The sequence below is a fragment of the Dermochelys coriacea genome, chromosome 17 (genome assembly GCF_009764565.3).
Source record: "Dermochelys coriacea isolate rDerCor1 chromosome 17, rDerCor1.pri.v4, whole genome shotgun sequence".
NCBI classification, from domain to species: Eukaryota; Metazoa; Chordata; order Testudines; family Dermochelyidae; genus Dermochelys; species Dermochelys coriacea.
The window spans coordinates 2,238,503-2,362,308 of NC_050084.1; the positions used below are offsets into that span (position 1 = coordinate 2,238,503).

The 123,806-nt window shown below is 43.9% G+C and overlaps 2 protein-coding genes across 3 annotated transcripts; one reads left to right on the plus strand and one right to left on the minus strand.

The window, feature by feature from the left end:
* Nucleotides 1-5,442: 5,442 nt before the first annotated feature.
* TAOK1 (TAO kinase 1) lies at nt 5,443-109,227 on the plus strand. 2 transcript variants are annotated; one of them, XM_043499229.1, is made up of 20 exons: nt 5,443-5,708; nt 47,829-48,055; nt 56,304-56,375; nt 62,035-62,136; nt 64,494-64,539; nt 65,366-65,462; nt 66,330-66,443; nt 68,271-68,362; nt 71,334-71,427; nt 75,045-75,126; nt 77,752-77,919; nt 78,805-79,008; nt 80,277-80,411; nt 82,196-82,432; nt 83,670-83,798; nt 85,659-85,862; nt 86,819-87,058; nt 92,320-92,532; nt 94,052-94,234; nt 99,635-109,227. In XM_043499229.1, exons 2-20 carry the CDS (start codon nt 47,924-47,926, stop codon nt 100,094-100,096), a joined length of 3,006 nt encoding a protein of 1,001 aa, XP_043355164.1. In that variant the 5' UTR covers nt 5,443-5,708; nt 47,829-47,923; the 3' UTR covers nt 100,097-109,227. The 2 variants fall into 2 exon arrangements, with proteins under 2 accessions (XP_043355164.1, XP_043355165.1); XM_043499230.1 differs by lacking the exons at nt 5,443-5,708; nt 99,635-109,227 and adding an exon at nt 95,413-95,615.
* ABHD15 (abhydrolase domain containing 15) lies at nt 107,826-113,603 on the minus strand. Its single transcript, XM_038376076.2, is given in 3 exon segments — nt 107,826-110,216; nt 112,647-113,530; nt 113,532-113,603. Coding segments are annotated over 3 exon segments (1,452 nt in total). The 3' UTR covers nt 107,826-109,720.
* Nucleotides 113,604-123,806: the final 10,203 nt, after the last annotated feature.

The following is a 123,806-nucleotide window of genomic DNA, read 5'->3' on the forward strand; positions in this document are numbered from 1 at the left end:
CTCTTTGTATAGATATGATGGTTAATTGAGTCAGCATTGAACGGATCTAAAAATGGTGAATGTTTTACTGGACTTTACTCAGCTATTATCATAGGTTCCATGTACAAGAATAAATACAATGAAATAGACTGATCATTATGGAGGGTGAGGTGGAGAAAGTGATGCTATGTAGAGGTTTACCAGGGGCTTGCATGGAGACCAAGTTGGATAAAGTGAGAGAGAAAATCAGGAATACATTGTTTGCTATTTTTTATGTTGTGTTTTTCCTGATTACAGTCCTTGAACCACAGAGTGCTCAAAAAAGGCCCTGATCGTGCATTCTGATCCACAGCAGACCCATGCAAGTCTCCACACAGGGGCAGGAGTCCACCTGCATGGGTCAGCTTGCAAGATCAGGACCTAAGAATCACCTCAGGGAGAAATCCAATCAGCACATATATCGTAATCTATATGGGCAGAGACATCTCTGAGACACTACAAGCCAATGTGTTTCTCCCATAGAGAGAGTTGGAGACGATGCTCAAATATCACCAAGGCCTGGTCTACACTACAAAGTTAGGTCGACAGAAGCTGCCTTGCATTCACCTCATTGTGCATGTGTCTACACTTAAATTTGTCTCCCACGGATGTAAGCACCTCGTTACAGTGACAGAGTAACACTACCTCCCTGAGCAGTGTTGAGCCACGGTCGATGGACTGTGATAGATAGAGTGCGAGTGTAGATACTGCATTACTTGTGTTGACCCTAACTGTCCTCTATCAGCTGTCCCACAATGCCTGGCACTGACTGCTCTGGTCACAATTTTGAACTTCACTGCTTAAGGTAACAGAGACTGGAGACGGGAACAAAGACAGTGTGCTGGATAGTGGCAGGTTGCACACTGGGATACCTACCCATGGTGCGCCACCCTGTGCATTGATACGCACTCCTAGCGAGCACGCAGAATGCTGACACAAGGAGCAACCCCTAAAACAGTGTGTGTGTCATACGGGAAAAATACAAAATTGGCAAGAACCAACATTTAGTTTGGCAAATTTTGAAAATATTTCCGAAAACAAACCTGTGAAGAGCTCTCGCAAAGCAACACACTTCTCTGCTGAGATCCTGATTGATCCTGGCTGCCATAGGCTACAATGGCACATTAGCTGATTTGCAATTATACAAGAACAGAGCAGTCACTCTGGAAGGGAAAGGTGTTGAGTCATACTGTCCACCTCTTTCCCAGTTTTGTTTAGTAATGTTCAGTAAACCTAGTGGTTACAAGAGGGAACAGGAAGACAGAAGCCTGGGTTCAACTCATCCCTCAGACACTGACTTACTGTGTGACCCTGTGTAAGCCATTTTCCCTCTCTGTGCCTCAGTTTCCCTCTTTGTGACATGGATAATACTACCTTCCTGTCTCACAGAGCAGTCATGAGGCTTAACTAATTTTTGTAATTATTGTATGTGAGACAAACTCATTGGACGAAAGGCACAAGGGAAAGGTAAAGTGTTATTATTGGTGTGGCTAATGCAGGAAGTATATGTATAATGGGTAAAATGTCACTTCATTTCTTGGAATCACCACATACCTTATTGACACAGGGATACGGTCTGACACGATGCCTTTATTCCAGCTGATAAACATGTGGCATGGCAGTTATACTCACATATTTTGCTCTTGTTTATACAAAAGAGATGACAAGGCAGTTTATTTTGACCAGAACACGTATTTCCTGTATAACCTTGTAACCTGTAATTAGATTCTCAACTGAACTGTAGAGAATGATGGCAGGTTTCATGGGCTAGTAAAAGCCAAACAATTTCTGATTCTCTTGCCTTTCACAGTTGGTCATGGCTAAGCAAACAAAAGTACCCACCTCCAGCATCGCTTTTATTAACGGATAATGAACAAGGGGTGAAAGTTAGTTTCTAATCAATATACAGTAAATGAGAGAATAAAGTTTAAAATGTCAGTCCCCTGACAGGATTGGAAGCAGCACTTTATTGGCTAATTGTTTATGCCCTTCTGTGTGCTGTTTTTTATGCTGATCATTTCCCTAAAAAAATCAGTGAAAGTGGCAGGTCATAACAGCAATTTATAATAGCCAAGTTTCTTTGATTCATGCTTTTGGATTTATTTTAGGGTTGGTATTTCTTTAATTTGTTACAAAGGGCCAGACTGAGATAGTACCTGGATGGCAGGCCTCCCAGGAAGAGCTAGATTGAGCAGTCTGAGGTGCTGTGCCTCTAGCAGCCAGCACTCCATCTAATCTTAATTTTACCTCTACGGAAAGCATTTATAGAACACCCATTACTATGGAATGTAGGCCCCTTTTCTCCTGAGTCCTGAATCAGTGCCCCACTGTGGTACACTAGGGGGTGATGTACTGCTGGAGGTGCTGTCTTTGTTCTGAGACATAAAACCAACCTCACTGTGGTTTGAAGTCACTAAATAACCTATGGCATTGCTACAGAAGTAGGGGGTGTTAATACCAATATCCTGGCCAAATTCCCACTTCAGGTCATTATAATGTGTCTTGAATAAATTCCCGCTACCTTTCCCTGGAACACGGTATTCTTCTCTACTTCCTGTCCTAAACAATTGTGCAGTGCTGGTGTGTGTTCTTAATGGCCTTGACTATACTAGAAAAGTTACACTAGTGTAACTAAATTGATTTTAAATTGATCTAGATAAACTAGCACAAGTCCTTAATGTAGGCAAACAAACTGGTTTAACTCTTTCTTTCAGATTAGCTTGCATCAGTAAATTACCAAATTAAACTAAACCAGTGTAACCTCTTGGGTGCCTGACAGGACCATCTGAAAGGGGAGCACAAGTAAATACAGGCAGGAAGAGGAAGCCTAACAGGGCTTGAACAAAAGGGGACTAAGTGTACATTTATTTCTAGAAAGTCACAGTTTGTAATGACTTTTGTGTCCACGGGTTATGCTGTGGTTTATTACATGCCATGACCTGTTAAAGCAGCCACAGAAGATCCTTATCAGCTGCACCAAATGAGAATTTGGCTCTCCTTGTTATGAATTTTAAAGGCAATGCAGTCTGCAGGAATGAGCACCAGGCTGGAAGTCAGGAGATCCTGATTTCTAATCCTGACTCAGTGTGGCTGGCCATGGGCAAATCACTTCCCCGTACTGTCTCAGTTTCCTCACTGGTGAAATGTGCATAATAATACCTATCTCCTAGGGATGTTATGAGAATTAGTTAGTTAAAACCCGTACAGTGCCTTCAACAGATAATGCTCTGCACAAATGTTAAATATTACAATTGTAACACTTGCAATAAGAGCATTTATCATTTCTAAGTTGTTTTTAACATTCCAAAAACATACCCTCCTATGCTCATAATGTTTTAGGAGACTGGACAATATAAGAAACAAAATCCGTGCTTTAGATCTGGCTGCTTGGAATGTGGATGGCTTTGCTTTTGTGTCATTAGAACGGATTAATGCATCAGGTGATGTGCTACAAACATCTTTGACAGATGTGTGACATCCAAACTTTCTGGAACGGCTGCCAGCTTCAAGGCTGGGTTGATCAAATTAATCTTCAGTTTGCCTATCCCAATGTTTCTAACAACATATGCTGGTGATGCAGTGATGACAGTAACCAAGTTTTGATAGTCATCTATATATGCCCTGATTTTCCTGATGGGAATCAAAGACTATGGGGTTAGATTCTCACATAGTGTAGGCCAGTGTAACTCTGGAGCTGTGCTGATTTGCACCAGCTGAAGATCTGGCCCATTAATTCCAGATAACCACTATTCCTATCCCCCCCCCATGTTTTTACTCAGGATTAAATACTACCTGATAAAAATATAGATGTTGCTTCCTTGAGCACTCTAAATATTTAATTTGGAAAACAGTATGTACTCAACATATTCCTGATTATTGCTGTTATCTGATGGCTATCAAGAAAGGCCTAGGAAATGCAGGTAATTAGGTGTAATCCTCAGTGCCTGTTGGACAGTGTCCCCTGTTGGGGTTTCAAGTACAAGTTAGTTTACAGGGAGTCTCACAGGAAGTTGTGGTTTGGTTTTGTTTTTCTTTTTTTAGCATTATCAACAATGTTTGGTTTGCAACAAATTCCTATTTCACAGCCAAGGTGCCTCAAACTTATATTATTAGTTAATATGTATTGAGCACTTTACAAACTATAGGGGACACAGTCATCTCACAGGATTCAATATTTAGATTTGGTAAAAAACAAACTTTTCCAAACCCAAAGTCCAATAGAACTGTTTCCATTAATTTGCCATTGAAGTGTCAGTATAAATAACTGTTTTCAAACCTTCCCCTAAAACTTGCCCCCATGACTCTGAAAGGGAAATAGACTATAAACACAAATGAAACTGACTTCAGTGATTTTCATTGCTCAATCTGAGAGAGAGAGAAACAAAGAGAGCAATTAAAAAGCATGCATGGGGAAAAGTGAGATGTTTAAATTCCTCTGGTATTAGTTTCAGAGTAGCAGCCGTGTTAGTCTGTATTCGCAAAAAGAAAAGGAGTACTTGTGGCACCTTAGAGACTAACAAATTTATTAGAGCATAAGCTTTCGTGAGCTACAGCTCACTTCATCGGTCCAAATGCATCCGATGAAGTGAGCTGTAGCTCACGAAAGCTTATGCTCTAATAAATTTGTTAGTCTCTAAGGTGCCACAAGTCCTCCTTTTCTTTCCGGTATTAGTGTATAGGAAAAGAAATGCATGTCTCTACAATATGATTTTTAATTAATCCTCACAGAGCACCAATGTGAGATAAGTATTCCCCTCCTATTTTACAGATGGGGAAACTGAGGCAGTGACGTACCCAAGTTCACAAAGGCATAATGACAGGTTTCAGAGTAGCAGCCGTGTTAGTCTGTATTCGCAAAAAGAAAAGGAGGACTTGTGGCACCTTAGAGACTGACACATTTATTAGAGCATAAGCTTTCCTGAGCTACAGCTCGCTTATTAGAGGCAGGATTAGAACTCAGGAGTTCATGCCTCTGCCTCTCCTCTAAGCTAGACCCAGGGCAGTGGCTATTCTGCAATCGCCCAGACTTGGCCAGGGGAGCTGGGGCTTGCGATTTTTAGCTCTCACCTGGGCAGCACCCAGAGAAAGGCAGGTCAGTGTCACATCAGCGCCTATCTCCATAGGACCCCGCCTCTTCTCCGCGCCCACACCCTGCGCCCCCCACGGGCCTCTGCCCACTCTACCCTCCTGCCCCCCGCAGGGCCCCCTCGCGCCTCCCCCCCCCCGTGGGACCCCGCCCGTGTCGCCCCGCGCCCCCAAGGGACCCCGAGTCCCCCCTCCCCACAGCCCCTCTCTCCTCACTCTGCCCCCCCGGCCCCCGCCCGGAGCCGCCTCCCCTCCCGCGGCCGGGAGGCGGCGAAGTCTCGCGAGAGGCGGGCGGGGGCCGCTGGCTGCGGGCGGCGCGGAGCGGAGCGGCGGACGCGGAGCAGCCGGAGCCCGGGAGAGGCGCTGAGGGAGGCGGCACCGAGCCCAGCCCGGCCCGGCCCGGCCCGGCCCGGCGACCCGCTCCGCACCGGGGGCACGGCCGGCCCCGCCCCGCCCCGCGCTCGCTGCGGCCCGGCCCGGGGCTCCCGAGCAGGCGGGGCCCAGGCGGCCTCGGCTCCCCGACCCCTGCCATCTTAGCGGCCGAGCCCGAGCCCGGCCCCGGGCCGCCTGCCGAGCCGAGCCGAGCCGAGCCGAGCCGACGGAGGGTAAGGGCCGGGGGCGCCTGGCGCCGTCACTGCCGGGGGGGGCGGTGTCATTGCCTCGCCGTCGGCGGCCTGGGGGCAGGAGCCCCGGTCCGCGGGAGCGACGGCCCCCGGCTCCCCCTGCGCGCCGCTGCGGTGCTGCGGCAGGCCCGGCCCGGCCCGGGCGCGGTTCCGCCTTTTCCTCCGCGGGTTCCGCACGCCAGGGCCGGCCTGAGCCCGCTCCCACGCAGCCCTCGCCTGCCCGCCGCCGGAGACGGGGCTGGGCCCTGAGCGCGGCCGCGGGCGGGCGGGACGTGGCCGCTGGTTTTCTTTGCACTAGATGGTTTTGTGGCTGCGGCGGCTCGTCTGGCCCAGGCGACTCCGTTCTCGCCGGTCTGTTCCTCCTGGCGTGAGGGGTAACGTGCCCGCCCTCGGGGACAGGCAGGTGCTTTGTTTGTTGGTTTAAATAGCTCGTTTATTCCAGGGATCCTGTTCCATACTGGAGACTTGCTCCTCCCACAGTGGTGAGTTTTTAGGGTAAATACCTTGCTCAGGGCAGATACGGGATTTAGGCGAAAGGGACCTATATAAAGACCTCTTATTGCTTCCCTTCAGCTGTGTCTGTGCTCAGTGACTGTACCCCTCTGTAAAATAACATTTTCCAAACGTTTTAATATGTCAAACCAAAATAGCTAATTGGATCTACATTTCTGAAACCTCTGTGTCAGTAAAAAGAAAAGGAGGACTTGTGGCACCTTAGAGACTAACAAATTTATTAGAGCATAAGCTTTCGTGAGCTACAGCTCACCGTGTTGCTTTTGGTTCTTGCGGGAGTGATTTAGAGATGACTTCTAACCTGATTTGCTGCAAACGTTGTTGGAAATGTTAGGATTCAACCTTATAACAGTAAAAAAAAAAATACAGTAGGTATATTACATATTACAGGCACTCAGACAGCATAGTGGTGGGTGCGGTACAAGAAATGGAAAAGAATAGAATAAGAACTATGTTGTCAAGTGTCAAGATTTAAATATCTTACTGAATATGAAAAAATACCATTAGGTTTGAGACCCTTATTCTGTTTGTTTTCCTAGCAGAGAGCTAGTATTTATTGTGCTTGTATCTCCTGTTTATCATGGCCTGGAGTATTTGATTAGGTGGCATTTTCGTGAATGAGTTGGTTAAATAGCAGTTGCTTTAACTAGCTGAACCAATTGTGACCTTCATCTTTGATGACCACATTTCCAGCGTCTTTATAGCAATTTCTCCATAAAGGCCAGGTTAATGAGATGTTACCTTCAGGTTTGAATTTCATTGATTGGTCAGTATTAATGCTATTTATAGTGAATATATCACATTCTCCTTGTTTTATGTATTTGCATAAAGGTTGTTGTCGTGGAATTTTAAAAAGAAATGTTTCAAAATGCCATTTCTAATGTGCAGTAGTACATCTTGTTGAATACTGTAGTTCAGAAGCTAAAATGTCTGAAGAATAGCTCTAGTGTGTAGTACATCGTAATAGTGAAGACATTATCAAAGCAATGGAAAATCAGGATATATTTTAGTACTGGAGATGTGGATTTGTTTTTACATAGTTTACGATTACAGACTAACCCATCCTATTCCTATGTATGTGATTTCACATATTTCTCTCAAAACAAATTTGAGGTTGCATCTTGATTCCAGTTGTTCCTGTTCCTGTTAACTGTTTTGTAACTTTTTTTGTTTTGTAGCTTTTGTTACTTATGTCCACGGACAAAATAACTATCAACTGATTTGAGCCATCATGTTAGATTGTTCACAACATTGTCCTAGTTTATGCTAGTGTGTTTGCCCCTGGTTTTAGAACCCCCCCCTTCTTGGTATGTATTGCCACAAAAATGGAGATACATTTGAATCCTAAGTTGACATCTGAACTTGAGAGAGTGAATTTTTATTTTGTGTTGTGGCTGTCTCAGTAAGGAGAGATTAATTCTGAAAGTTTTGTTTAAATATATGTAGCTTGTTGGTTCGAATAAGAGTCTAAAGTGAAGTGCCTATAGACAGGTCATTATCAGAGAAGCTAAAATTAAATGACACATGTCGAGGGCCAGATGTTGGGGTCAGAATTATTTATGCCTACAATTATTTAAATCCTAAACTGAACTATTGAAGTAGTGTACTTCACGTCACACCCTCCCTTTAAATTCCATCATAAGCTAACTTTTAAAGAATTTCCTTTAAAAGTTATTTACTCTCTTGTACCCATTTATATAACTTTCATCTTTGTTTTTGCTATAATTCCCCAACGTTTGTTACTTGAATAAAATGTTTTAAACAGAAGTTGTAAGACACCGCTAACTTTTTAGAATTAATGAGATTTTTCAAAGAGAGACAATCAAATATCACGCTGCTGATTACAGTTTTGTAATGTAAGGTCATTTGTCAAATGTCTCCTAATACTGCATTTCCTGCAATGTATATTTTTGGTTAACAGTAGATAAGGTAAGGAATTTGTTTTAAAGATTGTACAGATAGATCATTGCTGTATAGTAAGATTAGTTTCACGATTGACAAAATGTGTGTAGTCTGCATGCATGCATGCCCATGTTTGTTTGATTACTTGCTAATTGCAGTCTATTTTTTTTTTCTACCTCTAAAGCTTCATGTTGTAGTGACTCTTTTTTCCTCAGAAAGGTGTAGTGTCACTCTATCCGCTGCAAGCAGACCATTGCTTCTAAGCCAACCGAATGGACAGTACAGTTCACTTGGAGAATATTTCTGTTGTGTATTTAGCAAACAGTGGAAACCAGCTATTTTATTAAAGAAAAATGGACATTTGGATAGATTTGTCAAACTTAACAAAGACCTGTGGAGAGAGAGTGGCAAATGTCATAGTTTTTTTTTCTTGAAATGTATGTTGATGGCCAGTCAAGTGTACTTAAACATGTAGAAAAAAATTGTCTATTTTAGAATCACATAGGCGTGTATATTGTTACATTCAGGCCCATATTAGAAGCTAAGGATCTTTGTTCAGCTATTTAAGATAGAATATTGTGGTTCATGATCCCATCCCCCAAAATATAAGGGCTAGGGCTAGCCTCATATTTCATAGAGCAGTTTGGTATTAAGCATCATGATATTATCTCCATGGCTCCATAAGACTACCCTAGCAAAGTGGAGAACCCATGTTTAACTCTAGACTTGTTCTTTCATTTCACAAGCCTGCAAGCTCCTGTTTGTACTAGAAAAATCCTCTATTGATGACATCAGAATTCAGTTACAAATAACTCATGGCTTCAAGCAACTATGGTTGAGAATGACTTACCTGCAAGTATTTTCAGAGCCATTTTAATACCCATTATGGGGATTGAAAATGGATTGGCACCGTCTACACTAGTGACCAAATTATTCTCGCTCCTGAATTGACTTGGTGTAGGGAGAACTCCTGGTGGATACAATTTGTCACCCACTGGTTATTTGCTACCAGGTTTAAGTGACTAAAAAGATAACTGAGTAGCAAGGGGTGCTTTAAAGCGCTACTTTCAAAGTTTGTAGAAGGAGTTTTTTTAAAGAGTGTACATTCTCCATTGTGATTTTAAGAGGAGGAGAGACTGGGAAACAAAATGGAAAAATCCCAAGGATAAAAGGGCATAGAACCACTAACCTCCTCCTGCTCAGGCAAAGTGATGGGGAAATTATGTTTTGAAGGGCTAGTAAGCAAAAACAGTTCACCCTGTGAAAATCTATTTGGAGTATAAGGATATAGAATTAGAGTTCAAGTGCATTTTTTAGGAAAAAAGTTTAAAACGCTGAGGGAAAGAGTGTAGATCTGTTTAATCACCATTTTAAACAGCTATATGATATTCTTCTTATTTATGTACTGACATGCAGTGCAGAACACATTAACAGACAGAGGAAGATGCTGTCCCTGTCTCAAGATGCTTATAGTCTGTCAAAGCAGCTCAACGTGTTGGGTGACCCTAAGGAGGTTTCCGAGATCATCTTTTGGGGTGGGGTGGGGAATTGATAATCAGTATCTGAAAGGATGATTTTATTGCCATGGGTTAGCAGTTGAGGGCTTCTTGTAGTAATTTATCAGAATTTGAAACAGTTATTTGTTGTGGGAGTTCCTGAGAAATCTGAGTTTCATAATTCCTGGTTTCTTTGCCAGAAGAAGTGACATCATAACCACTGAAAAAGTAGTTTGAAAATGGCCTAGTCTGTGGTTGTTTTTGTCTACACACAAACCAATGCAGCATCTAACTAAAATTGCTTGAAAAAATGATTTAAACTGGTGTAAATGCTTGTGTGGGCACACTTAAATAGATTTACACTTGTATTGCTTTAGGTTTTTGCCACTGATTTAACTTAACTTTAACTTATATTGATTTAAAAAACAAATCTATGTAAAACAGTACAATTTATTGTCTAGATCGGGACTTAGATTTCTAATGTTCAAACATGTTGGCGTTTAGAGGAAGAATGGTTAGGTTTGGTTTCTAAAACAGAAAAAAAGTACTCTTAGTCCAGAATAGAGCATCCACACACAGTTATTCTGAAATTCTTGTTCCACTTTCAATTTGCATCTACCTTAGGCCTGGTCTACAATAGAAACTTACATCAGTGTAGCTATATCTCTCAGGGGTGTGAAAAAATCCATAACTTTTGAGATGTAGGTATACTGACTTAAACCCCTGTGTAGACAGTGCTAGATTGACTGACAGAAGAATTCTATCCACCTAGCTACTGCTTCTCGGGGGGTGGATTACCTCGACTGATGGGAGAAACGCTCCTATCGGAATAGGCAGTGTCTACGCTGAAGTACTACAGCAGTGGAGTTATAATGTTTTAAGAGCGGTGCATACCTTTAATCTGGAATAATTTTCATGTACAGAAAACCCCTAAAATAGACAGATGGGCTCAACTCGTCACTGAAAGTGACGCTTCATTAATGTGAATGGGCAATAGTTTCTGACTTTTCCTCTGGTATTGTTTGGCTGTAGGCAGTTTTATTTGGGGTTGGGTTAATGGGGCATCAGCACATAATTTTAGATGGTGAACGCTGTCTTCTACAAGAGAAAAAACTAGAAACTGAATTGTATTTTACTTTTTAAAATAAAAGGGAAGTTTAGATTCTGAGGAAAGAAGCAAAAATCAAAAAGATCTAAAGTTATGACACTTGCAGTTTTTCTATGGCTGTGACTTTCCACTGACACTGGCTATAACTATCTACAGCCATGAAGATATTTTTATTATAGTAAGGCATAATGTGCAGGGTGACATGTTCCCCCCCATCCCCTTCACAGGTCTATAAAACTTCTACGTTTGAAGAACATATGAGATAAGTTAAATCTTATTTTAGGGTAGTTTTCTAGTGGTATGCCTGTGAATAGGTTTTGTGAATTTAATTACGCTTTAGCTGTACATCTGTGATGTTAAACCACTTTTAAAAATTCTTCTGGCCATCTTATATGGATTCAGGAGTTTACCTACAGTTCAGTTTGAGACTGAACATCAATGTGTGTTATACTCAAAGCCCTTCATGTTGGGTTTTTATTTTGTTTAAAAATGACTGGGAATTTCAGTGTTGATTCTAAAATTTTAAAAATGGGTGAAAATCGGTATCAAAAATGAAAGGCGGGATGGGGGATGCCCAATACTCATGTAGGCTGGGGGAGGGGTGCCTGGTACACATGGGAGTCAGTGAATGGGGTGGGGAGGGGTGCAGCAGGTGGTGGGGGCCAAGGGGTACCTGGTAATTATGATGGTGCAGTTGAGGAAACCTTCCACTCCCTGTGGGCCTGTTGTTGCAGTGGTCGGGTGGTCTCAACTGCCGGGCTCCCTGCCTATCTTGCTCCCCCATTGCAGAGCAGCAGTTACCAACTGGAAGTTACCCTCCTCTGGGCAAGCGGGCTGTATCGTCTGGCAGAGACTCTATGAGGGGGCAGCTGAGCCACCATCTCTCCTTCTGGGCTGGGGAACCAGGCCTGGGGAGTTCCGTACTTCAAAAATTCAGCTGAAAATTGGGAAAACCTGAAAAATGGCTTTTTTTTTTAAACTTAGGAATTCTGGGGGAAAATTGGGAAAAACCAAAGTGCTTTAGTTATATCATAATTCTTAGAGCACCACCTCAGTGAGTAAAGTAGTCTTCAGCCTCTCCCTTACCTCAACTACTTTAAAAAACTCCTGCCTTTAGTAGCCTGCCTCCACTGGCTGAGCATCAGAAGGCACAACTCTCTCATGGGGCAGATGGGCCGCTGGGACCAGCCCACCTCTTTCTGCTGCTGAATCAACCTTTCCACTCTTCCTTGTTGGTTCCTATAACATTTCTTTCCCACTCCCCAGCCTGGTCTCCTGAGATTACCCACTCTAACTCCTGTTGGTTGCAGACTTGAAGGGATTGGGAACCAGCAGCATGGGAAAGTGGAGCACATGATGAGGGTGGAAAGAAGAAGGGCTGGGGTCTTGCATCAGGGAAATAGTTTAGCTAGGTTCTTCTCAGCATCCGTAAACCCTTCTTCCCTGGCATAGTGCCACTCCATGGCAACAGCAAACCGTGGGCTGTTAGCCTACTCGGCAAGAGTTAAATTGCATTAGAGCTTCTTGTAGGGATCTCCATTTACACAGTATTAGGCATGTTGGCTTATCACTGTTTTCCCTCCCCTTTCTCAGAATATAATGCTGCTCTCTCTCTTCAGTCCTCTCTTAATTGTTGACTATTCCACCCTCAAGCCCAAGAGAGCAGGAGGAAGGTTATTTGTGGAGTTTGTTCTAATGCTGCTTCACAGACAGGCCATTGGAGTACAGCGAAAGGCTTGGAGTACAGTGAGAGCTGCGGTATCTCTTCCCCTGGGAAGCCATACTTTACTGGGGCTTCTGAAGTTGGGTCTCGGGGCAGTACAACATGCTTTCTCTTCAGTATTAGACTGGGTTGTAGTTGTCACTGACATTAACTCCTACTTCACACTTCCTCCCCCAGAGAAACATAAACCAGTCTGAGAAAGGAGGTTGTTGGTACTGTAGGGGATATTACTCTATTGAGACTTGAATGTCACTGGCTTTTCCTCCTCTTCTACAAATACATATTGCTTTTGTACTTCCTGGTTGTGTAAAGTATATGCTTTGGTCTCTCAGGGCTAGTCTACACTGACGATGCTAAAGCACTGGTGTGGCAGCGCTTTAACATGCCTTGTGTAGTCGCGGCGCAGCGCTGGGAGAGAGACCGCTCTAAAAAAACCCACCTCAACAAGGGGCAGAGCTCCCAGCACTCAGAGCACCATTCACTGTTCCCAGTGCTGGGGCACTGTTTACACTGGCACTTTACAATGCTGCAACCTTGCTGCACTCATGGGCGGTGTTTTTTCACACCCCTGACTGAGAAAGTTGCAGCGCTGTTAATTGCCAGTGTAGACAAGCCCTCAACCTCTGTCTATTCTGGAAAGCAACTGAGTTTAATAACAGTTAAAATCATTGGTGGATCATCCATGCTTTTGATGGGACTGAATGATGTTAAATGTGTACCAGAATTGTGCTTTGACTTTGGTAGTAGTGACCTGATGCAAGCATTGAAATCCATTTATAACATGATTGGCCAAGTCCACGTAGACAGGATGACTGTATAAATTTTAATATGTTAAGTAAAACACAAGATGAATGCATAACAATAAGCTCATCACATGATTTCCAACTACTGTAACCCTTATTTTCCCATACCTCTTACCCCAACCTTTGTCAGTCACCATTGCTGTATTAGATTTAATTTAAGGCTTGTGTATGTTAGGGAATTTTGCACTGGTGTTGCTTCACTAGTGTAATCCTCTTGCAATGTAAATATGTTGCATTGGAATGCATATGTTATCGGGGATAAATTGCACTGGTGCAGTGTGTCTATGGCAGAGGTTGCAGCACTGTAGCTGCACTTATGCAAAAATTCCTAGTGTAGACAAGCCTGTAGATTAAGCTGCTTGTGGGAATTTGACATTAAAACAGATTCATGTAAAGCAAACCTTGGTGGTTCAGAGACAATGCCTTGTCAAGAACAGTAACCTCCATTTATACTCATAATTGTTAAAAAGGGGGGGAAGAGAGAGGGTTTTTACCCAGGGAAATGTCTTAGGAGGCTAGAATCCCCAATCCTCTGGCTGCTGGAAGAGGAAGGAGCTATCTCTCAGAAATGGACCTGATTTTTATCAGCGTCACTGCTTCCTGAAGGCTTCTAATTAGCTTTGTTGAGACTGCCCAGAGTCTTGTTCATGACTTTTTTTGCTGCTTGGGGAAAAAACTATGCACAGGGCTGTAGGTACTGGGACTGACAGTGTGCAGATTCAGGAAGATGTCACTGCATACATTGACATTTCACTATTGTAAAGGATAGAAACCTCCCCCCCTTTTTTGGGGGTAAAAGGAGAATTAATTTTGGCAGAAATTGAAGTCTTAGAGCCCACTTTAGGAATTGCCCTATGGGATCAGATCTGTGGTTCATCTAGTCCAGTATTTTATCTCTAACGGTGGCCAGCACCAGATGCTTCAGAGCAAGATGTAAGGAACCCTGCATTGGACAGATGTGGGATAATCTGCTCCTTATGAAGGTTTCATTCTAACCCCTAATACTCAAAGATTGGTTTAAGCCCTGAAGCATGAAGCCAGAGAAAGTTTTATACTTGCCTCTGGAAAGTAGGCAGTGGATTTTTCAGGTGCTTAGTGGAGCACCATGAACATCTATGAGACTCTAAAGAGCATAAGATGCTAAAACAAAAATGTGAATGTAGTGAATCTAGTGTATATTCTTAAGAGTATTTTACTATTTACTAATAGTTAACCTTTCGTGGTGTTCTAATTAGCATGAGGCTATGTCCACTAGAATTCTTTTCTTAAAATTTCCCACTATGGCTTACTGCCAGTGCAGCTCTGCCAATGGTAGTGCTAGTGTAGACTGGCTCCTGACATTTCAACTGCTTTATTTTTTATGGTAGTTAAATGACGGCAACTGGTCTGTGCTAGTGCTTGTACCCCCGGCACAGCTGCATTGGTGGTAGTCACGAGTGAGAAATTCTAGTGTATGTAAGGCTGAAGAGTGTGTGTACACAACTATTACCCCCTAGTGTCGGTGCAGTTACAGCATTGTAAAGGTGCTTATGTTGGAATATTTTATTCCTGTAAGGAAAGAGGAATGATCTGTACTGGTATAAGCCTTTGTTGATTTGGGCAAGTTTTATTGGTCATACAAGTAGTTATACCAGTATAAATTCCTATGTGGACACTCTGAGGACTGGTCTACACTAGAAATTTTAGCCAGTATAGTAATGTCAGTTAGAGTTGTGATTTTTTTTTTGAAGAGTATTTCTATACTGGCAAAACTCTAGTGTAGACTAGTTATACCAGGAAAAATTTGCTTCTGCTGGTATACTAACCTGTGAAGAGTAGTTGCCACAGCAGGCAGTGGTGAATATACATGGCCATACATGATGACTGTTTACTTTCTTTTTCATTTGGGATTGTAAACTGTGATTCACCCTCTTAACAGTACTAGTACAAAATTAACCTCGTGTTTTTGTTTGCACTTCAATTTTAACTGCTGTTTTGTATACAATAAAATTCTGACTTTCCAAAAATAGAACATCTCTATTAATTCACACTAACCATTGCAGAATACGTAGTGGAAGGCTAAGACCCACCCAATATATAATCTAATGTACACTATTTTATGAAAGCAACAGAGAGCTCCATTGTGGCTGACTGTTAAAATGCTCTTTTAAAGCCTCCCTCAGCTGCACATCTCCGCAGTTGGCTCATCTAATAGACCTTGTGTCTGGCTGGTCACATTCAGCAGAGTGCTGCTCAACCTCGCCTCTCCATCCTGGTGGGAGCTTTTCCCCCTTCAATTCACAGATGTATGGAGTACACAACATGCAGCTATAACCAGTAGGTATTTTTCTCGCTGAGATCTGGTCTAGTGAGTAAGCAATGCCAACAATCTACCAAAAGCTCGTTCAGCTGATGTTCTGCACTCACTGAGCCAGTAGCTGAATCTTTCTTTGGTGGTGTTGAGGTGGCCAGTGTATGGCTTCATGAGCCAGCAAAGCAAGGGGTAGGCTGGGTCCCCCAGAATCATTACTGGCAGTTCAACATCACTAGTGGTAATCCATTGGTCAGGAAAGAAAGTCCTGGCTTGCAGCTTTTTGAAAAGTCCCGTGTTCTTAGAGATGCAAGCATCAGGCACCTTCCCTGACCAGCCTACATTGTTATCAATGAGGCATCCCTGGTGGCCCACTAGCACTTACATAACTGTAGAAAAGTAGCCCTTTCTGTTGTTGTACTCTGTGGTGTAAGGTGGTCTGGTGTCAAAATAGGGGTATGCAATGCCCCACCACAGTTTGGGAACCCCATTGCTGCAGTTCCATCCACTGTTCCTTGTATGTTGCTGAGAATGACATACCTGGTAGCAGCAGACATTTAATGGCCTTAAACTAGTGGTGGGCAACCTGCAGCCCACGCACATGCCTGTCAGGGTAATCCGCTGGTGAGCCGCAAGACAGTTTGTTTACGTCGACTGTCTGAAGGCACGGCCGCCCGCAGCTGCCAGTGCCCGCAGTTCGCAAAGGACAGTCAGCTCTATAATTCAGGAAGCTATCTATATGGATTGCTGAGAGCATATGGAGGTGAACCTTTCCCCAGTCATTTCACATCATCCTTGTGACTATTTCCTTGCTCATTCTTCTGCTGTAGGTTCCACCCTAATTATTATCAGTGAACGTTAAGGTTTTGGTTTTGACTTAAGGCTGGTCTACACATAGTTATTTCTGTGTAGACTGTGCTAATATACGCACCTTTATACTGATATAACTATGTCCACTCTAAGGGCTCTACTACTTAACTATAACACTTTCTAAACTGATGTAATGAAAACAGTACAAAACCTGTGTGTAGATCAGCCCTTAAAAGCCCTGAATGGCTTAGGACCTACTTCTTTGTGAGAATTCTTTTGCCATGTACTATACTGCCACATTGGCATTCAGTGGAGATGCTTATGACCTGTGGGTATAAAGGTCAGCAAGCTGTTTCTGTGAGGGTCTCTCAACTTTGGAACTGACACTACCCTCTATGGTTTGAAATAGCCTACATTTGTTGACTTTCACTCCGTTTCAAGGCCCATCTGTTTATCCAGGCTTTTGGGAAGGGAGGGTTGTGATAAGGGCTGGTGTTTGTGGCAATGAGGTGGTGTTTGAGTTTTGAGTCTATCTATCAGTTTATTTTTTGGTTTTGAGGTAAGGGGCATCTGCTGGTTCAGTTTTTTCTTCCTTGCATATGATTTTGTTTTGTTTTGTTTTTTAACAAAACTCCTGGCATCCAAGGTGAGCTATACACCACCTCTGAACCCTGCTACCAGCTGTGGGTATATAAATCTGTAATTGCATTGTTGTCTGAGACTCACCAGTTGTCATGCCAGCATTTCTGGTGGGAGAGCACAATGGAAGGAGTAGCCCTAGGACTAGGAAGTTGCGGGCTGATGAGGGAGAGAGTCTACCCTGCAACCTCTGTTTATAATCCTTTTCCTGGGTTAGTTTCAAACAATAGATGCTTGTTTGGTTGATCCTGTCACTGTAATATGGCGTCTAACTTAATAACAAGACTGAATTTGTTTTGCCCTGTTGAGAAATAAAATGTATTATGACCTCACAGAAATATTAGCCTGACTGAAGCAGGCAGCCAGCTAAATCAGCCAGCAGATGATTGGTTAGCTTGTATGTCTGATGGAGATGACAAATTATATTTAAATTTAAAAAAAAAAAATCTGGACTCATCATGCTTTTCAAGCAGCTACTTCGGTAAGTTTTTGGTTTGTTTTTTTTATCCTTCTCTTCCCTCCTTCCACCTTTCCTGCTTTTGTTTTTAGCTCTCACTTGTTGCATTTTGTTTCAAATTCGATTGTAAGATATTCGGGGCAAGGAGCATGTTGATCCCTTTGTTTGCATAGTGGCCAGCACAGTGAGGCCCAGTCCTGATTGGGGCCTTCTAACACTAACACAATAAACATAATTCTAAGTAATTTAGCATTTAGAACCTTTTCCATTCAGCTTTCCACTCACATTAGTCTGTCAGTTTGAAGTATTACATTAACTACAAGTCTGCTTGTAATATGGTGTAATCAGTTTGCATACTTCAACAGACAGAGAGAACCCCCTCCTGCTGAATACAGGCAAAGTATGAAATCGTCTTCTCTACAGAAAACATACTTGCCTCTCTGGTGTATAATTTGTTTTTATGCCTACCATTCAGGAACCTCTCTGTTGTTCATGTTGTATAGTCTATAGGCTCTCCTAGAAAGGTGTTCTTCAAAATAACTGCATCTTATGAAAAACTTATTTCCATGGAGCCTTTAAGTAAAAGGGATTTCAGATCTCTACTAATTTCAGCTTGCTTAGTTTTGCTGCATCTTATTACATTTTGGTTGCAGTAAAAGCCTCTCACTTATTAAAAAAAAAAAAACAAACCAACCCCAAAATCAAGAATATATTACTGTAAATAAACTGCGGTTATTATGCGATATTAAAGGTGGCTGCATGGGTAAATAATGGTTATGTGCCTTTTTATTTTTTCCTGCTTTATGAAGAAAATCTGAAATATTTTTTAAAAAATTTGTTTTCTCTTAGGAATATCATGTCTTGTCTTCCCTGTTTTTGCTGAGAGATTTCTTGGAGGGCCAGAGGGCTGGAGTGGGAATTTTTCTCCCAAGTGTGTCTCAGATGTTTTAGTTATACAGGTGTTAACAAAAGCAAGCAAACCAAGAGTTTTAAATTATTGGACGATGAGCCCCTTCCCCTCTCAGTTGCTCAAGTTTTTCTTTCTTTGTGCTTGTGGTGTTGTGGTTATACTCATTCTCCAGTTCAGTGTCTTCCAGGAAAACAGAGGAGACAAGATCTGAATTTCTAATGTGAAAAATGAGCGCCCTGACTGCTCTTCCTCCCCCTCTCTGATTTTTTGTGCGAAGAAAGCTGTCTGGTTTACTTTACACGGTATGGCTTTAGTAGAAAGCAGACAAGCACATATCTATTTTACTTGCCATTTATGCTATTCTTAAAAATAAAAGTATATGTAAGGTTTTTCTCCTGCAGTGTATGCTGCATATCTTATATATTGTGATGTACATCAGAGCTTAGATGTGACTGGCGACTGGTGCAGGCACTTTACAAATACCTAGCCATTCTTTTTTGTACATAGGGGTTATTTTTTTTTCTTTATAAGTATGTGTCCCCCTCTTTATGCTACTATTTATTTGGAGGTATTTTAATAAGCACCATGTAATGGTGCATTGTTACTCTTACGTCAGTTTCTACCAGAGGACACCGTAGATGTTTATATAAAAATCGTGGTAGTACTAACAGTGCCATTCCACCAAGATTACTCTTGGGTCCTGGCCAGATTCAGGGGAGCAGCCAAAACTAACAACCTGCCTGAAGGTGAGAAAAAATCAGCCTGCGTATGTCCTAAGAAATGTAACATAAGACTGTACCTAATTTGGCTCCAACACTTCTTCCCATCTCTGGGAGGAGCACTATATTAGCTTAGCAGTAGCTGGCTTTGTGGAGGTAGTTCTTTGATTATATTTGCATGTGATGTCTCTTCTGCTATAGATAATTCTGTTCTTCTAGAACCAGAGTTCTTAGAACTATTGTACTAGTTTCTGTAGTCTCTTTGGATCATAGCATCCTCTAACATCTTTGCCAAATCATCTTCAAAGAAGCTGTTTCTTGGAGCTGTGTAAGTGGCTAGTGATTAACAATGCCAGCTTCCTGATGCAAACTGCTGTCATTGGTAATATTAAAAAATAGATTTTTGGTCTCTGAGAAATCATCTAGCTGTAATAAGGGCAACTGGGCAGCAAGCAACATTAGAGATGATGTTCCTTCCCTGTAACTTTCAGGAACCTTACTTTGTTCTTGGATGTTCTTTACAGTTTGCCTTCAGAAAATAAATGTTTCTTGGCACTGAAAGTTGAATTCTCAGTTCCTCTGTATCCATCTGGGCACATGGGTTGGCTGCATGTTTTATTAGGGGGCAATTTCCGACATTTTTCTGGTCAGTTGTCAGGGCAGCATCTCATTTTCTACCTAACGTGTCAGGAAGTTCTACTTTTTCTCTCATCGTACATCCAAAAATTTTATAAAGTGGGCACCTGACATTCCCTATTAACAGCTGGCCAATAGATCCTTTCTTAATAAAGGAAATGTTCCTTGAAACCTACATATTTTTTTCTGTGTCTGTTCCTGCTGGAAAGCATAAGCATAATCTGTTCTTCTGAACTTCCATAAGAACAGAGGCATCAAATTGCCAGGTATGAAATTATTCTTCTTGTTCAGTTGTGGGTGGTGGGCAGGAGGTGGGGGCGTGGATAGGACGATCAGAGGGTGGGGAACAGGGTTGGATGGGGCAGGGGTCCCGGGGGGCAGTCAGGAAGGAGAGGGGGGTTGGATGGGGCAGGGGTCCCGGGGGGAAGTCAGGAAGAGAGGGGGGTTGGATGGGGCAGGGGTCCCGGGGGACAGTCGGGGGGGTGTCCGTGCGTGGTCAGGGGACAGGGAGCAGGGGGCGGTGGATGGGGTAGGAGTCCTGGGGGGGACCATCAGGGGACGGGGGGGTTGGATGGGGCAGGAGTCCCGAGGGGAGCCACCAGGGGGCGAGGGGGGGCGTCGGCTAGGAAGCGGGGGCCAGGCCACGCCTGGCTGTTTGGGGGGAGACAGCCTCCCCTAACCGGCCCTCCATACAATTTGGAAACCCGATTTGGCCCTGAGGCCAAAAAGTTTGCCCTTCCCTGGTCTAAGCTCTTATTAAAAATCTGTCTTATTCTCAGAATGTCATCTGCTTTCATAAATAAAATATATTGTCATAGTAAAGGTGTTTTGTAGTTAAAATGTTGCATTCTACTTAGTCAACATTTAATTTGCCTGTATTTCAAACTCTTGTCTTCTGCTAAATTAGGTCCCAGTCCTGCATACGTTTGCTCAAATGTGCAATTTTACTGTCATGAGAAGTTCTATATCAGAATTAAATTGGACTAGTCATGTGAGTAGAGTTATCTACATGCTTAAGCGTCTGCAGGATTTGTGTCCTTAGTAATCAAACAGAATATTAGTCAGGGACCTGTATATTACTCTGTGATCCCAAGGCCATAAAATTTGGTGCGGAATCTACGTTTTTCTGCAGAAATATGCATCACAATCTCACCTTTAATTAAAAAAATAAAATAAAAAGAACTCTGTTCCTTATATTTGTGAAAAATCAGCTGGTTCATGTTTTATTATTTAGCCAATGCAGAACTGTCTTCCTGAATCTGTGGACAACTTGAAACAATAGCTCTGAGAAGTCTCATCTTCTCCGTCCATATCAGTGGGATATGGACTCTGAAACTGAAAGCTGGCGATTTGCATATCTGTATTAGTTATGTCACTGCTGATTATTTAGCATACATACAATTACTTTTTACATCCCATAATCCCAAATTGCCTCCTACTCCATCTCGGTTGCCAAAAGCCCCAGCTACAAGAACTTTCTTGGGCCTCCCATGATGATAACTTCTTTGATGCAGTCGTGCAGAGCCAATATAAAAATTTATGGCTGGTTGAAATGTAAAAATTTGGGAGCAGCAGAAAAACTGAATTTAGTATCAATGACTAACCCCAGGATACCATCCTGATTGTTTTATTTTTATATTTAATTCAAGAAAACCCTCAAATTTTAGAATTTAAATGAAGTTGCTGCAGAATTTCCTGCCTTCCACACCAGAGTGCCACAAAATTTAGGTTCAGCTTGCAGTAGGAACCGGAAGGTCTTGATGGTAATTATGGTAGATGTTCAAATACCCTGGTGAGGACGCTATATAAATAACCGGACAGACAGACTGGATGGATGGTAAGGAAGCTATTAATAGTAAAGCATCCAACTTCGCATGCATTCTTTCCCCTTTACACACAGGGAAGCTGTGCTAGGCAGTGCAGGGAAACTGAAGGATATAAGGCAGGGGTGGCCAACCTGAGTCTGAGAAGGAGCCAGAATTTACCAATGTACATTGCCAAAGAGCAACAGTAATACGTCAGCAGCCCTGCCGATCAGCGCCTCCCACGCCCTCCCTGCACCTCCTGATCAGCTGTTTCGTGGCATGCAGGAGACTCTGGGAGAGAAGGGGGGAGCAAGGGCATGGCAGGCTATGGGGAGGGAGCGGGAAGAGGTGGAGTGGGGGCAGGGCCGGTGGCAGAAGAGGGGTTGAGCATTTGAACACTGCCTGGTCCATTGGAAAGATGGCACCAGTATCTCCATCCCCAGAGTCGGTGCCTATACAAGGAGCCACATATTAACTTCTAAAGAGCTGCATGTGGCTCTGGAGCCACCGGTTGGCCACGCCTGACGCAAGGGAAGGGTGATATATTGCCCTTTCTGGCCTGAACGATTAGCCAATGTTTGGTGCCTTGCCAGGTTATGACTGTTAGAAAAAAAAAATTGATGATACAAGTCAAGTATTTCTTTGATGCAGTCCTGTTTGTTAGCAAAGAATGTCTACAAAGTCCTGTTTCCCTGAACACAATAGAAACAAACGGCAGCGGACAGTTTCCTTGCTTACAGTTTCCAAGTCTGCCCCTCCATCAAGTCCTCTGCTCCAAGAAATTCTGTCCTTCTGCTCTCTCTCATGACCACTTTCCGTTGTTTCTCTCACTGTGTGCTGGCTTTTTTTGTTGCGTTTTCTCTCTCTCTCCAGAAACAATCCCCTAGCTTCTGTGTTGGCAATCAATCTAGGGAAACTCCTCAGACTACATAACATCGTTCTGTTCAGACTTTGCCATATGGTCAATTGCCTTGGGCGGCAGCTTCTATTGTTTCCAGCTACTTTATTCCATAAATGGGCTTACTTGCTCCATTCATTTAGTCTGAAAGAAGGGTGGTTAGCACATCCATCAGCTTTAACCACATCTGTGATAGCTAAAATATGGTTGTGCTGGAAGGTAGTAATGGCTATTTTCTATGCAACATGTTCTGTTAATATATCACTCCAAGGCCATGGCTACACAAGAGAAATGACCCACTTCTGACAGTGCTTATCAACACTGCTTCCTCCACCTGTACCCAAAAGCTGGAGTTGAAAACGGTCTAAATGCTAGTATAGACATGACAGCACTGTTTTCAGCATATATAGAAAGGCTGATTGAGAGCACATTCCACAAGGACTCAATCAAGCTTTCTTTAAAGGTGATGAAAACTGTTTGTCCCATCTATCCTAGCAGTGAAATACTTTTCATACCAACTGATGGTGGGAGAAGAGGTAGTTGCTGATGTTCATTTACTTCATTTTCTTGTGTATGGGGCCAGAGATCTGCTGGATTGAGAGATTCTGTTCACCAGGTCTTGTGTACAAAAAGTGCATATGAAATACACGGGCTCCTGGTGTGTGCTATTAGAAGACGGTGATGTCTTACAATTGCAGTGTGGCAAATGTAATAGAATTCAAGACGGTTGTGTTTCTATCTTAGCTGGAATTACCTTTTTCTAATTTAAAATCCTGTAAAAATTGGTTGTGTGTGTTAGGATAACTTAAGTTCTTCGTTTATAAATTTATGCCAGACAAAAGATCTCTGTACACTTGTGTGGGACATAATTCCTTCCAACCAGTTTCTTACAATTTGAAGAATCAGTGTAAAAGAAAATAATTTTTGAAAATGTTTCCAAGGCATCTTTGGCCTATCCACACTGGAACTTTAAAGTGTGCTAGTACCTGTTTTATTGGACATTGTGTTTAAACTTTTTTTTTTTTCCCCCAAACAAATCCCTCTAGTGTAGATTGAGACCTTCATCTTTTGTTCCATATTTGCTGGATAAGGATTTAATATACCAAAATAAGAAAAAGACTAGATAATCTTCTCACTGAAAACCTGCAACACACTTTAAAAAACCACAGTTGATGCATTCATTTGTGTTAATTTATCACAGCACATTCAAAAATATCTTAAACTATCTTCTTAGCTGAGAGGAAGTTAAGCACTGACATACAAAAGTCTCTGATTTGATTAGTATTTTAGCAAACCTTCTGCAAGAAGAGATGATAAATTTACCGAGTATATTGCATTGAAAGTAATTTTACTCTTCAGTTTTATAAGTATTTGCAGGTGTTGCTATAAAAAGAACCTGCAAGTTTTGATCATAATTTTGACTTTCATTGATGTTTCTTACCCCCATGTAATTTGCCCATCATTGTGATATTCAGACTTCCTATTTTTAAATGTAATAGGGCTGTCAAGTGATTAAAAAAAATCGTGATTAATAGCACAATTAATCACAGTGTGAAACAATAATAGAATACCATTTATTTAAATATTTTGGATGTTTTTTACATTTTCCAATATATTGATTTCAATTACAACACAGAATACAAAGTGTACAGTGCTCACTTTCTATTTATTTTTAATACAAATGCACTGTAAAAAACAAAAGAAATAATATATTTCAATTCACCTAATACAGGTACTGTTGTGCAATCTCTTTATCATGAAAGTTGAATTTACATATGTTGAACTATATACAAAAAATAACTGCGTTCAAATATAAAACAATGTAAAACTTTAGAACCTACGAGTCCACTCGGTCCTAGTTCAGCCAATCACTTAGACAAATGAGATTGGTTACATTTGCAGGAGATAATGCTGCTGGTTCGCATGGCACTGTTGTAATTGGCATAGCAAGATATTTACATGCCAGATGTGCTAAAGATTCATATGTCCCTTCATTCTTCAATCACCATTCCAGAGGATATGCATCCATGCTGATGATGGGTTCTGCTCGATAACAGTCCAAAGCAGAGCAGAACGATGCATGTTCATTTTCATCATCTGACTCAGATGCCACCAGCAGAAGGCTGATTTTATTTATTTGGTGGTTCAAGTTCTGTAATTTCCGCATCGGAATGTTGCTCTTTTAAGACTTCTGAAAGCGTGCTCCCACACCTTGTCCCTTCCAGATTTTGGACGGCACTTCAGATTCTTAAACCTTGGGTTGAGTGCTGTATCTATTTTTAGAAATATCACATTGATACCTTCTTGGTGTTTTGTCAGATCTGCAGTGACAGTGTTCGTAAATCAAACAACATATGCTGGGTCATCATCCGAGACTGCTATACCATGAAATATATGGCAGAATGCGGGTAAAACAGAGCAGGGGGCATACAGTTCTCCCCCAAGGAGTTTAGTCACACATTCAATTAATGCACTATTATTTTAACGATCATCATCAGCATGGAAGCATGTCCTCCGGAATGGTGGCTAAAGCATGAAGGGACATACGAATGTTTAGCATATCGGGCACGTAAATATCTTGCAGTGCTGGCTACAAAAGTGCCATGGGAACGCCTGTTCTCACTTTCAGGTGACATTGTAAATAAGAAGCAGGCAGCATTATCTCCTGTAAATGTAAACAAACTTGTTTGTCTTAGCGATTGGCTGAACAAGAAGTAGGACTGTGTGGACTTGTAGGCTCTAAAGCTTTACATTGTTTTGTGTTTGAGTGCAGTTATGTGGCAAAAAAAATCTACATTTGTAAGTTACACTTTCACAATAGAGAATGCACTACAGTACTTGTATGAGGTGAATTGAAAGATATTGTTTTTTATCATTTTTACAGTGCAAATATTTGTAATAAAAATAATATAAAGTGATCACTGTATACTTTGTTATTCTGTGTTGTAATAGAAATCAATATATATGAAAATGTAGAAAAACATTGAGATACTACATTAATGGGGGGTATATATATGTGGGGGGTATACAAGTACCAGAGAGAGAGAGAGCGAGCAAAGATTCAGGAAGAAATGATAACTGCTGTAGCTTAATAAAACACAAACCTGTAAGTGAGGGGAATTTGAGGAAGCAAGTCATCATGGATATTTCACACTTGATCTAGTGTTCTATCATACCAGCGTGTCCATTCTTCATACTAAAGGGTCTCCAAAACTACAACAACAGACCTTTTGTTCCTATGAGTTTATAACATTAGTATAAAAAATTTTCTCAAGGCTGAAACTTATTACAAAACTTCATCCTTAGAGTAGGAGTATGTGCACCAAATTTCCAAAAGTGTAAAAGCAGCCAAAATTTCTTTTGTCTGGTGCAGTATTGCAGCACATCTCATTAGCATGGATTTTATACTTACATTAAGTGGGTATTGGCGTAAAAGCCTCCATCTATACTAGGATTTTAAAGTATGACATTAGCATGTGTTAGCTAATACATGCATTAATAACATGTTTTAAGTCTAGTGTACATAAGGCACATTACGGTTAGCATGTAATAAATTGGTTGAGTTACATTGTAACCCCCCTTATTAACATGTTAGCTAATATGGTTTAATTTACACATTTTTTAAAACCAGGAACTTGCAGGAAGCGTGGATAGGGAAAGTGATGATCAGAAACATGTTAACTGATCACAGTCAACCTTAAGATGAGCCCCAGGCTTGACTGTTGCTAACACAATTGTGTACCTGGTTTGCCCTGTCTACACGAGGTGCAAACTCTTTTTTATAGTCACCTCAGTTAAAATATGTTAATACATTTTAAAGCACAACCTCTTTTCTCCATACAGGCATGCCCTAAAAGTGCGTGTGCTACCACCACCTCCATATAGTCTTCGTTTCTTTGTGTTTGTTCTTGATTATTAGCGAGCACATGTATAAGATAAGGATATCTGCTACCTTCCAGTAATTCTTGATGGTTTTGAAATAAGTATTAATAAGTCTCTCCCTCTCTATTGCTGGTCACTTGCTGCTTGTACTTCAGGTACCTAATAGGGATAAGTTCTGATCTTGAACCACTGGCCGCCTCAATTGCTGGGTGTTTTGGTTGACATAAGTTTTTTTTCATCCAACCAAATAAAATTAGTGTAGTTGAAACTGTACAATAAAATGGAATATTTGTTACCATCTTGAGGTTTCCTGAAAACTACTTTATAAAACAAAAACAGAGAGAGAGAATCCAGCCCTTGTAAACCTCACTAGGGATGTGTGTCTTCCGCTAGACAAAAAGAAGAACAAAGACAGGGTTTGTTTTTTGACTCATCCTCTTCCCACATGTGAGATAACAACTTGATCTGTTCAGTCATGTGGGGATAGGAGGGATAAATACTCAATTTGAGCTGGACTAATGTGGACTAACTGCTTTTTCTTTGTGGGGTTCATAGTTGAAGAGGACTTGCTGTGTTGTAGAAATGTGTGAAACTATAATGTTCAAAATACTCCACTTATGGACACTGATGATCTGATACAACAGACAAAATCTTCTTTTTAAACTCGTTGTATGTAAACAGTACATATATCATTGTTTGTGACATAGAAATATGTCCTGCCATTCACTGATCCACCTTCTTTAAGACAGAAGCATATACAGCAGATACCTCCCCGGCACAAGTCTTCCTACTACCCACTTTCCAATGGGAAAGCACTTTCAGATTCTTAGGTGGGTCATTCTTTGTAATGGAGAAATTGGCCTTTCCCGGAACAGTCTGTTCTTCCATATTTGTACAGTAGTGAAACAGACTTCAAATAGATACATATGTTATAATTTCTGTGCCATCTTTCAGTAGGCTTTTTCTTAGAAACTGGCATTTACTGTATCTTATAAAGTGCTATGTTTACTATTTTTTCATAGCCAAGGAAATTGGAAAGGATGTTTGTTTGAGATCACTAAGAAATTAGTGATCATAGAAATTGCTGTCCCAAATTAGACCCATGGTTCATCTAGTCCTACATACTATCTCTGAGTACCAGATGCTTCAGAGAAGGTCCCAGAACCACCATGAAAAAATCTTGTTTAATCTGTCCGTGGATGTTCTCATCCATATAAATATCTAATACTTTTTTGTTAATCTTACTAATCTTGGCCTTGATATCCTGTGTCAGTGAGCTCTGCAGTTTAGTTCAGTACTGTTTTTTAAAATATTTGTATTATTTTAAATTTGCTGCTTTCAATTTTACTGCATATTCCCTTGTTCTTGAAGTCTGAGAGGGTAAGTAGGACCCCGATTTACTTTTTTTGTTAATACTACTTTTTTTTACCTGTAAAATATCTTCTCTCTAAATATAGCAGTCCCAATAGTTTGTCTCCCCAGATTTCAAATGTTTATTGCCATCCATTTCTGAACCCCCTTCTATTGTGCTACCTTTTTTTTGAGATAGGGTGACCTGAACTGAACACAGAATCCAGGTGTGAATGTACCATAGATTTATATAATTGCATTATAATATTTTCAGTATTATTTTTCTAACCCATTCCTTGTACATTGTAACATCTTGTTTGCTTTTCGCTGTGTTTGCAGTCTTTTTTGTGAGAGTTACAGTTAATTTAGAATTCAGCTATATGTACTAGCACATATTATTCCGTCCAGTGTTGATTACTTTGCGTTTTTCAACATTGAATTTTGTCTGTCATTTTGCTGTCCACTTGTCTAGCTTTTGTAGGTTCCTCTTAAGTTCTTCAACAGTTGCCTGTAGACATAACTAACTTGAATAATTTTGTCATGTGCAAACTGTCAGCTCATTCTTCATTCCCTTTTCCAGATAACTAATATATATATATATATATATATATTGTACAGTACCATCATAGGGGCTTGGATCATCACTGTAAATCTTTCCTTCTGTTGAAAATTAATCATGTAGTCTTACTCTTTGATTTGTCTTTTAGGAGGTGTCTAATCCATGACAGTACTTGACTTTTCAGTCCAATGATTATTTTAACTTTCGTAATAGTGTCTTGTAAAGAGTTTGTCAAAGCCGCCTTGAATATCTTAATAAACTTTTAGTTTTCTTCTTTACCTGCTATTTTGTTGACACGCTCAAAAAATCCTAGTAGACTCGAGAGATCCTATTTTCCTCTATAGAAGCCATGTTGGTTTGTCCCTAGCTCATCATAACTATCTAGTTACTTTATAGTTCTATTTTTATAATGATTGCTTCAGTCAACTGTAGTAAAACTGACTGGTCTGTATTACTGGATCACCCTTAGCATTTTTGTGAAGATTACCAGTGACCATTTACTTCTATCTAATCCTCTGGTGCTGTAGCTAATTTTAATGAAAGACTGCATATTTTTGTTAGCAGTGTAGCCACTTCATTGTTAAGTTCCTTTGGAATTTTTGGACATGTACTTGCCTGGTAATGGCAACTTGCTTCTTTTTAATGTATGAACATATTCCAGCACCATCTCTTTTGACATACCAGTCCGTGACAGAACCTCATCTTCGTTACCAAAAAAAGTAGGTCTGAGTTAAATATCTTTCTCGGTGGTGAAGATTGAGGCACAGAAATTTAGATTCTCTTTAATACCCTTATCTTCCCTAATTACTGTTTTTTCTATCTGGTAGTCCAGGGGATTATCTGACTTCTTCTGCAGGCTTTCTACTTAAATAATTTCATATTTGTTTTTAAGTCTCTATTTGATCTTCAAATTCCCTTTTAGCTTTCCTAATTTCTATTTTCTCTTTTTCCTACTGTAATTTATGTTCCTTTTTATTAGCTTTGCTTGGGTTGGATTTCCATTTTCTGTATACCTCTTTGGCTTGAATGATCTCTTGAGCTTTGCCATTTAACCAGACTCTGTTTTGTGTGTGTTCTCTCCTGTCTAGGCTTTTGGCTGGAGTTTGCATACCTTCTTTGACTGTTATGGTGTAGGCTTAACTAGCTTTCATGCTCAGTTTAAGGTTATTAATTTTCTCACTTCTGAATGCAGGATCTTTTTGATTAACTTTTTCTATTTATATTCCCCTTTCTAAATGTTAGTGTCTCAGGGCTAGTTTTGGTATTATTCCTTCCCCAAGAGCACATAACTTCATTATATTGTGGATCCTATTGTATTGTAGCTCAAATAATAGTTACTTTTTGAGCCTATATTACTTAATACTAGGTCAAAAACAGCCAGTTCTATTGTGTACTCAGACATTAGCTGTTCCAGGAAGCAATTGTTTAAGGTGTCAAGAAAATGTTTCTCTCGGTTTATAATCCCACTGACATTTGACCAGTTTATATGCCAGGAGTTAGGTTGTCCATTATTACTGTTTTATTAGACTGAGCTGTCTCTTTGATCCACCTCAGCATTGTGCAGTTGGTATCCTTTTCTTGACAAGGAAGCTGGCAGTAAAACCTACTAATATATTGGAATTCTTACAACTTATGATCAAAGGAGATGTGAATATAAAACTGTTAGAAGAAAGAAGCAGCCACAGGGGATTGGCTGTAGTTGATTGGGAGTGGCTATAAAAAGATCAGATTAGTAAACTTTTTATGTAGTAAGGGTAGTTAAGTAGTTGGCAACTGTAGGCCAGAGTGGCTTGGAAATCAATGTCTGTCTAAATATAGGACTAGTTGGAGTGCCATTAAAAACTAAGGCACCAATCTAACCTTTTTTAGCCCCTATTTGGGATATACCGGAGACTTTTGTATTCCATTTTGACCATGGATCTTGGTTCTTATCTATAAGCCATTGTTGGCTCAAATTATCTATCATATTTTTCCTCTAGTCAGAGTTGAATGGGGATGTCTTAAGATATCACTATATGCTGCTTATATCTCCTTAAACCCAACTAACCATGGCACATGAGTTCATCTCTTCTCCAAGTGTTGAATGGTGTCTCTCTGATTGTAAAATTAATTTCACTAAACCTTAAGCCTTTTCATTGGGCAAGACAACTGCTCTTCAGGACTTCTTATTACCTTGCTGCCCTACAAAAGAAGCTGTAAATATCTTTCTCTCTCACTAATTAGCACAGACACAATTGTCCCCTGGTCATTTCTAAAATTAGAACAGACCTTGTAAGAAGTCCTCACAAGCTCATCATTTTGTTGTGTCAATTTGATTCAGAAGACACTAGTTCTAAGAAAATGTGACGTTTACTGCCCTTTAAAGTCATCTGAAAGATTCTGTAGGTTTGACTGGTATGACCTGAAGTATTGTAGAAGACTGGGTCTTACAGCTCCCCTGAGAACTGTATTCCCTAATTATAAGTTGTACTACTGGGCTTCAAGACTCTAACCATTGGAGAGTTTGGATGCAAAAGATTCTTCCTCTTAGAATTATTGGTACACTATAGAATATTGTTCAGAGCATCCCATTTGAAAGTAAAACTTGTCCATATTCCCCTCCCCTCCTTGCCCTTCCACGCTGACACTTTTTGTTCAGTCTGACTGTGGTGGGACAAATGCTCACCCCAGTCAGGAAGGTGTTAAAAAGCTCCTCTGGGCACATTCAGCCTGCAGAGGCGTGGCTCCTTAAAAGAGAGGATCCAAGCCTGGTACAGGGTGGTGCTTGAAGGGAAGCAGAGCTTGAACACAGAGCTCTCTAGCCCCACAGAGCAGTGGCTGCTTACCAGGAAAGCTGCTGAAGAGCCTCTGCCGCCTGGACCCTTTGAAGAGGTAGAGGGACCCTCAGTACTGTGTTAATCTTTTCACAGCCTGGGACCCACAGACAGAGAGGGGTTGAGAACTCTGAGCCCCTTGATGCCAATTATTTAACTTTCGTCTTGTCTTGTCTCCTGACCAATGGGAGCTGCAAAGCCAGCGCTCTGGGCAGAGGCAGGGTGCAGAGCTGCCTGTCCACACCTCCACCTAGCAGCTGAGCAAGAGGGATGTTACCGCTTCTGATGAGCCTCTTAGGTGAACGCCGCCCAGAGCCCGCCTCACCCCATCCCGTTCCCCTGCCCCCTCCCACAACCAAACTCTGCTGCTGGGGTGGAGGCATGGAGCCAGGTAGGGAGCCTGCCAAAGCCCCCCACTTCCAGCACTAGTGGGGGTCCCAGGCTGTGCACCTGCGGGCCCCAGCACCCGCGCGCCCCCAGGCAGCCCTTCCCTTCCCCCACCACTAAAAGTTTTAGTCCCTGGTATTTTCATGGACAGGTCACAGGCCATGAATTTTTGTATACTGCCCATGACCTGTCCCTAACTTTTACTAAAAATACCCAGGACTAAAACATAGCCTTAGCTATAGTCCATCTTCTTTAGACTTTGACAATAGAGGTGGTCCTGACTCAGAGAGAGGCTAGTATGTATACTCCATTGTTTTCCTACTCCCCAGGAGTTTGGGAGGGAACAGAGCAGTTCTGGATCTGAAGTATTTGAAGTTTCTGTGAAAATCAAAATACAAGAGGGATCCGTTATCTTATGGGGACTTCCTTTGGCTATAAACCCCATTCCACATCCTTATCTGCTCATAGATTCATGGATTTTAAGATCAGCAGGGATTATCGTCATCATCTAGTCTGACCTGCTGCAATTGCAGGCCACAGAACTTTGCCCATCCACTTCTATAATAGACCCCTAACTTCTGGCTGAGTTACTGAAGTCCTCAAATCATGGTTTAAAGACTTCAAGTTATAGAAAATCCACCATTTAACTGGTCTCCCGTGTTTAAGAAAGATGCATTCAAACTGGAACAGGTGCAGAGATCACAGGTTTGATCAACCAATACACCCAAGTCTCTTCTCTGTCACTTTCAACTGATAAGTCCCCAGCTAAAAGCAAAAATTCTTGTTAGTCTCTAAATGCGTGACTTTGCACTATTAAATTTCATCCCATTTCTATTACTCCAGTTTACAAGATCATCCAGATCTCCTTCATATTGACAATACTTCCTAACTTTGTGTCATCCACAAAGTTTATTAGCACTCACTCACTTTTGTGCCAAAGTCAGTAATAAAAATGTTAAATAAGATTGGTCCTAAGACTGATCTGTGAGGAACTCCACTAGTAACTTCCCTGCAGCCTGACAGTTCACGTTTCATTATGACCCGCTGTAGTCTCCCCTTTAACCAGTTCCTTATCCACCTTTCATTTCTCACATTAATCGTCGTCATCTCCAATTTAACTAATACTTTCCCATATGGAACTGTAACAAATGCCTTATTGAAATCCAGGTAGATTAAACCTGCTGAATTTCCTTTGTCTAAAAAAGCAGTTATCTTTCAAAGAAGGAGGTTGGTCTGGCATGATCTACCTTTTGTAAAATCATGTTATATTTTATCCGAATTACCATTCACCTCTATGTCCTTAACTACTTTATCTTTCAAAATTTGTTCCAAGACCTTGCATACAATTGAGGTCAAACTAATCTCATGGCAATTTGCTTTGCTGATAATTGGCACCATTTCCAGTACAGATCCTTACCTAGGGTGTTTATTTAGGTCTTGGAGGTTCTACTAGCAGCTGTCAGATAGGAAACAGTTGTTATCTGTGTCTTCTTTGATGACCTTCTCTCTGGCCCCCATCCAGATGCAAGGCCCCAGTGGACACCCTACCAGTTTTACAAGTATCAGGGAAGCATAGCTTTGAGATAAACTGAGAGAACCATTAGTTCATAGCTATTTAAAGTTATTCATGTGGGGTGCAGTTTGACACTAAGTATTCATTTCTAAGGAGCGAAAGCAGAAGTTAATAAAATCCATGTAGTGAATTCAGTTTCCTTCTGAATGTCCAATCCAGTTCTTCCCATGTCTTCTGTACATATGCACCACAGAGGCTAAATTCCACATAGTGCCTTTCTAGATTTTTTTTTTCTCCTGTTGCATCCCCTGGACTTACCATCACTTCCAATCAAGATCCTTTCAGAAGTATCCATATCGCATCAGTGGTAGATGATGAATAACAGATGCTGGAAGGATCTCCAAATCTCAGAACTAGACAAAACAAGTTTCCCAGTTTAGGGGGTGGCAGAGCACACTTCAGCATAGGAATAGACCAAGGCACATGGTCTAATAAAGAGAAGACGCTATGTTAACTGCCTAAAACTGAAAGCCATCCTGCAAGATCTGAAGATGTTCTTGCATTCAATGACGGACATCCACATATGTGCCATGGTGTAATTGAGCATGGAGATGGAAGCCCGGTCACTTGCTATGCAAGTATGGACCTTGTGAGCAGGAGCCTACATTGAGGAGTGCTTTGGCACATATCCAGAGCTTTTATGTGTTCCTACTGTACCTGATTCTGCCTTGGACTACACAGAAAGTCAGAAAGGAGAGGACTTTCATTCTGTTGGCATCACGCTGATTGCAGAGACCCTGAATTTTGGACCTAGTAAACACGACAACAGAACCACTATTGTGTGTGCCACATAAAAAGGATCTCCTGATTGCCCCAAAGACACCTTTGTGCAACCTGAGTGCAGCAGACTAGCCAGCTGCCTGCCATTTGGCAGGGAGCAACTAAAGGAGGAGGGCAATTTGGCCAGGTAACCTCTACTCTTTCCATTTCCAGATAAGTTTTATCAATTGAGTAAATATATTATCTTGGTAAAATTTTAAATGCTGCTTTAGAGAGCAGAGTTACACCAAGATCAGCAAAAACATGATGTACAGTGCTAGAGTTCCTTCAGGACAATTTCACTATGGGTTTAAATGCACTGAAATTGAAGATATGCACATTAACGCTACTCAGTGTGCTGGGAGTGTGCAGAGGGAAGAATGTGTATATGCAGGCACTGAATTTCTGCAGGAATCCTTACTGGTACATCTTCAATAACTACACAGGAGGACTCCACCTTGGGACATCAAATTGGTGCTCAATATCATTGTGGTACGTCCTTTAGAACTTCTGAGGGAGGTTTCTCTTTATTACCTTTCTGTCAAGTGGGGTTTTTTATAGCAGTTATGTCAACAGTCTATAACAGACAAATATCAGAATTTGGAACTCTGCCCATAGAACACAACTTCAGCATTTTTCTTATGGACAAAATAATTCTTGGGATCATCCTGGAATTTCTCCCTAAAGTCAACTCCATGTCCCATAAATCACAGGATGTAGCATGGCAGTTCTTGTGTTACAAGCCATCATAGAAAAGCTATGGCATACCTTGGATGCTTGTATAACAGTAAAAACAAAACATTTCAAGATGAAACTAGGTAGTTCAAGAAATATATCTCAGTATTTGTGCTCCATCATCTAACTGTAAGGAACAAAAGTCAGTCTTTGGTCTCTAAATAGCCAGGTGATGTGTATTGGTCACATATATATGCTGTAGAGCAGCAGTCCATCAGGAAACCTTGGAAACTGGGAAATATATGAACCTTACTATTTGAAGAAAGTAAATTTTGGAATAAGCATTTATGATTTTTCCTCTTCTATCTGTATGCAGATATGTTATTTGACTCTTCTTTCCGTATGTTGTGATTTTGCTTTGCAAGATGGAGTTGAGGTTTTTAAATATCAGTAATGTAAGTAGATGTTACCATATCTACCTTGATGCATCAACCTTGATAAAAAGGAAACATGCTTGAGCTACATGGTTAGACACCATGTTGGGAAAAATCTTTTATAGACATTTGACATAAGTTATAAAGCTTGTGCTGTTAAAATAGTTGGTGTCTTTGTGATAACATGGAGGAATATGAATTCTCAAGTACCTTTCTAGAAGTAAATGAAACATCGACTGCTCCACATATGTACTAAAAGCAACTTGCATTCTAATTTAAATGTTTAGCTAATTTTCTTGTCTGTTTTATATATGTAACTACTGCATTATATGTTCATTTTCAGAATCTATCATAGATTCATAGATACTAAGGTCAGAAGGGACCATTCTGATCATCTAGTCCGACCCTCCTGCACAGCGCAGGCACAGAACGTCACCCACCCACTCTATGAAAAACCTCACCCATGTCTGAGCTATTGAAGTCCTTAAATCATGGTTCTAAACTTCAAGGAGCAGAGAAGCCTCCCTCCAGTCAACCATGCCCCATGCTACAGAGGAAGGCAAAAAAAACCTCCAGGGCCTCTCCAATCTCCCCTGGAGGAAAATTCCTTCCCGACCCAAATATGGCAATCAGCTAAACCTGAGCACATGGGCAAGATTCACCAGCCAGATACCCAGGAAAGAATTTTCTATAGTAAATCAGATCCCATCCATCTAATATCCCATCTCAGGGGATTTGGCCTATTTACCCTGAATATTTAAAGATCAGTTACTTACCAAAATCCCATTATCCCATCATACCATCTCCTCCATAAACTTATTGAGTAGAATCTTAAAGCCAGATAGATCTTTTGCCCCCACTGCTTCCCTTGGAAGGTTATTCCAAAACTTCACTCCTCTGATGGTTAAAAACCTTTGTCTGATTTCAAGTCTAAACTTCCTGGTGGCCAGTTTATACCCATTTGTTCTTGTGTCCACATTGGTGCTGAGCTTAAATAATTCCTCTCCCTCTCCTATATTTATCCCTCTGATATATTTATAGAGAGCAATCATATCTCCCCTCAACCTTCTTTTAGTTAGGCTAAACAAGCCAAGCTCCTTAAGTCTCCTTTCATAAGACAAGTTTCCATTCCTCGGATCATCCTAGTAGCCCTTCTCTGTACCTGCTCCAGTTTGAATTCATCCTTTTTTAAAACATGGGAGACCAGAACTGCACACAGTATCTAGGTGAGGTCTCACCAGTGCCTTGTATAACGGTACTAAAACCTCCTTATCCCTACTGGAAATGCCTCTCCTGATGCATCCCCAAAACCGCATTAGCTTTTTTCACAGCCATATCACATTGGCAGCTCATAGTCATCCTATGATCAACCAATACTCCAAGGTCCTTCTCCTCTTCCGTTACTTCTAATTGATGACGTCCCCAACTTATAACTAAATTCTATTAATCCCTAAATGCATAATCTTACACTTCTCACTATTAAATTTCAATCTTATTACTATTACTCCAGTTTACAAGGTCATCCAGATCCTCCTGTATAATATCCCGATCCTTCTCCAAATTGGCAATACCTCCCAGCTTTGTATCATCTGCAAACTTTATTAGCACACTCCCACTTTTTGTGCCAAGGTCAGTAATAAAAGATTAAATAAGATTGGTCCCAAAACTGATCCCTGAGGAACTCCACTGGTAACCTCCCTCCAACCTGACAGTTCGCCTTTCAGTAGGACCCGTTGCAGTCTCCCCTTTAACCAATTCCTTATCCACCTTTTGATGTTCATATTGATCCCCATCTTCTCCAATTTAACTAATAATTCCCCATGTGGCACGGTATCAAACGCTTACTGAAATCTAGGTAAATTAGATCCACTGCATTTCCTTTATCTAAAAATCTGTTACTTTTTCAAAAAAGGAGATTATGTTGGTTTGGCACGATCTACCTTTTGTAAAACCATGTTGTATTTTGTCCCATTTACCATTGACTTCAATGTCCTTAACTAATTTCTCCTTCAAAATTTTTTCCAGGACCTTGCATACTACAGATGTCAAACTAACTGGCCTGTAGTTACCCGGATCACTTTTTTCCTTTCTTAAAAATAGGAACTATATTAGCAATTCTCCAATCATTCGGTACTATTCCTGAGTTTACAGATGCATTAAAAATTCTTGCTAATGGGCTTGCAATTTCAGGTGCCAATTCCTTTAATATTCTTGGATGAAGATTATCTGGGCCCCCCGATTTAGTCCCATTAAGCTGTTTCAGTTTCGCTTCTACCTCTGATATGGTAATATCTACCTCTATATCCTCCTTCTCATTTGTCATGCTACCATTATCCCCAAGATCCTCTTTAGCCTTATTAAAGACTGAGGCAAAGTATTTGTTTAGATATTGGGCCATGCCTAGATTATCTTTAACCTCCGCTCCATCCTCAGTGTTAAGCGGCCCCACTTCTTCTTCTTAGTTTTCTTCTTATTTATATGGCTATAGAACCTTTTACTATTGGTTTTAATTCCCTTTGCAAGGTCCAACTCTACTCGACTTTTAGCGTCTCTCATTTTATCCCTACATCTTCTGACCTCAATTAGGTAGCTTTCCTTGCTGATCCCTCCCATCTTCCACTCCCTGTATGCTTTCTGCTTCTTCTTAATCACCTCTCTAAGATGCTTGGTCTACAACTCCTTCCTATGAATTTTTTCCCCTTTCTTGGATATAGGCTTCCGATAGCTTCTGCAGTTTTGATTTAAAGTAATCCCAGGCCTCCTCTACCTTTAGATCCATAAGTTCTTCAGTCCAATCCACTTCCCTAACTAATTTCCTTAATTTTTGAAAGTCAGCCCTTTTGAAATCAAAAACCCTAGTTGCAGATTTATTTTTGTTATCCTTCCATTTAGTTGAACTGAATTAGCTCATGATCACTTGAGCCAAGATTGTCCCCTACAACCATTTCTTCTATGAGGTCCTCGCTACTCACCAAAATTAAATCTAAAATGGCATCCCCCTCTAGTCGGTTCAGCAACTACTTGTGAAGGAATCTATCAGCTATCTCATCTAGGAAATCTGAGCCCTATTATTATTACTAGCTCTGGTCCTCCAGTCTATATCTGGGAAGTTAAAGTCTCCCATGATCACGCAGTTTCCATTAGTATTTACTTTATTAAAGACATTAAAAAGGGCTCTATCCATATCCAAATTAGATCCCGGAGGTCTATAGCACACCCCAAGCACTATCGTAGGAGAGGCTTTACTAGTTTTCTTCCCCCAATGTTAATTTTTGCCCAGACGGACTCTGTCTTATCCATTGCATCGCTTCTTATTTCTTTACATTCTACCTCACTCATTGATATACAATGCTACTCCACCCCCTTTACCTTTGTTTCTGTCTTATCTAACAGCACATACCCTTCAAATACCTGTAGTCCAGTCATGGACTACTATTCCACCATGTGTCTGTTATCCCTATAATATCTGGTTTCACTTCCTGCACCAGTAGCTCTAGTTCCTCCATTTTGTTACCTAGACTCCTCGCATTGGTGTACAAACATCTTAATTTTGCTGTTTGGACTCGCTCACATTTTGTACCCCATTAGGCACAGTCATTCTACAGCCAGTATAACCTATTAGACTAGTATCCACACCGCCCTCGCTCCTTATATACATTCTCCTACCCATGGCTGTATCCTTTCTTACTTCAATATCAATCAATATCAATAAATAGCCAAAGATATAAAGCACTGAAAAGGGAATTATTAGTTGTTCATTTTTATTTTTTTTTTTAAATTATACTTGTGGGTCAGGCCTTAAATCTCCAATTTAAAATGGATAGATATTTTGACATATCAGTTTGTATTTTAAGCATTCTTTTCTCACTCTAGCTTCAGGTGTACATGAAAATAAAAGAAACATTTGTAAAAAGTCAGTGGTTTCAGTAGTTCCAGTTTATTGTATTTATGCTAGTGGTGGTAATTTTCACTGTCAATTGGAAACCATTCAGGAAAATGCTAGTAGTGCATTGAGAGGATAATTTAATATCTGCTTCATATGCTCCTTGGAACTGACCCATATGCAAGAAACAAAGCCCTTTTCCCTTTTTTGACAGTTGTATGATGAAACTCATTCTTCATCTATTTTATGCTTTTACATTCAATTCTGCCAAAGGAAATTATTCTTAAAATTTAGTAATTGTTGACGCTATATGTGGATTAGATGCTGTAAAAACCCTAAATACCAATTTCCAAATGGAGCTGTGGGTGAGCAGCAGTTTCAAAGGCCAATGTGGTGTATTTTGTTTTTTTTGTTTTGTTTGTTGGATATTTACTTATAATCTTTAATGTTAGCAGAAATAGCTCAATTTTTTTTAGCGACTATGACTAGCAACTTGAATTCATTTTTAAGTGTGGTAGATAAGCTGTATATTTAGCCGTGGTAAGGCATCCAATACCTGACACTCAAGATCAGTTTTCATAGATTTGTTTCTGGCTATGACTACACTACGAGCTAAGGGTGTGATTCCATCTCCTGTAGTATACTCATGCTATCTCTCATTTCAGCTAGCACATTAAAAATAGTGGGGTAGCCACAGTAGGACAAGGCATGGCAGTGCCGCCACTGCTGCTGCCTGTAGTACTGTGGCTTCACTGCCATTTTTAATGTGACAGGTTTCAGAGTAGCAGCCGTTTTAGTCTATATTCGCAAAAAGAAAAGGAGTACTTGTGGCACCTTAGAGACTAACAAAGTTATTAGATCATAAGCTTTCGTGAGCTACGATGCATCCGATGAAGTGAGCTGTAGCTCACGAAAGCTTATGCTCTAATAAATTTGTTAGTCTCTAAGATGCCACAAGTACTCCTTTTCTATTTTTAATGTGCTAGCTCAGATGAAAGTTAGCACAAGTATGTCTGTGCAAGCTGGAAATCATACCCCTAGCTCATAGTGTAGACGTAGCCCATGTTAAGGGTATTTTATAGTGTATAGGATGGCAATAACTTATCTAAAAACAAATCCCACTCCAAAGTCACAAATGACTTGTTTGAACTTAGTGATGGAGGATCTTCAGCTGATCATCCCGGTGGTCATCATTAGGCATCGTGTCCGTCCAGCTTCCTCGTGTTGTGTTTGATACCTAATGAAATGGGAAGTGACAGAGCATGGTAAATTATTTTACAACACACAGGTCTGTTGTGTGCCTCCACCTCTGCTTGTATGAGTTATGGTCACCAGAATTTAACAAATGCCTATTTTTAAAATTGAATTTGTTAATCCTTTGAAGTTGAATCTATGGGAGAATGTGTGCTGCAATGTACCTCTGCTAATCTGATTTACACACAAGCCTGCACGCTAATCTGAAAGTTTTACTCTTTATAGCCTTTTGAATAGCCTTCTGGAGCTAATGTTGTTCCTTTGATGCAGTAATACTTGGCACAATCTAATAAATTCTAATTGTCTTTGCTTCTCACTGGCTTTAGTTTGGGTGAGATTCTGAAAGTTGATCACTGTACATATGTGGAAATCTTAGCTAATGTAATTAACAGGCTTCTACAGTGAATTCTAAATGTAATCTGTTCCCAATACGTGTGTTTATTATGTTTAATATTTTGAAGATATTGCAAATCATTACCCAGGATATGTTGTTGGCACAGATGCATTTTACTGTAGTGTTAGATAAGAACGGCCATATTGGGTCAGACCAATGGTCCATCTAGCCCAGTTTCCTTGTCTTCTGACAGTGGCCTGTGTCAGATGGAATGAACAGAACAGGGCAATTTCAAGTGATCCATCCCCTATCGTCCAGTCCCAGCTTTTGGCAATTGGAGGTGTAGGGACACCTGGATCATGGGATTGCAACCCTTACCATCTTGGTGAATAGACATGGATGGACCTATCCTCCATGGACTTACCTAATTCTTATTTTAACTCAGTTGTACTTTGGCCCTTCTCAACATCCCATGGCAATGAGTTCCACAGGTTGACAGTGCATTGTTTAAAGAAGTACTTCCTTATGTTTGTTTTAAATCTGGTGCCTATTAATTTGATTGGGTGAACCCTAGTTCTTGTGTTATGTAAAGGGAGAAATAACACTTTCTCCATACCAAAGGATTACTTGTGGCACCTTAGAGACTAATAAATTTATTTGAGCATAAGCTTTCGTGAGTTACAGCTCACTTCATCCGATGCATCCGATGAAGTGAGCTGTAGCTCACGAAAGCTTATGCTCTAATAAATTTGTTAGTCTCTAAGGTGCCACAAGTACTCCTTTTCTTTTTGCGAATACAGACTAACACGGCTGCTACTCTGAAACCTTTCTCCATACCATTTATGCTTTTGTAGACCTCTACCATATCTCTCCTTAGCCATCTCTTTTCTAAGATGAATAGTCTCAGTCTTTTTAATCTCTCCTCACATGGAATCTCTTCCATACTCGTTTTCGTTGCCCTTCTCTGTACGTTTTACAATTCTAATGCATCTTTTTTGAGGTGAGATGACTGGAACTATACCCAGTATTCAGGGTGTGGGCGTACCATGTATTTACTGTGCTCTATCTATACAGGCATTACGAGTGAATTTTAACAGTCCTGCTGCGGTTGTCCTTAAACTTTGTTGTAAGGCCTACATAAGACAGGGTTTAAATCTACACTTCGCATATGGCAGTTGAGGATGCAGAGCTTTGTTTGTACTGCCTTTAAGTATCCCATTGGATCTTAGTCACGGGGTGGGGTCTTGTTTTAGCAAGGGATGACATGGGTAACAGGCAGGCAGAAAACACAAAAGAGAACAGGTCTTCCAAACGTGGTTTTTTCCCCTTTCTCATTTTGCAGGTTCATGATGTCAGTGGTTCTGAGGGGTGTGTATGTATACAATAAACGTTATTATAGCAGCATAAAATTTTATGTACACATGGACTTTCATGTGTGTTCGTGCAATTTCTACTAATTGATCACGTGAAAGTAATTTGATAAAATATTTTGGCCTGTAATCAGTTTCAGTGACATTACTAGTACCCAGTAAAATAAACACAGTGCAGACTAGTATGTGTAAAAGAAATTGGTCAGAATTTATACCACCGTGATCCTTCTCTGATTTGATTAGAATATAATTTTTTTTAATTGTATCAACTTTTTGGAGTAACTCTCTGATTATGTTTCAGAGTAGCAGCCGTGTTAGTCTGTATTCGCAAAAAGAAAAGGAGTACTTGTGGCACCTTAGAGACTAACAAATTTATTTGAGCATAAGCTTTCGTGAGCTACAGCTCACTTCATCGAATGCATTCAGTGGGGGGGGGGGAAAAAAACAACTGAGCAGTAGCTCACGAAAGCTTATGCTCAAATAAATTTGTTAGTCTCTAAGGTGCCACAAGTACTCCTTTCAGAGTAGCAGCCGTGTTAGTCTGTATTCGCAAAAAGAAAAGGAGTACTTGTGGCACCTTAGAGACTAACAAATTTAACAGATTTCCACTCTATACAGCTAAATTCAGTGCCTTGCATAATGACAGGTTTCAGAGTAGCAGCGTCAAATTAAATTACATCCAGTCATTATTAATATTTTATATATCTTTTCTTAAATATGGATGATCACCAATGAGGCATACCGTACAATTTTGGTTTTATGCACCAATGTAGCTGCTCTAGTGCAGAGGCGCTGCACTGGAGCAAAAAGTGCATTGCATGCACGCAGCATTACCCTAACTTTGAAAATTAAAGTACTGTGGTATATGTTGGGCACAGAAGGATTTAGATAAATCAGAATCAGCAGATAAAATAAGAATTGCCTTCAAATACCAATGGTATTGAGAGGTTTGAGTGACTTCATATGAAGAGAATACAACCATAGCAATTGTATGAAATATCAAAATTCATAAGAACTGAATTCTTCAGTTTTCAGTGCAATTTAGTTGTGATCTCCTATTTTGTACTATGATATATTTGCATAATTAATAAAATAATGTATACACACTGTACACCCTCTCCCGGAAATCTCCTTTCCTCCTTCCGACTCCCACTTCTCCCAAAAATTAAAGCATCTTTGTTCTAAGAGAGGGGGTAGCAAGGTGGATAAAAATATTTATTTTTTATTTAAATTGGATTTTTCTGATTATATTTTTTTCTTTTTAAAAATAAATCTGTTTAAAATGAAATTTGAATTTAATATAAAGTATGTTGAAGCCTAAACTTGTTCTAATATCTTTCTACATTTTAAAATAAATATGTAGACTCCATGAGCCTCCATCTAAAACCTTGAGGTAAAGGCTGCTTTTCTATATAAAGACAGAATCAGGGTAAAACATCTAACTTTTGAATTTGAGCTTTATAAATATGGCACTCTAGGTCATGTACTGTATTAAGGGCTTGTTTTGATGAATAAAAATACATTTTGTATACTGTTTTAAGTGTTTAATTAATTTCCAATTACTATCCTAATGCAAAAAGAAAAGGAGTACTTGTGGCACCTTAGAGACTAACAAATTTATTTGAGCATAAGCTTTCATGAGCTACAGCTCACTTCATGGGATGCATTCAGTGGAAAAAAAAAAAGCTTATGCTCAAATTTGTTAGTCTCTAAGGTGCCACAAGTACTCCTTTTTTTTTTTTTTTTTTTGTGAATACAGACTAACACGGCTGCTACTCTGAAACCTATCCTAATGCAGCTTGACACAAATCATGAGCAAAAAGTTAATTCTCTTATTATTATTAATATTATTCACCATTTTTTAACATACTGAAATTGTACAGTTAATAAGAATCTGAAAATATAAGCTATATAATTGCTTAAGTAAATGTATATAGTTATAGTGTACCTCGTAGGTAGCAAAAAGTTGTACCAAATCTTGTGTAAAGGCTCTATTTAGTTGTAAAGTAACATGTTTTAATGTTCCTCCCTTGGTGTTCACACCTCAACTGCTAGAAGAGGGCCTCATCCTCCCTGATTGAACTAACCTCGTTATCCCTAGCCTGATTCTTGCTTGCATATTTATACCTGCCTCTGGAAATTTCCACTACATGCATCTGATGAAGTGGTTATTCACCCATGAAAGCTTATGCTCCAATACGTCTGTTAGTCTATAAGGTGCCACAAGACTCTTTGCCATGTTTTAATGATTATATCAACCAACGGGAATGCACCTTCCTTTAGAAAAAGACTGAAACAGAAATGGAAAATTTGATTAAAATCAGTTATTTAAATTTAGGCTTTCCACTTTGTGGTTTAAATCATGAATTAAATTGCTGATTTAAATGTCTCCACCCTGGGGGTAGAGTATTTGAACTGGTAAACTTGCTGAATCTTGATGTGTGTTGTGACTTCTTGCTTCAGAAAAAGACAAGGGGACGTTAACATTATAACTTTTTTTTAAGTGGAAATATTTCATAGTACAAAAAAGCAAAAGACAGCAAGAAGATGTAAAGCTATTTAATGGGTGGAAATTGCACTACTGTGTCTTGGCAATGCTTGTTCATTTTAACCTTACACAAGGATAGGCATAACATCGTATAAATTTGTAACTGTTGCACTAAAATGAGTGTTTATTTGTATATATATATTATATGTACTTTAAATAAAAAGTAGTAATTATGTTCAAGATTCAGGATAGTCAAACTTTTTGAGAATAAAGGAAGAAAATTTCTTTTAAGGTATTTGAAGTAGATTAATAGACCTGACGTTTTGCTGGACCCACTTTAATTTGCCATTTACTATGTGAAGTAAGGCAGCGAAGGAGCCTCACACCACTTCTGTATAAGTTGTCAGCCTGGAGGGAGTTTCAGCACTGATAAAAAGCCCTGCCTGTTGATGACATTTCACAGGCATACTCAAAAATCATGCCAAGAATGAGAATAGTGGCTGTTTGAGGGGGACAACCCTGTAATCCATCTCAGCTCTGTGTATCTAGGATTCTCATTCTCTCCCTCTTTCTCAGATGCACTATGAAGGAGACATGTGACTTTTGGCCATATTGGCAGGTTTGTCCAAGCCTAGACCCCACTGATTAACAGATGTAAGGGAAAGAGCATTGTGGGATTGCAGCAGTTGCTTTTGAACAACAATGTCCTTTTTGTAAGAATCTGATGCTTTTTAAAAGATGTAACATGACATCATTACAGTTGATCCAAGGAACATTCCTTCAGTAATACTGAGTGTGCTGTGGTTATCAGCTCCCTTCCCCCATCTCCTTTCTCTTGCCTCTCTGACTTATGGTTTTTGTCTATTGTTCAGCTCTAGGCTGTAAATGCGAAACAGTTGTCTTTTAATGTCATGTTCTTTTTAGAGCTGTGATCAAATGTAATATTGTTGATCTTTTTGCTTTTCTATCACATCTGTTATAAATGAAGTACATTTCAGGTGTCTACTAAATTGCAGCTAATTCTTGTTCTCTACCGTGTGAAACCTTAAGAGATAAAATTAGATAATACTTAGTCCTGCGTCAGTGCAGGGGACTGGACGAGATGACCTTTCAAGGTCCCATCCAGTCCTACATTTCTGTGATTATAGATAAGATGTAGGCATGACATTCCTGTACATTTGACTCATCTTATTGAGCTACATTTTATATATAATTCCTGTGCTAATCATGTTTTAATATAAATGAACAGAGAAATAAATAGGTTGACATCAGTGTCACTGTAATGGCACCTGCATAAATACATACTTAAAACACATTCATAATTATATTTGCACAACAGTTAATAATTCCATCTAATTTCTTATACCCAATCCATCACTGTGGTATCTGCATGTGTAATTGTTCCTTGGGTGCTGAGAATGGGCTGTCATGGAAACACATTTATGGTTATATTACAAATGTTTACAGTCCTGGCTATTTGGAGGTACATTATGGAAATCCTGGATTTTCTTGCATCCCATCTCCCAAATACCTCTTTGCTAGACAAGTTGGAGAGTCATGCAGCATTGATAACTAGGTATATCTTGGCTGTGCTCACACACAATAGTGCTTTCCATGTAATGGGTCTGGCAGTTCCTTGAAACTAACAAGGATCACGTTGTCTTTGTCAGTTTCACATGCTGCCAGTGGCTAGAGGAAAATACTACTATGCACAAGCACTCTAAGGAGCATTATTTTTGTCTATAATTTCTGTAGGAGTCTCTTCCAGTGCGGGGAACCAATGATTCAACAGAGATCTGGAGATTTGAAAAGAGGTGGAGGTATAGAGACAGAAAAGGAGAAAATTGTGCAGGGATAATGATCTTTAAACATAACACTTAAACTCTGATTTACAGTTTTTGTCTGCTATGAAGTTAAAAACCTTCTGTAGGTTTAACATACAAAATGTAAAGTGTGGAAGTATAAATCTTGACTAGACCGAACAAAAAGATTTGGAGAAGAAAGTGGATAGTATGTTAGCTATTTGCCAGTGATATAGTTGTTTTGGTTGGTAACATTTTATGGAGGATTGTAAGAAACTCCCAATGCCAAGGCTTTGTCCTCTATAGGCGAAAATGAGAGTTTTTAACATGTTAGCGAAAATCCTAGAGTAGACAAGGCAAGTTTTTGTTTTAACTTATGTTAGCTGGTACATGTAAACCCTAACATGTTAGAACTGCAATTGCCCTGTCTACAATAGGATTTTAACGCATTAAAAGTACAGCTTTTTTCCTAGTGTAGACATGGTCCAAAATGGCCAATCAATCTTGGATAAATGTAAGGTAAAGCACACTTATAACACTTCACATATGCTAATGGCTTCTGAACTTTCAGATTCTTCTGTGGAAAGCTATTGGAGATGGCTTAATGAAAATAGCTTTGTTATGTGCCTATAGCAGTTAAAGGAAACATCAATGCTTGAGTTTGTCTGAAGGGACAGACACATGTTACTCTTTCTGATTTTGGTCACCATCTCTCTAAGACGTGGGTTGTGATAGAAAATATCAAGAGCAGGCATATAAGATAGAGGTCTTGAATTTATGTATCAGAAGAGACTGATAAGGCTGAAGGTATGGGCTTGTCTACACTTAAAATGCTACAACAGTACAGCTGCACCGCTGTAGAGCTTCAATGAAGATGCTACCTATGCCGGTGGGAGGGCTTCTCCCACTGGTGTAGGTAATTCGTCTCCCTGAGAGGCGGCAGAGAGGTTGACAGAAGAGTTCTCCCATTGATGTAGCGCTATCTACACTGGGGGTTAGGTCGGATTAACTGAGTTATTCAGGTGTGTGGATTTTTCATATCCCTGCATGACCTAGTTATACTGACCTAATTCTTCTTTTGACCTAGCTGCCACCTCTCGGGGGTTATCTAGGCTGATGGGAGAACCCCTCCAGTTGGTGTAAGTAGTGTCTATGCTGAAGTGGAACAGTTGCAGCATTTCAAGGGCAGACAAGCCCTTATTTAACTGTGACAGGAGAAGTGTTAAAGGTGATTAGATGGAAGTATTGAAAATTAGTCACAGTTGATCAATGCCTCCTTTTTAGCCTGTGGTGTAATAAAAGAAGGTAATACTGAATTAAATTAAGCTAAAGGGCAGTAAGTTTATTACCAGGGAAGGTTCTATAGTTAAGCAGTAGAATTCACTATTACTAGGGGTCATTGAGAGATGTACTGCAGATAATTGTATAACCATTAACATTTGTATCTCTGCAAATGAAAGATTACATGGGGAATTAAGCCTTCATAAGCAGGTCGATTTTTGTAGGCCTGGAAGGAATTTTTTCCTATTAGATCCCTGCATGATTGGTCAAGTGGATTGTAGGTGGGGTGTTCCCCCCTCCCCCCCCATTTTTTGTGTGCCTTCCATAGAGGGATAAGTTGCAGGCCTCTGTTGAAGGCAGGATACCAGACTTAAGTAGCAGTTGGACTGATCTGGTATAGCAACTCCAGTGTTAACAGCATCACTTGTTATGAGTAGAATGATCTACAAGAAATTTGCACTCTGCTCATCTGTAGACTTCAGTAATGAGTTGCTTTGCACTGGCTCTGAGATTCGTAATCAGTGATAAATTGTAATGTTTTTCTTACAGTAATCCATGCTGAAAAGGCCCCATTCATACAGATGAACCAAGAGTTGAGGCAGCACTTTCAACCCAGATAGTCAGTCGGCCATCTGCCCAGCAGGATGCCATCAACCAGCCGAGCGGGCAGCCTGAAGGACCCAGAAATTGCAGAGCTCTTCTTCAAAGAAGATCCAGAAAAACTCTTCACAGATCTCCGAGAGATTGGCCATGGAAGCTTTGGAGCAGTTTATTTTGTAAGTAATTTGAACAGACAGTTACTTGTGAATATTAGCTGGCTAATTTTTAACTCTGAATATTGCCTTTTTACTGCTTATTGAGGAAAATTAACTCGTCTGAAACATTGAGGTTTTTAAGGTAGGCTCTTTGGGTGTGGGATGGTGGACTTGTTATGTGTTTGTACAGTGTCTAGCACGATGGGGCCTCAGTCCCTCGCTAGAGTCCCTAGGTGTTAACACTGTATTAATGAGAAGAAAATCTGGGTTGGGGTCCATGACTGGTGCTCTTAGGCATGACAGTAATACAAACAATAAGAAATAGTTAGGGATTTAGTTGCACATTAAAATTGCAGGGCCTAGCAGCAGCAAAGTTTGTAATTGCAAGGCAAAGTACTTGAAAAGAGAGAGCTTCCATCATAAATCAAAGAGTGTATTGCATCAGCAAGTAATCAAATCTGTGCAGTAAAACGAACTACAGCTACTCTGGCTTGGTTAGCCAATTAACCTCCTGCTTACCTTTCTGGCAATGTTAACTGCCAGTAAACTATCTGTCTGCAGCTGAAAAGCCCCGACCCCACTTCTCCATTCCCCAGACCCCACATACTAGTCACAACACTAACAGGGAACATGTTCACCTGAGGCTTAGTCTTGGGCATGCTCAGTAGTGCACTTCTTCTTGGTCTCACCTGGCTAACATCATCAAGGCCCATATTTCTGCCACTCTTCATGACTGGCAACTCTGCTCTATTGCTCTGCCCAGCTCCTCTTCATTTCAGCCCCTCCCTTCTGACTGGCAGTGCAGTTCTGTTGCTCCATACAGTTCCTTCTCATCCCCTGCCCCTGAGTGCAGCTAGTTTCCTTTCTCCACCCGCCACTCAGCCCCTCTGCAGCCATTTTCTCTCTCACTGTGTCACTCAGTCTGCCTCAGCATCCCCTGCTGTGCTTATTATCCAACAGACTGGAATCCCAATACTTGTCCATATAATATTTCTATTTGACCTGAGCTTTTGGGGACCAGGATTTTTCCCTGCCTGCTCTCTGCTTACATAGCACAGCTGAGACATGGGATATCTCTTAGCCTCTTACAGCTACTTTATTTACAACTTACTGTCTGTTAACTTAAGTGCATACTGTGAGACATTCATTAAAAAGCCATTTTCCTGTGCAAACCTTTTCTCATTTATAATTATAACAGGTGTGGCCAAACCTGTCAATTTTCTTACAGAAAGCTATTTGTGTCAGTATTTTAAGAGCTTCCTATTCATTGTTAATAATTGCAGCAGACCATATTGGGAACCTTCCAGCACAAATTTAATGCAGAACAGATGAACTAATTAGGAAAAGCTTCTTAATTTTGTTCCTTGCTTAAAATTGTGAGCTGCCACTGTCTGGGAACAGAACATGTGAGCAAATGTTTTATAATGAAGTAAATGCCACAGGTGAACATTACTTAATATCATTAAATTCACTGCAGAGAAAACTGGAGATAGATTTCAGATGGACTCACTTCTCCCTTCTGCCCACTTTTTGACACAATTTTTAAATGTTTTCAACTTCGCTACATATTATTATGGTACAGAAATGTCATAGGGGATAGTTAACCAAAACGAACACATAGTTAGAGATCACCTGCATGCTATGTGGTAGGGGTGTGCTCAAACAGCAAGAAAAGAGGAGCATTCATCACATCAGTATCTCTGTGAACTCCATGTTTGTTTCAAGTTAAAAATCATTTAAGGGTTGAATGCCCTTTACCAGGGCACCCTTCAAGCAACATGACAAGTGCTGCCATGAATTTAAATGGTGGAGATCCCACCCTCCCAAGCTTTTCAACCCTTCTCTTCTCTACATGCTTTCTCACTAAACATTATTGTCAGAAAGTTCATTAACAAAGAGGGATTTCTACCTTACTGTGTTCAGATTGTGCTTCTGATGCACTGCAGGTAGGAGATTAGACAGTCTTCCTAAAGGACAAAAGGTAAGCTTTGCATGATGCTGCTCAAACGTTTGTGTATCGTGTCTTTTGTTAATAAAGGAGTGTCCCCTGTAGAAGATGTGTGGTATGTTACTGTCTATTATTATTTTGCATTTTAAGCTTCAACACACAAACTAGACGTGATTACAGTATCTTTTTTGCTCTGGAAAATCTCTTGTAAGAAATTTTGTATCTGAAGCTATTTTATAGATAGACATTATATTACATAAAGCTCTACCCAAAAAGATGAGATGGACCTGGTGGGTGGGGAGAAATTTGTTAAGGTAAAGATTATGTATATGAAGTTAGATTGGGAGGGCATGAATGTCTCATTTCTGATTTTCTTGCAAAACCAGTAATTCCTTATTAAAATAAAAATTATCTTGTGTTCCATCAGCAATATTCAATTCTTGGATAATACACTATTAAAGTGTTCTCTAGTTAAGTTAAATGTAGTTAAAACTTCAAAGGAACATTGCCAAAGCTGCTGTACTTAAAGCATCAGCTTTGTTATGCATTTTGCGTCACGCATACATCTTGTATCGTTGGTCTAGTTATTCCATTCTTGGAAACTTTGATATCTTGCCTTCTCTTGAGAACTGAACACAATATGCATGTGCATACATGCCTGAAGTCTCAAACAAGCCCTGGGTTGTATGATCACCTAATAAATTGGGTGGCATCATAACAACAATGCAGCCTTTGTTTTGGATGTCGTATGGATTTTTCCAGGCTAGGGAAGACTGGGTGCCTTTAACTCTCTGGCTTGTTAACCTTCATGGCTCTCTTTTCTTTTCATATTCAGATTCTGGCAGTTATTGACTATTGATGTTAACTTATCAATAATATTTGTGTATTTAGGTGGGTGTTGTTTTGGGGGGGGTTGGTTGTGTTTTTTTTTAGTAAAGAAACTTTTTTTTCCCCCATCTACTTTCGTTGTGTACAGCTTGACCTGGGAATGTTAATAATAATAATAATAATAATAATAATACACATCTAGGAACTGTTTAGGAACTGGAAAAAGCCATACATCCCCAAAATCTTGCCCTTTGAATTGTATTTTAATTCTGTTTTCCTTTTCTTTATTATACCTCTTACTCCACCCCTTCACCCACATGTCCAAAACCAGGTCTAGATTTCACTCAAATTCATACTCTTTTGATCATCATTTGTGATAATTTATTCTATAGGTCTATTACCTATACTTTTTATCCTGCTCTCCAAGTTTTAGACCATTGTATAAAGTTTAACTACAATTTCTTTCATTATTTTCATGAACTCTGTTGGCTCACCTCAGGGTATTATCACCCCAGTAATTACAAAGCTTCCTATTAAATTTTTGTTTTTAGTATCATCTTTGCTGCCCTAATTCTTCTTCCCCTTCAGTGCAAGAATAGCCTTTCTTTTATACAGTAACCAGTGCTATGTAGAGTACTCCAGAGAGGGCAAAGAGGTGGGTATACTGACTTTTTTTTATGTCTACATTCCTTCTGCTGCTATAATCTGGTATCTTGTTTTCCCTTTTTTTATTGTAGCTGTTCACCGATTTGATTATTTCAGTGGTTCCCTTCTCCCTTGCCCAAATAAACCTCAAATCCTTTGTGATAAGTGTGCTAGGTGTTTGTTCTATTCAACAGATATTCCCAAGACTTTCTTTTCTCCCAGTCTAATTGTTCTACCTTGAATATTTGTCATCTGTTGGGCCAATCACCCAAATAATCCAAATATTTTAGATGTTTTTTGGAGTATGTGGGGCAAGGGAAGTATTTTTATGGTAGGTTCAGGGTGGCATTTTAAGCACTCTGTTAACCCACCAGTATCTCTTGCTACATGAAACCTGTGCAGTGTTGTTCTTAATTAGTTTCCTAATTGTTTATTGAAGGTTTAAGGGTAGTAAATCCAAGCAGTATAGGAATATGGACAAACAGAAAGATATTAGCACAACAACAGAATTGCAGCTGGTATGGAAACAAATAAGAATATCGTCAGATGAGTGTAGCAGGATGTATTCAGGAGTATAAAGTATAAAACTAAAGCTAGTTTAAAAAACAAAATATATTTGAATTTTGCCTCCTTGGGATAGAGTCTGGCCTTGTGGTGAAGGTGAAGGGCAGGGAGACCGGAGCCCTGAATTCCCTTCCTTGCTGTGGTGCTGATTACTTCTGTGATCTTGGGCAAGTCAGTCCCCCACCCACTTTGTAAATGAGGATACTTCTGTCCCTCACAAGTCTGTTGCAAGACTGAGCTGATATAAATCAAGTGCATTGGGATCCTTTGATGGAACCACAATAGAAGTTTGTTGTTATATTCCAAGGTCCCAACCCCAGAGATGCTGTAGATTAGGGGTGAAATCTTGACCCTGTGGAAGTCCATAGGAGTTTCACTGTTGACTTCAGTAGGGCCAGAATTATACCAGTGCCTTCATCAGGTGCACAGGAAGCAGCCATGGCTGATGTTTGTTATTGATAGTTGGGCTGCCAAAGACTGTTGCAGATGTTCATTTCATTGTGATGCAAAGGGAATTTTCTCAAAAAGGATGCGGATCCAGAGGGTTCTAGATTTTTGCCTGGTCATAATGTTTTTCTTCTAGTAGATCAGTGCTAGATGTTTGGCTTCCAGGGCACTCTTCAAGAGCCACCTATCCCCGCTTATTCAAAAATCAGGTGTGCTGGTATTTTCTAATATCAAAGCAGGTTCATCCTTGTCAGTGTTGGTACCTCTAGTTCATTTCAAATAATGAATCCAAATAGGGGATACAAGGGCCCTCTGAAACAGAGTGTATTAATGTTGGCCTGTTAAAATCCACACCTCCAGCAATTCAGTAGTGTTATGGATAAAAATCTCAGAAAGGTAGAGAAAATTGCATGAGCAGAATTATTTCTCAGTTGAATATTTTTCCCAGTTTTCATGAGGTGACAACAGCTCTTTAAATCTTACTTCTTTCTTCTGCCTTTTATTTCAACAGAAACGCAGGGCATGTTGTTGCTGTATTTTGGATTGGCAGCAGTCCTCACTTAAGATCTGCTTTGTGCTTAATAAATTACGGCCCTAGCTAATACTAATGGGCATGGTTGTGGCAGAGGAAACAGTTGGGTCTATGAACAGTTTCCTCTCCCTGGAGAAGATCTAGGAGTTACAATGTTTAAATTGTACTGGTAAAAAAATAATTTTTGCATTTTTAATAGTTACCTTAAATAGATTGAAATGTAGACTCAACACTGAAATGCAGCATCCTCAGTTACAAAAAGAAAATGGTAAAAGCTAGTCAGAAGTTCATCATTGAGATAAGAGGGTTTCAGAATTCACTGTCAACAATGAATGGCAAAGTACCAGAATATGGCTGAGAAACACCTTTACAAACTCTGGAGTCCTGAATGTAATGAAAGTTTTGGAAGCCTGTGTTTGATAGATTGCAACACTCAGGGATAAGGTCAGATATGCTAATTTTGCAACCTGAAATTTAACTTGAGTATTCTTTTGTTAACTGTAGCTTGAAATTGCAGCAGATAAGGTAATTTAGCTTTCTTCATACTTTCACCTTCTACATTGTTGGAGATCCTTCATTGTAAGGCTGCACTGAAATTGCTAATAGTTAGTATTTTAGTACTAGTGTCATTGAAATTCATGACATACACCATTATTTTGGTTTTGTGGTCAAGTCAAACACACATGGGAGATAGGCCCTGAGGAGTTCCCCGCCTCCTTAGCCATGTATGGAACTTTCAGCAGAGGGTTGAATGGGATTTTGTTCTGCTAAACAACACGATGCTCTCCTTTTTGCTTTGAGGCTGAGTGTGCTGTTACTTGAGTGTTTCAGGGCCTCTGCTAAAATGTAATGAAAATTAAAAAAATAGCTTTACTTCAGAATACATTGGGTTCCCACTGACAGCATTATTATATTGTCCACTCCCTATATTGTCATCTTGTCTTAGTTTAGATTTTAAATTTTCTGAGAACAGAAAATCAGTCTGTAGCATGAAAAGCCATTAACGTTTATTGTGCTATACTCATCCTAGGGGTACTTAAGCGATTAGTTGAAGCAGTCTCAGCACTGTTAGCAATTATCTTTGAGAAATCATGGCGGACTGGTGGTCCCAGAGGAGGAGGAGGGCATATATAGCACCGCTCTTTAAAAGGGGAACAAAGAGGAACGTGAGCTGTAGCTCACGAAAGCTTATGCTCTAATAAATTTGTTAGTCTCTAAGGTGCCACAAGTACTCCTTTTCTTTTTGCGAAAGAGGAACGGGGACTCATGGACCAGTCAGCCTAACTTCAATATCTGGAAAGATACTGGAACAAATTATTAATCAATTTGTAAGCACTTAGAAGATAATAGAATTATAAGTAATAGCCAACGTGGATTTGTCAAGAACAAATCGTGCTAAACCAACACAATTTCCTTCTTTGACAGGTTTACCGACCTAGTGGATAGGGAGCAGGGAAGGTGTAGACGTGATGTGTGTTGATTGTATAGTAAGGATTTTGACATAGTTGCATATGATGTTCTTATAAACAAACTAGGAAAATGTCATCTAGATGAAATTACTATAAGAGGGGTGCCAAACTGGTTAAAAAAAAATGTTTACAAAGATGAGTTATTTTAACAGTTTGCTGTCAGATGGAGAGGATTTATTTAGTGAGGTCCCGCATGGATTTGTCCTGGGTCTGGTGCTTTTCACCATTTTCATTAATAACTTGGATAATGGAGTGGAGAGCATGCTTATAACATTAGAAGATAACACCAAGATGAGAAGGGTTTGCTAGCACAAATTAGAGAAAAGGATTTGAATTCAAAAAGACCTTGACAAATTGGAATATTGACCTGAAATCAACAAGGTGAAATTAATTAAAGATAAGAGCAAAGTATGAAGCTTAGGAAGGAAAAACCAGACACACACAAACTAAACGGGGAATTGCTGGCTAGACAGTAGTACTGCTGAAAAGGATCTGGGAGTTATAGTGGATCACAAATTGAATGAGTCAACAATGTGATGCAATTGTGAAAAAGGCTAATATTATTTTGGGGTGTATCACATGCAATACACAGGAAGTAATTGTCCTGCTCTCCTCAGCACTGGTGATGCCTCAGCTGGAATACTTTATCCAGTTGTGGATGCCACACTTGAGAAAGATGTGGACAAATTGGAGAGATTCCAGAGGAGAGCAAAAAAAATGATAAAAGGTTTAGAAACTCGGACCTTTGAGGAAGGGTTAAAAAAACCTGGGCGTTGTTTAGTCTTGAGAAAAGAAGAGGAGGGAGGACCTGATAAGTCTTCAAGTGTGTTAAGGGCTGTTTTAAAAAGGATTGTGATCAATTTGTTCTCCACGTCCATTGAAGGTAGGACAAGAAGCAATGGGCTTAATCTGCAGCAAGGGAGATTCAGGTTAGATATTAGGAAAAAAACTTTTAACTGTAAGGATAGTTAAGTTCTAGAATAGGCTTCCAAGAGAAGTTGTGGAATCCCCATCATTGGAAGTTTTTAAGAACAGGTTGGGCAAACCTGTCAAGGATGGTCTAGGTTTACTTGGTCCTGCCTCAACATGGGGGCTGGACTACATAGCCTCTTGAGATTCCCTCCAGCCTACATTTCTATGATTTTATAAGTTGTAAATAATGCTGGACAAGAAATGCAAGAATCAGAATTTGAAAATAAATGTATGTCTCTTTATGGCAAACACCTTCATTTATGTGATCTACTTTGTATCACATTCAACATTTATCCTCTCCCTGCAGCATCGGAAAGGTATCCAGTGTTTGCAGCTGATGTCAGAAACATCAGAGTAATTTTGGCCATATGATATTTCAGTATGTTCCCTTCTGTTTGGAGTGGAATGGGAGAGTAGGCCTTGATTTCACTTGTTCAGATAGATTACTTATGGCAGGGCCGTGGGGAAGGGCAGAGGTTGGTTTAGAGATGATCTATTCTACTTCTTAAAATCAGAAAAAACACATTTACAGAGATGCTCTTTAGTATAGAAGTAACTTACAGAGAACTGATGGATGCTGACAATAGATGGCATGAATTGAGAATCATGTCCCACAAATAGAAGTGTGATGGGGGGGGGGAGGATTGTTTTTTATTTAATTCAGTTTCTGAATATATCCAACATTCATCACCCCTAGTGAAATGTATTATTTTAACTTTCTATATCCAGGCTAACTATTAAATGGATAAGGCCTTTTCAGTACTTCTATTCCAATGAGAGATCATTCTGTGTTTGTTTTATTTTCTTTACTGGGTATTTTCTTTATGATACGAGATATTAATACTTCATGTTTTAATGTTACAGGCACGTGATGTGCGCACCAATGAAGTGGTGGCCATCAAGAAAATGTCATATAGTGGGAAGCAATCCAATGAGGTATGTGGAATATCTTGTATATTAAACCCAGATTGCTGTGATATTTGCTGACTTGAATTAATCTAGGCTGTCCTGAGCGAGAATCTTTATATAATAGTTAAGATGAATCGGGGCATTGTATAAACAGAATAAGTTTCCTTGAGCATTTTCAACATGCTTCTAACTAGTCCGCTCCTGGCAAGTTATGCAGGATTTATTTCACCCAGCCAGGAAGAGCCATATTTTATGGAACTGCATAATATGTAAGCAAAATGGTAAAATAAAAAATAGTTTGTATCAAGAGCAACAGCATTTAGACTTAATAGGAAGCTGAGTTGCCTTTTTAGCCTTAAATGTTCCATTCTGAATTCCATTTAAAAAAACCACCCTGTTGCTTGCTAGATAAAGGCTTGCTAGGAATGATAGCAATGAATACAATAGAGACATGGACTCAGAAGGATGCCTGCCTATAAAATATAATAATAGCAGATCAAGCCAGAATTTTTCCTTTTGCTAAACGGACTCTGCTGAACAATATAATTTTGAGGATCTTGAAAGAGAGAATGAAAAAGAGAGAAAATAATAGGAAATATGATAAAGCAGCATAAATGTGGGGAGATTCTCTGGGCTGTGCATAAGGTAGACTTTTAAGAGCCATCAATAAGGCTGAACATTAAATATTTTAATGGCATCCCCAGATTTTTTTCTTTCTAGAACACACTAGCAGAGATAATTAACTTGTACTTTATGTGATTCTGAAGCTCTAATTTGGAAGCTTGAAAAGCCATGGCTTGGAGTTGACTAGCTTGGTTGGAATGCTTCCTGATAGTGAAATCTATTAGGTTATGGAATAGTTTCGTAGTAGTAGTACAAGCGCTGTTGCCCAACAAAATCAGAAGAAGATTGTTCTTTATACTATGTTCTCCTGTGCTTTAAGCAGTTCTGCACTGGCAAAGGGATGGGATTAGCTGACCTGACCTAATAGCGCCTAACCTTTTGGTTTCCATGAACAGACCTAAACTTTGCCACCTGTACTTTGAAGAAGTGAAGTATTCATTTAATTCTTTAGCAGTTTCTGATACCTGTCTCTCCCAACCAGCCTCGAATACTGATTTCATAGCTAAACTTCCTAGGTTTCTTTTTTCACTCTGTTACTGCAGTAACTTGTTTAACTGTGTCCTGATGAAAGTATAATTTGTACCTACTTCTTGTCCTACTGTTTTTAATTACAATGAACTATAAATATTCTGTTCACATGAATGACGTAAACTGTTCATGCTTCAGAAATAGGTTCTGATTGTCTTCAGTGGATGTGTGTATCTTTATTTTGAAGAGAAAAGTCAATTAAAACATTTTCTGTTTTGCTTTAAACAAAAATTATTTGAAGGAAGGTTTGCTCAGATTGTAATCTAGCCATATACGGCAAATCTTTTCAAGGCACTACAGTATCAGTTTTGCATTCCTTTGTTTTTAATGGGATTTTTCTCATTGGCTCTGGCAGAAACCATCTAAAACAGGAGCATGCTTTGTTCCAAAACTAAATTGAGGGGCCTCTGAAGTATGTGGTGCTGTGCTCTTGATTTGTTACTAGGGCTTGTCTACATGGGAAGATTATACTGGTATAAACTAAAGTGTGAATTTAAACCAATATAGTTATACCAGTATAACCTTCCATGTGGACGTTCTTGTATGTGCTTCATTTTGTTTTTTAAATGTAGCTTATTTTACTTGAAAAGGGGTTTAAGCTAAATCAAAAAAGCCAATCTTATACTGCAATAAGTGTGTCAATATGTGGTTTCTAATGATATAACTCTACAAGTATAACTGGTAAAACTTCCATGTGTAGACAGACACTTGCTTAGTCAATAACCTGCCTGGACTGACCCTGTTTTTGGTGCCTCTGGAAGCGCAGAACTGACCAGCTGAATACCAGTTGATGTAGAGTAAAAGCTCTGTTATCCGGCTCTGTACCAACCGGAAAGCTCTATAAACCGGCATTTCTAATCTTCATAGAAAGTCTGGTTTATAGTCCAGTTGGTGCGGGCCGGCAGGCTCCTTATCTGGCTCTGCATGGCTCCCCGGAAGCGGCAACATGTCCCTGGTGCTCCTAGGCAGAGGAATGGCCATGAGGGATTCAGACTGTGGGAGGGGGTGCAGGGTGTGAGCTCTGGGATGGAGTTTGGGTGCGGGAGGGGGCTCGGGGCAGGGAGTTGAGGTGCAGGAGGGGTTTTGGGGTGCTGGATCCAAGGGGTGCTGACCTCAGACGGCTCCCCACAAGTAACAACCTGTCCCGGTTGCTCCTAGGCAGAGGTGCTGCCAGGTGGTTGCATGCTGCCTCCACCCATAGGCGCCGCCCCAGCAGCTCCCATTGGCTGCGGTTCCTGGCCAGTGGGAGCTGCAGAGCCAGCACTCAGGGCGGGGTGGGATGGAATGCTGCTTTTATACCTTAGATTAATCAGTAATGTCAACTCTGGCCTTCTTTAATTGTATTAGAGGACTTCTCAGGGGTCCCATATGTCTATTAAAGCCCTCACTCCTTCGCTGAAGAGACAGTGTGGTTGAATCTTTAAATACATCCCTCTCTGAAGAGTGTGTTAAGCAGGAATGTGTAAGTAAGTGTTTACAAAAGCTAACGAAACAAGTTGTAATTAAGCTGATTAAAGCGGAAGGACTGTTGCATGGATGTAATTCATAAAGTCCTGTGTATAAAAAAAGCCAGAATGGCTGAGAACTTAACAATTGGACATTGACAGATCATAAATCCCAGTGATGATTGAACATGGTGATATTCTAAACAAAAAGAGCTCTCAGCTGGGCTTGTAGCTGTTTCCATTGCTTCTCGCTGATTCGATAGACACTCTAGGTTTCAGAGTGACGTTTGGATGTTTCGTGTGTGCTGATGGCACTGATTTCTGTTCAGGGGGATTGTGCAGGTATATGCTGTTGTGAGGTGCTGTGTGTGTTGGGCGGCTTTATTGTGTATGCTGTCGCACAGGTGTAGCTTTTGGGCCAAGTTATCCACCATCTGTGCAGTTACTCTCATACAACCAATGAAATTGTTGCATATAACTTACCTGTAGAATAAGGGTTATGATTGGTTGTTACCTCTGATATCACAATGGTCTAGTATGCTTGGCATGATGTTGTGACCTTGGTGAAACCTTGTCCTGGGTTGAGTTAAAATCTCATTGAGAGAAAATGTGAACTCGCCCTCATAACTTAGTGTAAACCCCTACCTCAGACAAATGGAGGAGAAGGTTTGCATGCTTGGGAGCTTTTGGATGAGTATTGTTTTGGGTGGGGTATGCATGTGTGAGAACAGACAACAGTGAGAGAGGCAAGAAAGCCACGCAGGAGCCTGGAAGTACAGTGTGACCCTAGAACAAGCTAGAGCGAACTTTGGAACCTGTGTTTCCTGAAAGGCTTGGGGGCTGCTAAGAAAATGCTGCTATCATTCTTGGTTCCTTCTGCATTCAGAGAGATTGCGCTTTGTATGTTCCTTATAAATAAATAAATAAAAGGACACCAATGGTGTAGAGACTTGCTGTAATGTGGCTGTACGTTGAATGGGTATAACTAGTTAATTCAAAATGGCTGAGAACTTAATTGGATGGTAAAAGACTGCTAAATCTGCTGATTATTGCACCTGGTGTTATGCTGAGCAAAAAAAGCTCTCAGCCATGCTTGTAGCAGTTTCCATCGCTTCATGCTGACTCAACAGGCATTCTAGGCTCCAGAGTGACACACACAGTAACAATCCTGGATTCTGGTTAGGCAGATCCTATCCCACTCCCCTTTCAATTGTTCAGGCTTCAGTCTCCTTTAGTCTCTGTTTCTATGTCTATCTTCTATGGCCCTCACTTCTGTAGTATTTGACCACCCTTGTCAATGTTTAATTAATTCCCCTTCACCTTTTGGAGTAGACAAAATCTGAATTTTTGATGTGAAAAGCAAGAAAACACATTTTTTTGACAAAACTTTCAAACTACCTTTAATCCATATGTCTGAACAAAAAAGAGAATAAGCCAATTTTTTTCCCTTTGCAGGTCACCTTTACTTTCTAAATTAAATATGATGGTTTTTCTTTTCAATTTGAACTTCACATGAATATAGAGTGACAGTTGGACAACTCTGTGCATAGGTGATAAGATGGAACTGTTGGCATGAGGTGTAACAGTACAAAGTCATTGTGTAAATAGAAGGCTCAAAAAATGTATTTTTCTGGTCTTATAGGTGTTCTCTCTATTCATGGTGTGAAGGACTCTTTTTGAGCCTGGATTTTATATTGCTGGATTTTGTAAAACTGTATTTGTATTATAGGCCTTGTGTATACAATTCCATCTTGCATTGGTCCTAGAAAAGGTATTGGACCTGAGGGCTGATAAGACCCAAGAAATCGGAGAAAATCCTTCTGATTTTAATATGAGGAAGATTTTTCTGCTTCTGACTAACATCAGAGCTGTTGTTTTTTTTATAATTTATTTGTGTCAATGTTAAAGGGACACTATGACCTTGAAATCTGGTCAGTTAAAAAACTGAGTTAAGTATCTTCAGGTGCTAAACTCATCCGTCGGTGTCCTTGCCCAATTTTATTTTTCAGTCACATTTTCCTATTTTTTAATGCTTTTAATTTTTTTTAATGCAGTTACAGTAATGTGAGTTGCAAAGTGGGTGAGGAAGTAATATCTTGTATTGGCCCAGCTTCTGTTGGTGAGAGAGAGAAACTTTCAACCTTACACAGAACTCTTCCAAGAAGAAGAGGAGCTCTACGTAAGCTCGAAAGCTTTTTCTCTCGCCAGTAGAAGTTGGTCCAATTATCTCTCTCGTATCCTGGGACCAACCAAAGCTACAACAACACTACATACAGTAATGTGAGGTGTTACTTTTAACCATATCAGATAGACAATTTGAAGACTGAAAGTAATCTTTACATTGGCAGCGTCCCTTTAAGAATATATTATCATAGAACTTAACTCTGTTTTATATTGGAGTTTTTTTGCTTGTTGAAAACTATTCACTGACCAGTAAATAAGGTAATTTAAACTGCTATATATAAATATTTGAAAGTGATAAAGGAGAAATGATATCGAGAACATAGTCAAAAAGTTGGTGAGTGGCAAATTAAGGTTGTCCTGAAGTAATGAACTTGCTAACAGGGCTGGGTCTTTACACCTCTCAGACGGGCTTTAAGGCAGCTGGCAGTGACGGAAGGTAATGGCAGCTATCCTGACCTCCTTTAGCCTGGTGTGTGTGTTTGACTGGCTGGGAAAAGTGTGTTTTCTTAGAAGGGACAACTTAATTTTTGGAATATGAAGTGTGGACTCTGCAGGAGAGTTCAGATATCAAATGTTGTGGTGTTGTGTTCTGCATGTACGTGTATAAAATATTACATTAATTGAGAGATCTTTGCCATAAAATCGAATTCCTTAAAATTTTTATTCTCTGGATAAATAAAATTGTAAAATATGATACTTTCTTTATGCAAAGTTGAGCAGTGTAAGTTATGGTATTAATATAACTTTTTTTTGAATTTCAAACTTCAGATATTTTGAGGAGAATGCAGATCTCCTCCCGCCCCCATCCCCCGTTTTATCTTGGTTAGGTTACTTTTTCTCTCTCTCGTCCTTCTTTTATGTAACAGTTTTGAAAAGTTTCTTCCTATTCCTTTTCTTTTCCACAGAAATGGCAGGATATTATTAAGGAAGTCAAGTTTCTACAAAGAATAAAACATCCTAACAGTATAGAATACAAAGGCTGCTATTTGCGTGAGCATACAGCATGGGTAAGCCACTCTCCACTCTGCACTTCTCTTGTTTTGATTGAGGGCAAATTTAAGTAAATGCATGTCTCCAGCTGGCTGTAGGGGAAGACCCCTAAAATCTCTGTCTCCTATATAGAGTGATAAGGAAAAGGTGCAGCTGCCAAGATGCTTAGAAATGTGCAGCCAGGCTCAGTGGATTCTGTGAGCCATGTAAGGCAAGTCCAGAGATCCTGCAAACTTTCTCCTCCCTTCCTGAAGGGGTATATTGATATTAGTGCCCACAACTCATTTCATTGCTGGGTTGTTAAATAAAAACCAAGTACTTGGCCACTTGATTTTTGCTTGGAGGAGAGGAAGAATGCATTTCATTAATGTTCACTGCATTGGAAAAAAATATGGCAATTTTATTTACTAACAGTATATCTGATGTCCCAGTGAGCTTATTATCTGTGGTTCAGTGCTTTACATTTTGACTATGTTCCATATATAGCTGATTTATTCTTTTAAATGGATAGTCACATTATTAAATTGATTTTTAAAATCACTTACTGTTTTATCACAGATTTTTTTTTTTTTAATTCTCCCTATTTGGACAGTTTAATTTACTTTTACCCATTTTATGCTACTTGTTTGTTTTGCCTTTTCATTTTTACACCCTTTGGATGACATAAGGCTGAATAATCAGTTTCACTTTCTGGCTCTTATGCACAATACCAGTGGTCCCCCAACTGTGGGGCTTACCTTCTAGGGGCACAGTGTGGCCCCAGACCAGTCCCCACGGCAGGTGGGGAGGGAGCGCTACCCAGTCCTACTCTGCTCCCAGCTCCACTCTGGTCCTAGCCTCAGGTCTAGCCCCAGTCTCGGCCACAGCTCTGCTCCTGGCCATGGCCCCTGGCTCTTACCTTGGCCCCGCTCCCAACCATGGCTCCTAGGGGGGCACAGGCCAGGTAAGGAGGGTGCGGACAAAAATGTTTTGGGACCACGGTGCTAGACTAGTGCTGCAGTGTTTGGGTTACAGTCAAAAAGCCTTTCTTTATTTGAATTGCTCATTGCATATATGTATAGATATATCTACATACAGGAAGAAGTTGCACTAAGAAGTACAACTTCAGTGGCACATCACACAGTTCATTGATAAAATTGTAGTAGTTCAATATTACAGAACAATTGTATTAAATTATATTAATGTGTAAATACTATTCATAATCAATATTTGTAGTACTATAAGACCTAGACAATATTTTTTTAAGTTTTTGAGAAATCTAATTATAATACAATTAATCTAAATACAAATAAATGGTTAGCCATAAATGATATGATAAACTTATTGAATATAATTTTCAGATCCCTGATAAGTAATTATGTAATTTATTTATCTCTTTTGTATGTAATTTGCTGTGGGCACTATTCTGCCCCCTTTAATCTGTGTGATTCCTTACTAAAAGAGCAATTATGTTCATTTCAATGGGAATTGTTCCTATAGTATGGTACTGCTCAACATTAGCAAAGGTGGTAGAATAGGGCCCTGTGTTAGGAATAATATTAGATTGTATCATCATATTTGGAAGCTGGTATTCTCCAGTTAGGCCTAGTCTACACCAGGAAAGGTTTGCACGTGTAGCTAAGATGCTATACCAGCAAGTCCACCTAGTGTAGATGCAGTTCATACTGACAGGTTTCAGAGTAGTTGCCGTGTTAGTCTGTATTTGCAAAAAGAAAAGGAGTACTTGTGGCATCTTAGAGACTAACAAATTTATTTGAGCATAAGCTTTCGTGAGCTACAGAGATTTTGCTGGGAGAGCTTATACCAGTGTCCTGAGCAAAATAATCTATACCAGGAGAAGCACTTTTATACTGATACAACTGATCTACACTAGGGTTTTTGCCGGTATAGCATGTCTTTAATCACACCCTATTCAACATTTCTAAACTAGCAAAAGTATCTAGTGTAAACCTCACACCATTCTACTACTGCTTTTATGTTCTAAGGGTGCATCACTGAACACTACCCTTGCCATATATACAATAGGTAATTCCCTTTTCTTCTCTTTTTCTTATCAAAGATGTACAGTATAACTAAGCTTGAGGGGAATTTAAATTCACTGGAATTTATGGAAATATGGAAACATAGCTGTTGGGATTGTTTTGTAAAATCTGGTTTCCCAACACCTAAATTATTTTGGGCCTCGGCTTATTTTTCTGAAGGTTTGTGAGATGATGGTCATTTCAGCCGGAACATAAGGCAAACTCCTGTTGTAGGGTTCATAGTACATGAATGATGCTGGATCACTAACTATTCACAAGCCGATGAAATCTAGTCACCATTTATTTATCTCTAGGTATTCTGTAATACATTATTTTGATTTCTCCCCACATAGCTTGTTATGGAATATTGTTTAGGATCGGCATCAGACTTACTAGAAGGTATGTCTCAAAGATTTCTTTGATTGAAACTGAGAAATTTATAATCCAACAGATTATGGATCAGAGTTATTCTACAATGTCCAGTTATTTAATTTTTTTGGGGGGGGGAATTACAATAGCTCAAAATGTTACATATCTACAGTATTTTTCTGTAGTGTATAGCTTTCCTAGGCACACAATTTGTCTTCTCTTACTATCTTTAAATAAGTCTTCAACCATCTGTTTGTATTTCTTGAATTTAAGATTCTCCTTTTATGCCACTTCAGAGCTTAATTCTTCAAACCCTTGCTGTCAGGCATAATGCTTAGTGCCAGGGGTAGACCCATTGACTACAGCGTCACTACGCCCAGTAGCAAGGGTTTGCTAAATTAAGCATTTTGTTAGTTACCTTCACTTCCTGTCAAACTGTTTTGAGATGAGCTACAGAGCAATTCATTTGGCCTCTGGAAGAGTTCTGGGAAAAAAGATGTGTTGTAATTTTTTTGTTGAGGTTCATTAATGGTAAATTAAATATTCATCTCAAATACCATTGGTAAAATAGTTGAAAAGTTGATAAGAATTTAGACGTGAATTTAGCAATGTAGCCTTTTTTTGGATAGAATGGGTCGCTGCCGTGTTACAGTTAGAGGATTACGTCTGATTCCAGATTGTACAGTATATTATCAACTACTTGTAAAGTGGGTATCCTCATGCAGGACACAGGCCTTGTAAAACTAGAACTTACAGTTTTCTAGGCCTGTGTTTACATTTTTGAAAGTATGCACTGAACGTTGTAAACTGCATTGTTTTCTTTAATAATGAATTTCAAATGTACTCTTTCCTTAAGTTCATAAAAAGCCATTGCAAGAGGTGGAAATAGCAGCAATTACCCATGGTGCTCTCCAGGGACTAGCATACTTACATTCTCACAATATGATCCATCGGTAAGTACTTACAAAGTTACTGTGTCACACACTTGCAGGTAATTTATCTTGTTGATTGCAGCCTGATCACCCCAATGATGGAAATGACATTTAAGATTTGTAAGTAGAGTTGTTGTGGGGGTTTTTTGATGTGTTTTTTTTTTTTCTTCAGTGTACATATGTTCTAGAATTAGTAATTCACAGTAATTGTGAAATGCCAGGAAAATCCCTTTATGTAATATCTTTTATATCTGGTTTACTATAGTAGTGACTTGAATTTGCTATGCTTTTCCCACTTGATATGGTAGAATTCAGTGGTGATGGTCATCCCTTGAAGCACAGAACACCAAGGCTGACTAAGTACATAGGTTAGCTAAATAGCTTTTTGGCAACTTCAATGTGAAAGTTGCTTGGTATTTTTTTCCCATAAAGAAGAGTAATAACCCTCTTAAAAACTAGCTTTATGTGAATACACACACAGGGAAAAATGGCAATACAGGAAGTCAAACAGTCTAAATAATTTTTTAAAAGATTCCTGTCACATTTTGGTAGGAATAAAATGAGTGAGTTATTGGAACTATTAAATTTTTTTGTAGAATGCCTAAAAAGGGGAGCTAGCCATCTCTTACGGTTTTGATGGATTGCAGTCATGGCATTTTAAATAATTCTTGTTGCTGTTAGAAGTCACGGAAATCTAAAGTTGATTTTTTTTTTTTAAAACACTAAACTAGATTCCAAGATCAGACATAGTATTAAGGCTAGGACCTCTCATCACTGAAACTCTCGTACAGGGGTCAGTGTATTCTATAACTTGAACCTATGAATGATGGCACACTCCATTGTGACTGTCTTAGGGATGTAATAGTAATGCTTGTATTCCATAACCAGAGATATCAAGGCAGGAAACATCCTGCTGACAGAGCCAGGCCAGGTGAAGCTTGCTGACTTTGGATCTGCTTCCATAGCATCTCCTGCCAATTCGTTTGTGGGGACGCCATATTGGTAAGGAAAGTTTTTGCACACCTGTAGCTTCAAGAAGTAACATCTTTTGGTAGGCTGTCTAATTTGTTTGGACCTTATTAAAATCCACTTTTGAGACAGTACAATTCTGGTTAAATCAAAATGTACATTGCAAATATAACATTAAGTGCTATGAAAAGTTTGATCTGTTCAGATTTTAAGGAAAGGATAGTTCAGTGCCCTCCTATGTGTGTATAATACTTTTATTTACTTTTCATAAATGGTATATACTTTGATATTATATTTACCCTGACTGTAAATAGCTACAGTGAGGCTCCTGAAGCAAATATGCGCATGCTTTATTCAACCAATACCATGATTTGAAACTTCAAACGGTTCTTATGGCATCTGGCTGTTCAAATTACTAAAGAGGGTTTTTTCACAGGAAAAGCGAGATTGATTGAACAGAAAGCTTTGCAGACATCTTCTATGGTTTGATCTTCTACATCAAATCTGCGGTGTTTATACAGCTTCACTTGACATTGCCTTGTTTTATATTATTCCCTTAGATGCATGTGGCAGTGGCCACTGTCAGAAAACAGTATACTGGGATAGATGGACCATTGGTCTGACTCAGTGCAGCTGTTTTTTATGTTCATGCGGTAGTTGCATCACCAGTATTGATTAGCCAACTAGACTATTGGAGATATGGGTGGAGCAGGGAGTTGTAATGTTCATAAATGTGAAAATCTGGGTATAGGGCAAGAATGCATTGTGTAGGTTTCCCCACATGGCTTTGCCTGTGCGGCTCTACCGGTTGGTGAACTCCAGAATGCCAGACAAGTTGGGATCCAAATCAAGACTGAAGTGACCCAGGTATATGCCTGAATGTTTCTTTCATCTCAATACACCTCTACCCCGCTATGATGCCACCCGATGTAACACGGGTTCGCATACAACACTGTAAAGCTCTGACACGCTGCTCTGAGCAGCGTATTAAGGGTGCCGGGCCAGAGCAGAAGGTCTTGGGGGTGGTCAGGGGCTCCCTCACCCAGGCTCTGGGAGGCAGGAGCTGTGGGGGGGCACTTTTGGGGGCCCCATAGTCCCAGAGTGGCCCGGGGGATTAGCAGGAGGCCGGGAGCAGCCCACTCTGCTTCCCTCACCCCAGCCCGAACCATGTCACTAGGGGGAGGGGGCTTGGAGAAAGGGATATACCCCCTGCACTCACCGGCAGCGGCGGAAGTGGAGCAGCTCAGCCCCAGCCCGCTCCACTCCACCAGCTCCCAGCCACGGTGCTCCGCTTCCCACCACAGGTGAGTGCGGGACCTTTCCTCAATGCCCCCCTTCCCCCCCGCAACACGGCTGGGGTCAGGGCAAGGAAAGCGGAGCGGGCTGGGGCCGTGTCGCTCCGCTTCCCGCCGCAGGTGAGTGCAGGGGGCGTCCTTTCCCCAACCTCCACGCACTCACTGGTGGCAGGAAGCGGAACGCCGCGGGCTGGGTCCGCGTTGCTTCGCTTCCCGCCACTGCCGGTAAGTGCCTGTCAAGGGGCAAGGGGTGTGGACAGGGGTCGGAGCAGTCAGGGGACAGGGAGCAGGGGAGTTGGGTAGAGGGTGGGGTCCTGGGGGTGATTACGGATGGGGGTCTCTGGAGGAGGCGATCAGGGAACAAGGAACGGGGGAGCCAAAGCAAGTTCGATATAATGCGGTGTCACCTATAATGTGGTGAGATTTTTTTGTCTCCCAAGGACTGCATTATATCGGGGTAGAGGTGTAGTTCAAATTAGTCAATTTGTCACATGGCCAATTAGGTTGAAATGCTTATGGAGTATTGTAATGTAGAATTTTATGAGAATTTAATTTTATGTTTTAGGATGGCCCCAGAAGTAATTTTAGCCATGGATGAAGGGCAGTATGATGGCAAAGTAGATGTTTGGTCTCTTGGAATAACATGTATTGAATTAGGTAAGCCATCTTCCTTTAAAAGTACTAGACTACCTGACAGATTTTCCTCCGTGTGCAACTTGTGGTTTAAATATTAAATTTCTACTGAAAAGAATGTTTAAACTTCATTCTGAGACTCTGAATTGTTTAACCCTGGAGTGTATTGATCTGAGTTACCGTGCATGAGACCTGTGCTTGCTTCCTTGTTCTGATGGCTTTAGGACATGGTCTTTAGAGTGAAGTGGTAAGTGCGATATTAAAAATCAAGAGTAAGTTTCCAGTTTTGTGTTAATTGAACTGGCATTTTCATTGCACAAAGGAAGAGATTATTATAGACAAGGAAAACAGCAAACCCTCTAGCACTTACGGGGTTTATACTCGGTGTGGGGTCAGTTAACCTTTGAATGAAAAAGCATGATCCACACAGAGAAAAATGGAGAAAATAGACCTTAAAGTACCAAAATCACATATGGCTTTAAAAGTGAAAAGCAAAATGTTAATTTCAGTATTCGTATACAGCGTAAAGTTTCCTTGAGGAGTCCTATGTTAATGAAGCTTGGTTTAAACTAGGGGTGGGCAAACTTTTTGGCCCCCGGGCCACATCTGGGAATAAAAATTGTATGGCGGGCCATGAATGCTCACAAAATTGGGGTTGGAGGGTGGGAGGGCTCTGGATGGGGGTGTGGGCTCCGCGGTGGGGCCAGAAATGAGGAGTTCAGGATTTGGGAGGGGGCTCCGGATTGGAGTGGGGTATGTGGGGGGGTGAGGGCTCCGGCTGGGGATCCGGGCTCTGGGGTGGGATGAGGAGCTTGGGGTACAGGAAGGTGCTCCGAGCTGGGGTTGAGGGGTTCGGAGGGCAGGAGGGAGATCAGCGCTGGAGCAGGGGGTTGGGACATGGGGAGAGGCACAAGGGTACAGGCTCTGGGTGGTGCTTACCTCAAGCAGCTCCCAGAAGCAGCAGCATGTCTCTTCTCTGACTCCTACATGGAGGCACGGCCAGGTGGCTCTGCATGATGCCCCGTCCGCAGGTACCGCCCCTGCAGCTCTCATAGGCTGCAATTCTCCGCCAGTGGGAGCTGCGGGGGCGGCGCTTGGGGCGGGGGCAGGATGCGGAGCGGAGCCCCTTGGCTCCCCCTACATGTAGGAGCCCGATGGGGGCTATACCGCTGCTTCCGGGAGCAGTGTGGAGCAGCCCCCAACCCTGTGCCCCGGCTGGAGCGGGGCAAGCCCCACTCCCCAGCAGGAGCTTGACTGCCAGCTGCATCCGGTCTGCAGGCCGTTGTTTGCCCACCTGGGTTAAACAGACACCTTCATAGCTATATTCAGAATGTGTTGTCACACATGAATAAATTTGTTTGGAAGATCTCTTAAAGAAGATTTGGAACAATCCAGTCTTGAAGTATTAACATCCTCACCCAGGAAATAAATCATGGCACTGCAGTTAGAATGGGCTACTTAAAGCAGCATGTCTGCTTAAAAGGGTTACAGGTGCATGAAAATTTATTTTCACCCTAATGTATAATATTTTCATGATAAAGATCCAATTTGATAATAGCACTTCGATACCAATGCCCCCTAAGGTGGCAAAGTTATTCCTTCATGCATCCCAGCGTATCTGGGGCTGTATTAACTGCCTTGTCATATCTTATTGTTTGTTCTAAAACGTCGCTGATTGAACAAACAATCTGATTGGCTGGTGAACGTTCTCCAAAATACACTAATCCATATGAACCACAGAGTTTAACTAAAAGTGCTGTCTAATATTCCAGGCTGTCACCTTCATTTTCTTCCAGTACATAAAAGAGACTCCTTCAGAGTAAAGATTTTTGTTGCCAATATAAAGCAGCTTTAAGGGGTGTGGCTATCATGACATAATCATGCTCTGAGTGGACTAGAAAAGTTTGGCTGGGTCCAGTGCCCCAAGAATGCAGTTAGCTCATGGTGACCACACCCCTTTTGTGCCTTATTGCATACTGAATTTATGCATTATGAAGTGTGCTTGCTTTTTTGTATGATTTTTGGCTTGACATGGGGCATCATCCCTCAGTTTGAGTTCTGGTGAACTGGTGAGGCATGAGGCTATTTTACCAAATCCCGTAACGTGGAAGAGTGTCCATTGACATCCATTGTGTATATTATTGTGAAGTACTTGGTGGGAGGTAGAGAGGAGAATGTGTGTATGCCAAAGCACCAGTGGTACATAAAAAGCTGAAAATAGGAATTGAATCCCATGTTAAAAAAAATTATTCAGTTACATTTTCCCCTGGGTATAAATGTCATAATTTGAACAGTTTCCTTGGAATGTTTGCAGTGAGCTTCAGTTTTATAGTTTTATCCAGCAAACATTCTGACGAACCTTTTATTCTGTTGTTTTGGTGAGATCATCTCCTTCCTTATTAAAATTTCATACTGTGTTGGTCCTATGAGACTATACAAGCTTGCAAGAGAAAGGCGAGCCAGAGAGAATCTACCCTCAAAATAGTAAAGAATTAGCTTGTTATTATATATTGTGTATATATATATTGTTATATATATGTTCAGTCAGTGAAGTATGGTTGTGACAGCTTCAGTAACCAGCTTTGTCCACATCGCTACCATTGGATTTTGCGTACTTTTAGGTTTTAAAATAATTGTATAACAAACTGGCCAGAACCCATATTGTGGCTGTGCAGCCACTGAGTGTGGCTCTTAGTGCTGATTTATTTATATTTTGGTAATTTAGAGTGACTGCTCCACCATGATGACCCCCAGAATTTGAAAGCTTGACAAGATAAGGCATTTGATCTTCAAAGAGCTTTCATCTTCTGCACGGGTAAAACCCATGGTAGGAGCACATGGCAGCACATCTTGTTGCAGGGTTAGGGTTGGTTTGGGGCCCCATGTTCAGGCACTAATGGTCCTACTGTTTTGTTTTTATAAGCAATGGGAATAAATTAAGGGGAAAACTGTGAGACTGTGTCCCTATATAAAAATTATTTTCTTTTATGCATAGCGGAAAGGAAGCCTCCTTTGTTTAATATGAACGCAATGAGTGCCTTATATCACATAGCGCAGAATGAATCCCCTACACTACAGTCTAATGAATGGTGAGTATTACTGAGAGAGAAGCGTTGTAGGGACTTGCTATAAATGGAGTGCTTTGTCATGCCGAGTTCTTGAAATGGCTGGATTCCTGTTGGGAAGATGTGAGCTGAAAGGCTGATAAGTAGGTGCACTGTACATTTTATGTGCACAAAATTCACCACTGAATAAGTGAATATTTTAGAGACCAGGAATGCAGCAAGTCCAGAAATGGAACAGACTTGCTGTAAGAACATAAAATCCCATGGTAAGTCATGTGTCAGTAAACATTGGAAACCCGGAGGTTAGCAGCAAACGATTGTTTTTATATTATTAAAAACAAAGTTTATGAAACCCAAATCTTGGTTTGTGGAACTACTACCATTGATTATGTATTTGCCATTGTTACATAGATTTTGCAAACACACATAAAATAGTCATTTTCTGTGCCTCCTGGTCCTGAACATTTTCTTGAATCCACATACAGATGAATCCATTTTAAAAGTAAAAAACTTGGTAATAATTGTCACGCTGTCTGCAGTGGCTCATGACCATGAGTGCCTAGCCTACCTCAGGGCAGACACCTCAAATTGGTGGTGTGTTCTAAATTTAGATTTCATCAAGTCAGTAACAAATGTGAACTCCTGCATCACTATAACAGTGTTACTATGGAGTCACAGACAGTCCCCTTTGATTCTCCAGTCTATCTACCACCCAGACAAACTGGACATAGTGATAAAAGATCACTTACACCAAAAATCACATCATATTTGGGTTGCTTCCAGGCACAGGAGACGAGTCACCTACCCCAGATCAATTGGTATCCTAGATCTTTACACCAGAGACCACGCCTGTAGCCTTTCCTGTAATAAACTATCTAAATGATTACCAACTAAGAAAAAAGAATGAGAGAACTCTTTACAGGTTAAAGCAGGCAAACCTATACACAAATGAGGTGCCATCTAAATCCTAAGAGTGATAGTTGTAGTGGTCTGTCAATTCAAAGCCTCTTTCAGGGCAGATTCATCAGGCAACCCTGAGGATCTCTGGCTTCAGTTTAGAGTCTCTGGCTCTTCAGAGTTCAAACAGCAAAAAAGATGGAAAATTTTCCAGTGGCTTCATTTTATTTTCTTCATTCAGCTTCAAAACCCACAGGACAAGCTTCCTTGCAGGTAGCATTTCCTAAGTGGGACAGGGCCATTAACTAATCCTTTGTATTGCAATGATCCTTGATGGCACATCTGATTTTTATAGTCCTCATGGATGGGCAGGGTGGGAGATGATTCCCATGCCTGAGTTCACAAGTTCAGAGCAAACATTTTCAAAGTTATACAACAAAACTTGCATTTTTCTTACAGCATGGAGTACAGATATTACAAGCGAGACTAATGCATGCGGCAATTTACAAGCACTTCATAGAGACTAAACACGTTCTTAATAAATACCTATTTTGAGCAAAACTAACATGTAGATGACCTAGTCTTGTATCCAGCTAAAAGGCGGTCAGTTCTTTCAGGAAAGATGTGGACAAATTGGAGAAAGTCCAGAGAAGAGCAACAAATTGATTAATGGTCTAGAAAACAAGACCTATGAAGGAAGATTCAAAAAATTGGGTTTATTTAGTCTGGAGAAGAGAAGACTAGGGGACATAAATTTTCAAGTACATAAAAGGTTTTTACAAGGAGGAGAGAGAAGAATTGTTCTTAACTTCTGAGGATGGGACAAGAAGCAATGGGCTTAAATTGCAGCAAGGGAGGTTTAGATTGGACATTAGGAAAAACTTCCTGACTTTCAGGGGGTGGTTAAGCACTGGCATAAATTGCCTAGGGAGGTTGTGGAATCTCCATCATTGGAGATTTTTAAGAGCAGGTTAGACAAACACGTCTCAGGGATGGTCTAGATCAGAGATCTCCAACCTTTTTATGCACAAGATCAATTATGAATTTAAGTGCAATCCAGGATCTACCCTGCCCCTTCCCCGAGGCCCCGCCCTGCTCACTCCATTCCCCCTCCCTCCATTGCTTGCTCTCCCCCACCCTCAGTCACTTTCGCCGGGCAGGGGATTGGGGTGCAGGAGCGGGTATAGGGTGCTGGCTCTGGGAGGGGACTCAGGGCTGGGACAGGGGGTTGGGGTGCAAGAGCAGGTATGGGGTGCTGGCTCTGGGAGGGGACTCAGGGCTGAGGGGAGAGGTGCGGGCTCCCGCCAGACGGCACTTACCTTGGGTGGCTACCGGTCAGAGGCGCAGCAGAGGCTAAGTAAGGCAGGCTCACCCAGCCCCATGCCACTCCCAGAAGCGGGGAAGTGGGGTGGGGGGGCATGTGTCTCTGCATGCGGCTGCTCTCTACAGGCACCGCTCCTGCAGTTCCCGTTGGCCACAGTTTCCCATTCCCAGCCAGTGAGAGCTGCGGGGGCAGTGCTTGCAGGCAGGAGCAGCAGCGGAGACTCCTGCCCCTCCTCCCTCGGGCCTGCTGGCTGCTTCCAGGAGCGCATGGGGCCAGGGCAGGCAGGGAGCCTGTCTTAGCCCACTGTGTCATCGGATTTCTAGCGGCCAGAGATCACAATCAATTGGCAGAGACTCCAGGATCAACCAGTCTATCGCGATCTACAGGTTGGTGACCACTGGTCTAGATAATACTTGGTCCTACCATGAGTGCAGGGGACTGGACTAGATGACCTCTCGAGGTCTCTTCCAGTCTACGATTCTTAGCTAATGCCTGCAGCCTGGACAGGAGCTGGCATCTGGCCTGCCAGTGTCACAGTAATGTTGTTTGCTAAGCTGCAGTCCTGCTGTTTGGATTGTAACGCAGCGTTCTGCACTTTTACAACTTTTTTAACCTCGGAGATGTTCTGATTTAGTGCCCACACATGATATTTGCAGAAAAGGTTCTGCTCATTTGATAGATTTTTCTGACCAAAAAATACAAGAATTTAATTTGCTAAAAAACTTTAGTGGAAGAAAAAAATCAATCAATTACATGGGTTTTTGTGGATGGGGAGAGAAAAAGAAAATCTCAAGTTCTGTCATCTCGATGTCATTAGTAACGTCTGTCGGAAAGTCTGTGTTTTAAATGAAGGGGCAGAATGTAGAGACTCAACATCCAAAGAGATGTGTATTAATGAAAAATTGACTTACCCCTATACGGCCACGCTGCCAATGGATTTCAGAACATCTTGGAAGATGTGTCTGAGATATATAGGTATTGTGCTAATGCAGTGTGCTGGGGGTTAAACTCACCTGGGGCAGAGAGCAGGCACAAGGCCTATGTGATTGTTTCATTTTGATGGGATAAATTTAACTGTGTTTTTACAGTGTGGAAATTTACACCATTAATGATGGCATTCAGAATCATGTGGGCCTTTAGATAACTGGTACAACATTTCCTTTCCTCTTGAATTGCACAGTATTCTTGCATTCTTACTCTGAGCCAGTTTGGCAGTTGAGGTTAAAGGATCTACATAGGAGACGGAGAGTCTGGCTTGACTTAGATATTTTGGTTCAAGTGTTGAGGGGTTGGTTTTTGTTTTTTTGGGGGGAGGGAGAGGAGGGGTTGATTTTGCTACAGATGGTTCCTCAATGAGGTGTTTAAAATGAAGAAGTCAGCAGTTAACTCAGTTAACATTTTTTTCTCTCTCTTGTAATAGGTCTGATTATTTTCGAAACTTCGTAGATTCTTGCCTCCAGAAAATTCCTCAAGACAGGCCTACATCAGAGGAGCTTCTGAAGGTTGGCTTTCTTGTCCTGTCTTTTTTTTTTTTTTTTTTCCTTCGGATGGTGTTAGAAAGAAAGGATTGTCTGAAGTATAATGCTCTGCAGCTCTTTTTCTTTCTCACCTGCTGCTCTTCTAGACCAAGGTTAAACAATGCTTTTTCTGTTATCCCTAATACCCTTAAGATAAAGAACTAACCAGCTTTGTGGACTGCATTCTTTTTTGTAAGCATTTCTAACTTTACTACTCAGTGTCTGAAGCAGCTAGCTAGATGATTCAGTGATCTAGCCGTATCTTCATAGTTATTAATGAAATATTCAGCAAGTGCCATAGGCTGACCACGAAATCTTTGTGTGCCCTTGGTTGCTATGCTTAATCCTGGCAGATCTATCGTGCATTGGTTAGCAAAATATCTTTCTTTACTTCTCCTGATCCTGTGCTATATACACCGTGCAGGCTTTTACACTATTCCAGCACCTATGGTGCTTTATACATAGATTTGAAATGTACCCTCCAGTATGATCAAGTGGATTTTTCTCTCACATATTTCTTTTCTTGACACTGATGCATGTCACTTGTTTGCAGAATTCCTCCTGTTATATTGCCTGGCTTCTTCTCCTTCTCCCCTCTCCCATGTGCTGTATATATTTAATTTTCTTTTCTCTGGTGGTGAAACACAGTAAGTGTCTTTAAATGGTTGCAACGAGCTGATGCATGCCTAAGTGAATATACTTATTTTGGCAACATACTAGTAGGTACTGAGATGGCCTTACATAAATGTGACTTCTGTGGACTCCCTTGTTGGTATCAAGTGGCATTCAGGATTTTGTTTTGGTTAATTTTTCATTCTCTTTGTAAAAGCTATGGCATTGATTTTTCATCTTTTACTGTAATGGTGCTTTCTATTCAGTACTTATGTTCCAAGTTCTTGCACTATCAGCACATGACTGCTGACAGCGCAGGTTTAGACCGTCACCTTTTTGTATGTTTTAAATGCTTAAGTGATCATGAGGCTTTTCTTTCTTTACATTTGCTAGGATTTTCCATTCAAAAAGTAAACATAATTCTCCACTGATGGGCTTAATGGGAATGTAGTGAGCCATGTCAGAATTCTAAACTTCAGTTTTATTTTCAACAATACACTTTTTAATTCAAGAAAATTATGTTGAAAAATAAATGTTGGTGAATTTTATGAATATGTTCCTTCCCTAGCTAAGTAGCAAACAGCTGTATGCCAATTAACAGAGACATGTAGGAAATATGACAAATGTTGGAAATTGCAGTACTGCTTTCCAAAATAACAGAATGAAACTGCTATTATTGTTAATGCTGACTCATATCTATATAGCACAGTTCGTGTGGAAGGCTGGTAAAACATCTTCAAGCACACACAGATTAGTTTCCATTCACCTTCTGGCAAAATGCAACCATCAGTGCAGTGCAATGCAGCAAGTGAGAGATTGGGGGCGGGGACAGGTACTTGTACCTGGTGGTGTACCCTGTTTAAGGGTCCTAGACACCATTTGACCCTTCCTCCCTCCAGTGTATAAGAAGAGCTAATTTAAATTCAGTTGAGAGTCTTGTTACATCACTGGGGATTTTTAAGAGCAGGTTGGACAAACACATGTCAGGGATGGTCTAGATCAGTGGTCTCCAAAGTGGAGTGTGCAAGACCATCCCTGGGGGTGCGAGGCAGGAGGAGCGCCGCTGAAGGAGCGCTGGCGGCACGGTGGCAGCAGCACTCCTGGACCTCTGATTCTTCGATGGCATGCCGGTGGCAGCTCAGCTCTTCCTCGCTCCGTCTTGCGCGGCACACCAGTGGCAGCTCTTTCTTTTTTTTTTTTTTTTTTTTTTTCCCTCCTTCCCTAGAGCTGGCCCTGGGGGTGCGCGATCCAAAAAGTTTGGAGACCATTGGCCTGGATAATACTTAGTCCTTCCTTGAGTGCAGGGGACTGGACTAGATGACCTCTCGAGGTCTCTTCCAGTTCTATGATTGTAAGTCTTTCTAATAATCTGAGCAGCACAGCACAGCAGTTACAGAACTGAAAGTGAGAGGGAACCATAAATGTTCAAAACCTCTGTTTTATGTCTCATCCAAAAGAGCCATATGCTGAGTTTTAGATAAGTTACTCATTTGTCTAGAATAGGAAAAAGGCTGTTTAAGAAAATAAGTTAGTTAAGATCTTAAATGCCACTTAGCAACCAGGAGAGACAGAGCTTAATACCTTTAGTAAACATGTCAGCTGGTTGTAATTGACTGACCAGCTAATGTGTTTTAAAGGTGTTACCACTCAGAAAAGACAGGGTTTAAGTGCTGTTTAAAATCAAACATCCTTTTCCTTAGTCTAGGCAAGGTCTCTGAAGGAAGAGTTCCACTGAACTGAGTTGCAGACCCTAGCTTCCTGCAACATCTCTGTAGTCCATGGATGTCTCCCATCAAAGTACTGACTAGGCTCAACTCATATAGGTTCTGAAATCTGATAAGACCCCAACCTGAGCTAGTATGGCTGTAGGCTACATTCTTCTTCTACCTATTTAGGGAGGAGGAAGAAACATGACCAAAATTCATGAAGGTAGTTTCCAGCAAAGTATATGCACTGGAGATATGAAATATTAGTCACCTGTCTGTGTGTGTTCTGCAGCACATGTTTGTTCTTCGGGAGCGGCCTGAAACAGTGTTAATAGACCTGATTCAGAGAACAAAGGATGCAGTAAGAGAACTGGACAATCTGCAGTATCGCAAAATGAAGAAACTCCTTTTCCAGGAGGCACACAATGGGCCTGCAGTAGAAGCACAGGAAGAGGAGGAGGTAAGAAGAGCTAAGAGAGACTATGGATCTCTCAACGTGGAGATATTAATAATGATCATTAGGATTTAGAATAAACTCATTAAGATGAATGGAGGCTGTTCCTGTCACTCAGAGTTATTGCTTCAGGTTGGCTGCAGCCTCTGGCCTTGTCCACCCTTGATTCTAGCCAGCCACAACAGGGCAAACTCCTAATATAGGAAAGGAAAGCCAGGACTTGCACCTATACTTGAAACCAGGGTGCAAAACCTGGAATTCCTTGTCTTCTTGAGGGGTTTGTGCTGGTGCACCTTCACTAATCTCTGAAATAAGGGCTAATCGCAACCTCAGCAAGGCCACTGGCAGTTGTTATTGCATCAGTTACATCAGGTTCGTGTTTTGAAGGTTTTTTCACCTAACCATAAAGGTTAGAAACACACACTTCAAAAATAAATAAATAAAAAAGTAAAGCCTAGATTCTGGAGCACATGGTAAAACCACAAGCCAGAACCAAAGCCCAGTTCTCTCCTTCTGCAAAGGGAACATGAGTAAATTGTAAAAGTGCTGGCATTGCTCTTAGGGGAAGATAATACTGCTGTCAAAACAGTTACAGGGGACACAGTATTGCTGATTCACTGTCAAGTTTAACTTCCTAGCATGCTCCCTTCTGAAAAGAATCTGATAGCAGCCAGGTTAATCTTGCAGTAGATCTCTTCTGTCCCCACCATTCCTGCAGGAGAAACATTTAGTAGCATATGTCTGAAGAGTGGGCAGCTGCTGTGACTTGGCAGGTGGATGCTGGTATAAAGGCGTCTCAATAATATATTGTTTGGCAAGATCGATAACTTTACAGATGCGATGGACTGTTTTATTTTAAAGATGGTAATCAACTATTTTTCCTCCTCTTAGGAGCAAGACCATGGCGTTGGCAGGACAGGAACAGTGAACAGTGTTGGAAGTAATCAGTCCATTCCCAGTATGTCCATCAGTGCCAGTAGCCAAAGCAGTAGTGTTAACAGTCTTCCAGATGCCTCCGATGACAAGAGTGAGCTCGACATGATGGAAGGGGACCACACCGTGATGTCAAATAGCTCTGTCATCCATGTAAAGCCTGTGAGTGCTAGCTTTCTAGCCAGATCAGCTTGAATCAGGCTGTGATTTCACTTAGTATGAATGGTGTAGTGTGTGCAGGTTTTGGTTTGGTATTAGAAGAGGCATAAATCATTGCTTCCTATCTCGCAACATAGTAATGCAGATTTTAAAATTTTGTACCAAAGGATTAATGTGCATTCAAAAGAAGTCCTTTTCAGAAGGCTGACGTAAAACTTTTTAAAAAGCCTGTTTTATTAAATTAACTGCATAGCATATGTGTGTTAGTTAAATTATTTCAAAACTAGTTTGGGATTGCCGATTGGGAATTGGTTTATTTTAGTGAGTGCCTTGAGCTTATCGAGTGCTGTTTTACAGGGCAAAAGCTGTAAGTGTTCTTCCTCCTTTTTACTTCCTCATTAGTGGATTCTCAAATACTAGACCCACAACAGTGACAGAGAACTGTTCCTGAACCACCCAGTTTCCCATTACTTGACTGAAATTTTAATTAATGAACCAAGTTACACAGGAAAAGAATTGCAGCATTCTGAGCATGGCATGCTGTGAAACCACTTCCCTTGCTTACCTTGGAATGATGAAGGATCAGCAACAGAGTCTCTTTCTGAACCATGCTGCTCTTACTACACAGGGGTCATGATACACTTTTCAGACTCATATATTTTCATAGTTAATGATGGGAGTGGCTGTAATTTTTTCTTTAATAAGGTATAGAACAAGGATAGATGCCTTTCCTCAGGTAGTTGATTAGCATATAACAGTTAATTACCAATTGCCTGATGATGAATCATAGATTCAGAACATAAACATATAGAATATGACATGGCAAATCAAAAGTTTGTTTTTCTTTGAGTGTTTCTACAGTTAGTTAAATTAACCTCATTATCTGGCATGACTTTGAAGAAGGAGCTTGTCTGGCTGGCTGGGTTAAGATATTATCTGCTATGAGGTGTGCTGGTTGGAAGTAGGCTGTTGAACATCTTAATAATTTGTTTCCCTTTATTATTTTTTCCACTCTCACTGATGAGCAAGTCGCTTTCCTCTTAGCCGTAACAATGTGAAATGAAATTTCAGCATCCTAAGTTCCAGGTTCAAGGGTTCTGTTTTCTATACTATATTTTCAGCTGGCTTATTGTCAGCAGTTGCCTTTCAGGACTAGTGCATCTGATGCACTTTTGCTTCTATTTTCTTAAGGTTGTCTTTGAAGCATGACAATCTGAGTAACATGGATTCTCTTTATTCACTCTACTGTTAATATTTCTCCCACTGTTAAGGAGGAAGAAAATTACAGAGAAGAGTCTGATTCTAGAACAAGGACATCAGAACCACAGTCTCCACCCCAAGTATCTCGCCACAAGTCACATTACCGTAATCGAGAGCACTTTGCTACTATACGTACAGCATCACTGGTAGGTTTAGTTTTTTCTGTTGCTTAAATTGTATAAGCATGATGAATTTGGAGGTTTAGCTATAATGTTACTTGCAGCTTTTAGGATTTCATCAGAATGTGAAGTGTCATCATACACTCAAAAATGTTATCACAAAAATAGTTAGAGCTATCTTACTAACATAAATATAACCCCCAGCTTATTTATTTTCAAACACAATGCCTAGTAGTACATAGGGAATCTGCAGCATCAAATGGTTTATAGTTTCATGCCACAAAAGCAAGTATTCCCATCTGAATTTTACACCCTAGTTTCTGTATGTTTATACTGTATGCATGTATAGGTTAGTCAGCTGAACCAGTTCTCCTTAATACAGAAATAAGATTGGCAGTCCAGTATGGTGTTTCCATTATTGCATTGCTGTGAAGCCATGCCATAGGTTAGGGGGTTTCACAACAAAACTCTTAGTGGCTTCAGTATGGCATCACCAACTCTTGCTGATGGCCACTCTGACAAATTTTCTTAAAATACTTGATTAACTTTAGGAAAAACAAATAAATATGCACATACACATGTCCAAATCATTGTAATGTATTTATGTAGGTTTTTTGCAGATTCTATAATAAAAATAATGTACAATTGTATTTTAGTGTACCCGGCCCCTGGTCCCCCACAGATCCCCATGGCCCCCACTGCTGCCCCCAGACTACTCATTGCCCCCCTGAGTTCCACCTTTTCCTTCCCCTCCTCCCCCCATTGCCATGAGCTCCCTTCTGCAGCCTTGCATCCCAGGCTCTTGACCAAGGTCCCTGGTAAGGCTGGCCCTGCTGAAGCCCAGCGCCCCACGACTGGAGCTGGTGGAGTGGGGGTTGCAGTGGGTGCCCTGAAGCCTGGAGTTGCTGAAGCCCATCCCTGGAGTTCCCATCTTCCCTTGGGCATTGCTTTGCCCCCTCCCGCATTTCTGCTCAGGAGGCTGTCATGGCTGCAGGAAAACCCCCTGGTGGCTACATTTGAGAAACATTGCTCTAGATCTTGCAAAATAAAAAGTGTATCTGTAAAATGGTCACTAGCCAGCATTTTTCACAATACAAATTAATGACTTTCCTTAATTTTTACTAGTGAAACGCACAGAACTTTTAACCCCTCTATAACTGGACTCATGATTTTCCAACATAAACATTAATGTTGAATGCATTTGAGGTGTCCTCTTCTGTGCCTCTGGTGTTGGAGAGGTGAATAGCACCATATAAAATGGGGTCACATTTATAAAAGTTCAGGCCTTTGAAATGAGACACATAGTTGTCTCTGTGCTAAACGCTTCTAGACTTTTGAGCATATGTTACGTTAAACCATATTTAGCTGAGATTACAGCTATTGCAGAAATATTGCTCTAAGCTAAGAAAAAAAGCAAAATCATGCTTTAAGTTGTTGCTTGTACGGGTGCTACCCTTCGCCTCTGTGAAGTTTTTTCCTCAGTAGAAACCCACTTGAAAACAGAGTTTCGTTAAAATGCAAAATAAAGATGGCAATGCGCTCTCGCTCTCTCACTCATTTATAGGCATTGTTAACAACTAAAAGAAGCCCAGTAGGGATCTGTTTGATTCTTTTGTGTGTTACAGTAGAAAGAGAAGGCTCTGTCTCTTAGTCAAATCGTTTTTTAGCTGTCTGCTGCCCCTGAAATGAGTGCTCTTCTTTCCAACAAAGTTACACATCATTATTGAATCCTTTTATTGTGTAAATTGAAGAATGCTGAAAAACAGATTAAGATGCATTAACTTTTTATTCTGCTATGGTTGTCTTACTAGGTGACAAGGCAAATGCAGGAACATGAACAAGACTCTGAGCTCCGAGAACAGATGTCTGGCTATAAACGCATGAGACGGCAGCACCAGAAACAGCTGATGGCACTGGAGAACAAACTGAAGGCAGAGATGGATGAGCATCGCCTCAGGTTGGACAAAGATCTTGAAACGCAGCGCAATAACTTCGCTGCAGAAATGGAAAAGCTAATTAAAAAACACCAAGCAGCCATGGAGAAGGAGGTAGGAGATAAATATTTAGAGACTGTTCTATGTTTGTTAATTACATTGAATTGTCCACTTCTCTTCACTGAAGAAGAGATGACATTGTAGTCTCTTACGTGTCTGTTTTCAGGAGCCAAGCAAATTGGTAATTAGAAAAAGGCTAATACATCACCTCCTTACACTAAGGGGTTTATGTAACTAGAGGAAAGGTATGTCCTGCATCACAGAGCATTGTACTAAATGTTAGCATACTGAGCCCAGAAAGAATTACAGTAAGGATTTTCCTTTCTATTGTCTTGTATCCTTTGTCATCTTGATTTTATGTATGTTTTAAAAGTGAATTAAGTGCATTCTTCAGAAATGACCAGAAATCTTAGTAGTAGAATAACACTCTTGCCTTGTATGACTCCTGTTGGAAGTTATAATTCAGATAAAATGATCCTACACAGAAATGTGTCAGTTGTGCTTAGAATGTTCATACTTTTATTTGTGTATGAATATACTTATTTGTTAACAAATCATGATGGACTAGTGCCACCAACGAAGATGGTTGGTGACAATTCTTTAGATGTTCTTATCGTTGGTCACTGGGTGGAACTATTCCAGTCTATATCGACCTTTATACCATGCTCATCATTCTAGTGTCTGAGGGTACATCTACACTGCAAAAATAACAAAAGCCAGGGCAGTAAATCTCAGAGCCTAAGTCTACAGACTCAGGCTTGCACTATGGCACTAAAAATAGCAGTGTAGACATTCCTCCTCGGGATCTGAGACCCACTCCCTTTGCCGGCTTGCAGAGCCCAAGCCCCAGCCAAAGCAAGAATGTCTGCATACTCCTTTTAATGTCCTAGCGCGAGACCGAGTCTGTAGACCTGGCTCTGAGACTCACTGCTGCAGCTTTTTTTTTTTTTTTTAAACAGTGTCATTCTACCCTGAGTGTGTCTCTAAGGCTTTCCCTGTCATAGGGGAGTCGACTTCATTACTAGTTTAAAAGTAAGCTAGAGCTTAGGTCTAAGTGATAAAGTACTGAGCAAAGACTGTCAATGGGTGCATTCATGGGGGGAAACTGAGAAATGATAGAGAGCAGATTTTTGCACAGTCTTGATTCTCTTTGAAAGGTGTGGTGAGTATATGTTAAAGGTGCAAAGCAATAGCAATTCGCGCTAAAATTGAGGGGGGTCTGAAATGGAAGTGGAGATCGGTTAAACAGATTGAGTCACAGAAATTCATTGAGTTTTGTCTTTTGGTGTAGGCTAAAGTGATGGCCAATGAAGAAAAGAAATTTCAACAACATATTCAGGCCCAGCAAAAGAAAGAACTGAACAGCTTCCTGGAGTCCCAGAAGAGAGAATACAAGCTCCGTAAAGAACAGCTCAAAGAGGTAACCCATCTGTTATGAGAACAATAAAGTACTAATTGTACTAATACAATTGTATTTGTATGATCAATTGTACTAATACACTGAACTCCTAGAATCAAGAGATGCCAATATGTTGCAAGGTAATTTTAATCTGATCATGGCAAATTCTGTATTGTGATTCCAGTCAGACACTTACTGAAGACGTCACTTGTAATGTTTGTCATTGATCTTAAAACAAAGTGTGTGTTTTTATGCAGGCATCCACATAGTTGTCTACTGAAATACAGGTTTGTCCATTCTTGAATACTGTTTCCCAGTTTAGCGCCAGCAACGTGCTTACAAACTTAAGAATGCTAGGGAATGAGAGAGTAGTTTAGGAAAGAGAGTTCTCACTATTAAGATGTAAAGCAGCATACTATGGAATATATCTTGTAGCGGCATCTCTTGTAAATAGAAGACCATTCACTATTGTAATTAGTGAACTTTTTCATCACTGGGTTATTGATACCTCTATTGGAGAAGCAGGAATGTAGAGAAGTGAAGGTGAACTCTTGAAGTTTTGCTAAAGAATAACTTCTATAAGATAGTAAAAGGAGTGGGAGAAGCTATTTAGTGTAAATAACCACTGTATTTTGAAAATTATGATCTTCATCAGATCCATAGGGAACTATAGGTGCAGACTTCCTGGTTCCTTTTACAGACTGACTGACATCACACCACCATAGAGTTTTTGAAAGAGCCATTTAATTCTAAACTATTAACTCCTGTGATTCAACTTTGGAACTAGCAGTTAACAAATCCAGAAACAAATAACCCCAAACATAGATATTCCCTGGGAGGGAGAAGCCTGGGAAGTAGTAGGTCTGAGAGACCTGTAAAGCTGTGATGGGTTGGAATCTTTCTCTGGTCATACAATAGATACTATTTAAAGGGCAATGCCCTATGATATGTTGACTCTCCTTGATAAAATACAGTGGCATTCTATGTGGTATTAACTCTCTTATATGTGGGGACTAGTCTAATAACGATACTGGTCTATCTAGTATGTATTACATCTCAAATTATAGGGAGAGCTTGTGTAAACAGACTAATTCCTGACTTTGTCAAAGTTGTTTTTGAATTGAAGCGTGTTTCAAATTTAGCATCCAAGTTTGAAAACATGGCCAATCATCTCTCCTATTTACTGTCTTATACTGTTTCTTTGTAAATTATGGGTCCTTGATAACTGAGTCCTGCCTTGGGACTTAAATGTATTATAAATATCTCCATGTAATGGCCCCAAAGCACTTAAGCATGTTCTTAAGTGCTTTGCAAGATCAGGGCCTATATAAACAATATTGGTAAATGACACTGGATGAATTTGTCCTGGTCCCATTGTCATCCCAGCTGTGATATGTCAGTGGCTAGGTCATATACTTGTATGTATGCATAAATCTTAAACTATTGCATTGGATGTTGGAATGAGATGGAAAGGTTTTTTCCCTCTGGAGAGGCCAATAGAAGTGCCTCATAAATTGGAATTGACACGAATACAAATAGCATTACATCATCAGTGGTAGAATATATTATTCTCAAGCTTTTGTATCCTTTTACATTTGTCTAAAGGAAACTCGAAGGCAAACCAATGTTTTGACATTAACTTAAAATGACAGACTCAAGAAAATGTACAGTTAAGGCAGCCAAAATTCAACTTGTCCCCTGGAATCGCCACAGAGATGCAATATCATACTGAGATGTTGAGAGTTCTGCAGTATCTGGGCACAAGAGGATGAAGTAACACGGCCTAACTGAAGTGTAGTTGGTTATGCAGATCAGCACAGGTGTTCGGTGTCAAACAGCTTAACATGATTATTCTGAAATTAATTACCCTGGTCTTGCCAGGAGCTGAATGAAAACCAGAGCACTCCAAAGAAGGAGAAGCAGGAGTGGCTCTCCAAACAGAAGGAGAACATTCAGCATTTCCAGGCAGAGGAGGAAGCCAACTTGCTGCGGCGCCAGAGACAGTATTTGGAGCTGGAGTGCCGCCGCTTTAAGAGAAGAATGCTTCTCGGGCGCCATAACCTGGAACAGGACTTAGTTCGGGAGGTGAGAGAGCAGGGGAGGAGTAAAACCCATGAACCATGTTAGTCCCAGATACACCATATAGGACACCTACTGTGTAGCTAAAACCCTGTGCTTGGGATAGGATGTGATGTTGCCTGATCTAGGGTGACTTTTGTAATAGACCAGTTTAAATGGGCGCATTGTGGTGAAAACGAACATGCCAGTTTAAGGGATCATTCATTATCAAAGTCTCACTGCTATACATTATGTAAGGAAGTGTAAACAAAAGCAAATGGATAATAGGGGACAGCATTAAAGACCTCTTTAGAAAGCATCTACTATGGTTAATGCTACGATTTTGTCATGGAGGTCGCAGAAATCACGGAATCCGTGACTTCCAGAGACCTCCATGACTTCAGCCTGTGGCAGCTGGAAACTCTGAGCTGCAGTGAGTGGTGGGAATGCCCACAGCTCACTGCTGCCGTGGGCCGCAGGGGTCCCCCCAAGCTCCAAGCCACCGTGAGTGGTGGGGCTCCAAGCCACAGGCGGTGGGGCCCCAAACTCCAAGCCAGAGCCTGCCCAGCTGCCGCAGGCGGTGTGGGGACCCCGCAGCTCCCCATTTTGTCAGGATATTTTTAGTAAAAGTCATGGACAGGTCACGGACTTCCATAAATTTTTCTTTATTGCCTGTGACCTGTCCATGACTTTTACTAAAGTTTTCTGTGACAGAATCTTAGACTTAACTATGCTAAATTGGAATTGTTTAGCAGCCATGACAGAAAGAAGCAATGTGAAGTGATTTATTTTTTGACTACTTTTCCTAATATTTTATACCGGATATCTACCACAAGTAAGTTGCAGAAAAACCCTGGTGTACCATCTAATTTGCTTTGGGTGTGCTTTGGTAGAACCATAGAAATGCACTGCAATGAACGTGATCCCAATTAAGCTAGGTACACAAATAACTCGTGGCAATTAATTCTCGCTCTGTGGCTCAGGAGTTAAATAAAAGGCAGACACAGAAGGATCTGGAGCACGCCATGTTGCTGCGACAGCATGAGTCTATGCAAGAACTGGAGTTCCGCCATCTCAATACCATCCAGAAGATGCGTTGCGAGCTGATCAGGCTTCAGCACCAAACTGAGCTCACAAACCAGCTGGAATACAACAAGCGACGAGAGCGTGAGCTAAGGCGTAAGCATGTCATGGAAGTTCGACAGCAGCCTAAGAGTCTGAAGGTATTGCATAATATTGGAGCGTGGTCGAGATGGGGAGGGGGAGTAAACAGGCCATGTTTTGTGCTCCCAGGCACAGTGCAGTGCAGAGCTGGTCTACCCAACAGTTACAACTATGTCACGGTGTCAAGCACCAGCACGGTTCCAATTTGTGGTGTACGGGAGTCCTTAAGGTCTTTAACCCTGTTCTGTAACTGGGCAAAAGCCTCTCCTTCTTTAAGGTCTTTCTTGAAGCTCAGTTATTCAAGGAGGTTTATAACTACATAAAGAAAAGGAGGATTCGTGGCACCTTAGAGACTAACAAATTTATTTGAGCATAAGCTTTTGTGAGCTACAGCTCACTTCATCGGATGCATTCAGTGGACACTGAATGCATCCGATGAAGTGAGCTGTAGCTCACGAAATCTCACTGAATGCATCCGATGAAGTGAGTTGTAGCTCACGAAAGCTTATGCTTAAATAAATTTGTTAGTCTCTAAGGTGCCGCAAGTCCTCCTTTTCTTTTTGCGGATACAGAGTAACACGGCTGTTACTCTGAAACCTATAACTACATAGTACATGTCTTTATTCTACTAAAAAAGCAACTTTTCACAATGCCTGCATTACTTACCCAACCAACCAGATGATCTTGCTATCTTCACTTTCATCCTTCCCCACCCACCGCGCCATTGTTTCCCATAATCATCTATTGTTCTTCCCAAAATTACGATTGTAAAATTTTCAAGAAGGGCACTCTGGGCCAGATCCTTAACAGGTGTGCATTGGCGTAGTTTGATTTCATTTGAGCAGCACCACTTTATAGCAGTTGAGGCTCTGATCCTGTCTGCTTTTGTTCTGTATGGGGCTATGCATATACCTTGAGCTACGTAAATAATGGGACATGGCTAAGGTCCCTGTTACACCATATGTATTGGCAATAATTGGATCCCATTATTGGGTTGTAATTGTGTTGCAGGCAGGCCCCTACTACACTATTCCCTCACTTCTTTAAAAAGATGCTGTTCAGCAGCTGCAATTCGGCTTCCGTTTTAAAAGGGTTAAATTCTATTAGAAGTTGGATTTTAAATATTTTTATTCTTGCAGCCCCCCCCCGCCCAAAATAATCCGCCCTTCTATCATGAAGTAATCATTTTTAAAGCCTAATTTTGCTGCTGCACATGGAAATAAAATATGAACAATCTCTCCAGCTTACAGGCTATGGATGTGCTCCCCTTAGTAGTGTCAGTGGACAAGCAAATGCAAATAAAAAATATTAATCAATGTAATATCAGAGGGGAAAAGAATTTAATGATAACCCGTCTCACGTTCTGTCCTGTGCTTACGCTGGTGTCTGAGCAGAACTGTCGTGCGTCTGTTGTGGAGGCTGTTAGTATTTACTTTATAAGCCCTTCTCTTCATCTATAGAAGTCCCGTTGTCTCATGTGAGGTGCTTAGTGAATGGGATATAAGTCCCTTCACATTGCTGTCTGGTCCTGTGCAGAGGGAGGCCCCTTCACTCCACCCGGATTTCAGCTGTGCCCAGAACAGAATACGCCGTGTGCCGTACGGAGCATGGGGTTCCTTTGTTGCTCTAGGTCTCTGGGAGTCGTGATTTGCCCATCTGACTCAGTTCACACCAACTGTAGGTTGTTTTCTTGACAGAAATTGTCTGGAAAATAACCATCTTGGAAATAGTACTTCTGCAGTGAAAAGAAATGATTTATCAATCTCATAATAATATTCAATAGTTAAAACTGACTGCTGATCACAAGGGACCATATGATCGCTGTGTTCAGAATCTCCAAGGGTATAGCACAGAAATAGTTGATGACTTCACAAAGAAGCAGTACTGCATTATGAGCTCAATAAAACTGAAGCAGCTGATTAGGTTGATCCTTCTGAAGCTAACATGATGAATTGTGGCTCCCCAAGGGGATATGGTACAAGCAAAAGCAGACAATGTGTCCATATTCATTCCCTCCCTGAAATTGGCCCCTGGTTGGCAGTTACAGCAGAGAAGGAACCTGACTGGGTCAAGGAGACTGAACTCCCTTACAGGTCATCCCCACAGGACAGGCTCAAGCATGCTGGCAGGGAGTGTGGGAAGCTTACACTCCTGCCTGTGCTCTACCTGTTTTGTGATTAATGAAGGACTTCAGAGTCCAGAGCAGTCAGTCCAGCACCTTTTGCCAGCACTAAATCTGTGTACACAGAACACTAATAGTGAAGACCATTGGAATAACAATAGTGCTTGAAGTCCAATACTTGCTTTATTGGAACTGTTCACTAGAATTAACTCTTTCCCTCACTTCTGAACAGTGCATGGACATGTTTTATTGGCTGCTGTTATCTAGATTCTCTCTTCAGCGACATTTTCCTTTATTAAAGGGCCCAAGTTACAGGGCTCTCCTTTGCTGCTTACTGACTCCTTTTATACTGGCAGTAAGGTTTTCACAATCAGATGTCTGTTTGTAGTCATTGGCTGCTCCTGAAGGAATGGTAACTAGAAGTAATCCTTCAATGAAAAGTTCTCTGTTATAATTATTCTGAGTGTCTTACTTGTTACCCTTTCTGGTAACTCACAATGCAAGGCCAACATGATCGTGTCATAAACCTGGCTGGAAACCTTACCCTTCCCTCTGTTTCCTGTTGTTAAAGCCTTTGCATTGGAAAGTTATAAATAAAGTCTGGTGTCCAAGAGAAATTTCACAGAAAGTGAGGAGAAATGCATTGCGACTCCCTAGCTGTGACCAAGTCTTCGATAGAAACGCATGACCTACAAGCACTTCCCTGCAGGGCAGGGGTAAGGAGAGCAGCCAGAAGGGCTTTCATGCAGGGAAATGGCTTTTGGTTAATTTAGAAAGAGTAAAAGTCCCATCTTCCCCTCTGTGATATGTGTGTCAGCAGAATAGAAAGAGAGTGCATGCAGGCATTCTGCACCAGGGAATCAGGGTGTTCTTTGGAAACCAGGCCAGTGTTTCTCACATGTGGCCACCAGATGCGTTTCTTGTGATTAGGGCTTCCTAGGCAGTAGCTTTGGGGGGCCGGGGGGGGGGGGGTTGCAAGCAGTGGCCCCTTCCCCAGGGCCACCAACAGAGGTTGGGTCCTGCCCTCTCCAGAGCCACAAATGCCAGAGGAGCAGGCAGCCAGTGAGTTCCCCATCTTCCTGGGGGCGGTGAGGCTCAAGCTTCAGCCCTGGGTGGTGGGCAGCAGGCTTCGGTCTTGGGGTTTGGGGCTGTGGCTCTGGACCCCAGCAGAGGTACTGCCCCATGGCTCACTGCCCCTCCCAATTCTCCCCACCCCCCCGGCATCACCCCTGGTTCCCGCTGCTGCCCCATCCCTCCATCATCCCTGACTCCTGCTGTCTCCCTGCTCGCTTCCCCATCCAGAGCTTAATTTGTGCCCTGACTTGCCAGGGCTGAGTAAGAATGCTATGAAAAGTGATATTAACAAACATACAAATATTACTTTTCACAGCAGCAGACTCGCTAGCTAGCAAGTCTTAAAAAAAAAAAAAAAGAGAGAGAAAAAAGAGGGGGGGACACCTTATTTGTGTTTCTATTCTGTTCAGGTCCAGTAAAGAATAGAAACAATTGTACATGATTTTTATTATTGTGTGTAAAAAAAACCTCTACCTAAATAAATTATGGACGTGGATTTGTGCATATTTATTTGTTTTTCCTGAAGTTAATTAAGTGTTTTAGGAAAAATTGTCAGAGCAGCCACCAGCAAGAATTGGTGGCCGCACTCTGAGACCACCGAAAATTTTGTTGTGAGAACCCTTTAGGCAGTGAGGTATTAAGGAAATATAGAACAGGGTTTGAGCTATTTTATGCTCCCACAGAGCCCTTCTCGGTAGCCACAAATGCTGTGCTTTATCTGCCTCCAAAGCAGCTGAACCAACTCCAGCACTGCTTAGTAGAGTGGCTGACAGTCGGGAGGTGCTAGTAAAAGCAGCTGTCTTCCCTGTCCAGGTGCCAGGGCTTCTCCATGGAACGGGGCAGGAATCCATTCCCACACCCAAGTGCCTGCTACTGCTACAGCACCTTTAAACATCAAAACCATGGAGGGACTGACTGTGTAGCTCAGAGTCAGTGCTTTGTGTTGCCACTGCTGAAACCTCTGATTTTGTTCCCAGTCTTTTTGCTCTTCTCCAGTCTGTCAGGGGCTGGGAGCGTTTCTAGGTTTAATCTTCCTTTCTTGGAGTAAATGCCACGTGTAGCTTAGCTGCGACATCTCAGAGGCTGTTCCTTGTTTGGCTAAAGAGAATCCCATCCAGTGCTCAGGGTGGTAGGGTGGAACCATAGTAATAATTATATAGCATCTCCCAGCTCAGGATCTCAAAGCACTGTACAGGTCCTTTGTGAGGAAGGTAAGGATGAACCAGATACGAACACTGAAACACAGAAAGAATTAATTTACTCAAAGTTACACAGCAAGTCAGTAGCAAATCCAGGTACTTAACCCTATCTAATGACTCCTAATCTTTTGTTTGAAGTACTAACTGACACTTTTTGACAACGCACAGAGCTTTGGGTGCAAAAGGAGAGCATAGGAAGGACCTCAGGTCTCCAGCAGGTGCCTCGAAGGGGGCCGGTGGGTACTTGTGTATTCAAGTGTTTATTAGATTAGGCATGATACTACTACATACGATGACCCCCTCTTCCAAATGTAAAATTTAGGTCCCCTGCTAACCAAGTAATGTTACCAGTATTGGTCAAATTTTCCTTGGTAAGATAATGCTTTACTGCAAACCCTTATGAAAGTCAGGTCCTACCATCAGAGGTTAAAATACAAATTTCCTTCATCGAATCCTAAATAAAAAATATCTCTTTCTGTACACAAAGTATTGCTAGTTTGCTTTTTTCACAACAATAAATCCAGGCACATCCATGTGTAAGTAAGGCTTTAACGGCTAATAACTATTACTCCTATCATGCAAGAAATCTTCTTGAAAAGCAACACCAAGGACTGAATCCAGTCCAGTGGCAAATGGGTCCCTTTGTGTAGTGACAGCTGTATGTAGTCTGGAGCTTTGGTAGAAAAGTGTCATCTGTATTCTAATTGTTTTGCACACCAACAAAATGTAACTAGCAAAATGTCAAAGCAGCTGCAGCAGCATGATCTCTGTCTCTTCTGTGCTCATCACTTTACTCTTCACACTTTTTATATTCATATACATTTGTGGGATTTGTGAACTCCTACCCTTGAATATGGAATGAAATATCACTGAATATATTGCTTCCATCTTTGACATATGTGGGTTTTTTCCTCCTCCTCTCTAGTCTAAAGAACTACAGATAAAGAAGCAGTTTCAGGACACGTGTAAGATCCAAACCAGACAGTACAAAGCACTGAGAAACCACCTGCTGGAGACCACACCAAAGAGTGAACACAAAGCTGTCCTAAAACGGCTCAAGGAAGAGCAGACCCGGAAACTGGCCATCCTAGCTGAGCAGTACGATCACAGCATCAATGAAATGCTCTCAACACAAGCTGTGAGTGCCTCTGAGACCTAGTATACATATGCTCAGCCCAACATATCAGTTTGCATTTTGACCTGTGGTCACCCTGACAGCAGGGTTGTTTTCTTCCTTTGCCACACATGCAGCACCCAGATTCAGATCCCAGACTTAGTCCTTCAAATCCTGCAGAAGCAGCCTTCAAATCCAGAGGAAATACTCACTACCCACTTCAGTCAGTCCTGAGTTACCATGACAGAGGTGCATAGTAAGTGTTTCCTTTTAATCTGAGGGCTGCGTTTGCACCAAGCCTGCATCTTTGAATTCAGCTGCTTCTTATGGAGCACCAATATGCTACTTCAACCTGGCCTTTTAATCGGTTAAACGCTTCTAGATATAAACCTGAAATGATATTGACACTAACGTTGAAAGCTTTGTAAATGCCATTTTAACGAATGACTACACTATATGCATAAAACTTTGGATCCCTGCTGTAACTGCATTAGAATTTTCTTTGCATATCCTTAGTGCAGTGGCTCCTAACCGTCCGCGTTTGGAGACCCCTTTGAGACGGATCAGCAGATAGTGCACTCCCAGCTGATCATAACTGCTTGCTCTAGGCCCTAGCACAGTGGCCACTATATCTCCTTTTACTGTTCATTCTCCTCTTGAATTTATTTTTCTCTTTATTTGCCTTTGCTCACCCTCTCCTCTCATTCCAACCCTACCAGAAGCTTATGCTGCTTGCTTTTGGGAAGGGTATGTTGATGGCTCCATAGGCTGAGCTCGATGTGTCTACCGGCTGGGGTTGAGTCTGTGGGAGCGGAGAATAGAAGTTTGGACGAGGAAATTGCTACCTGAGCCTGCAGCCCTGACATTGCTTCCTGTGTTGGGGAATACTGGGGAGCAGGAAGGAAAGCAAGAAGCTGCCCACTGCTTTAAGAGCAGATTTGCAAGGGAGCTGTTGTGAATCTGGGCTCATGCAGCTTTTCCTGCCCTCTCTGCTCTGCACACAGGAATGGCACTCCCACGCTGGGTAACACAGCCTTAGTATAGGCATGGTGAGAGTTAAAGCTCATTGTTGTGTAACTGGTTTGAGGCCGTTAAGCTGTGCTGCTAGTTACCGTTCCGCATTGGCAGGGAGATGTGCTAGGAGCCCTTTCCCATCTCGAACTAGGATTCTGTGCAAACATCCAGTAAATCTGCACTGTAAATTTGGCATTCCATTTAGCCACGTGTATGCAACATGGGAGAACTTTTGTTTTTCCAAGCTTCCCACAAGCAAGAGCTGTGGATGTTGGTGCCGTTTAGGCAGCCTTCAGCTCCCCCCCCCCCCCCGTAGGGGCCAGAGCTCCAATGTTTAGAGACTACTCTGTCATGCAGCTTGCAGCAATAGTGCCATCTTACTGCCCCGTGCTTGTCACGGTGTGTCCCCTGCTCACTGCAAGGGGATACAATAGAAGACAGTTGCATTGGTAAGAAGACAAACGTTTCCCCCGTGCGGTGTCCCCGAGTGGCTGCCCCGTGAAACATCTCCGTCTCTTCCTCCCCACAGCTGCGTCTGGACGAGGCACAAGAAGTGGAGTGCCAGGGGTTGAAGATGCAGCTGCAGCAAGAGCTGGAGCTGCTGAATGCGTATCAGAGTAAAATCAAAATGCAGGCTGAGGCCCAGCACGATCGGGAGTTGCGTGACCTGGAGCAGAGGGTGTCCCTTCGCAGGGCCCTCCTGGAGCAGAAGGTAAGGGCGGCTGAGGGGTCCTGGGAGCCGCAGGCAGCACTGGCCATGTTCCAAGAGCTGGACTATGAAAAGCTAATGTTAACAGGACAATGCTACAATACTGGTTTTGAGCCTTCCCTGGGTTCTCTCACCTAGGAGGCAAAATGGCATCATACTGGTCAGTGGAGGAGTTCCTCTTGTCCCATCACTGATAGCGATAGGGAGAATGGGGTCCTGGTCTGCTCAGGGTGACAGTGCTGTGGCACATAGTAGGGCTGAGGTGCAGTGTGCCTGGACCTTGGATGGTGAAAGGGGAGCCGTTTGTATTGAACTCCATGACCACCTCCTCCTCCTGGCTGGACTGCAGGGCTCCATCAAGTTCTAACTGATGGAGGGAAGGCTGCTGTGATGGTGTCTTCAGGTAGAAGGGGAAAAGCAGCGTTCTCTCCGTTGTCCCTCGGCAGTGGATTCTCTCTCCAAGTTCAGGAGAGGGAAGATGTAACACAGCAAAGGAGAGTTTCTATAAGTTTCTCTGGTATCGGGAATAGTGAACTTCAAGTAGAAAGGGTAGAGTGCAACAGCACAGGTTTGTGATGGGGGCTACCCGGAACAGAAATGTTTGTTGTATGCAGCTTCACTCCATTAAAAGTCTATGAAGACCCAGCTATGATACCGCCGTAAAATGACTTTGATTAAAGTTAGACAGCCATTGAGAAGAAACATGATAGTCAAATCATAGTTAAAAAGTCCAGAGGTCTGACCCTAATCCCATTACAAGCTGGAGCAGCCAGACACAAAAACAGAGAATCCACTGAACTCCAGAGTTTAGTATAGAATTGCTTACCCGTACCAAGCATGCCTCCCTGTGCTACACCAAATCTGGGTTGTGAAACTGTGTATTGTGGCCGCATACTAAGCATGTCACAGCAAAGAGAAATATGCTCCTGGCCTTGGTCCTGTAGAATTTCCCCTGTTGACTTACCCCATGGGTTGTCAGACATCGTAATTTTGATGCTGACTGACAGTTGATACATTTGTGGCATAGAAGTAAGTTATACTTGCTTGCTTCTCTCAGAGTAACCAATGTATGTTCAGCCAGCAAAGACTACTCATCTGAATTATGCTGCTTCATCAAATGGGCAGTGGGAAAACTAGTCTAAGAAAGCTGCATCTTCTGCTTAACAATGGCCCTTTTGCAGGTTACTGAATCTTCACAAGTGGCTAAGTCTGTGGAAACTAAGTTACTGTGTAGGACTTTCTGGTGTAATATATGCCTCTAAACTTCAGTGTTACATTTATTTTATTCCCATTAAAATGTCAGTTTGAAAAACTAACAGTTTACAACACAGCAGTACTCTTGGAACCTGCTTTCGAATAAATATTTGTATTGTAACTATTGCTACTTGGTGGTGCAGTCTGAGATGTATCTTTTGGAAGCATGTGTGTAATAGTCTGTTGCTAGTCACTCAGTTTTGTGGGTGCAATTCGGACGTGTTCTGATGTTGCATTGCGCATAACCAAGAGAAAGTCTGGCATCAAGTTACATTAGAGGCTGAAATTAGGCCAGTGATTTAAAGGAGGACAGATTAGCCAAAAATGAATTCAATGCAAATTATTCGTTATTGGCCTGATCCAAAGCCTACTTGAGTGGAAGATCCCTGTGATCGGCTTTTGGCCTCAATTACAATGAGAGGAAGTTTAGCAAAGCTCCATTCAGGGATGAGAAAGATAAGATCTTGGCATCCTTTTGCTTTGGCTTCTGTTGTCAGAACTGTTCTCAGGGCCAAGAGATCCTCCAGTATTTTTTTTTTTTAACTGATGTGCCTGTTTACAGTGATGTGTTCAGTCACTTACCACCTTTAAAGTAGGGTTGTAGCAACAAAATTAAGTGGTTCAAACAGCAAGAGCCTGTATACCACAGATATGCACAATGCATATAATTAACAGCTAGCAGAGAAATGCAAAGCTTGAGCTAACAATGAGGCTGCATTCCTTGGGCTGCCTGGTTGGAGTTACTGCTGATTAGTGGCCACCCAGGAAAAAAATGGGGACCCATGTGGAATAAATGGGAATGTGCTGTTTCTCAAAGGGTCGTCCTTTCAGTTGTTGTGGGCTATCTTGACCCTTTTGATGCACAATGATGTGATACGATGCAGGCTAACTGAAGCTTTGACTTAACGACTGGAGACAAGTGTCGATTTTAAAATGCCTCTGTATTTTTATTGGTTGTCTCTAGCAAAGTACATAGAGCTTTGGCCCCTTCCCAGAAGAGCGCTATTTATTGTATGATGGTGCCCATCACTCTGGGAATTGAGCAGTGTATGTGGCTTGGATGAAGGCAAAGGCATATACATCGCCAGCCTCCTCAGTTGGCATTTTTCCAATGGTGTAAGTTTCCTTGTGTGTCAGTAATGAGCTTTGCCCTGTACACATGGGGAGTGTACATTCTAAAGATCTAGATGTATAATATGCTTCTCATGCTGCTTCAAGTACCTCACCCAGCAAGACCCTCTGAATTTCTATGTCAACTCTAGGTGATGTAGCTTTAACACAATGAAATGTACGAGTCCACATGTGCAACTGAATTGTATCTAAGTTCTGTTTTTTAACTTTCAGACTTCACGATGGCATCACCTGCAGTGTCACACGTATCTGTTATGTTGTATTTAAGGCAATGTTACTTCTGAAATAGAAATAAACTATGCATTGATTGTAATAGTTTGGGCAGGGTCTGGAAGCCTTGCTAAGCACAAATGCAGACAATTGTGAGTAAATAGATTTATTAAGGATCCTGAATATCCGTGTTTCACAAAACAGGATCGTTCTTCACAAACAGTGTTTGTGCTTGGCCTGCAGCCTGAGCTCTGGGACCCTCCCATCTCACTTAGAGCCTGAGTCTGAACATCTACACTACAGGTGAATAGCTCCTTAGCTCAGGCCCCGTGAACCTGAGTCAGCTGGCACTGCTCAGCCGTGGCAGGTGTATATCTAAGGGATTGAGCAGCCAGCCATGTGAGCTTCACCATCCAGGTACAGGCAGATGAGTTAAGATTACATTGTGTCAGCCTTCTCTGAATATTCTTTGGAGCAGCTTTGCCCCTATGTGTTAAAAAGACACAACTAATAACAACAATTTTAAAAAAACGACCTCTTCCTGTGTTGTTTTTGTGGCTGAAATACAAGACTGTTTGTTAGGACACCTAGGTTCTCTTCCCAGCTCTGCTACTTTGCACTGCCACTTCTCTGCTGTGTGCCTTTGTTTTCCTCACTTATAAAACAGGGGTGATTTCTTACCTAGTTCACAGAGAGGATGGGCCTTAATTCATTAATGTCTGTAAAGCTCTTTGCACTTTTCTAGATGGATGCTGCTGTCTAAATTCAAGAGATTATTAGGCTCTTAAAAATGGGCGGGGTGGGGGGGAATATAGAGCCTGATTCTTACTTATTGTAAAGCCCCTTTTTGTGTTAATAAGAAACAGACCCCTAATACATCACGTCTGGCTTTTTTTCTTCCTTGTTCCCCTCTTAGCTTTGACAGTGAAACTAACCTGGTCAGTTCTCTCCTGTTGGTGATGCTAGAGTTTCCAACACTGAAGGTTACTTCTTGGGGAATTCTGTGTCACCGCACGTGCGCAGAATTCATGCCCGCCCCGCCCCCCAGATTTCTTTGCTTCCCCACAGAAAAATGACTTCTGACAGGAAAGCAAAGGGAAGCCACAAAGAGTGGTCATGTGCCCCTTCCCGGTAGTGCAGGCAGGTCGGTTCGGGTGCCTAGAGCAGCTGGTAGAGGTGTAAATCAAGGCTCCTTTACATTGCCAGGGTGGTGTAAAGGACAGTGTGGCCTTATAGATGCTTATGGTGCTTTAGTGATTAGAACTGGTCTAAAATTTTTGGACTGAAAAATTTCCTATAAAAAGATGTTCTTCTCTGGCATATGCTGTCAGCCAGCTGCTCCGTGGATTTTAGGCAGAGTGAGCTGGCCGCCTGTCTAGCTTCTACCTGGCCTAAGCCTTACACAGGGAGCTAGATCCTTTACCTCAGTAGGGCCCGCACTGCTTCTCAAAGCAGCAAGAAATCAGCAAGTGAGGAAAGGCAGCATCTCAAACCCCAAATGGTGGAGGTGATGACTCATGCTGGAGCAGATTGTTTCCTGAATTCTAGATTAAACTACTGTACATATTCCCTGATTAAATGCCCTGAGAATGCTTACAAGCAAATGAGTGTTAATCTCCAGCACTTGGGAGTCCTGGGACCCCTCCGGGGTGAGAGAGATTGTCTCATGTTGGAGTGTTGTTGCTGAAAGAAGTGGAGATGTCAGCATGCAAACAAAGTTCAAGCAGAGTCTGTTTCTTTTTTTCCCTTCCCTTCATTCTTTGTGACCAAGCCCAATAATGGCTCTTCAGTGGCATGGAGAAATAATGGAGCAATTCTTGGGTCTGAGTGTTTAACTCCAGGAATTTCCACAAGAGGAGATAATAAATTGCAGGCCAAAATTCACCCTTGCGCCAGGGGCCATCAGGAGGCCTGTGCATCATATTCCCTGTGCCTAAATGGCTGATGTCCATGCCTTGCACAAGGGCCATTAAAAAGTGATTTGCGATGTTCTTACTGAAGAGATACAGTGTCGTATCATGACTGGAGACGCACCCAACTCCGTTGGTCATTTGCAAATCATCCAGCTGCTAATCTGCCAGAATGCAGATATCTCCACCTATGTTACTATTTTGTTTTTGAAGAGGGAAGAAGCCCCGTTGATCACATGTAAGAGAGAGCAGCAGGGTAATGAGACATTAGAAACCAATTTAGGAAACGAGTAAGATCAAAGTGATGAACATAAGCCAAAACCAATTGGAAGACTAGCTCTGAAGGGGAAAGCAGGCAGGTCTGTTAGCAAGTTGCCATTCTGGAGGAGAGTTGTTGTCACTAGGTTCAGCTTACAACAGTTCAGACCAGTTGAAGTTGCATTGGTAGGTGACTGACGACCATGCAGTCGTTCTGCTTGAAGCACCTTGTCCCTAGGTCAGGGGGTGAGCAGTAGATTTTGCTGCTGCATCTTAGATTTGAAATCTGAGCTTCTGAAGACATAGGTTCAATTTTGGATTTGAATCCCAGAAGCCCCAATGTAATGTGTGAAACACCAGGAAATAGGATGGTGGAACTCCTCACACCTGCGTTCCAGCCCTGCTGTCCAGCCCCTCTCACTTTTCTGCGCCCAGGTCCACATGTCCGAGAAACTCCAGATTGTTATTTTGCCTTCATAATGGAGAGTGTGCATCTGGCCCCTGCAGCTGATCTAGTCTTTGGCTGAACAGCAAGGCCATGGATATGTAAACTCACCCTTGCAATGAACCTGGTTGCGCTTGCTGTGTCTCTAATGGTGTGCTGCTGCTACAGACTCCCTTTTCTCTTTCCTTCCCTCAGATTGAGGAGGAGATGCTGGCATTGCAGAATGAGCGCACCGAACGGATACGAAGCCTGCTGGAGCGTCAAGCCCGCGAGATTGAAGCCTTTGATTCAGAAAGCATGAGGCTAGGTTTCAGTAACATGGTTCTGTCTAATCTCTCCCCCGAGGCGTTCAGCCACAGCTACCCGGGAGCTTCTGGCTGGTCCCACAATCCTACTGGGGGTGCGGGACCTCACTGGGGTCATCCCATGGGTGGCCCACCACAAGCTTGGGGCCATCCAATGCAAGGTGGACCCCAGCCATGGGGTCACCCCTCAGGGCCCATGCAAGGGGTACCTCGAGGTAGTGCTATAGGGGTCCGCAACAGCCCCCAGGCTCTGAGGCGGACTGCTTCTGGGGGACGGACGGAGCAGGGCATGAGCAGGAGCACAAGTGTTACTTCACAAATATCCAATGGTTCACACATGTCTTATACATAACTTAAACAGGAACTGCGGGTGGCAATTCCACCAGAGCTGTCTGCCAACAGAAACTGCCTACAGATGCGTCCCAGCAGCCTCCTCAGTGTGGGACTGCAGCGTGATGCTGGGTGACCATGGAGTATTGTATTCATTTTGTAAAGCGCTCTGTTTTGTGTCTACTAACTGGGATGTCATAGTATTTGGCTGCAGGGTTTGTTTTTTTAATTTTTATGTTTTGGGGGGGCCTGGGGAGGGGATCTAAGACATATATGCAACTAGTCAGAGAAGTTGGCTGTTGGTTATGGCATTGAAGCTGCACAAGGGCTCAGACTGCTTTAACCCCCCGCTCCCTACAGAGTGGTGGGAAGAGTTCAAACCTTCGCTAATGTCCAAACTTCTTACCAGCCACCTGAGCAGACCAGGTGGGCTGCAAATAAGTCACTATCTGGCAGAGGAGCAGCTGTGTTTTCTGCCCATTGTTTATCATGAAATTGGCCACATTTCAAGGTGTAGCCTCAGGAAGAGAGGAATTAAAGGAACTGTAGGTGAGGTAGAGGGGCAAGAGGAAAGGCTTTGCTTGCTGAGATGACAGGGATCAACACAGACCCTTGCCACCCGAGTGCGCACACTCTATTGCACTAAGAGTTGAGCTTTCTCCAAGGGCATAGGGCAGCTTCCTGGGCACCACACTGGTAGATGTGTGTGCAGGGGGAGGGCTGGAAATGTTTAAAATCCAGCTTAGCATCTTTGCACTCCCCTGGCTGTGCTGGTGGCAGGGGTGTCATGCTTTGGAGGAGGTTGGGAAGAAGAGCATAAATAATAAAAGAGCGCTTGAATGGCTAATACTGTGACATCTCACCTTAGCTAAGCATCAGAATAATTCTTGGAGCCCTAAATAGTTCTTTTGCTCTGTTCTTCAGAAACCTTGGACTTACAGCCAATCAATCTGAAATGCCAGAGGTATTTTGAAAGATGCCATAGTCACAAAATGCCATTGACCGGGGTTTTCATTACTGCGTTACATACACCAATTTATTACCTTTTGGCTTGTTGCAATTTCCTGTTTACATGTTGAGTGTAGCCAACTGTTTCAATGTTTAGTTGCCATAGTGTACCAGGAGGAGCTGAGCCAATGACTCTTTACCAGCTGCTGACTAACCTACATCACCACTGTAGGTCTTGCTGCATGTGAGGCTCCTTTGTATTATTTTGGTTGCCGCAGTACTTTACAACTTTACAGGCCATTGAGACTTTGTGATCATTTGGTAGCATGTCACACCACATGTAGGAAGCACTATTTCCAGATGGCTCTTATCAGAGCTGCTGTACTACTGAAAGGGAGCAAAAGATGTTGGGGAGTAAATTAAAAAAAATTTAATTAAAAAGGTCAGGGAGTCTGAAAATAAATGGAATGATTTTTGTGGCTACGTCTCAACCCTTAATGCTGGAAGTGGGAAGTGTTGTAAAAGACTAGTACCAGTGGTGGGGAGTTCTGGGCAGGTCAGCTCCATGATATTCAGATGAGAATAGGTAGATTAAGCTTGGTTTGAGGTAAAGATTTTCTTCCTGGGGACAGACCAGCCAGAGTTCTTTGTAAATTACTTTCCTTGCACACTAATCATCTTGAAGAAAACACTAGCTGCTAACTCTAGGATTTGCGTTTAACATGTTCATAGGGCTCACAAGAATGTTTGTCCATGTGACATATTTATATAGAAATACTCCAGTGTCTCACTGCTGTTCAGTTTTCTCAACAGTGTGACATTCTTTTGTTAACTAAATTAAAATCCACTCCAGATCCTTAACTCTTAGCCAATGTCTGGTGAATCCAAACTTCAGGATTTCCAGTGTCTCGGTATATCATATCACTCAGAACAAAGATAAACATGATACCAAAATACATTTGATTTACCCTTTGGCACGGCCTGGTAGTATTAACCGTGTTCACAGAAGTTTGGGATGAGGTGGTGGAGCCGCTGGGGAATACGCCGGTTGGTTATCCTGTAGGACAGGTATGTTTGGGACAAAGATGAACTCTCTGACTCCTTATTCCCCTTGAGACACATCTCTGTGTGGGATGGATGTTTTCTCTTCTAGCTGTTCTTTTGCATTAAAATGTTCAAATGAAATTAAGGAAAATCACCTTCATTTTCCTGTTTTAAGAAAAAAAAATCAAAAGCCAAACACCTATGTTGGACCTTACCACCTTGGAGGGTGTATCCACAGCATGGTGCTAATATGCAATGTTTAGGGGTTCTCACCCCCTCATAATCCCAGACAGTAGCAGTGATGGGCACTGTACTTTAAAATTCAGGAGTTTCATTCTTTTGCTTCTGTTATGCTTTGAATTTGGCCAAAGTCTCTGGCTTAAATTGAGCTAATTCAAGAAGAGTTCCCTCAAACCATCTATTTGTGTAATGTAAAGCATAATTAAATGCTGGACCCAAATGATGTCTATCACATATTGGCTTTTTTGTGTCCAAAGGAATTATGTAGTAACCATTTTTACATGTATATCATGTGCAGACCTGGACTATTCCAATGAGTTAATATTTTAATTAAAATAGTTTGCAAAAACTGATTCAGATCAACTGGTATAAATGTGTGTGTCTCTGTGTGTACATGTGGGGAACAGAAGTTACCTTCCGAATGAGTTTGATCTCAAGAGATGTTTCCCAATTACTCAGTTGTTGTAATCTGTGGGAATTGCTTCATATTGTGTAGTGGAGGTATATGAGGAGGTAAATTAGTGTATATATAATGTATATGTTATAGATATCATATATCTCGCATTCAAAGCTTTGTGACATATATGTATAAACATAGAATCAAAATATTCCAGAGACGCAAACACTTTCTGAATCAGTTTGCAAACTCCATTTTAAAAAAATTAAAACTAAGTACTTCACACTGTACTGTACTCTCTCACTCGTGCTGCCACGCTGTACTGAACCCTCCTTCCCACCCTCTCACGCCGCCGCGCTGTACTGAACCCTCCCACTCACGCTGCCGCGCTGTACTGTACCCTCCCTCCCACCCACCCTCTCATGCCGCCACGCTGTACTGTACCCTCCCTCTCACACACCGTGGTCTACTGAAACCTCCCTCCCTCCCTCCCACTCATGCCACCGCGCTGTACTGTACCCTCCTTCCCACTCACGTCCCAACCAGGGCTTTAAAAATACTGTTGTTTGTAAATTGTGGAAACTACTCCCAGTGTCTCAGCAAGATGATAGTTTTCCATCTTCTATGTGAGGATTAACACTGGGAAAATGTCTGTGTATATTACTTTACAATTTTTATGACAGTATTTTAAAATACTGGTGCCAGCTTGACATCTACAGTATATTATTCTGTGTGTTTGTTTTTTTCCCCTTTGCAGAGACCTTAAACTCTGCTTACATTTTAGTCCAGAGGTGCAATAGCAGGAGAGTTGGCATTTTTCACCTCTTTAATCTTATTAGACTTGTTTTGGTTTTGTTAATTAAAATCAGTTCAAGGGACCATTGTTTGTTGTGGTGTCTAGAAAATAGAGGCCACCTCTCCCGTTCCCATTGAATGTTGTGCACTTAATTCCTTGGACACAACACTGGAACTTTCACCTGCATTCAGTCTAACCTGTAAACTACAAAGGGGTTGAAAACCAAACACGGGACTGTGCAGTAACAAAGCATTGAATGGGGAAGTCCCCGTGGACATTTCTTATCTACAAGTCCTGCCTTGGGGCAGACTAGAGCTGCTGTACTTTCAGTACATCCTCAGTTCGTTGTCAGTACAGTGCACAGAGTACATGATGGTGGATACTGGAATAATACTGATTATTATCACAAAGGGGAAAATGGCCTGTTGAACTCAAAACCTTGATCCTGTCCACTCTTCATTGGCGAAAATAAATTGTATTATATCAGTACCTACTGTTACTCTGTTAAATACGCACATCTCTCTGGAGAGAGATCTTATGGTATCTCATTTGTATATATTTATATACTCTGTGTGTGTGCACACAACTCATGCTGTGCATTTCTGTCAGGGCACTTAGCAGTGCCTCAGCTGATAAGCTGACAGGACAATTTGTGCAGTAGGGCTGTGTTAGGGGGAGGATGTGAGCAGAAGTGCACAAGGGTTGAAAGGAGTGAGCAAGCCCTGGTTTAAATCCTGCCCTGTGTTTTGCAGGCTGTTGGAAGGTTCTGTAGCTGCTGCGGGCATGTGAAAGGAGGGACGAGCGCTCATGAAGGGTATAGCACAGTTAGAAGGCAGCGCAGAAAGCAAGGTTGCGTAGCACTATGGAAGAGGCGTGGGGAGCTACTGGTGCTGTTTGCCATATGCTTGGAATCAGTGTGCTGGGAGGAAAGGCAGTGGTACATAAGAGTGAAATGCTCCGCAGTCTGAGCTAAGAATCCCTAGGAGTGGTTCATCTCAAAAGATCACAAACCCCATATAGTCTTCATTAACCTTCTATATTTCTGGTTCAGCTGCCACTAACTATAAACACTGCTCTCTGCACCTTTGTTGTTGTTCCCTGTGCATTAAGCTAAGGCCAAAACATAAGATAAAACTGTGAAGTTACTTCTTATTAGCTCCATTCTTTATCCTCCCCACCCATTCCTTCCAGAGCTTGGGCACGTGTCTCTAAGTCTGGTTCCCCACCACCAGTGAACACTGTGATGGGAACAGCATCATTTTCTTCCTTGATGCCAGTTCTGTGTGCCCACATAATGCTGCAGGCTTCTGAATGATGGGGTACAAGCTGGACAGAATCAGCCCTTAGAACCTGATTTTCTAGGCTTGGAAACCTTCTGCAGATTCCTGGCATCTCTCTTCCCCACCCCATCCACCCTTGGATAGCAGTGAGGCTTCTGGCAGTTTGGGGAGAGGTGGTCTGTTCCTGCATGTGTTGGGTCAGAGTTGCTCATATGAAGGACATCTCCTTTGTTAGTGGGGGGTTTTCCTGCAGTCTCAGACCTCGCTAGCGTAACAGCATGCCATGCATAAGGTGTGTCTTCCTCTTGGTGTGTGTGGATACTCATGGCAGTGGTGTGTACATACCAAAGGGAAGCCCCCAAACACCTGTTCTTGTGGATTATAGTTACTCTCAGTAATGTGGTTCCTTTGAAAGCAGGTTTGTAACTTTTCTTTTTCAGCGTCTCCTCCAAGCTTTTGGTTTCCCTAAACTGTCAGCAGGAGTGTCTGTTCTTTTAAAACTGTCTATGCTCCTGGTTTAAAAACCATGGGACGGTTCCAGCCCCGCACTCCCCTGGACTCCAGTCAGATTGTGAGCTTAGAAGTGGGTTTTGTGTCCTTAAGAAAGGTTGGTGCCTGTAGCAAGAACTTGGGATTGATGTATGTCTTGCTGTGTTCGTTTGAGTTTGCACTGTCAGGATTCATTTCCGTAAGAGCCAGTGGAGAAATGTTTGTGAGACTGTGCTTAGGTGTGCAGGGGGCTGTCAGATCTGGGAAGAAGCCAGCTGACTTAATGGTTTTATTAAAACATTACTCCAAAAGATAGACAGACACAGATAACGCTGATTCCTGTTGTGTAACAGAACTCAACCAGTTGGGCCTGTCAGGGCCACTCACATGCCTGGGATACCCCATTCCCAACCCTTGGCTAATGCTGGAGGAAGAAAGCCTGGCTCAGCTAGAGAGGGCTGGGTAAATAACGCATACAGCAGCAACAAACAAGCAGCTGGCCCAAGCTGTGGGCCTCTGAATGCTTGTGCTTTTGGAGCTACATTTACCCACCTATCTGCCATCTAACCATGTTCTGTAAATCCAGGATTAGCCCCGCTGAATACACACACTTAGCCTGCAAGTCTGGAGGTGGTCTGCCAACGAGAGATGGGAGTTACCACCACACAATGTGCACAAAATCAGGGGTATCTTCTGTCCCCTGACTTACCGCTCCTGGTACGGGTACCTCAGAACATGCACCGTTCGCATTTTCACTGGCAGTTGGTTTAATGATTGTGAGTGAAAATATTGTAATTATCTGTAAATATGTAGTTAACAAATTGACCTAGTTCCTGTATTTTTTAAGTTTTTGTACTAAAGTTTATAGATACAGTATGTGCCAACTAGAGAGGAGCTACTGTCATTGCCAGCTGTAGCCCAGCCTGCATCTAACCCCTTAAATTGCCTGTGTGACACTAAGGATTCATGCTGTAATATTGTAAGGGCTGGGGGGAGATAAGGGAGAATAATGACTTAATTTGTTGTCCAGGTGGAAATGCTTCTGGAACTAACAAACCATGATTGATCCATATCTTTTATATTCACCATTTAAGTTGGGTCCCCTGGGTTTTAGATGCGTGTATGCAAAACCTCTGCCCTTTCAGTCTAAATGCAAAGTGCGATGATGTGGACAGTGCAAAGGATAGAAGTGTTGGCTTGGAGCTTTTTCTGGGGCTGAAACTCACATAAACCAAGTCCAATTTCTCGCTGTCCCTTTCAGCAGCACCCTTTTCTCTTACTTACGGAATTGTACAGAAAATACATATTCCCCACCACCTCCCGAAAGTGTTTGATGTCAGGATAATCTAAAGAGCATGTAACCATTGGAGAAGAAATTAATTTTATGAAGCTCGTTGCCTGCTTTAGTGCCAGTATAACACATTTCTATGGCAACTCTGAGCTCAGCAGAGTTTGTAAATGAGCACACAGTTGTTAATGAACTGAAGTATGTAATCGCTGCTTTTGCATGGCTTGGCAGCAGTGTTAGACTAGGGCCACCTGAAAGCATTGGAGGCAAATTCTTGATTGGAAATGGTCATTTGCTTAAGTTTCCCTTGACTAAATGCATAGGCAAGGCATGGTGTGTGCTCCTAGAAATTGCATGCGGTCAAGGAATGGAGAATGCAGGGATGGGGGACAGTTTCTGCTATTGAGCAGCTCTCCTTGCAGACTGGTGGGTGTACTCCCACTGCCTTGCTTGCAGATGCTTATGTGGGTTGAAATGTAGGCTACAGCTTGCTTGCATTGTAGTTTTTGTTTTCAACACTCATTACTAAATTAGAGAGTCTTTTCCCTTGGATTGCATATGAATGAAATAATCTCACACACCTCACTTATCCCACCTTCACTGAATATCTCATGGCGTAGGGAAATCTGCAACCCTGGAATAGCTCTGAGAGCTAGAGGTCTACAAGAAAGAGGGTTCATGACCACTAGAGAGACCAGTCATTGGAAGATGTTTAAGTTTCCCCGGAGGCTGTTGGGATGTGAAATCTTCAAGACACTGACAGGATCAAGGAAGGCAGGAAATGCAGAGATGGAGAGGCATGGATGGTGGTGTGGTTTCTGCACTCAAAATCCACCTGCTTCCTTTCCTTCAACCTTCCTTTTTCTCCTAACCCCTCTCAGCTCTCACCCAGCTTGCTTTAGAAGATGGATACTTTATCTGATCAAACCAACGTCAAATGGGGGGTGGGTCTGATGTAAATAAATTAACACTAACAATCAACAATACAGTGCATACTACATAAACAAAAGGCTATACCGACTGAAATTGTAAATGCCTGAAGTTTTTATTAACACTTGGGTTGCTACTAAAATTCCTATTTGTTATTCCATGGAAATCATTAACCCATTTAAAAACTTAAGGCGAATAGTTATGAAATGCCGGATTGCCAGGAGGACTTTAGCTGTCAGAGCCCCCTTGGTTTCGTACACAAGAGACGTAGCACAACTTGCATTAAGAAGGTAGGAGAAGGTTGTGTGAGGTGTGTATAGTGTATATTTTTAAAATAGCTTGCTTGTATTGTGAAGACTTTAAAAACAACTTGAGAATTCTAACGTAATTATTAAACAAAATTTAACATAAGTTATCCCACTGGGTTCGGAGCGTCTTGAATGTATAATCTTTTTGTAACCCAGAACGATTTATTCTTCTACCCAGTCAGCAAGATATCTTATTTATATGTTTAAATTTGTATATCAATTTTTCTTTTGTTTTCATGATTTCCAGCATGCGTCTGTTTGGTTGTTGCACAAGTATTGTGTAAACTAAAAGAAATTTTAACTTGAACCTGGCATTTTTACTTTCTTGGATATTCTTCCTCCACACTTTTTGGGTGAACCTGGGGGGGTGTATTTTCCATTTGCAGCTTCCAGGTGAATGCCTGGTCTTTTGCCCGTTGTCTAAAAATGCTTCACTGTCAGTTGCTTTAAAAGAAAATAAAAATGTCACCTTATCAGTTCTAGGTAACGCATGGGGAGGAGGGCAAGTGCACACCTGTAGCAGCACAAATCTGGCTTTGGTTGCAAAACAAAGACAAAGCTTGGCTTTAACTAGATAGCTGCAGAGCTACCCTAAGTCCCTCATGTTCTCGCCACAGCCCTGACACAGGCACAGCTGCCATGACCTGCGGTGGGAACTCTGCTGGCTTGAGGACTGCAGTGGGTAGCCAGGTTCCCACAATGGTAGTGGGAGTTAAAATAACTGTTCATTTCGACTGCCACCTGTGGGGTCATTGTTACACCCCTTGCTGTGTGCCTGCTAACGTGCGAGTGGGGAGAGGGATGCTCAGACACCAATTAATGTGTTTGCTCCCCTCCTCCCCCTCTCCCCCAACTGTTTCCCTAACAACTTTCAGGTCGTGACCAAAGAACTCTCCCAAGGCCCCAGCCTCTGTCCTTGGCCAGTAGAGGGCTCGTTCATTCTGGGGCATCGGGAGTGGAGATGTAAACGTGGCTTTAACAAAGCAAGGCCAGGAGCCGGGCATCACTTTATCGTGGGTGGTGCTGCCGCATGCCATTATACTGAACAGAGGCCTGAGACTTCCAGGCCCAATTCCTACAGGGATGGATTACCAAGGGTTAAAACAGGGTGTTTCTGTTTTGCACCAGCTGGGATGGGTGAGTCTACAGGTGTGCATTTTCCTTTTGGTAGAAAATGCCACAATCACTAACTGATAAGGCTTATTGTACAGTATATTGTCAGTATTCTGGTATCCTTCTGGTTCAACATACATTAGCGCTCATATATAACCTGTATTAATTGTATAGATTGTGCATTTAAAGCTGTTACCAAGTTGTCAGAAAATAAGAGAAGAGAAAATAAGGTCGTATGTAATATTTTGTTTGTAAGTATCCTTTGTAACAGAGCAAAGGAAATGTTAAAAAATCAACTGTAATAAAGTAATTTTAGTACATGGAGCGTCTGCTGCAGGTTTTGAAAGGTGAGGAGAGGAGGAGAGTGCCCGAGGATCAGGGTTTGGGCTTTGCATCTCCCCCAAACGCTGTTCCTTCAGCAGCACGGCGCCCTCCCGTGGCAGGGGCACAATGAGATTGCTTTGACCTGGGGGCGCTTTCCCACCCCAGCACGCTCAGGCTGGCTGCTGGGAAGTGTGTGTGCTAGTGGAGTTTCATAGGCAGAAGGATCAGTTAGCCGTGCACAGCCTGGGCCATTTCTAATGTGGTGGGAACACACCAGTCATGTCAGCCCCATGGGCTCTCGACGGTCTGCTCCTGTGGGGAGGGGACGGCAAGGCCTTTGTGTGCAGCGCCTGCCATCCTGGTGTGAGCGTGCAAGAGGGCTGGGGAAGGCTGTGCAACGGGGGGTGACTACAGCGCTGCCGCATGGCCCTTGGACAGCCTCTCCCAGGGACGCTATGCAGAGGCGCTAGTCGCAGCACCTCCCTGGCGCTACCTCGTGTAGGACCTCTGCCAGCTGAAGATCTGGAGGTGGCAGGCGGTGGAGGAGGCCTCTCTCTTCCGCAGGACGCCCCTCCTGCACCGGTGCAGCCCCTTCAGCCTCTCCTCTGCCCGGAAGAACTCGGCGACAGCCAGGAAGTACTCCAGCGTCATCCTGTGGCTCCAGGAGCAGGGTCCCTCCCTCAGGAAGCCGCAGTGCCCGCCGTGCGGCGTCAGCAGCAGGAAGAAGTAGGGGCTGCTGTGGAAGAGCTCCATGGGGAGGGTGCTGGCCGGAGGTCCCCGGACGGGGTCATCGGCGCCGCAGATGCACAGGACCGGGACGGCTGCCTCGTCCGCATCCCGGAGGGGCTCGTTGCGATCCCAGTAAGCATCCCAGGAGATGGGGTGCTTCTTGGTCTGGCAGAAGAGGGTTTCCTCGAATTCCCGGAGTGAGCGGCTCCTGAACAGCCTGCCCGTCTGCACAACCTCTGCCAGCGCGGTGGCATACCTAGGAGGAGAGAGGCAACAGGCCAGGGCCCGGCTCACATGGAGTGGCTGCGTCCTTCTCATTCACCAGAACATCGCTGCCCCCTGCTGGATGCTCTCAGATTTCTCAAGTGTTTCACGCTGGAGACGCGTGTCCAACAGCTGCTATAGCTGGCTAGTGGTACTGTCCTGCAGCGGTTCTGGGGTAAGAGCTCCTGAATCCTAGCTCCAGTGCCTAATCTGTTTGGCTTAGTGGGGGCCTGAAGCCACAACATGGCAGGGGTGCTAGATACCATGGTGATGGGCATGTTACAAATGCCTGACTGGGCCATGGTGTTTGTGTGCATTCGCCCCTGTTTTGGGGCACACCCAGTCTGCATAAGACCTCTGAACTCCTCTCTGTATCCTCCCCGGGCCCTACCCGGGGGAGCTGGGTGCAGCTGGGTCCAGGGTGCCCTGCTTCTAGCCCATGCCACCCAAACCTACAGTTTGTGCTGCGGGTGCATGTGGCCATTTAATGCCTCTGCTTTTGCAGTCCCTGCCCGTTCAGATCGGAAGGGCCCCATGGCAGCTGTTGTTGGGGCAGGGGTGGCCTGGGGGCTCTGTGGGTCCAGCCCTTTCCTGCTGCAGGAAAGGAGGGGGCGTTGCTCCGCAGTTTCTCACTCGTTTGTCATTTGGGTCACTTGGGTTGGAAACCGTAGCGACAAGGAGAATCTTAGCACCTGGCCTCCCGTACATGGCTCTGGTTTCCATGGCAGCAGGCTGAGGCTGCAGCAGCATGAGGGTGTGGGACATGGAGAGCGGGCAGGCCATGCTGTGCGTGAGGAACCCCGCCACCGCCCCCGGTGAGCATGGCACCCAACGCGCTGCCCCTAAGGGCAGGGCATCCCTGGCTCTCCAGCTGCCTGTGGCAATGGAGCCCTGTCCAGTCCCTGGCTCCCAGATGTAGAGCACAGGACAAGGGACTCCGTGCAACCCAGAACAACAGCAATAACAATCCACTTCAGGAGCACGAGTGTCCGCCTGCCTCTGGGCTGGGCTCCTGAGCATGGCTTTCTCCCTTACCAGGGTGTGGTGACTTTCCTTCCTTCCCCCAAGAAGGTGCCCCCTTTGGAGCTGGCCCAATGGCCTCCCTAGCACTCCCTTAGGAACACCCGGCGCCATTGGACTTCTCCATGTTCCTGGAATTGTCCATTGATGGTTCCCAGGCTGCATTGCAGCTGGGGCTCTTGCTAGGAGTAGTGGGGGGCACTCAGGGTAATGAGGTGCAGACAGGCAGCATCAGCCCCAATCAGGTGTCCCCAGTAGCAGACTGGCCAAGGGGAGCCGTGAGGTCCAGCAGGGTCCTGCTGCCATTCTGAAGCTGTTTGCCTTGACTCTGCTAGAAGGGAGGATTTTGAGATGGCGTGGCTGCCCTTCCGCAGCACATCCAGGGCCTGCTCTACACACACACAGCCTCCCCAGATAACTCAGTTGGGGTGTCACTCTGAGGTAACAGCCCTGGTGTGGACACAGTTCTAGAGGGGTCAAGGTGTCTTACACCTGTGTAGCTTATTCCCCTCCCCTCCGGGACGAGCTGGGCTGGTGCAAAGCACCTTTATACCAGTATAGCCATTCCCACTGCGCCGGACCAGTCCGTCATACACCAGCTTGGTGCCAGGAGCCCTCAGCGGGGCTGGGCTGAGCAGCTTGCCCCAGGCCAGATCTATCTCTGTGGAGAGCTGAGGGGGGGTTTCTGGGCAGAGACATAAAGCTTCAGCAGAACTATTTCAAACTCAGGCAGGCTGGTGGGTGTTGGCTTGGGACTAGCTGAGGCAGTGAACTTAGCTTCCCTTGCTGCCCGGCTCCAGGGAGTTTTGACTGAAGGTTTTAAATTGGGTCTGGGGCATTTCTAATGTGCCCGTCAGCGTTGGAACGAGGTGACTTTGCTTTCAACAATTCCCCCAACCCCCACCTGCTGCCCGAGCCGAGGGCGTGTAGCAGGGGCTGTCAGCTGGCCCTGCCTCTCTGGCTCCTCGCAGTGCAGCGAGATGGGCTTCCCTCCGTGCTCAGAGGAGCAAGTGTTGCTGTTGAGCTGCTCTCATCTGTTGGACCTCCCGGCTCCCGCCCGCGTGCTACCTGCACAGCCTCTGCACGTCTTATCCCCTCACCCATGGCTCCGTATCCACCCAATCCAGCCAGGCATGAGTTAATGTGGTTGTGAAAGTGCAGGCTGGTGCTAAGCAAGTTTCCCATGTGCTGACCTGCTGGTGCCCCGCAAGCCTGATCTGCAGCCCCTTGTTACCCCACCCCTGGGATCCTCAAATCTACCCTGAGCCTGCCCTACGCCACCCCAGCTCTGCCAAAGAACTTTGTCCCTGTTCTGGCCGCCTCCCTGCCCTGCACTCCTGCCACCTCAGCCTGAAGAAGTGCAGCCAAGAGGGGCAGGGGAGGGGCTTGGGAAAGTACCCACCTGCTGAGGCCTCGTTTCTGGTGCAGGAGCAGACTCCACTCATATAGCCAGGGGCACCCGGTCTCCAACCACTCCTGGCACCTGAACACGGGCGAGATGCAAGCTGCTGCAGCCAGGTAGCTGGAGGAGCCGCACTCCCCCAGGTAGGAGAGGAGCAGGCCGGAGCCCGAGCCCTCACTCACAGCACAGAGCGAGGAACCTGGCTGCCGCGCACGGATGTATGTCACTGCCTCCTTGAGGTCGCCTGGGTCCCCGAAGGCCTGCAGCTTCAGGCTGGCAAGCGGGCTGCCATTGTGCCCCCTGCGGTTGAAGATGACAGGCTTGTAGCCCTGCTCCAAGGCCAGCAGGCAGAGGTGCAGGACGCCCCTGGTGACCTTGCCGGAGGCATTGGGGAGGACAAGCAGCACCGGGGCGGTGCCAAAGGCAGTGGTCGCTCTACTCCGCTTGCCGGCACCACGGGGCCCCAGGACCCAGTCCAGGGCGACCAGACCCCCATCAGCCAGCTGCAGGAGCTCCCGGGCCAGCTCCGGCTGGTGGGCAGGGGGGAAGAGGAGCTGGAACATGGTCTGGAGCTGAGGCCAGGTCCTCCACAGCCAGCGCCCGCTCTGCAGGGCAGCGCCCCGCTGCAGGCTCCTCAGCAGGCTCTGGGCCAGGGCCGAGGGTTTGCAGATGAGCCTGCAGCGCCCTGCCCCGTGCCCCTCCTCCCCAATGACATCGTCCCCATCTTCTTCCTCGCCTGCACCCGCCGGCCCCCGGCCTGGCCCCCAGAGCTCCTTGGCTAGGAGGCAGAGAAGAGCTAAAGCCAAGGCCCCAGCCCCAAGGCTGCCTAGTGCCAGCATCAGGTGCCTTTCCCTGCTAGGGAAGAAGTGTCTCCTGGAGCCCCCCTGCATGGGCTCTGCATCAGCCCCCCTCGTTACTTAGCAAATAATGGGTTTGTTTGAGGGCGAGCCTGCCCATTGGATGGCGGTTGTGCAAGCGTTAACCCTTCCCCTGCCAGGCCCTCTCCCCGGGGCCCTGGCTATCTGCCTTGAGGATTCTGCCTCTTTCCACCCCAGCCTTGCCTAGCAGTGAGCTTGCCCCATTCTCCTGCTCACCCCTGGCCCCCGCTCCTCATGCAGAGAACGAGCGGCTCAGTTCCTGGGGTGGGTGAGCGCCATGCAGAGCTGTTACTGGAGTCCTGGAGGTGTCAGCGCTCTGCCCGCCTGGCAGCAGGAGATGGGGCTCACGCAGGAGTAACCAGACCAAGGGCATTGACCTGGCCACACTGGAGTTCAGGTGAGATGAGCGCATGGCTCTTGCAGCCTCAACCCACTGCTGGCCTGCCGGTGTATTGCCCCACTGCCCGGCTGCAGGCATTTTGCCCCATGGCCCGGCTGTGGGCGCAGAGCTGCTGTATTGCCCCACAGCCCAGCTGCGGGGGGAGAGGAGGCTCTCATGGAGAGGCCTAGAATTCCTGCTGGGAATTTTCCATAGTCAAGCACTCTGCCCCCCTCCCCTGCCCCATATGACTGGCACAGAAATGGAGCCATTATATCCTGCCCCTGCCCTGTGGGCCCCTGAGCACCCTGGCCACTCCCAGCACTGTGGACGTATTCATACCCTCCCACCGCACCCCCTACGGGAGGAGGGGCAGGCCCTTGTTCCTGGGTGTGCTTTAAGGCCCCGATCCTGCACTGTCGGTAGGTGACTTTGTAGGCTCAGGTTGCGAACCTGCCCTTCACCCCTTCCTTTTCTCTTGGCCTGGGCACCGTTCACTAGGGTGCTCTGCACACAGACCCTGTTCCTCCCTGAGCCTCGCACTGTGGCAGCTGGGGGGCCGTGGGCCAGCCAGGAGGAAGAATTCTGTTTCTCCGGGCCAGGAAAAAACCCCTGGCCCATGGGGCCTATGTGTAGCTGCTGTGGCAGCTGGCGGCCTGGGGAAGGTGAAAGCTGGCTGGGGCTGGGGGCAAGCATGAAGTGCTGGCCGGGGGCTGCTAATCCTGGCCCTAGCGCCAAGGCCACAGGCAAAGTTCTCTGCACCCACGGCCCCTTTCCCCGGAGCACGGGCCAGGCGCACTGGGCCAAAGTCCACACGTAGCTGCTCACAGGGACCCCAGCCTGGGTTGGAACTGCCTAGGGCATGGCCCATTGCCCCCAGGCCATGTGTGGGCTGAGCCATGGGGCAGGGCAGGCCTGCTGGCGGGGGTGGGGGTCCCCAAGGGACCTCATGACTTAGACCAGAACTGTGCCCACCTTGGGGCCTGGCAGATCACAGGGGCTGCCCTATACCCCACCCCTGCCTCCCCCCTACCCCATACTACCTGGCCCACCACTGCCCTGTACCCCCATCTCCCCTACTCCCTGGCCCCCTACTGCCCTGTGCCCCCCAGCCTGCCACTCCCTGGCCCCCTACTGCCCTGTACCCCCCCCCCCCACTGCCCTGTGCCCCCCAGCCTGCCACTCCCTGGCCCCCTACTGCCCTGTACCCCCCCAACCCCCCACTGCCCTGTGCCCCCTAGCCTGCCACTCCCTGGCCCCCTACTGCCCTGTACCCCCCCAACCCCCCACTGCCCTGTGCTCCCCAGCCTGCCACTCCCTGGCCTCCTACTGCCCTGTACCCCCCCCAACCCCCCACTGCCCTGTGCTCTCCAGCCTGCCACTCCCTGGCCTCCTACTGCCCTATACCCCACCCCTGCCTCCCCCCTACCCCATACTACCTGGCCCACCACTGCCCTGTACCCCCATCTCCCCTACTTCCCAGCCTGCCACTCCCTGGCCCCCTACTGCCCTCTACCCCCCCCCAGCCTGCCACTCCCTGGCCCCCTACTGCCCTCTACCCCCCCCCAGCCTGCCACTCCCTGGCCCCCTACTGCCCTGTACCCCCAGCCTGCCACTCCCTGGCCCCCTACTGCCCTGTACCCCCCCAACCCCCCACTGCCCTGTGCCCCCCAGCCTGCCACTCCCTGGCCTCCTACTGCCCTATACCCCACCCCTGCCTCCCCCTACCCCATACTACTGGCCCACCACTGCCCTGTACCCCATCTCCCCTACTCCCCAGCCTGCCACTCCCTGGCCCCCTACTGCCCTGTACCCCCCAACCCCCCACTGCCCTGTGCCCCCAGCCTGCCACTCCTGGCCCCCTACTGCCCTGTGCCCCCCAGCCTGCCACTCCCTGGCCCCCCACTGCCCTGTACCCCCCCAACCCCCCACTGCCCTGTGCCCCCTAGCCTGTCACTCCCTGGCCCCCTACTGCCCTGTACCCCCCCAACCCCCACTGCCCTGTACCCCCAGCCTGCCACTCCCTGGCCCCCTACTGCCCTGTACCCCCCCAACCCCCCACTGCCCTGTACCCCCAGCCTGCCACTCCCTGGCCTCCTACTGCCCTGTACCCCCCCAACCCCCCACTGCCCTGTGCCCCCCAGCCTGCCACTCCCTGGCCTCCTACTGCCCTGTACCCCCCAACCCCCCACTGCCCTGTGCCCCCCAGCCTGCCACTCCCTGGCCCCCTACTGCCCTGTACCCCCCAGCCTGCCACTCCCTGGCCCCCCACTGCCCTGTACCCCCCCAACCCCCCACTGCCCTGTGCTCCCCAGCCTGCCACTCCCTGGCCTCCTACTGCCCTATACCCCACCCCTGCCTCCCCCCTACCCCATACTACCTGGCCCACCACTGCCCTGTACCCCTATCTCCCCTACTTCCCAGCCTTCCACTCCCTGGCCCCCTACTGCCCTGTCCCCCCCCCAGCCTGCCACTCCCTGGCCCCCTACTGCCCTGTCCCCCCCCCAGCCTGCCACTCCCTGGCCCCCTACTGCCCTGTACCCCCCAGCCTGCCACTCCCTGGCCCCCTACTGCCCTGTACCCCCCAACCCCCCACTGCCCTGTGCCCCCCAGCCTGCCACTCCCTGGCCCCCTACTGCCCTGTACCCCCCCAACGCCCCACTGCCCTGTACCCCAGCCTGCCACTCCCTGGCCCCTACTGCCCTGTACCCCCAACCCCCCACTGCCCTGTGCCCCCCAGCCTGCCACTCCCTGGCCTCCTACTGCCCTATACCCCACCCCTGCCTCCCCCCTACCCCATACTACCTGGCCCACCACTGCCCTGTACCCCCATCTCCCCTACTTCCCAGCCTGCCACTCCCTGGCCCCCTACTGCCCTGTACCCCCCTCAGCCTGCCACTCCCTGGCCCCCTACTGCCCTGTACCCCCCCAACCCCCCACTGCCCTGTGCCCCCTAGCCTGCCACTCCCTGGCCCCCTACTGCCCTGTACCCCCCAACCCCCCACTGCCCTGTACCCCCAGCCTGCCACTCCCTGGCCTCCTACTGCCCTATACCCCACCCCTGCCTCCCCCCTACCCCATACTACCTGGCCCACCACTGCCCTGTACCCCCATCTCCCCTACTTCCCAGCCTGCCACTCCCTGGCCCCCTACTGCCCTGTACCCCCCCAACCCCCCACTGCCCTGTGCCCCCTAGCCTGCCACTCCCGGGCCCCCTACTGCCCTGTACCCCCCCCAACCCCCCACTGCCCTGTAGCCCCAGCCTGCCACTCCCTGGCCTCCTACTGCCCTATACCCCACCCCTGCATCCCCCCTACCCCATACTACCTGGCCCCCCACTGCCCTGTACCCCCATCTCCCCTACTTCCCGCCCCCCACGGCCCATCTCCCACTTCTCTCATCCACCCCTGACCCGGGCTGCTCGGGCCGGGCTGGATGGAGGAGTCGCCGTGGGACCCGGCGGCTGGGCTGGGCGGCCTGTGACACCGAGCGGGGGGGGGGCAGGGCCCGGGGTGTGGGGGGGAGGCCGGGGCTGACGGGGGGGGGGCAGGGCCCGGGGTGTGGGGGGGCTGGCGGGGGGTGGGGCAGGGCCCGTGGTCTGGTGGGGGGGCTGGGGCTGGCCGGGGGGCGGGGCAGATCTGTCTAGCCAAGTCCCGGGGCGATTGTCGGGGGGGGGGGGTCCCCGCTCGCTCAGCGGCCCCCCCCCCCGGGCCCGACTCGGCCCCGGACCGTGCCAGGCGGGGCGGCACCGCCCCTTGCAATCCGAGCGCGCCCATTGGCTGCCCTGGAGCCCGCGACCCGCCCTCCCTCGGCCGAGCCAATGAGCACGTGCCCAGCTGGCAGCCCCCCCGCCGGCAACGGGGCCCCACAGGGCGGGGGCGATACCCCGGGGGGGGTCGCGCCCCGAGGGGGCCCCCGCCTGGCCGGGTCTGCGCGGCTCGCTGGGGAGGACGCGGCGCCGGCGGCTGGGCCCGAGGATTGACTCGAGCCCCCCCCCCCGGCCGCCCCCCAACAGGTAACGGGCAGCCCAGGCGCGGGGCTGGCCCCCTGGGGCTGCTCCCGCTAGGGCAGAGTTGGGGGGGCGCAGCTGCACCGGCTGGAGCGGGGGGGGCGCTGCTGCACCCGCTGGGGCAGAGTGGGGGGGGGGCGCAGCTGAACCGGCTGGAGCGGGGGGGGCACTGCTGCACCCGCTGGGGCAGAGGGGGGGGGGGCGCAGCTGCACCGGCTGGAGCGGGGGGGGCGCTGCTGCACCCGCTGGGGCAGAGTGGGGGGGGGCGCAGCTGCACCGGCTGGAGGGGGGGGCGCTGCTGCACCCGCTGGGGCAGAGTGGGGGGGGCGCAGCTGCACCGGCTGGAGCGGGGGGGGCGCTGCTGCACCCGCTGGGGCAGAGTGGGGGGGGGCGCAGCTGCACCGGCTGGAGCGGGGGGGGCGCTGCTGCACCCGCTGGGGCAGAGTGGGGGGGGGCGCAGCTGCACCGGCTGGAGCGGGGGGGGGCGCTGCTGCACCCGCTGGGGCAGAGTGGGGGGGGGGGGCGCAGCTGCACCGGCTGGAGCGGGGGGGGCGCTGCTGCACCCGCTGGGGCAGAGTGGGGGGGGCGCAGCTGCACCGGCTGGAGGGGGGGGGGGCGCTGCTGGCCTTTTCGGGGAGGGGAGGCTTGGAAGGCGCTGTCCAGCTCTGCGTTTGCTCCCTCGCGGTGGGCCCCACCGAGTGGGGGGCTGTGGCCCGATACTGTCTCCCCCGCGGGGCTGCCCGCTCGTCCTGCCAGCCTGTTGGAGGGCGCTGACCTTTCACCCTCCGAGCAAGGGCCAGGAGTCAGACCCTTGCTAGTGTGCAGGCGTCTGCCCCTGACATGCCACCCCTCTGCTCCCCCAGCACGGAGGGGTTGCCTTCCTCCACCACCCGTGCACCCACCCCAGCCTCCAAGCCCGGCTGGCCCCACACGTCCTGACCCTCCACCGCAGCCTCATGCAGGAGCAGGTGAGTCTGGGGACGGCAGTGGGAGGGGCTGGCTGCAGCATCTGAGCTGCCTGGGCTAGTGGGTGGGGGCCAGTCAGAGGGGCTGATGTCCTCAGTGCACCCCCCCCCAATTGGGGGTGCAGAGGCAGAGAATGGGGCTGGTTTTTGATCTCACATAACTTTTCAATGTTGGCCGGCGTCCAATCCAAAAACATGAAATCCCAAGGCAAGGGCCATTCGTCATAGACCCAGAGTCGAATTATGCCCACAGTTGGCAGAAATCTTCTAAATACCACTGATAATGCCAGTGTGTCCTCAGAATAGTCCCGCTCTGGAGAGTGCGGGAAATGTTACACCTCAGGAGATGGAGTTTGTGCATGTCCCTCTATCTTTTGGCCTTTGGTTAAAGCAAAAGTCTGTAGTGACAGGACAGCCTGAGTGTGTCTGTGCCATGTAATACATTTCAATATTTGTCACTCTTTGTGGAATGGACTGATTTGAGAAAATTTAATTTTAAACACAGATTTCTGCTCAGCCAGGACATTCATGGAAAGCAGACATGGTCCGACTGGAATTATTTCTTACGGTCGCTGACTACAACACCAGAACATGTAAAGTACCTTTTGTAGAAGGGCTGCAGAATGTCTTGCAGGAATATATCGTGGGAACACCACCGCATACCCAGCGACTTGTATGTAACCCCTCCATATAACTACTGCCTGGCGCACGCAACACACTTCGCGCGCTGTTTGCGGGCACAGTAATGTGCAGATCTGTCTCTGATGTGTCTAGTGCCCTGGTGCTGCGCTTGTCACTTTCACAGCCACATGCATCAGAGCGCACCACATCTTCCCTGCAGCCCCTGCTCTCACAGCTACTCTGCCCAAAGCTGAGGATGGCTGCTGGAGCAGGCGCTGCAGCATCGTGTTAGGAACAAGATGTCCTGTGCTAGCTGTCACCCCTCCGGTCCTGACAGGGGACCCCTGAAGATGCCAAACTGTAGCATGAGTCCATATGTCTGATCAGTGGCACGTTTCCAGTGCTGCCTGCTGGAGGCCATTGGTGATGGCAATTTCTCTTTTCTTCTTCTTAGCAAACCACTCGTAACCACGTGACCCAGCAATGGTTGCTTCTTACCCCAGTACAATGACGACACCAGTGAGACGTAGGCTGAAAAGCAGCAGTTGGCTTGGACTGCAGTTAGCCACCTTCAAAACTTGCCAGTGACATTGAGCAAGGGCTACTGCTTGGTTCTTGGTTGCCTCTCTGTCTAAGGCCACACAGGGCAGGCAGGGAGGAGCTGGCCTCCTTTGTAAAGTTTAGCGCCATGGTTAGGGCACCCACTGGGGGCAGGGGTGAGCCTGCGTCCGGTTCCTCCTGCTGCCTGACGAGAACGGATTTGAACAGGGAACTGCTGTCTCCCAAGTGAGAGCCCAAATTGCTGCACTAAGGGACAGGCTGATGGCAGTTGCTCATCTTCTCTTGTTGAAGCTCTTCCACTTTAATTAAATAATAATTGGGTCACAGACACCATGAGAATCACTTTATACGCCAGTGGGGGGGGGCTCAGCCAGGCTGGGGAGAGTCCGGTTCAAGTGTCACTTGGCCTCCTGAGACGGGATTTGAACAGCCATCTCCCTGCCATGCAAGTGACTGCCCTAATGCAAGGTCTGAGGTATCTTGAGGTGAGGCTCCCTCAGTCTGGCCTCATGAAGCTGTTCCACTTTACTTAAATGTTAATTAGGCCAAAACAAAGGGTGCTGTCCTCCTTCATTAAATATTAATTGGCCTAAAGCATCAGTGCCCAACAAGCAGCCCCCGGGAGGGCAGTGTGGACGGGTTTTGGCTGGGATGTTGGAGAGCTGGGTTCGAGTCTCTTCTGCTGAGGACAGAGGCATTTGAGCAGCTCTCTGCCACCTTTGCTTAAACTTCGAGCCGCATAGAACTTGTGCACCCTCCTTTGTCCCCAGGGGCTAGGTTACTCCCACGGGGGCAGGAGACCCCCAGCCGCATCCCTTGTTGTGTGAAGGGATTTGGACTAAGGCCTCCCAGGCAGTTTCAGAGGGGAACCTCCCTGTTCAAACACTCTCCCCTTCTCCGGGACAAGCATCCTCCAAAGAAAGCCGGGGAGCTACCCCTTGCTGAGACCTGCCCTGGAAGGCCGGGAATCCTCCTGCAAATCCCTTTAACAGGCAGAACCAGGATCCCCCACCGCCTAGACGAGTCCCCAGCCACTGGACTAGGGCATGAGTCTGACTCCTGGCCTGGCCCAAACACTACTTAAGTAAAGCAGAACAGTTCCATCAGTGCAGCCAAGGGACACCCCCCCCCCCCCGCCATCAGTACAGCCCAGACACCAACAACCAGGCTGAGGGGAAATCGAACCCAGCTCTCCGCCAGCCTGCATGAGACTCCAAACCCCTGGGCTACAGAGCGAGCCTGACACAAGCACTGGCCCAGTTACTGTGTAATTATTTAATTAGTGGAACAGCTTCAGCAAGAGCAGGAGAGCACCCCACACCCCTTAGCGCCATGAAGAGCAAACCCTGGCTTCAGGGGGAGGGGGGGAGCTCAGGGTTTCAGCCCCACACTGCTCCCATCTGCATGGGGTGGGGCTTGGGGTTTCAGCCCCATGGGGAGGGGGCTTCAGGTCTGTGCCACTCCCTGCTTCAACCCCGTCTGGGGGCACTGGTCTCGAGGCTTCAGCCCTGAAGGGGGGCACTGAGACTGGGGCACCAGATTTCAGCGGTGGCGTTCCATGGACCCCCTGAAAGGGCTTGCTGTCCTTCAGGGGGCTGTGGACTCCCAGTTGAGAACCACTGACAGATGTTTGTCTAATCTGCTCTTAACAATTGCCAATGATGGAGTTTCCACCACCGCCCTGGGCAATTTATTCCAGTGCTTAACCACCCTGACAGTTGGGAAGTTCTTCCTAATGTCTAAATCTCCCTTGCTGCAAATTAAGTCCATTCTTGTCCTGTCCTTTGTGGTTAACAAGAACAATTTATCCTCCTCCTCTTTATAACAATCTTTTACATAACTAAAGACTCTTCTGTCCCTGCCTCACGCTTCTCTTCTCCAGCCTGAACAAACCCAGGTTTTTCAATCTTCCCTCACAGCTCATGTGTTCTAGGCCTTTAATCTTTTCTGTTGCTCTTCTCTGGACTTTCTCCAATTTGTCCACATCTTTCCTGAAATGTGGCACCCAGAACTGGACACAATACTCCATTGAGTGGAAGAATTACTTCTTGTATCTTGCTTACAACACTCCTGCTAATACATCCCAGAATCATGTTTGCTTTTTTTGCAACAGCGTTACACTGTTGACTCACATTTAGCTTGTGATCCACTGTGACCCCAGATCCCTTTCTGCAGTACTCCTTCCGAGGCAGTCATTTCCCATTTTGTATGTGTGCTACCGATTGTTCCTTCCTAAGTGGAAGTTTGCATTTGTCCTTATTCAATTTCATCCTCTTTACTTCAGACCATTTCTCCAGTTTGTGCAGATCTTTTTGAATTTTAATCCTGTCCTCCAAAGCACTTTCACCCCCTCCCAGCTTGGTATCGTCCGCAAACTTTAGAAATGCGCTCTCTATGCCATTCTCTAAATCGCTGAACAGAACCAAACCCAGAACGGATTCCTGTGGGACCCCACTTGTTCTGCCCTCCCAGCTTGACTAAGCCACTGGTAATGACTCTTTGGGAGCTGTTTTCCTGCTAGTTTTGCACCCACTGGAGAGTAGGTTTGTCTAGGCTCTTTCCCCGAGCCCATGTGAGGTCACATGACACTGCACCAAAAGCCTCACTAAAGTCAAGATCTACCGGTCCCCCTCCCCGCCATCCACAAGTCTGTTACCCTGTCAAAGGAGGCCAGTAGGTTAGTCTGACATGATTTGCTCTTGACTGATCACCTTATTACCTTCTAGCTGCTTACAAACTGATTATATGCTCCATTATCTTTGTAACCTGACAGGTCCCTAGCCCCCTGTTTAGAGTGAGGTTCGGTATTTGCTGATATATCACTTGGGGCTAAGTATTTCCCACACTTACCATACCAGGACTATTCGCACTCCAGACTGGCATTAACAATTGTATTTAGAAGCTTTCAGCCTCCGGATTGACGGCACCTGGCCTTTTGTGTGTTTACAGGTTTTCCTGACTGGATGCCCAATATCGTTTAAACGTTACATGATCTAGAAAACCTGACCCTCAGCCAGCTGCTGCATCCCCCCAACTCATTACTAAGACCCCTTGTTAAATCTGGCTGGATCCTGCAATGCCTGTGACGGGAAGGTCACTTGCCCGTCTCCAGCGCCTGGCGCTGGCTGTGGGGGGGTGCCATGCTGGCGGAGGCTGTGGACAGCTGAGGAAAAGCGTCCAGAGGGTCTGGGTGTGCAGGGTGGCAGGTAGTGTGGGCAGGAGGCAGAGCCAGATGCGTGAAGTGCTGCGGGCAGGTGAACATGGCCACGTGGAGTGGGTCTTGGGGCCAGCTGGCAGCAGCTCCCCTAGTGGAGGGGATGTTGATGGCGGCAAGGGATGAGAGTCCCAGTCCAGCTCTCCCTGTACCGGGCTCCAGGCTCGTCCCTTCCCTCCATAGTAAGGTGGCACTGCCAGCCTGGCAAATGGGGGGGAGCTGGCCCTACTCTTACAGGGGAACCAGCAATTGCTCCCCATTTCTGACCCCCCCACACACACCTTTCTCACCCCCCAGGTCTTGCTGAAGTGCCCCAGACCCTGCCGCTCACTCTCTGTGGGGGGGAAGCCCAGGGCAGCCTGGCGAGCCCCCCATGAGCTAGTCAAGGCCCTGCCGGTGCCCAAGGGAGACCTCCATCCGCGCTCCAGCAACAGGAGCAGGTCAGGGAGCCCGACACCAGAGCTCCCAGGACCGAGCGTGGTCCTTGAGCACAGTCAGGCAGGGGGTGGGGTGACCCTTGAGCCCAGAGGTGA

Coding starts and splice junctions, on each gene's coding strand:
- TAOK1 (XM_043499229.1), top strand. CDS start 47,924: ATGCCATCAACCAGCCGAGCGGGCAGCCTGAAGGACCCAGAAATTGCA. Junction 83,799..85,658: donor GTAAAGAACAGCTCAAAGAG/GTAACCCATCTG, acceptor TGGTCTTGCCAG/GAGCTGAATGAAAACCAGAG. Junction 92,533..94,051: donor AAATGCTCTCAACACAAGCT/GTGAGTGCCTCT, acceptor TCCTCCCCACAG/CTGCGTCTGGACGAGGCACA.